The following is a 144,179-nucleotide window of genomic DNA, read 5'->3' as shown; positions in this document are numbered from 1 at the left end:
CGGGAGTTTCTCTTCCCAAGTATAATTGTGTATACTTGTATGAATGTTAATTTCTGCTACATACTGATAAATGAATATGATGAATGTTATTCCGCTGCATGATTGTTAACACTTGAAGAATTGGAAAATTGGCTAAGTGTTGAGAAGTAGGTGTAGTCCATACACTCTAGTATTGGTGAAAAGAAAAAGTGTAGCGGTGCTGCACCTGCCATGTGCGGTTGGAAGACTACCACCAAGATAGGGGCATCACAGATGGTATCAGAGCCCTCTTTCCATAGGGCTTTTATAGATTGAATATTTGAAGTAGAGATACAATGATAGGGTTGCAAGTTGTATTGAAGCTTGAACACTTTGATTTTGGACCAAGTGTGATAGGTTTAGTAGAGGTGAAGCATTGTGCTTGGTCCAAGCTAAACGATAGGACATGGCAAGTTGGGAAGAATGCAAAGGGAGGCTCTTGCTAAACTTATACAGGTTGAGGCATATGAAAGAAGAGAACCCATAGATTCGAGATGAACTTGAGGTCTTGGAAAGGAATGTTAAAGAAGATCTTCTTCGACTTGGTTGGGCAGTGGAGCAGGATGTAGCTGCAGATTGCGATGCAGAAGAAGAAGTCGTGATATATGAAGAAGAGGATGTTGAAGATGTGAAAATGATGGAGGAAGAACTTGAGGCACCTTTGACTTCTCAACTTGGACCTGGATCATACATATTGCAAACATTGATGGATGAAGGAACTCACATGGATGAGCCTCATGATGAAGTAAGTATTGCTATTACTTGTGTTTCATTGGAGCATTTGGAGGATGGCCCATATGCAAGGAAGGGAAAAAATACTTTGCCAATGATGGACAACCTTACCATGGATGTATATGATGAGACCTTGTGTGGAGAAGCAAGGAGCATTGATTGTTGCAGAGCTTGTTGGGCAGTTTGCGACCTCATGGCAGGAGGTGCAAATTCTCGTGACAAGGGAGGAACATGATGATCATTGCAAAGGATGGGTCATGCTTTAGCCATATGGAGAATTGGCTAAGTGCCCGACTGTTACCGGGAAAAGTGTCTATTTAGAACTGCTCTATCCCACTAAGGTGTGACAGCTGCCTTAGAAACAAACAGAGAAAACTACTTTTGTATTTCCTTTATGAACTATAGATAGAGAGGAATAGAAAGAACCAACCTGTGTCTTGTGCTAATCCTTTGATTCAATCCATCTCTTCTTTGACAGCTTCCAGCTACCTGCTCCCTTACTTGCCCAGCTTCACCAAGTACCTGTAAGATCACAGAAGAGGAAAACTATACAAAGACATGGATCTATATTCATAAACAACTTAGGATCAGATTTAAGTTAACCATACAAATGTAACAAGCATCAATGATACAAAAGCATGGAGGAGAAACTCAAATAGTTTTTATTGATAAACAAGAAGATCCAGGAGGAGTTACAACCGATGATTCTTGACCCAGCATCAACCTCCCAGCAAAGAAACCCCTCTTCACCTCCAACAAAGCATAGATCACCCAATTCTCTGATGTTTGTCTCAAAACCAATAGCAAATCCTTACAATGTACAAAATTCCAGCCCCTGGATCTCTGGGATGAGGGATCCATATATAGATGTGTGTAAGGAGGATGAGTCAGCTTGTGATTTGATTAGTGTCTTCTCTCTGTCAGTTCTTTCTTCCACTTGGAGACTGAAGGCCTCTTACTCATCCTTGGTCGAATTCAGTGAGGCAAGTGTCATAGGAGAAGATTCTGGAAGCTTCCATTGTCTCTCCACCTCACGGAATGGCACTGCCATTTGTCATTTCTCGCCCAACGCACCCTCATAGTGCATTTAGGTGCGTTGCAACACACCTAGCCAGTGGATTTAGGTACTATGCAACACACTTACCCAATGGAGAAGCTGAAATAATCCTATTTTGACTTATTCTAAGCAGTTTCTGGTGGATAACTTCTGGGAGAAGCTGTAATTTGTTGACCTTGTTCCTTTAGGGGTTAGAACAACACTTTTAGGGACTTAGGAGCCCTTGGTTTATGGACATTTCATGCTTGGAGTTGTAAGGCACAAAAATGTCTATAACAGTTGCCCCCTAAAGTATGAGGCCGTTAATCGGGTGAAATGCTTTATTATGAGGATCCGAAGTTATTTCAATGCTGGGAGGAGACCTGTAATAAGATACAATACAATACATTATCTTCATACTATTTTCATGATCTAGCTGAGGCGGGCATTCCCATGCTCAACTTTATAAATTCATTTTCATGTACATAGGACAGACAATCGTCTAATTGTAGACTGATGATTCTGATAGAGCCATCATCCTTTTGGTAGGATGATTATCTATGCTGCAATGTTGTACATTTTAATGTCTTTATTTCCCTGAATATATATCGCAGCCCGGATGGATGAAACTAGATCCGGGGTCTTCAATCTCGTCCAATCTTCACTCGAAGTACAAGTCGATCCATGTGAGAAATTTTTTGAAGTCGAACATGGAAAGACATCGCTTGATTACCAGTCAATGATGTAAATTGTTAACAAGCGCGAGAGGAATCACCGATAATGATAATGATCCTCAAGGTACTGCAGTACAATTCACGTGGTGTGAATAAAGGACTTGGCGTCGATGTTTGGTCAATTTAGTGATGTCTAAATTGCAACTTTTAAATGTCAACCTGGGGCTCGTAAGCTGATTAAGTGAGGTGTACTATATGTACTTAGGTAAGTGTTTTCTTAATCTTTTGTCGTTTTTATCTTTTTAGTTTGTTTTTGATTGTATCTTTCCTAACGTGATGTGATGGAGATGAAATAAAGCGAGTGAATGTCTGTGATTGTGATGATTCCTAAGTGATTTCTTGAAACTTAAAGAGTATTCTAAAAGAAAGCTTGAACAATAACTGAAATAAAATTAAAGCTTGAAATCAAATAAAAGACTAATGGCATCGGCCCAGTATCTCTGCTGTTGATGAAAACGAAAATGAAATCTAGATTAACTCAATTAAAAGCAAGAACAACTACTTTACACTACTTTACAAAATCTAATCAATGTGAAATCTAAGTGAGACAAATCACACTATTTAACCTCTTCTTAATGATGTGAGAACAGTTATGAACAGTTCAGTAATGTGAGTCTTAAAGCAAAATAAACCAAGCTGCACTAAATGATATTTTGGCTCCAATAAAGTTAGTTGATTATAGAAAAAGAACCATCAATAGATGAACAACTTGATAACTACTGAGTAGAAAGTAAAGTGCAAGTTGAAGGAATCAAACTAATGAAAATCAAACTGCAGAAAAGTAAAGGTCAGCAGCCTAGACAAGATGATCACACATGCCACTAGTTGTAAAAAGAAAATCAAGAAAACTATCCCGAGCTCGCCTAAGAAACCTGCATAACACACTGATCAGTCATGAACAAAAGTGCAGAAATGTAAATCAGCAGAATTCAAAGTTTATATACAGCTATTATACATGTTGAAAAAGAAATAAAGATGTAGCAAATAAAGAGACATATGTACAGCTATTATACATAAAATCAGAAAACGAAATACAAGAAATTAAACTACTATACAGAGGCTGCAGCAAACAGGGGCCCTCTGCCTACTTCAGCCAATCCAAAGAGCAGTTACACGCTTAGAAACAGAACAGTCTTCTCATGTATTGATAACAAGTTTAAAAGTACAGTGGGGAGCTCAAAACAATTACAAAACACGACTAAAAAATGACTAACTATCCAGCGTTCAAAGACGCTTTATTTATACAGAGGAAAGAAAACTAACTTAACGAAACTTCAGCTATTCAAGCAGCTGTGTAAAAACACGTAATCTGGCTGCGTCCTCGGATTTAGGCAACGGTCGTTGTGGGAATTCAATCCGCTGTTGGATTCTTGTTTCCCACTGTCTTCGTGGCTGAAGAAGGTGCCACCTGTTCTTCACATGCTCCAAAACAGAACACGTAGAGCCGTGCCACCGCCAATGACCTCTGTTGACCGGATTTGCCTCTGCGTTGACTACGGGTTTTTATGACCAGTTTGGGTGAGCTGGAGGGACACACACCATGTCCTTGGTTCCATGAACTTGCCCATGTGGCTCTTCTTCCCGGAGGACACCTGGAACATACCATTTAAGAAAACAGCTGCGGAATCCGGATTTGGCTTCGGAAACTGGGATCAGCTGCGGAAACCCTGTGTGAGCTGCGGAAACGCAGCACTTTGAACCAAAATTCTAAACCAACAACAGTCATTAGCATAATTAGCAAACCATGTAAAAATTCCTAAAATACAATGATTTGAGTAATTTGATGGAGGGAATGAGTGGCAAAAGAAGGAAATGAATAGGAAAAGGAGGCTGAGAGGATGTGTAAAGGAGTGCAGGTTTGAGGCTCAACATACCCCCACTGTGAAGGTGTTTCATGTCCTCATGCAACCAAAACTTTGTCATTATTTTCAATTCATGTGCTCAGATGCTTCTGCCAAAACATCCAACCTTCTTCTCTTTCTCCTTGATGCCAAAATGGTCCTCGGTTTCTTGACTAAACACCTGAATTTCAAATTGATCAGTGCCCTGCTCAGCTTCTTACAATTTTTGTTCAACTTTCTATTCTTCTTCTGCCACATTCCTAAGTGAAGCATGGTATTGTCATGGACAATCTTGTCCACCTTGCTTTGTTCTTTCAATGCTTCGTTTTCTTGTTTAATATGTCGGTTCAGGACTTCTAGCTCAAACACCTCCTGTTTTAAAGATTGGACCTGTTCATCAAGAGGCAATATAGTGCTTGGACCTGCAACTGATTGCTCCAAGGTCTCCAAATAATTGTATGCCTCCTGCTGGTCAGGGTCAGTTTCAGGTGTTCTTCTCGGCCTGAACTCAAATTCTTGAGGACTGTTTTCTCTTTCCTGCTGAAAGGGACTTTCCTCTCGTGGAGGACTTGGCTCAATGATTAGCTGAGTTGGAGTCTTTTCAGGTGTGCCTTCTCCCAAATCAATGAAATGTGATTGTTTTTCTTTAGTCACACTCATTTTTTCTTTAAGTCTACCGCTTCTTCTCACTTGTACACTAGTGCTCTTTTGCTGACTACTCTGTTTTTCTTTCTGTTTCTTCTTTGAGAGGGTAGTAGCTTGGAGTTGTACTAGTCTATCAGCCAAGGTTTGAGAGTCTTCTTCTACTGACGGTTCAGGTGATGGATATGATTCTTGAACAATTGTTTTCCCTTTATCCTTTTTCTGTTTCTTAGTTTTATCTCCCTTTTCTTCTTCTTGAGCAGTTTCCTCAGTTTCTTCTGTAGGAAGATCTTGGGCTGCAGCACCTCTTTCTCTTCTCCTACTTCTTTTTGGGACTCTAGGGGAACTGCTAGAGGCTTCAGTCACCTCTTGGAAATGGTTTCTGATTAGAAACTTTTCCCATGTATCCTTGTTACTTTTCAATTGCTCTTCTATGAGAATTTTAATGAACCCGTGATGATACAAGTGGGATTCAATATGGCCTACATTCTTTTGGACAGTGAAACTCATTTTCTTTAGGCTTGCTAACAGAAAGTAGGGTAAATTGAGGGCATGGCCTTCCATGAAATTCATCATAATTCTTGCATGGTACATATACATAGTGCCAAAGCGGCCCTCACATGTGATAAACTTTTGAACAAGTAACAACAATGCAGTCCATTCTTCCTTAATTACATGCACAGGAATCCCTTTAGTGAATATTGAAGTATCCATACCTGGGTTCTTAAGCATGTCTTTCCATCCTTGGTCTTCCAGCCCTCTGTTCTTAAACCATCTGTCTCCCTTTTGAGGTAGACTGGTTGCTGTTGCTATGGTGTTCTCTGTTATTGTGAATTTCAGGTCCCCTACTTCCACGATATTTCCATTGAAGGATCGAGCAAATGCCTTCGTTACCTCCTTATTATACCCTATGAATTTCTGAATAAACTTCAGCCACTGTGCTTTCTTTAATGCTTCCTTCATCTGTGGATACCCTTCTAAATATTTCGGACCCTCAGGTTCAACTCTAAGAAGCTTCCCCATCTTCGGCTCTCAACTTCGGCTGAAGCTTTGACTGTGTGGATGCTCAAGGAGGATGCTCACGGGAAGAATAGGTGGATTACGACTGTGAGTGGAGTAGCCGTAACGTAATGCAAGGCGTATTGCAGAACAGTAATCGGGGTTTGAACAGAGAACAGAGCTGTGGAGTTTGCAGCGGAAATGGAAGTGGAAATGGTGTGAGTACGGGAGAGTAGAAGACAATACGAGAAATGAGTTCGATGCATGCGGAGATGGAGTGATAAGTGAACGGAATAACGACCGAATCCTTTAGAGTCGGGTGACTTACGCACACGTCTCAACATTGGCTGCAGAAATGACGGTAAGGAGAGCCGTGGTACATTGGGTTACGTCACGGAGGTACGACCAATAAATGAAAGCGCAACCCCATTTCGAGTTTGAATTAAGAGTGATTATGGAACCGTTAGAAAGGTATGAGGTGGATTATTGTGGAGGAGGAGTGGGATGATCTTGCTGAGCATTTAGTGGCTCTGTCCACGATTTAATAACTATGCATAACATGACATTAAATTGTTGTTTGGAAAATATTTTGATCATACCTTCATAAGTTTGCCATTTGTTGATTAAGGTTGCTGATCCATTATTGTTTTTTTATCTTGCAGATGCCTCATATCCTTGCTATTCTTGGTGATGATGATACCTCTGACTGTGAATTTTGAAAATAGAGTGCTGCTGTAGAGACAGAGTGTGCTGGCTGCGGAATCATTTCGAGCTGCGGAAACTGGTGCAAGCTGCGGAAACGGTTCCCAGCTGCGGAAACTAAGACAACTCCCCTTTTTGCTGCACAAATTTAGTTAGAAAAACAACTAACTGAATGAAATAGTCCTGAGAGGGACTTTTATTAATGGAATGGAATGAAATGGAAATGGAATGGAGATGAAGATGAGATGGAGGTGAAGATGGAAATGACAAGTGAGGTGGAGTGAAGATGGAGAGAAAGAGAATTTTTTTTTTGGAAAATATAGATTGTCAGGTGTCCCTGATTTTCACTCCATATTTTCTGTATAAGACCGCCAATCTGAGATTGGTTTTCAGGCTTATACACTTTTTTTTTTTTTTTTTTTTTAGAAAGAAACAAAGACTAGGCTGATGGAGGAGAAGAATTCTTCTCCACCAGTCTCATTGCAGAATTATCTTGAAACATTTTGACAAAGTCCTCTTTTGAGAGTGGCTTATGATAAATTTTCAATCGATGGCCATTCACAATGAGAGGAGTTTGAAACTCATCAATAGTCTTGACTCGAACTGCTCCATTGCTAAAGACTTCATCAATCTCATATGGCCCAAGCCAATGAGTTTGAAATTTTCCTTTGAAGTCTTTAAACTTTGAATCAAACAGTAACGCCCAATATCCCTTTTGAAACTTCTTCTCTTTGATATATCTGTCATGCCACTTAGTTCTTTGGTACTGAACTAGATCGGTCCTTAAAATTGCATCTTGTCTTATTTCATCTAGCTCATTCAGCTGCTCCATTCTGTGCTTTTGGGCTTCTGATAGACACATCCCCAACTGAAATGCCATCTTGAAGGTCTTGACTTGGAACTCAATGGGGAGCAAGACTTCTTTCCCATAAACAATTTCATAGGGAGAATGTCATGTTGTGTTCCTCCATGTAGTTCTATAGGCCCATAAGGCTTCAGGAAGCCTTTCTGCCCAATCTCTTCTGTGGAGATGAACAGTTTTGGTGATGATGCTCTCAAGAACTTTGTTTGTGGATTCCACTTGACCATTTGCTTGCGGATGGTATGGAGTAGATTTTCTATGCTTGATTTTGTATTCTTCCATCAGCTTCTCCATCAAGTTAGAGGTAAATTGACTTCCCTGATCTGTCACAATTTCTCTTGGGACACCAAAACGAGTAAAAATATCCTCAAAAAGAAATTGAACAACTGAATTTTCAGTGGCAGAAGGCAATGCCTTGGCTTCTACCCATTTAGTAACATAATCAGTGCAAACCAATATATACTTCTTTTGTTTAGATGGTGGATTAATAGGTCCAACAAAATCTAAAGCCCATTTCTCAAAGGGTTCGATGAGTACCTATGGCTGTAATGGCATTTCATTTGAAAGAGTTGGTCTCCCAACTCTTTGGCAGCTGTCACACCTTCTAACATATTGTTTTGCATCTTTGAAGAGAGAAGGCCAATAATATCCTAAAGAAAGGATTTTATAGGCCGTCCTCTTGTCAGCAAAGTGTCCACCGCATGGTTCATCATGGCATGCCTTAAGGATGTCAGGCATTTCATCTTCCCAAACACATCTTCTGATCACACAATCTAGCCCTGTTTTGAACAATTCATTAGAAATCCATGAATACTTGGAGCTCTCCTGAATGATTTTCCTTTTCTCATTAGGAAATAAGTGTGGAGGTAGCTTCCCTGTAACCAAATAGTTAGCAATATCTGCATACCAAGGAGTTTTAGTAGTTACTGCAAACAGATATTCATCTGGAAACTTATCCTCTACGGGAGAATCTTCGTTAGTATTTTTTATTCTAGACAAGAAATCATCTACTGTATTTTGTTTTCCTGGTCTATCTAACACAGTAATATTGAATTCTTGTAAAAGTAAAAGCCATCTTGTGACTCTGCCATTAGTAACAGGTTTGTTCATGAGATATCTAATTGTAGAATGATCAGTATGGACAAAAGTTTCATAGCCAGTTATGTAATGTCTAAACTTGTTAATTGCATGAACAACGGCTAAGAACTCTTTTTCAGTCACAGTATAATTTAACTCAGTGGGAGTCAAATTTTTACTGGTGTAATAAATGGCATAAGGAACTAAATCCTTTTGACCCAACACAGCTCCTAGAGCTGTATCTGAAGCATCTGTAGAAATATGGAAAGGAAGTTTCCAATTTGGCCCTCTCAGAATGGGTGCTTCAGATATTCTTGTTTTTAGAGTTTCAAATGCAGATTGACAGTTAGGATCCCACTTGAATTCACAGTGTTTTGTAAGTAATTTGAAGAGCGAAGATGCTATCTTGGTGAAGTTTTCAATAAATCTTCTATAATATCCAGTAAACCCAAGAAAACTTCTAACATCTTTTTGACAATTTGGAATAGGTAACTTGGAGATGACTTCAACTTTTGATCTATCAACTTTAATTCCATCTCCTGAAATATGATGTCCTAAAACAATCCCTTCAGTAAACATCATAAAGCATTTTTCATGACTTAATGAAAGATTTGTTTCCTTACATCTTATAAGGACTTTTTCCAAATTTTCTAATGCCTCTTCAAATGAATTGCCATAAACTGTAAAATCATCCATATAGACCTCTACACAATCATGAATTAGATCAGAAAAGATTCCTAATACTGCCCTTTGAAATGTTGCGGGTGCATTACATAATCCAAAAGGAAGTACTCGGTAAGCAAAAGTTCCCCATGGACAGGTAAATGTGGTCTTGTCCTGATCTTCAGGTGCTACCTGAATTTGATTGTAACCACTAAAACCATCCAAAAATGAGAAGTACTTTTTGCCTGCTAAAGTATCTAGTACTTGATCAATAAAGGGTAAAGGAAAGTGATCCTTCAAAGTTGCTTTGTTTAATTCCTTGTAATCAATGTAAACTCTCCATTTACCATTCTTTTTAGGTACTATAACCAAAGGGGAAACCCATCGGCTATCTGAAATGGGGTAAATGAAGTTTACATTAAGTAACTTTTGGAGCTCTTCTTTCACTATCTCCCTAAGGTTTGGATTCATCCTTCTTTGAGGTTGTCTGATTGGTTTACTGTTTTCCTCAATGTAGATGTGATGAATGCAAGTCTTAGGGTCAATACCTTTCATATCGGTATACTCCCATGCAAATGCAGTAGAATGTTTTTGCAAGATTTTGGTTAGCTCCCCTTGTTGTGATTTTTCCAAGTTTTTGTTAATATTCAATGTTTTTCCTGGAAAAATCTCAATGGCAGAACTACCAAACTCTTCCATAGAGAAAAGAGACATTTGTCTAGATGATAGACACTCAATGTCAGAATCCAACTGAAATTGTGTGGAGTCATCTTTTGAAGATGGTTCAAAATTTTCTAATGTGTTCAGAATTTGACTATCTTCACTAACCTCAGAAATGGTAAAGACAGGTTGTATAGTATCTTCATCATCAATCCACTCATTATCCCCTATTTCTGTAATTGCTTTTGCTGGAGGATACAGATTGAATTTCTTTGTCGAATTACCATCAGAAATATACATATCCCCAGACCTACAACTTATGAAAGCATCAGCTGTGGCTAGCCAAGGTCTTCCTAAAATAAGAGGATGTCCTCCAAGATTACTCTTGGGAGTTAAAATCATGAAATCCACTGGATATTCCCAAGAGTCTAGGGAGACTGGAATGTCTTCTAATACACCATCTGGTTTAATAATTGATCGATCTGCCAATTGCAATAAAGTAGGTGTAAAAAGAAGATTAGGAAGTTTTAGCTGTTCCATAGTCTGTCTACTCATAATGTTAATAGCAGCCCCTAAATCAATCAAAGTATTTGGTATTTCTACCCCATTGATATGTGTTTTGACAATTGGACTACCAGGGTCTACATATTTCTGCATAGAAATTATTCCCATCATGATATCTGCAATTTTTCCTACCAGGTGGATCCTTCTGGTATCTCTTGGTTTCCTTCTTGGTATTTTAAGGCTCAACTCCTTTATTGTTTTTGCTAGAATAGGAATTTCCTTAATGGCTTGTAACAAGGGAATCTTGATACAGACATTCTTCAATTCATCTAGAACATTATAGTCAGGCAACCAAATTTGTTTTTCCACTCCTTTGTCAATTTGTAATCTTTCAGGAAAAGGAGGTGTGGATAAAGATGCAGGTTGCTCAACTATGGGAGTTGTGGGGGTTAATTCTTTTTCTTTTTCTTTTTGAGTGTTTGGGTTTTGAAGAGATGCTTCAGAACCCTTATTGGCTTCAAGAGATTCTTCCTCAAAAATGCTTTGCTTTTGATCATTAATAGAAGGCTTATCTAAGACTCTACCTGATCTGAGTTGTACTTCATTGAGAGGAACAATCATATAGGTAGGAAATGGTTGACCTTCCAACATGTAAGCATTTTGAGGATTTTTATTATTGGGGTTTGGCAATGGCTGAGAAGGAAGTTGATTTGACTTCTGTTGGAATGGAAGCAAGAGTTGAGAATTTGGATTCTGTTGAGAAGGTTGTTGTTGTTGAAATGGCAATGATAGTCGTGGATTTTGATTTGGAAGTTGTGGAGCTTATTGGTTTTGAAAATATGGAGGATATTGGTAAAATTGAGCAAATCTCCCACAAGGATTTTGCATACCTTGTATCCATGATTGAAAAGGATTTTGAGGTTGGGACCAAGGTTGTTGCCAAGGATTCCAATTTGGTGGGGGTTGAAAATTCATAAAGTTGTTAAACCCTTGATTTTGTTGCCCCTGCCAAGGTCTCCTTGCAACAAAACATAGAGATTCGAGTGTATTTGGATCTTCTTGAAAGACAGCTTTGAGCCCAGGGATTGAAGGACAATCCTTGGTCTCATGATTCTCTGAACAAATTACACATGTCTCTACAACTTTTGCATCCAAGGGACATTCCCTTAGAGCATGTTTCTTTCTACACTTTGGGCAAAAGATGGCCAAAGCCTCAACTTCTGCTTTCTGCTTATTGTGAACCTTAAGGGTGTCTAATTGTTCACTAAGACTTCCTAAGATATCAGTTTTAAATTCATCAAGCATATTGCCAATCTCAGCTCCACTTACCGATCCAGTTGCAGATTTGTTTGCTCTGATGAGAGAAGGATCTCTAGGCCCTTTCTGAGTTTTAGACTTCCCCCTTGAGAGATGGACACATAGTTCTGCTATATCATTGAGTGAAAGTTGAGATATATCTCCCTTTCCCATCATGTTCAAAATATCTATCCATTCATCTCTAATGGCTTTCAGTAGAAGGGCTTTTAAGGTCTCCTCATCTAAGTTGTTCATTTTTGCTCTTTTCAAGTTGTATTGAAATCTTTCAAGAAAATCCTCCAAATTTTCATCTTCTTTTTGCATCATTTTAAATACCTCATCCTTTTGATTGGTGGGCATACAACAGTCCAGGTACCTATCCAAAAATGTCTGTTTCATATCATTCCAAGACCTAATGGACTGAGTGAGTAATCCCATGAACCACTTCAAGGTTGCTCCTTTCAATGTTGAAGGAAACAGTTTGAGTTTTTGAGAGTCTTCCAGATAGTCATAAGTTCGACAAACGACTTCAAACTCAAATAGAAATGTTTCAGGGTCTTCATTCCTCATCCCATGGAAGTTTGGGAGGACAGATGGTGAGATGTTTTTCATGGTGGCTCGGGAGTCCTCATCGACTATAGGAAATCCGAATGATTTATCTCCATCCCTATTTCCCCCAATGTTACCTCGACCTCCTCCATTGTTTCCTCCTCCTCCTACTCCTCTACCTCTACCTCTACCAAATCTAGGTGCTCCTTCTTCTGTCATGGTAGTCTCCCCGGAGACTTTAGAGTTTTCCGGTTCCTCTACTAAGGGTGAACGAGAAGGAATTTCTCCCTCTTCTTCAGATGATTCTACTTCTTCAATTACAATTTGTCCTCCTATGGAAGGAAGAGAAGGGTCCCTGTCTGATTCAGATTCGATAGATGGTGTGGGAGAGTCAACTATTGCCTCTTGAATTCCAGGAATCCTAGGGCTAGGAGTGTAAGTTGGAGATGACGGAGGTGTCTCTTGTCTATTCCTTGAAGTAGATGGACTTGTAAAAATCGAACTCTTGGCTCTAGCTAAAAACCTTCCCCTAGAATCTCTTACTCTATGCATGTCATTTTTTTATTTTTCTTCAAGTCGGGGTAATAGTTCTCTTTATGATCTTCCAGGTCACTCTAGGTGCAAGAAGAGAGCACACTCAAGAAACTATTAAACCAATAAATTTCTCTTTTCTAATCCTCCAGGTCACTCTAGGTGCAAGAGGAGAGCATACTTTGAGAGGTTATTAATTTTCCTTCCTCGAAATTTTCTTGTTGTTTTTTTTTTTTTAAGAATTGGCTACCTAATTTCACTTCCCCGGCAACGGCGCCAAAATGTTTGGTCAATTTAGTGATGTCTAAATTGCAACTTTTAAATGTCAACCCGGGGCTCGTAAGCTGATGAAGTGAGGTGTACTATATGTACTTAGGTAACTGTTTTCTTAATCTTTTGTCGTTTTTATCTTTTTAGTTTGTTTTTGATTGTATCTTTCCTAATGTGATGTGATGGAGATGAAATAAAGCGAGTGAATGTGTGTGATTGTGATGATTTCTAAGTGATTTCTTGAAACTTAAAGAGTATTCTAAAAGAAAGCTTGAACAATAACTGAAATAAAATTAAAGCTTGAAATCAAATAAAAGACTAATGGCATCGGCCCAGTATCTCTGCTGTTGATGAAAACGAAAATGAAATCTATATTAACTCAATTAAAAGCAAGAACAACTACTTTACACTACTTTACAAAATCTAATCAATGTGAAATCTAAGTGAGACAAATCACACTATTTAACCTCTTCTTAATGATGTGAGAACAGTTATGAACAGGTCAGTAATGTGAGTCTTAAAGCAAAATAAACCAAGCTGCACTAAATGATATTTTGGCTCCAATAAAGTTAGTTGATTATAGAAAAAGAACCATCAATAGATGAACAACTTGATAACTACTGAGCAGAAAGTAAAGTGCAAGTTGAAGGAATAAAACTAATGAAAATCAAACTGCAGAAAAGTAAAGGTCAGCAGCCTAGACAAGATGATCACACATGCCACTAGTTGTAAAAAGAAAAGCAAGAAAACTATCCCGGGCTCGCCTAAGAAACCTGCATAACACACTGATCAGTCATGAACAAAAGTGCAGAAATGTAAATCAGCAGAATTCAAAGTTTATATAGAGCTATTATACATGTTGAAAAAGAAATAAAAATGCAGCAAATAAAGATACATATGTACAGCTATTATACATAAAATCAGAAAACGAAATACAAGAAATTAAACTACTATACAGAGGCTGCAGCAAACAGGGGCCCTCTGCCTACTTCAGCCAATCCAAAGAGCAGTTACACGCTTAGAAACAGAACAATCTTCTCATGTATTGATAACAAGTTTAAAAGTACAGTGGGGAGCTCAAAACAATTACAAAACACGACTAACTATCCAGCGTTCAAAGACGCTTTATTTATACAGAAGAAAGCAAACTAACTTAACGAAACTTCAGCTATTCAAGCAGCTGTGTAAAAACACGTAATCTGGCTGCGTCCTCGGATTTAGGCAACGGTCGTTGTGGGCATTCAATCCGCTGTTGGATTCTTGTTTCCCACTGTCTTCGTGGCTGAAGAAGGTGCCACCTGTTCTTCACGTGCTCCAAAACAGAACACGCAGAGCCGTGCCACCGCCAATGACCTCTGTTGACCGGATTTGCCTCTGCGTTGACTACGGGTTTTTATGACCAGTTTGGGTGAGCTGGAGGGACACACACCATGTCCTTGGTTCCACGAACTTGCCCATGTGGCTCTTCTTCCCGGAGGACACCTGGAACATACCATTTAAGAAAACAGCTGCGGAATCCGGGGTTGGCTGCGGAAACCGGGATCAGCTGCGGAAACCCTGTGTGAGCTGCGGAAACGCAGCACTTTGAACCAAAATTCTAAACCAACAACAGTGATTAGCATAATTAGCAAACCATGTAAAAAGTCCTAAAATACAATGATTTGAGCAATTTGATGGAGGGAATGAGTGGCAAAAGAAGGAAATGAACAGGAAAAGGAGGCTGAGAGGATGTGTAAAGGAGTGCAGGTTTGAGGCTCAACAGTCGAACACCACGCAAAATCTTTCAGTCGAAGGTCATTGATGTGAACCTGTCGCCGGAAGTGAGAAACTTGCCATTGAGGCATGCAAGCTTCAAAGTACTAAATGGGGTGTTCCTAGACCAACTTCTTGGATAATGAGCTGATGTCGACAAGAAGTGATCCATCATAGGAGGGCTTTAATGAATCCCACATCAATGACACGGAACGGAGCAAATGATTTTGATGGAGGTGAAAACGATCTGATGATATACGGTTCAGGGTGGCGGTCATGAAAGAATGGAGTATAATGTATGGTAATGGGTGGGACACAGGTGGCCTTTCTAGATGACTTCTCTTGAACATGTCGGCGACACTGATGTGATGGATTGGTAGCATTAACCCCAAATGTGGATGGTATGGTGTGACCATGGCGATGTGACCGGTGAATGAAACAACCCAACCCGACTCGGACACGGAGTGGAAGTGTCATGTTTAAGAGCGACTTGCTACCAATAAAGATTCTTTGAGTTTTCTTCCCAATTTTTCCCCAGTCATTTCTGACCAATACCTCTTTATTTTTTTCAATCTTGAGGAGGATAACATATGCTTGTTCTATAATTTTCCCTTCGGGCAAACCCATCGCTATTTTTTAACGAGCCTAGCGATAGTGAAACTCGTTCTCGTCTAAAGACAAGTTTGTCGCTATTAATCTTTTTAACGAGTTTAACGACAAAGATAACTTGTTCCTTTTCATTTTTAGAGAGTCTGAAAAGGTACGTAAAGGTAACTCCAAAATTCCTTTTTCGTCATCTAATCCCTTAAGTCCGAAAAAGTATAAAACAATACAGAAGGGATGAATTTTCGATAGTTTTAACAAGCCAAACAAAACAAGCTCTCGATCTTTTTGTGCAATAATCCCTCAGGTCCGAAAAGATTAAAATCTAGATGAGGGATAGCACTTCTTGTCCCTTTAACGATCTGGAAGGCCAAGAACTCGGCAATCTTTTCATATTTTACGAGTCGGTTGAAAAGAGCTTAAAGAAGACTCGTCTTTTGAGGAACGAGTGATAAAATGGGTAGCGGCTGATTCCAGGTAAGGTTTGGAATTTTCCAATCACGGCAGTGTTACAAGGATGGCTAGTGAAATCACACTTCGCAGCTGTTCCTCAAAATGGGTAAACAATCAAGTAGAGGTGAATGATCGACCAATGAAAAAGTGGAGGTGACGGTGCAAACACGACCAAGGCTTTAATGGCTGAAGTACTACATTCACGGTGGTTATTTACAGGGGAATAGTTCATTTTTTAACGAGCTTAAACGCGGGTGGAAACATTTGCTCGGTGCGGGTTTATTTTTTAACGAGCTTGAACCTTGCGGTAACACTGCTCGATTAATCCAGTCGTATGATAAGAATGTCTCATATAAAAACGAAAACTTTTAGAGTTTTGCCCCACATCCTTTCTTTATGCAAGTTAGGAAACGACTAATCCAAAAAACAGATAAATAATCGCTCTTTTCTTGCACTCCAAAAGGTTTGCATGCCCCCAGGTATAAAACAGAGTTTCAAGGGTACCTCTACTTCTATCCGCCAAAACATTTGTTTTACCGAGAGAGGCCTACCTCTTACAGGTTACCCAAAGATTGTTCTATTCATCGCGCAAACAAAACACTTCTTTGGCAATGTCTATCAAAATAAACAAAGGCGAGTGGCGGCGCTCGCCAACTCACATAACTTTGACAAGAGAATCTTGTTCTAGAATAACCCCCTCTTCCAATCACGGACGGGGGTACAGACTAGTCATATTCTCCCGCGGAAACCTACCCTATACTCGAAGTTGTCCTGCCGAAGCAGACCACGATGCATGCCCCCTGGGTTTCAGTCATATCCCTCCGAATTACTCGCGCTCATCGGGAGGACGGACTGGAGATTAAGACATTTCTTGCGTGAAAATACCATTCAGGGATGGTATATGACTCTTTGCTCTGTATGATCCGGGAAATGAAAGCTGGTCCACGAGCTTGACCACTCTTCCTTCGTGCGGAAAACACATTACTCTAAAGAGTGAGGAGACAATTGCCCCCATGCAATAAATATAGCCTCGTCCAAGGAGTAGATTGTAATCCAGGGGTCCTTGAACTACCATTACGTTCATGCGAACTGTTTTCCTTCTCAATGTTATGGGCACATTGGGAAGGATCCCTAAAGGTCAACTGGTTCCTTTATCAAAGCCCGTCAGATTTCTCATCTCAGGCAAAAGCGATGGCGAACCAAGCGCTTTCCAAGCAGTTGAGGAAAGGATACTCACAGAAGCCCCCTCATCTATGATGGTACCAGCCATAACCATTCTATATATTTGAACGATGATTCAGAATGGTACGCTTGCTGGTAAACGGGGTCTGCCTAGGTGATTCCAATCGAAGGAGACAACTAGGTTGCTTGGAGGTGGGACCGAATAGACGGCCGGGTACAGCTCTGACGAACTTCCTTCTTGCAGTAAAGGAACGGGTAAATTGCCCCCATGTTCGTCGGAGTCTGTGTTTATGAAGAGAATTTGGACGGTGTCATCCTTGTTCTCTTCAGTGACTGTATCATCTGAAGAAAAAACCTCTGAAGGCAAGACCGGGTCAACTGCCATCTCGACCTTTTGACTTTCGTCTGGTATGGATCCGGATGGTTTATCTTCAATGATAGGTGCTTCAGCCGACGACCTGGGCGGGCCAGCCGAATTTTCAACTAATGACAGACTCGGCAAGAGTTTTTTATATCCAGGAGGAAGTTGAACCGGACGATCATCCAAAACTCTTTTAGCTTCGTCTAAGAAGGGACAACGGTGGATGGCATGATCGCCTTCGCACAGTTTACAAGGAAATCTACATTTCCCTTTTTGTCCTGGGGCTTCACTTTCACTAGTTGATGGTGTGCTTTCAACATGATCATCAGAGGTTGACGACACCGGGTTGTGCAAAAGAGGAGACCAGTCCCTTAATATCTGAGGGATGTAAGGACAATCTCTGTGAAAGTGGTCTCCTTTGCAAATGACACATGGCGAATTAGGCCTGGTCGGTGCAGTGTGTGGATTTTCGTTAGACAACACTCGTTTTCCCCCATTCGCCTTTGGCTCTTTCTTCTTCTTCTCTTTCTTCTTCTTTTCCTTCTTCTCCTTAGGAACTTGACCTTTGGCTTTACCAGCCCCATCAAGCGAAGAGGAAGGAGGAGAGGAAGAATTAGAGGAAGTAGAAGGCTGGTGGGCAACTCTGGACTCGTCTAATTGTTGATTCGATTGTTCAGAAATAGTGGTGTTCTGAATGACAGAGGTTGATAAGAGCCATACAGGCAAACCAATCATCAACCCTGGAAGCGACAATGTGGCCATATGGGGCGCACCAACATCTCCCCAAGAGGAGAAGGGACTAGGATTTCCACCAAGGGGAATTCCTTGGTTGGTAGACTCCATTTTCTCAACCCAAGATAAACATAGGAAAGGGTAATGAATATTCCGTTTAAAATAAATTTTTTATACGCTTTGACACAACTTGTTTTTTCAGTTTTTAAGAGTCGAGAAAAAACAAAAGATGGCTCTAGTCTCCTTCGATTTTTAATGAGCCTGAAGTGACAAGTGCTCAGATGGACCTTTTCCGTTAAGGAGTCTGAAAAGGAACAAAAGGGACTGCTCTGGAGGTCTAGGTAGATGGAGTACCAAACCAATCGCAAAACTGTAGAATAATTTTTACGGTATGGCAGTCAATCTTCCCGAATGCTGTGTTTAGTGCATTGCGATCGATAAGACGGCAGACACGGCTTCCTATGGATAAAGGATTTAAGCCTATAGGGGTCTCCCAAAATATACTCGACGGTACTTGGGAGCACAAGTCCGTACTGGCACTTATCATCTCAAAGTGGAGGAAACACCCAACCATCAGTGAGGACAACAATTACCAGGCTTTACGACGCTGGAATACGTCTCTAGCCTAGACCTCTAAATGTTGTGCATTAAGTTGCAAAGAATTGTTAGATTCATTGAATTTATTTTAAGTTGATCTTGCTTATGAAGTTTGCCTTTTGGGTTCACCACGAGATGTAGATGTAATTCCTAAAATGCAATCTAAAGATGATAAACAAACTTTTATCTCTTTTCTGCAATGAAAATCCTAGCTACTAGGGGAAAAGAAAGACACAATCTTTTCACAAAGAGCAAAGAGAACACTGTAAATGCACTTTCCTAAATCAAGCCAAACAGACTGTCTATATGCAAATGCACATGCATGTATTTGTTTTCCACTTTCTTAGTATTGATGCTAAAAAGAAAGTTGATGTACAAATCTGAATTTGCTTTCAAGCGACAAACACAAACAAGCTTCTTTTCGAAATCAAAAGATAGAGATGATTACGACACTTTACGATTTTGAAATGAATACTCATTTTGACACTAGAAAATCAAAAATTCAGACCAAAGGCAATAGTAAAAGTATAATCGACCATCAACATCAATTAAACTTTCTCCTATGATCGAAATCGACACTGGGGACAGATCTAAATCAAAGGATGACAGTACGATTATTCTACTTTTGCAATGGAAAACTGTAAACGACTCAACAAACACACAAAAACATCTACAATTCTTTTGTACAATGGAGGCGGAATAACAGTAAGGAAAAGGGGTTTTAAACAGTCATATACTGATCACAGGCTGCAAATTTCAGAAACAAAACTGGAAAGAATGAAGCACAAGAACCTCAGCTGTACAAGGCTAGTCTGATCAGCACACCTGTAACACAGAGAAACTGCATTGCAGCGCAGGTTGCCCTTTCGGGAAGTGCGTTGAAATGCAGGATCTCTTCACAGTACCTGCGCTGGGCTAGAAACGAGAATCTGTCTGGGTTCTGGGTCACAGTTTGCAGTTTAGTCTTTGGTTTTTGGCCGAGTAAAAGCAATCAGTAATGCATAATCAGGGATAGATCTAAGGAGGGTCTAAGAGCTATCACAAGGGCAATCAGATAGTCTGTGAATCAGCTGTTCAAATCATAAACAGATCCAGTGAATGGATTGAAGCATCAGATGTCTACTTTGCATTTGTTATGGCAAATGCAGTTCGAATGCTACTTATAAGTTTACGAAACAAACAATAAGAGATACACAAACAAACTAATTAGACATTCTCCCCAGCGGAGTCGCCATTCTGTTACCAGGAAAAGTGTCTATTTAGAACTGCTGTATCCCACTAAGGTGTGACAGCTGCCTTAGAAACAAACAGAGAAAACTACTTTTGTATTTCCTTTATGAACTATAGATAGAGAGGAATAGAAAGAACCAACCTGTGTCTTGCGCTAATCCTTTGATTCAATCCCTCTCTTCTTTGACAGCTTCCAGCTACCTGCTCCCTTACTTGCCCAGCTTCACCAAGTACCTGTAAGATCACAGAAGAGGAAAACTATACAAAGACATGGATCTATATTCATAAACAACTTAGGATTAGATTTAAGTTAACCATACAAATGTAACAAGCATCAATGATACAAAAGCATGGAGGAGAAACTCAAATAGTTTTTATTGATAAACAAGAAGATCCAGGAGGAGTTACAATCGATGATTCCTGACCCAGCATCAACCTCCCAGCAAAGAAGCCCCTCTTCACCTCCAACAAAGCATAGATCACCCAATTCTCTGATGTTTGTCTCAAAACCAACAGCAATTCCTTACAATGTGCAAAATTCCAGCCCCTGGATCTCTGGGATGAGGGATCCATATATAGATGTGTGTGAGGATGAGTCAGCTTGTGATTTGATTAGTGTCTTCTCTTTGTTAGTTCTTGCTTCCACTTGGAGACTGAAGGCCTCTTACTCATCCTTGGTCGAATTCAGTGAGGCAAGTGTCATAGGAGAAGATTCTGGAAGCTTCCATTGTCTCTCCACCTCGCGGAATGACACTGCCATTTGTCATTTCTCACCCAACGCACCCTCATAGTGCATTTAGGTGCGTTGCAACGCACCTAGCCAGTGGATTTAGGTGCTATGCAACACACTTACCCAGTGGAGCAGCTGAAATGATCCTGTTTTGACTTATTCTGAGCAGTTTCTGGTGGAGAACTTCTGGGAGAAGCTGTAATTTGTTGACCTTGTTCCTTTAGGGGTTAGAACAACACTTTTAGGGACTTAGGAGCCCTTGGTTTATGGAAATTTCATGCTTGGAGTTGTAAGGCACAAAAATGTCTATAACACCGACATGACTCATGTACAGATTGGAGAGAGGGCACACCAGAGTTATGATGATATGATACTTGGGTGGACTTCTTCATGGCTGAGACCAAGAGGCATTCTTGGTGGACCTTTAGTGGGGGAGGCAACGATGATGGAAGGAACCTGTGATGTGACATATGATATGATGATATATGTGGTTTGAGTGACCAAGGGCACTAAACCTGATTGAGGACTAGGATGAGATGACCGATGTTGTAATGAGTCTACTTAGTTAGACAATGTTTGAAGCTTGAGTCATGGACATCGTGTTGGATAGATGGAGCATGGAAGACACTATGCAGAGACATTATGTAGTAGCACTTATAGAGATGTCGCTTATGGGCATCCAAGGAGGAGTGCCAAGACATGGATGTTGTGCGGATGGACTTGTTGATTCTACATGGAGACATTTTACAGATGAACCGATGGGGATGTTGTGCACTTTTGTACAACAAGACCATGGACTAGTTGGAGTTGTGAGCATACTATGAGAGTATGCATACCACATGGAGTGCAGAGGCATCTTGAAGAGGTATTAGAGACCGAGAAATGTATGCTTGCCAAGATGTTGGATGGATATGATTCATGGGAGATCATGATGACTTAGAGAGTTGCATCCATTGGAGACTTCATGTTATGGTGGTCTTGGAGTATATGATTCATTCAGGAGATGAGGTTAGAGGTGTACCTGAATGTGATGCATACCTTTGGGCACATTTATGGGATGTCTTCATGGGGAGAGACTTGATGGATGCGATCAAGACGAGACACTTTGGAGTTGATGGTGTTACAACAATGAGGATGCCTTGGTGGTAGCACTTGGGCATGGGTTGAGTTGATGAGACTTAACCACTTTGATAGACATGGTGGCTGATTGGTTTATGACCATGGTCAACACATGGATGATGAGGTAGGTGTAGACTTTCCCCCTTGATAGGTTTGATGGTTAACATATTTCACAAGAGATGGGGGTTGCTTCATGGACCTAGATATGGCACATTGAGCCTTGGTTTGATGAGAGGATCTCTTCATTTTGAGGAGATGGACCTCACACACATGGATGATGATGTTTGGATAGATGTGACTGATTAATATGCAACACATTGACACCAACATCATGGAAATCATGTTAGAGATGAGATGGAGACCATTTCATGGACCTAGGCATGACTTACTTACACTTTAATAGAGATGGGATGGATTCTTGATCGAGTTGATGCTTTGACGGATGCTGAGAGAAATGATTAATGATGGCATGAGGAGTTGCATTATCATGGTTTGAGCATGATAGTTGGATTAGCTACCCAACTAGTTCGAGTCATGGGTGCTAGAAGTGTATTGAGATGTGTTTGAGTTGAGTTGGAGGATTATGGCAGCAGTTCACATGATGACGATACATGATGGGGTCGACACGATATATGTTGCAGTGATAACATGTAGCTTGAGTTGGAGGCACTAACCATGCATGGTAGGGAATCATGTGGAGATTATGACAAATGTGGTTGATGATCATGGATTGAGGAGACTTTCCCATTCATGGAGTCATGATCCTTGATGGGTCATGCGACGATTGAGCAGAGGTGGACAACATGGAAATTTTGGAGATGTTGAAGCTAGTGACACTTTGCGGTGATGTATGATGGAGTTGTCGAGGATGACAACATTATTTAGAGTGGGGGAGTATGTCATGCCCACGAGTTGAGTTGGGAGTGCCCACATGTGTGACAAGCACTCGAACTCGTTTATGTGTGATGAGTCATGCAAAGCGGTTATTTTCGATGAGTTGGCGTTTTAGTTTTGAGCAACAATGATTGGTTGGGTGGACGCAACGGACAAGTTGAACGAGTGTCGAAAAACTGAAGAAGAGCAAAAAATGACTAAGTATGGAAGAGTGTGGTGGATAGCTTATATGGGCGGATGAATGAGTGAGTGGACCCTTGGGCTGACATGTGAGGGCGGGCCGACGTGAAGTTTAGGGGTGTGATAGGCAATTTGGGAAGGTCGTCTTGGAGGCAGATCCCCCTCCATCCACACGAGTGCATGCATATATATATATATATATATATATATATATATATATATATTGGAGAGTTGGAAACACTCCAAAGAATTAATCAACGATCAACCAAGCATAAGGAACAAGCATTTGGGAGTTCATATGTTTGGGAGGCATAAGGAGGATGAGCGAAATGGCGGACAAAAGAGTGGATGGGCAAACGAGCCACAAAACCAGCAGCATAGGTGCAAGTCACAGTGGGCGCGGGTATAGAATGGGTAGGCAGGTCTGAACTCGACCCGACGACTCGACCCGGACGACATGACTCGGTGACCTGACCCTACAGTGTCGGACCACCTGAGAGTGTCGCAGGGCGACCTAACCGGGTCTGCTACACGACTCGATGGCACCGCAGGGTGACCTGACCCAGGCTAGTTTGAATGACGGGCAGAGCTATATGAGGATGCGAGTCAGGTTGAATGATGCTGGGCAAGGCTGCACAACACGATGGGTATTGTTGAATGACCAAGGTGACCACGATTTTTCAGAATTTTTCCGAGGTAAGGAAACTTGGGGTTTCCTCATATTTGTGTGGGAAACAAGCAGTTGGAAATTGTGAGGTTGTGACACAACACTTTTGGTGGATTGTGCAGGCCAAGGCAGTTGGCAACACAAGACTATTGTAAAACTTGTAATTGTATATTTTTGTACATTACTATTATATTACTGATACGAGCAGACTTTACGAGAGTTGCCCCTCCCAAGTATTATTGTGTATACTTGTATGAAAGTTGATTTCCACAACATACTTATAAATGAAGACGATGAATGTTATTCCGCTACATGATTGTTAACACTTGAATAATTGGAAAATTGGCAAAGTGTTGATAAGTAGGAGTAATCCATACACTCTAGTATTGGTGAAAAGAAAAAGTGTAGTGGTGCTACACCTACCTATGTGTGGTTGAAAGGCTCTTACCGGGATAGGGGTGTGCCACTTAGTGTCAGGCCCACGAGTTGAAGCGGGCGCACTCACATGTGATGAGCGCCTGTGCAGACTACTCAGGCAAATTGTGCGACGATAGGTGGAAATTTGGTTAACCACGACCGAGTTAAGTCAGGAGTGCCCATGTGTGACCGATGCCTGTACTAAATGACTTGGGTGGATGTGCGATGAGAGCGCGTTGGTTAAAAGAGACGGGTGAGACTGAAGAGCTCCCTGTCAGACATGCAGAGGTCATGTGATGGTGGAGGGAGAGATGGGTGACCTATGCGACCCGCAACCTGAGAGTGCAACGAGTTGGCCGAAGTGTGGCGAAGGCCGAGTTTATAGACAGGTTGGGTGTACAACGATGGGTAAGACGATGTGATAAAGAGTGGAGGCCGACTTGATTATATTGTGTTGGGCCGACCCACACATGGGTGAAGGGTCATTTCCCTTGGTTGAATTATGTGTGATGGCACACTTATAAGTAAGAGGTGCATGTGAGAACTTGAAGGCGAGCAAGCATCAACACATTCAAGAATTGAGTGCAGAACAAGAGGAAGAAAGACGAATGGAAACGGGAGGACGAGAAGAAGCGAGGGTCGAAGTTAGTTGAGTTGGAAGTTCGGGGTTTCTTGGGCGAATCGATGGCCAGGACAAGTTGAAAAACTGGCAGGCGAGCGGATGTTTATAGACTGGTGGGTAGACTGCGACATGCAGACCTGACTTGAGGGCATCGTAGGGCATTTAGACCTAACCCGACGGGCGACCCAACATGGTGAGCGACCCGAATCGAAGGGCGACATGATTGGAAAGATGGCTTGACCCGCGGGCAACCCGAAGTGTTGAACGTGCTTAGACAGGTGTGAACATAGTTGCAGCAGAGTGTGGAGGAGGACCAGAACCGAGATGAGTTGTGAAGTGTTGGGAATAGGCATGTGCCGAAGTGAACCAAGCTAAGTGGTGAAGTTCAGGGTGCGAGTAGACCATTATGACGGGCATGTGCCGAAGTGAACCAAGCTAAGTGGTGAAGTGCAGGGTGCGAGTAGACCATTACGACGGGCATGTGCCGAAGTGAACCAAGCTAAGTGGTGAAGTGCAGGGCGTGGGTAGACCATTACGATGTGCAGAGGCAAGGCAGTGCCGAGTAGGCCGAAGTTGGGTGGACCGTGCATGACACAATTGGTAAAACTACAAACACTTGTAAATTTAAGTGTGCTAGTCATGTTGGCAACATGACTGTTGTAAATTATATTGTAAATTGAACTTGTATATTATTTGGGCAGACTTCAATATTCAGAGTTTTCCCTCCCATTGAGTATTGTATATTTTATCCGTTGTGCATATATATTGATGAAATGATGAAGTATAATTGAATGTTTATTTCCATTGCAATATAATACTTGAAGAAGTGGAAAATTGACTAAGTGTTGAGAGTTAGGTGTAGTCCGTACATTCAAGTATTGGTGAAAAAAAAGGGTGTAACGATGATGCACCTGCTTGTGTGTGGTTGAAAGACTACCATCGGGATAGGGGTGTGACACCTTGGGCCTGTTGGGCCGCAAAGGTGGGCGGGGAGGAGCTCACTCAACTCCCTCCCCACCCACCCTCGCGACTCGACGAGCCCCAGGAGTGGCAGGTTTGATTCTCAGAATCAACCCTGCCACCACCGGTGTTAGGCCCTCGAGTCATCAACGTTTCACTTGGACAAGTCAAGCACCCAACATGAGAGCATTTAACTGATGAACTAGCAGATGAGTCAATCAATGCGCTTAATCGATGAGCTGGGCAGGTGCACACATAACCGATGAGTTATGGTGGGCACGTTTAATTGACGAGCCAGAGTGAATGCACTAAACCAATGAGACAGAGAAGAGGCAACACAAAAATGACTAAGTGTTGGTCACACCCGACGAGTTGGTTTATAGGCAGAGTTATTGGGTGACGGGCCGACATGATGAGTAGACGTGAACAACGGGCCGGTGAGATGGGTGAGGGTCGACGTAAGAGTATGTGGGAAAGGCGTGGGTCATGGGTCAGCTTGAAATAGCCAAGCCTCAAACCACGACTGACTAAAAATATATATGGGTGGAGGCATCACCACAAAACAACAAGGCAAGTGAACAACACAAAATGCAAAAGGGAAGTCAAATGGACAAGCTACAGGAATGAGCCCGCGGGTCAGTCAACTCTGAACGTAGGCCGAGTGGGCATGGGTGACTGCAGAAGGGCGGGTCGACCCGGCGCAACTCCGAGTAAGGGCAGACAGGGGAACAATAATCGCAAGGTGGGTCTGCACGGGCGAGCAGGGCAGATCTACATGATGGGCTACATGGTGGACAAGCCATAGGTAGACAAGTGGGACCACACGATGGGTGGGCCGAGCACCCAGGGTTTGGGATGAGATGAATCAGGCAGTTGCGATCGGGTCATGCAGTAGGCTGCCCGAGGAACTCTCCGAGAATTGTGTGTATTTTATGAAAATAGGTAGAGTTTGTCTCCCTAAGAAAATTGTAAATTATAGATTTTGTATAAACTAAATTATTATATGAAAAATGTGTCTCTTGCATCTATGATGATGCTGTGACTATTTATTTAAGTAATTCCGCACTTAATTGGTTAATAATGGTGAATTATGAAGTAAGTAGGCGTAGTCCAGAAAATGTAAAAGAAACCAATGTGTTGAGTCATTTAGTCATTGTCGCATGTAGCTCAATTCAAGAAAAAAGAATTGGGGCCATGACAGATGGTATCAGAGCTAGTACAACAATAAAATGCAGAGACCAGGTATGTATGCAGTTTGAAGTTTTTGAAAAGAAATCTTCGATACATAGTTTGGGGTTTCTTGACTTGGAATTTCATGGAAAAACTATCTAATATTTGGTGGACACGGGTGCCACACACAACCTTATGATGACAAGGTTGGAAAGAGAATTTGGGCTACAAATTGTTTCAAATAATGTGTAAGTCAAGGCAGTGAACTCGAAGGATAAAGTGTCAAGGTTGGCAGATGAAGTGCCAATTTGAATTGGAGACTAACAGGGTTGATTAGACTTCACGGTGATGGAAATGAATGACTTTGACATGATATTGGATCAAGATTTTTTGAAGCGAAATAATGTGATTATTGTCCCATTTTGTGATGAGGTTATGTTGATTGGAGGCTCACGAACTTGGACGTTTCCAACTCATAAGAAAAGGACAGAAGTGAAGGTGCAACATGTTTCTGCACTAAGCTTGAGGAAGGCATTGCAGGATTCAGATGTTGAGACATATGCGACATTAATCAGGGGAGTTGACAGTGATGATGGAGTGGGGATGCTTGTTCCAGTTAAGATTTCCGATGTATTGGATAAATATGCAGATTTGATGCCTGATGAGCTACCAAAGGCACTTCCACCGAGGCATGAATTGGACCATATAATTGAGCTAGAGCCAGGGAAGGAACCTCCGGCGAAAACTCCTTATCATTTATCAGGGCCAGAATTGGAGGAGTTGAAATGAAAGTTGAAGGATTTGGCTGATGCAGGTTTCATATGAGATTCAAGGTCCCCATATGGTGCTCCAGTATTGTTCCAGCGAAAGAAGGATATGAATGAGCTATGGATGTGCTATGATTATCGCACACTTAACAAGAAAACAATAAAGAACATATATCCTTTTCCACTTACTTCAGATTGCTTCGACAAGCTTGCGAAGGCCCGAGTGTTTTCCAAGCTAGACTTGAGGCATGGATATTATCAGGTGTGGATAGCCGAAGGAGATGAGAAGAAAATTACGATTGTGACAAGGTATGGAATTTTTGAATTCCTTTTTATGCCTTTTGGGTTGTCTAACGATCCTGCTACGTTTTTCACTTTGATGAATGATGTTCTACGTACATATTTGGATATGTTCATAGTAGTATACTTGGATGATATAATGATATACAGTGATAACAAGGAGGATCATAAGAAACACTTGGCTTTGGTGTTTGAGGAACTGAAGAAGAGTCAACTGTACTTGAAGAAGTCAAAGTGTATGTTTTCCCAGACTGAGATTCCATTCCTTGGACACATTGTGGGACAAGGGCACATAAGGATGGATCCAAGCAAAGTGAAAGCGATAGAGTATTGGGCCGAACCAAAGAATTTCCATGATATGAGGATGTTTCTGGGGATGATTAACTACAAACGAAAGTTTGTAGATGGGTGCTCCAAAGTGACATCGCCACTGATAGACCTTTTGAAGAAGGAAAAGTGATGGAATTGGATGGAGTGTCGTACAACATTTGAAGACTTAAAGAAGAGGATGGCTACAAAATCGATACTGAAGTTACCTCAATTCGAGAGACCATTTGAGGTGCACACAGATGCTTCAGATTTTTCAATAGGAGGGGGTCATATATTGGATGGGCATCGATGGCATATGAGAGTCGAAAGTTGCAGGATAGGGAACATCAATATCTAGTTCATGAGAAGGAGATGATTGCAATCATCCACAATTTACAGGTATGGAGGCCTTACTTGATTGGGAATCCTTTTGTTGTCAAGACTAACAACGTTGCAGCGAGATATTGCATCACAACCAAAGCTAGCATCGAAGCAAGATCGTTGGCAAGACTTCTTGGCATAGTTCTACATGACTATTGAGTATAGACTGGGTAGACTCAATGCAATTGCAGATTCCCTTAGCAGGAAGGGACAGTCAGCACACTTGAGGAGGAAGAAGACCAGGCAAAACGAAGTAGGAGTCAAGTACAGATAATCGATGAGATGGAGAATAGAATTTAAGCGAGCATTGAGACAGATACTCAAGCACATAACATCTTGAAGTAGGTGAAGGAAGGAAAGACATAGAGGTTTTTTCTACGAGATGGACTCTTGTTCTTTGGGAACTGAATTTACATTCCCAAGTCATCGAGACTTAGGAGGCACCTCTTGAAGGAGTGCCATGATTCTCCATGGGCTGGCCACTTAGGGTAGTGTCGTTCTTTGGCATTGTTGGAGAGAAGATTCTTTTGGGAGAAGATGTGGGAGGATGTAGAGGAGTATGTGCATATGTGCATCATTTGTCAACAGGACAAATCAGGTAACCATAGGCATGGAGGATTTTTGTAACCTTTACCGATTCCATAGATACCATGGATGAGTGTTTCGATGGACTTCATCACTCAGTTACTGCAGGTACATGGGTATAAATGAGTTATGGTTGTGGTCGATCATTTCTCTAAGTATGTCGTCTTCATTCCGACAAAGATAGCATGTGGAGCTGAGAAGACTACTGAGTTATTCTTAAAACATGTTGTGAAGTATTGGGGAATGTCATTGAGTATTGTATCAAATTGAGATCCGTGCTTTACAGGCAGATTTTGGACCACTTTGTTCAAGTTGGTTAGGACGTATTTACTGTAGATTTCGAGTTACCATCCGTAGAGAGATGGGAAAAATAAATGGATTAATGGACTATTGGAGGACTATTTGAGACATTATGTAAAAACTGATCAAAAGGATTGGCCTAAACTCTTGGATGTGGCTTAGTTTAGCTACAATATGCAGAAGGGTTCCGCAATAGGGTATAGTCCATTTGAGTTGGTGGATGGACAGGTGCTAGTTGCTCCACAGACCATGCTATCGAGGGGATTTATCAGGAGTCCACATACGAAGATATTCTTGACAGCATGGGAGGATACCTTGGAGTGAGCATGGGTGCACTTGCACGAAGCTACAAGGAGGATGAAGAAATGGGCAGATAAGGATAGACGGGACACACACTTCAGTGTTGGGGATATGGTTTTTCTGAGGATCACCAAATATCAGTTTCAACCACCGAAAGAGACTGCAAGATCTTTGACGAGGAAGTATGAAGGGCCATTCTAGGTAAAGAAGCAAGATGGAGAGGTTTCCTATGAGTTGGAGCTTCTGAACCAAATGCGTTCAAAACATCCTGTGTTCCATGAGTCAACTTAAGAGATGTCAACTTGATGCACATCATCCTAAGAGGACAAAACCACCGAGAGGACCAACCATGATTGTGGACAGGTCACACCTTGTTCTAGAGAATATTTTGGATGTTCAAACTATGGGTGTTGGGAACACAACATGACAAGACTTATTTTTTAAATGGAAGAACACATTGGAGAAGAGTAGTTGGGAGACAGAGGATTCACGGTGGAGATGGAGGAAAGAGATTGTTGAGTATGATGTTGAGTTAACGAGAGTAGGCGGATTGGTAGGGATAACAATGAATTCTGGTGGGGGAGGATGTCATGCCCTAGAGTCATCACCGTCGCACTTGGATGAGTTGGGTGCCCAACATGGGCATGTTTAACCAATGAGCTAGCAGACAAGTCGACGAGCGTGTTTAACTGGATGAGTTTGGCACCCAACATGGGCATGTTTAACTGACGAGCTAGTGGACAAGCCGACGAGCACGTTTAACCAACGAGCTGGGCGGGCGCACACATAACCAACGAACAAATGGGTGCACATAACCGACGAGGTGTGGTGGGCACACCAGCGCGAGCACACTCAACCAATGAGACAGAGGAGAACCAACACAAAAATGTCTAAGTATTGGGCGTGTGTGATGAGTTGGTGTAAGGCGGAGTTGTTGGGCGATGGGCCAACACAATGGGCAGCCGTGAACGATGGGTTGACGAGATGGGTGAGGGCCGAAGTAAGAGTATGTGGGAAAGGTGTGGGTCATGGGTCAACTTGACATCGTCGAGCCCCCAACAATGACCGAGTCAACATATATATGGGCAGTGGCATCACCAAAAAACAATAATGAGGAAAGAAAACAACACACAATGCAAAATGGAAGTTGAAGGGATGAGATGAATGGTTGGGCAGTTCTGCATGAGGGTGAACCGACCCATACAACATGACTCGACCCGGAAACGTTGCACGACCTGAGGGTGCTGCAGGGCAACCTGACCCGGGTTTGTTACACCATCCGATGGCGCCATAGGGCGACCCAACCTAGGCCAGTTTGAACGACAAGTAGAGCTGCATGAGGGTGCGAGTCAAGTTGAATGACACAGTGGGTAGGGTTGCACGACACGATGGGTAGGGCTACACGACACAGTCGGTAGGGCTGAACGACCAGGGTGACAATGATTTTCCAGAATTTGTTTGAGGCAAGGTGTTATGAAACCAGCTCAAGAAAAGATAGAAAAGATAGATCAATGCCTTAGAATTCAGCTTCTTCGAGGGGGAAACCTCCTTTACATTACATAAATGAGCAATTCTTGGATGATACAAATGAAAATACCTCCTTTCTATATATAGGAGTCTAAGGGGGCTTAACATAATCAGAGCCGACATAACAATAATAATGTAAGGGCACAATAATAACAATAGTGGGCTTCTATGGGGCACAAGAGTAATTATATGGGCACTACATGGGTACATCAATATAATAAGGGGGTTGTACTAATAACAATAAGGGGTTGCACTAGTAGTATAGGGGCCTAACATGCCCCTCTCCTTCAAAAAGCGTTGTCCTCAATGCTTGAGTAGTTCTTGATGCTTCTGTATAAAATTCTTGTCCTCCCATGTGGAATCTTCAGCAGGTAAGTTCTTCCACTTGATGTGATACTTTGAAATTGATCGATTTCGTAGCTGTCGGGTTCTTGTTTCTGTGACTAATCTAGGTTCCAATATGATTTTTCCTTCCTCTTCAATTTCTAGCAATATTGTTTGCATTGGAATATTTCTCAACTTTTGAATAAGTGGCCATACTTCTTTGTCCTTCTTCCATTCATCCCTTGCTTCGTTTATCCAATCTGGTTGGATAATAGAAATAGCACAAAAAAATGCTTCCACATCCTCATCCTTGAAGAGTCTTCCCATTCGGTAAGGTCGCCATTTGTTAAGTGCATGTAGTATTGCCCACATTTCCTTCTCATAAATAGTTTTATTTATATGTAGCGGCAAAAATACCCAATCACCTACATCAAAACATTTTTCTCTATGATGTTGATCTACCTGTTGTTTCATTTGATTTTGCACCAAAGTGGCGTTATCCTTTAAAAGTTGGAGAACTTGTTGTTGATGCTCAATGTGATCTTTCATTGCTTGAACCTTTTTATTCTTGATATGTCCTTCTATCTTTAGAGTTTGAGGAGTGGTAATTTCTTCCAATCCTTTACAAGATATGGTCGGATTCATTTCTTGATGCTCGATGTGATCTTTCACTTCTTGAACATTTTTCTTCTTGATATGTCCTTCTAGCTTGATAGTTTGAGGAGTAGTAATTTCGACCAATGAATTACAAGATATGGTTGGATTCATTTCTTCTTTCTTGACATGATATTTCACTTCTTTCACCTTTTTCTTCTTTATATGTCCTTCTATCTTGAGAGTCTGAGGAGTGGTCTTTCTTGCTAATAGTTTACAAGATATGGTCTGATTCTTTTCTTCTTTCTCTGGGGTTGAGTCCTGGCATATATCCTCTTCTTTTGATGTTTCTTGATCATTTTCTTCCTCCTCTTCATACTCTATGTAAAATAATTTCTTCCCGGCACACTTATGACCTTTAGTGCATTTGCTATCACAATTGTAACAAAGCCCTTTTTCTCTTTTTTCTTCCAATTGTTGTGGTGTAACCCTTATAGGTTCTGGAAGGCTTGGAGAAACAACACTTCCATCTTTATAGTTGTGAGGGGTAGACTTCCTTGTTGCCATAATTTTACTTTCCAATATGTCACAAAGCTCTTTTACTCTTTCCAATTGTTGTGGGGTTGCTCTAAAGAAGGTGTTGCTCTTTGTATCCTCATAATGTGCTATCATTTCCTCCGTGAGAATTGACCACGTAACAAGTTGTTTACGAGAACAAAGCCCTTTATACCATAAAAGTTGATCCTGTTCTAAATATGAAGATGCAATACATACCTTTTGTAACAGTGGTACACCATGTAGATCAAAATATTGCTCCATCTAAAGTATCCAATTTACCGGATCCTTGCCATCAAACTTCCTCATCTTGCTTTTTCTTGATTTTACGATCTCGATCTTGCAACGACTATAACTCTGTAATTTCAGATATTTAAGTTCTGAAATTACTACTTGTAGTAGCCCTCTGTGTCCTCTTTCCAGTGCCACCAGTCTGATCCAAATTGGATTCTCCAAGAAAGGGTTATGCACAATCTCCCAAGATGACCTGATTATAGACCTTTCCAGAAGAGAAAACTTGTATGAAGTGCCACGTGTCAGTGTTTCAACCTTTGGCTCTGAAAAATATATAAAATAAAACTACAGTCCGTCCTCTTTCTGTACCTTCTTACGAAATTTCAATCCGATGCTCAAAAAGAAAGTTATGACGCTTTTCTCCAGGTCACCTGTTTTGAGTGTAATTCAGGAGTCTGCAAAAAGACCAACTTCCTCAGATCATATCTCCGAAAATATCATGCGAAAAGATCTGGAATTCGGACCCAAGGTTCAGCGCGATTTCTTCTCAAATGGGTTTTTTTTGCGACTTCTGAAACGTCACAGAAAAAAAATTTATAGCGAAAATGCCACGATGACCTGTTTGGAGCAGCAAAACCCTAAAATCCAAAGCTCTGATACCAAATGTTATGAAACCAACTCAAGAAAAGATAGATCAATGCCTTAGAATTCAACCTCTTCGAGGGGGAAACCTCCTTTACATTACATAAATGAACAATTCTTGGATGATACAAATGAAAATACCTCTTTTCTATATATAGGAGTCTAAGGGGGCTTAACATAATCAGAGCCGACATAACAATAATAATGTAAGTGCACAATAATAACAATAGTGGGCTTCTATGGGGCACAAGAGTAACAATATGGGCACTACATGGGTACATCAATATAATAAGGGGGTTGTACTAATAACAATAAGGGGTTGCACTAGTAGTATAGGGGCCTAACACAAGGAAACTTAGGGTTTCTTCATATTTGTGTGGGCAACAAGCAGCTAACAGTTGTGAGGTTGTGACATGGAATATTGGTGGATTGTGTAGGCCAAGGCAGTTTCCAGCACAAGACTGTTGTAAGAACTTGTAATTGTATGTTTTTGTACATTACTGTTATATTACTGATACGGGCATACTTTACAGGAGTCTCCCCTCCCAAGTATAATTGTGTATACTTGTATGAATGTTGATTTCCACTGCATACGGATAAATGAAGATGAAGAATGTAATTGAAGTAAATGTTATTTTGATGCATGATTTTTAACACTTGAAGAATTGGAAAATTGGTAAAGTGTTGGAATTGGGCGTAGTCCATACACTCTAGTATTGGTGAAAAGAAAAAGTGTAGTGGTGCCGCATCTGCCTATGTGTGGTTAAAATACTTCCACCAGGATAGGGGTGTGACATGTGGTATCAGAGCCCTCTTTCCACGGGGCTTTACAGATTGAAGATTTGAAGCAGAGATACAACAACAGGGTTGGAGTTGGTATTGAAGCTTGAATACTTGGGATTGGACCAAGTGTGACAGGTTTAGCAGTGGCGAAGCATTGTGCTTGGGACAAGATGAACGAAAAGACATCCCAAGTTGGGAGGAATGCCAAGGGAGGCTCTTGCTTACCTTATACATGTTGAATCGTATGAAAGAAGAGAACCCACAGATTCAAGATGAACTTGTTGTCTTGGAAAGGAATGTTAAAGAAGAGCTTCTTCGACTTGGTTGGGAAATGGAGCAGGATGTAGCTGTAGTTTGCGATGAAGAAGAAGAAGCCATAATGTATGAGGATGTTGCAGATGTGACAACGATGGAGGAAGAACTTGAGGCACCTTTGATTACTCAGGTTGGACCAGGATCATACATATTGCAGACATTGATGGATGAAGGCACTCACATGGAGAAGCCTGATGATGGAGTAAGTATTTTTTTTACTTATGTTTCATTGGAGCTTTTGGAAGATGGGACATATGTAGGGAAGGGAAAAAACAGTTTTTTGATGCAATGGACAACCTTACCATGGATGTCTATGATGAGAAATTATGCAGAAAATCAAGGAACATTGATTGTTGTAGAGCTTGTTGGAGTAGTTTGCAACCTCATGGCATGGGGTGCAAATGCTCATGATAAGGGAGGAAGATGATGATCATTGCTGAGGATGGGTCATGCTTTAACCATATGGAGAATTGGATAAGATCTTGGCATGACTCATGGAAAATTGGAGAAAGGGCACACTAGAGTTATGATGATATGACACTTGGGTGGATTTCTTCATGGTTGTGACCAAGTGAAAGTCTTGGTGGACCTTTAGTGGGGAGGCAACAATGATGGAAGGGACCGGTGATGTGACATGATGATATATGTGGTTTGAGTGACCAATGGCACTAAACTTGATTGAGAACTAAGATGAGATGACCGATGTTGTGATGAATCTGCTTAGTTAGAAAACATGGGTAGCTTGAGTCATGGACATCAAGTTGGATAGATGAAGCATGACAAACATTATGCAGGATCACTTATATAGATGTCACTTATGGGCATCCAATGAGGAGTGCCAAGGCAGGGGTGTTGTGCGGACAGACTTGCCGATGCGACGTGGAGAGATTTTATAGATGATTCGATGGGGATGTTTTGCACTTTTGTACAACAAGGCCATGGACTAATTAGATTTGTGTGCAGACTATGGGAGTATCCATACTACATGGAGGGCAGAGGCATATTGCAATGAAATTTGAGACCAAGACATGTATGCTTTCCGAGATGTTGTATGGAGATGATTCATAGGAGTTCATGATGACTTGAGATAGTTGCAGCTGGTGGAGGCTTCATATTATGATGGTCTTGGAGTATTTGATTCATTGAGGAGCTGAGGTCAGTGGTGTACCTAACTTTGATGCAATATGGGATGCATACTTTGTGCACATTTATGGGGTGTTTTCAGAGGGAGTGACTTGATGGATGTGATTGAGATGAGACACTTTGGGGTTGATGGAGTTGTAGCGATAAGGATGCCTTGGTGGTAGCACTTGGGCATGGGTTGAGTTGATACTTGACCACTTTTATTACATGGTGGCTAATTGGTTTATGACCAAGGGCTGCACGACATGGTTGGAAGGGCTGAATGACCAGGGTGACAACGATTTTTCAGAATTTGTCTGAGGCAAGGAAACTTGGAGTTTCCTCATATTTGTGTGGGAAACAAGTAGATGGTAGTTGTGAGGTTGTGACACGGCATATTGGGGGATTGTGCAGGCTAAGGAAGTTGGTAGCACAAGGCTATTGTAAAAACTTGTAATTTTATGTTTTTGTACATTATTGTTATATTATTGATACAAGCAGACTTTACGGGAGTTTCCCCTCCCAAGTATAATTGCATATACTTGTATGAATATTTATTTCTGCCACATACTGATAAATGAAGATACTTAATGTTAATTGAAGTAAATGTTATTTCGTTGCATGATTGTTAACACTTGAAGAATTGGAAAATTGGTTAAGTGTTGGAGTTAGGTGTAGTTCATACACTCTAGTATTGGTGAAAAGAAAAAGTGTAGTGATGTCGCACCTGCCTGTGTGCAGTTGAAAGACTACCGCCAGGATAGGGGCGTGACACCTGAGGCTCATATGGCCATGGGGGTTGGCGAGGAGGGAGGGAGTTGCACCCCACCCACTCCCACAACCCAACGGGCCCCGAGGGTGGCAGGGCTAATTCCGAGAATCAACCCTGCCACCAAAGGGGCCCGTTGGGCTTGGTGGGCGATTTATTTTTTTTTAATTAGAAATTTTGGGTTTCTTAAATGTTTATTTTTTAATGTTTTTAATTATTTTTAATTAATTAATTAATTTTTTATTAATCTTTATTTCAATGTTTAATTTTAAGTTTTTTTTTAATGCTTTTATTATATTTTTAATTTTTTTTTGTTAAATTATCATATATATATATATATATTTATTTTTGGTTTTTTTTCCTTAAATTATGCTTTTTTAAATATTTTCTTGTATTTTTATTTATTTATTATTATTTTTTAAATGTGTGTGTGTGTTTCTATTTTTTTTCTTTTGTCAATGTTTTAATGTTTTTATTTTTTTTGTCTGGGAATTAGACAACTTGAAAATTGGTTAAATAATCAACATTTAATAAACAATTGTGCATACTTAGAACATATGAAAATTTAGTGTGTCAAAAATATGCCTTAAAAAATGTTGATGCTTTTCAAAATCCACATGAAAATTACCAAAATTAAAAATAATTTAACCACACCTAATACATTAGAAAATTTAAAATGTCAAAAATAAACCCTCTAAAAAATGAGGTTGATGCTTCATCAACGCTTTTCAAAATTAGCATGAAAATCATTGGCATTTAAAAGAAAATGTTCATACTTGATACATAAGAAAATTTAAAGTGTAAAAAATATGCTAAAAAAAAGGTGTATTTTGAATCAACATTTTTCAAAAGCGATTGATTTTTTTCTACCTCAAAAAAATAGGTACTTGGTATAGTTCTCGTTTGATAGTTGACATTGATTTTCTTGTCTATTGCATGCTTCAACTTGTGCACTCACTTAGATTCAATCACTAACTTCCAATTTGGTCTTGGCACAATTTCTCAATCATTGTTCTACAAAATGGAGTGATATTCCTTCATATGGCACCTCACCACACTTTTTTTGAATTAGCCAGCTCAAAATTAGAATGCTTTCCATCAATATTTAAAGACATTGTCAAGTCACGAAAATTACCATTATCTCACATCATTTTACCAACATTTTCCTTCGCTTTGAATCATTCTGCTTGTCCATAGCCTTGTATTAAGACCAATTTATTGTTTATATGTGAGATTAGGCTCCATATGTTCCAATCAATTTATTTGAGTATTTTAAGTGAATTTATGATTAACTATTAAAAATATATATATGCTTTCCCTTCTCTTTGAGTCTCCAATAATGCAAATTTTTATTACTTAGCTCTATATTCAAATTTTCTTTTCAACCATTACAGATTTAATGAGGGTTTGGGATGATCGTTATATGGAAACAATCTTGGAGCTTTGGATAAGATTTGTTATCAAATATCTTGGATATTTTTGGAGATATTGTTGATTTGCTAATTATTGGCAAGTGATTGTAACCACATGAGAAAGTTGTGGATCTAGGAGAGATTGGATCTGAATATATTATTGGTTATATTAGTTTTTATATAAATAAGAATGCATTATCTATTCTGAAGGGGAGAATTTTCGGAGCATATGTTCAACTTATAATGGACTGAATAAAACTTCTTGATATTTCTTGTTACATAGATTGTTATTTTCTAGTTTTATAAGTAGCATGCTTTAATTTAAGTTTATGATGTTATAATTTAAGTTTTCTACCATAAATTCTTAGAAGGAACTCACTCCATGAGAACATGGTGGACTTTCATTCATGCAAGTTGATTTCATTGATACATGTTGTTGGAAATAATACTGAGAGGGGGGGGGGGGGGGGGGGGGTGAATCAATATTATCAAGTTCTTTTAACAAATCTTCCTTATTTATACTTTGAATTATTTTTGCATATCAGTACCATAAAATAATGAGCATGAACAAGAAAAACAGATAGTCACACCAAAGAACACCAGATATAAGGTGGAAACCCAATGTGGGTGAAAACCACCTGCTGCAATATGTCTCTATCTTCTTTCAAATTAGAAACTCCTTTTACAATGATTTTGTATTGGTGCAATCCTTTACCAGTACACAGGCTGCAACCTGCAGAGAACTACAACTCTCTCTCGTTTTTCAGTCTTTCCTGGAAGGGAGCTACAACCCCCTACTTCTTTTCTTACAAGGACCACTTTTCATAAATTTTCAAACTGGATCCATAAGCATCAAATGATCATCAAGTACATGTAAATTACACAGTCAACTGCAGTAACCAGATCAACAATAACAGAACTAACCCAGAACACCTTATCAACAGAAAAATTTAGTCAACAAAAGATCTTAAGACAGATACGCAGTTTTTCTTTCTTTGGCCTGCGTCGCTACGCACTCCACCTTCTGCTTCCATGCGTATACCCGCAGAGAGCCTTCTGCTGCACCGCGTACCCACGCACTGCTTCTTTAATCGCGTTGCGTACTGTTACTGTAGGTACGCACCCAGAGACACTATCGCGCCGCGTACTGTTATTGAAGCCACGCACTCAAAGATACTATCGCGCCGCGTACTTTTACTGTGCGTACGCACCTGAACCTTTGTCGCGCTGCATACCCACGCAGTTCTCCTTCTTCTGCTCTGCGTACCCACGCAGTGCCCCTTCTTCTACTCTGCGTACCCACGCAACTCTCCTGTTTCTGCGCTCCGTACCCACGCACCTGTACCGTTAATCACCTGCGTACTTCTGATTAGGGCCGAATTGGCAGTCCACCAGTGTGCCACAGTTAGTCAGATGCCCAGATCTGATCATGCGCTCGAGAGATCACCCTTCACAGATTCGCTTTCAACTTTACTTTCATATAGATTAAGCTTTTAAAACAATAACCCAATATTTCAGATCTCAAGATATTCAATTTGCAAAAGATACTTAGCCAACTGATCTCCTTTGCTTTATATAGGCAAGCTCTTCCTAAAATCATGGATCAATACCATAGATAACCAATACAAGGGGCCCAAAAACATGGGGCTCAATAATAATAATAATATAAAACAATACCACGGGCCAAAACCATAGAATCAAGAGTGGCTGGCTAAATACCACGGGCCAAACATAGGAAACCCCACGTGAACGCGCTTCTCTGCCTTGAAGTAAGTGAAACTGGGGTACGCACCTCCTGAACGGGTGTCCTGCGTGTCTGGCCGCGGTCCCTTCACGGTGTACCTGCGTGTATGCATCTTCTGAACTGTTCTCCTGCGTACTTCTTAATTTTCAACATTTTGAGAGCCTGATCAGAGCATTGCCACGGGTGTTGCCATCAAGTACAACATCTGTAACATAGAGCCATACCAGAATCATAATGCCAACACATGTGGGGTGTCTTTTTTTCTGCAATGTTATTCAATTTTTATCCTAACTTACCAACAACGAATTGATGATTTATGGAAAGATGGAAAGTTCTAGATATGCATGACAACAAGGTCCCAATATCATGATTGGAGCTTAAGTACATAATCATCACCAAGAGTGGATTAGTTAGTTTTTGAATTTATTTTAGAGTGTTTCCTTTATGAAAGTATGTTTAATTAAAGTAGATAAATGTTACAAATGATTTAATTTTGCATGTATGTTTTCATTTCACAAGTTTACGAAATCCGAATTGATAATTGATGATAATAAGATTTAGATATATAAATCACTTGACAAACATGAACGCAAAATAGTTGGGAAACTTCTTAGGAGGGTGACTTAGTTGAAAATGATTTTTTTGATATCCAACTTGCTCACTTTCCTCCTTCAATGTTTTCCACTTATGCTCCTTTGCAATCAAAGGTAAAAAGGAATTGATTTGATATTTGGAATATTGTTGATTTGAATTTGAAATGTTTTATTTTTGTGGATCAACATTTGGGACAACAAGCTTATCTTGCTCTACATTTTCTTTCTGCTCCTGAGATGAGGACCAAACATCCTCATCAAAATTTGCATTTCAATGCATTATTGTGTTTTATTGTGATGGAATGTAGACTCTATAAGCCTTGGAAGACTTGTCTTAACCAACAATAATACCCTTCATAATAGAGAGTTTCAATTAGTTATCTTCACATCAAGGATATGGATATACACTTCACAACCAAAAGCATGAAATTATGATATCAATGGTTTCTCACAAATGAAGCTTCCTCTAGGGTTTCATCCTTCAATCCCTATGATGCCACATGTTTAGAATGCAGATAACAATATTACAAGCCTTTGCCCAAAGATAGATGGGTAGATTTACAATATGAAGTAGAGCCTTGGTTGTGTCTATATGATGGCCTTGTTCTTCCACTTTGTAGCCCAACTTTGTTGTAGGTTACCATGTAATCTGGACCACCTCCATCTCTTCTTGACAAAAAGATCCAAAATCATTGAAGGTGTACTCTCCTTCATTGCAAGATATAACAATTTTCATCTTCTTACCCATTTGAGACTTCATCCTTGGTGTTCATTAAAGTAATCTATATTTTTATACAAGAGTCATCAATAAATGAAACATAATAGATGTTTCCTATTAAAAAAATGATGACATAGGTCCTCACACATATGAATAGATTAGATCAAAAACCCTTCTTGATCTATGCCCATTTGTTGAAAATTCGTCATTAGTAGGTGCACAAAGTGTACATTCCTTGCACACCCTTGTCTTCTCAATATTGAAATCGCATGTTCTTCAAGAGTGAAAAATCCATAGTTCAAGTGATCTTTGTGCCATATTTCACTTAGAGTTTCATTGTTATGATCCAAAGCTCCATGTTTGAGTGTAAAGGACACCCCGATGCACTTTTTTGGTCCATACTCAACTAGGATCTGGCTACGTTTTTTGAATGATTAATTGTTAATCATTAAAATCAATGACACACTTGAGATATGTGAAACAAGGATTTGAAAGAAGGTTCTTTGTTAACCTAGGATCAAATAATACATTATGTATCTCAAGAACTTCCCATGGTGGCATGTCAAATAATGAGACAAAACATGTCCTAATCATAAGAAAATTGTTGAGGGTGATTGGAAAGTGGCAACAATTTCTTACAGGTCATATGATCTAGAAGGGAAAAATATTGGTATTATTAGTGTAGGGCATATTGAGAAATAACTACTTAATAATTTGAAGGTATTATTATGACTTACTTCATGTTGTAAACTTTTCAAATATCGGTGATAATCCTTATGCATGTTGTTTGTTTCAAATTTTCAATCTAATAATAAACATTACATGTTGAATTGTGTTCCTTTGTGGTTTCATTATATAACCCTTGAATTGTAAGCTTCTTTACCACAATCGTCTTTTAATTGGACCCGAATCAGAAAAGGAAATTGGGGCAACATTGGAGACATATCTTGAAGAAATGATACCTAAACGTGATGTAGTTGTCATTAATATGCCTCGTTCTGACAAAACTAGGTGCATTATCACAAATTGATAAATAATCTCTCCTATTATTCAGTCAGAGAGAATGCAATGTCAATAAAACCTATATTTTATAGAACTTGTGAACAAAAACCTAATTATTGTTTCTCTTTCCCTTTTGGTTGCAATAGGGGAATGTTTAACAAGGAGAAAATAAATAAGATAAAGAAGGGTGTATTGATTGTGATTAGTGCTCAAGGGGTCCATCATGGATGCTCAAGCAATTATTGATGCTTCTGCAAGTGGACACATTGGAGGCTAGTTACATTTCTTCAACTCTTGTTCATTTTTCCTTCCCAATGTCAATAATGGACATGGAATTCCCATCATCAAACATTTCTCTCATATTCAGAAAGAACATTATACTTTTATAATAAAAGAATGTCACTGTATTTTTGTTCTTTGGTATTTCTTTTGTCATTCTTAGAGGCAATTAAAGGACAATGAATTGATTTTTTGTGTTTTAAATTTCTAAATTATGTCCCTATTTGTTAAATCAAGTTAATTTTCCAATTGCAGTGATGGAAATAGGTAATAAATCACTTGAAAAACATATAAATCACCTGACAAATATCAATGAAAAATAATTGGGAAACTTCTTAGGAGGATGACTTAGTTGAAACGGATTTTTTTGATCTCCAACTTGCTCTCTTGCCTCATTCAATGTTTTCCACTTATGCTCCTTTGCAACGGAAGGTAAAGAGAAATTGATTCAATCTTTGGAATCTTGTTGATTTGAATTTGATTTTTTTTGTTTTTTTGGATCAACATTTGGGAAAACAATCTTATCTTTCTCTACATTTCTTGCGGCTCTTGAGACGAGGACTAAACACCCTCATCAAAATTGGCATTTAATTGAACTATTGTGTTTTATTGTGATGGAAGGCAAACTCTTTAAGCCTTGAAAGACTCATATTAACCGAAAAGAATACCCTTCATAGTAGAGGGTTTCAATTTATTTATCTTCACATCAAGGATATGAATATGCACTTTACAACCAAAACATGAAATTGTGATATCTATTGTTTCTCACAAATGAAAGCTTCCTTTGGGGTTTCATACTTCAAAATTTGTTAGGACACATGTTTAGAATGTAGAAAATAGTATTACATGCCTTTCCCCAAGGATAAAGGGGTAGATTTACAATATGAAGTAGAGCCCTCATTTTGTCTATATGATGGCCTTGTTCTTCCACTTTGTAGCCTAACTTTGTTGTAGGTTACCTTGTAATGTGAACTACCTCTATCCCTTCTTGACAAAAAGAACCAAACTCATTGTAGGTGTACTCTCCTTAATTGCAAGATCTCAACATTTTCATCTTCTTACCCATCTAAAATGTCATCCTTAGTCTTCATGAAATTAATCTAGGTTTTTATAGATGAGTTATCAATAAATGAAACATAATAGATGTTTCCTATTAAAAAATTTGATGGCACAGGCTCTCACACATAAGAATAGATTAGATCAAGAACCTTTCTTGATTTATGCTCATTTCTTGAAAATTCATCATTAGTGGGCGTGTAGAGTGTACATTCCTTGAACATTATTGTCTTCTAAATCTTGAAATCCCATGTTCTTCAAGAGAGAAAACTCCATAAGGAAAGTGATGTTTCTACCATAATTCACTTAGAGTGTCATAGCTATGCACCAAAGCTCCATGTTTGATCATATTTGCAAACAATGTGTAAAAGAAACCTTGGTGCACTTTTTTGGTTGATACTCGACTAGGATCTGGCTACATTTTTTTTATGATTACTTGTTAATCATCAAAATCAATGACACTTGAGATATGTGAAATGATATTTTGAAATAAGGTTATTTATTAACCTAGGATAAAACAATACATATACATTATGTAGTTCAATAACTTCCCATGATGGCATGTCAAAAAATGAGACAAAACCCGTCCTTATCATCAAGTATGTCACATCATCAACAATCTTCACTTGCGTGCCATAATCTTGTTCTTCCATTATGAATAATGTGGATTTATTTGTTTCCATGTGTTTGAAAGCTCTACTTTCCACATATCACTCAATACCAAAAATGGTGTTAGAGGAAAAGCACAAAACCATGGAGAAGATTGTTTTCAATGTAGAAGTAAGATCATCAACTTTGGCCAAAGGTTTTGTGTTCTAAGTGAATTGCTTTTATTGTTTATCCTTTCCCTCCTTATCATTTAGGGCCTCAAAACATCTCCGGAAGTTCAGGACCCGAAAAACTGCTAAAAATAGTAAACTATGCTACAATCTAGGAAACTGAAAAAATGAAAGAGACAATTGCAGGGGTCCAAATGGGATAGACGGTGGCCACCAACATCCACCTGGATCATTCCTCCCCCCTTAGGAAGCAATGGTCCCCATTGTGTTGAGTTCTTCCATCTGTTGAACTTGTCCTGCAGTCTCTGATGTGTCCAGTAATGGTGGGAAGCATGGTCGACGACAATCCACATTGAACACTTGGTGCAGGTGAAGGAATGGAGGAATGATGTGCTCCAAAGCATTGTTCCCCACAGCCTTGGTACTATTGTAAGGACCATGTCAGAGTGGTCTGAGCTTCTGATGGGTTCTAGTAAGGCGTTCTTTCTGTCGATGCAACCAGACTTTGTTGCCCACCTGAAACTTGTGTGGTACCCCTATGGGTGAGGAGAAGTTGTTCCTGTGCTTTGTCATGACCGTGTCCCTTTTCTGTTGCTGCTGCGTGGAGGAACCCTTCGCAGGGGTCATGGATGTAGCAACAATATTCCCCTTACTTTGGGAACGAATTAGACAGAAAATGAATTTCCTAGTCTGGGAGATGAGCTTGTTGCCTTTCTTAGCAATGATCAAAGAGGTGGCGGTAGGTGGGGCTACGTCCGGTATCCTGTATAATGAATTATTCAAAGAAATAATGACAGCACGAGGCCTTGACTCTTACACAGCATGTCGCCTCCACAAGTATGGCTGGCCTAATAGCACATCACAAACATCCAGAGGTGTAACATCACACAATACCTCATCTGTGAAGGGCTTGATGCTGTAGGGAAGGCGACACTGTTGGCGAACTTTTAGATCTCGTCCTTCATGAAGCCACCCAATACTGTACGGCTGTGGGTGTGGTGTAGTCGGTAGGCCTAACCGCTTTACGACCTCTGCTGAAATGAGGTTCTTTTGGCTACCACTGTCGACAATGAATTTCATAATCGAACCCTTCACCCACATCTATGAGTGGAAAAGACGTTCCCCCTCCTCTGGATCTTTGGGTTCATTCTTCTGGATCTTGGCGATGGCAACAGTGGCACTGGGATCCGCATCAATGATCTGCTTCCCTTTGCCATTCCCCTTGTCGGGTTCTGGCTCAGGGTCGGAACATGCATCTGATTCGGAACCCTTCAACTCGGCCACCAACGACTGCTTGGTCCGACACTCACTTGTGTTATGAGTGGGACTCTTTTGGAACTTACACCACTTTCCTGTGTCTTTCTTCGGCTTCGTGGTGTTGTTCTTTTCTTGTAGCTTCGAGGGGTTGTCTTGGGTCACCCCGTCTTGGCTTTGTCCTTTAGGCTTTGGATTTGCAGATCCAAAGTCTCACTTCTTCTATTTGAACTTTTGCTCGATTTTGACAGCATATCGGTATGTTGTGCCGAGTGAGGAGATGTTCAAGAACTCAATCTCTTCCTGGATGTATCTGTGTAGGCAGCCGCGGTATTTGAGTACCAGATGTAGCTCGGAATCTTTGATACCCAACTGTGTGCGAAGGGTATGAAAAATGTTGGTGAACTCAGGCACATCTTGGTCCCGTCCCTGCCGCAGCGTGGTCCATTTGATGTATTTGTCCTCATAGCTTTTGACAGGGTAGTACTACTCCTTGACGGCATCCCGAAATGAATCCCAAGTGGGTGCGGTTGAAAATAGTGAGCCTGTGCTTTCATCCTTCTGCTCGCAGTAGGTTTCCCACCAGTCCTTGACGTGGGGGGTTGCTTTGAGAAGAGCGCAAACAATCTTTTCCCGACTCGAAAATTCATGAACAGAAAAATACCCTTCTAGCAGATTTAACCATTTATCTACGGCATCTGCGTCTATTTGACCCTCGAAGATGGGGATTTCAAAATTAACTTGTACCTTGAAGGGTGTGGCGTTTCCAGAGTAGCTGTTGGAAGCCGATGCGTCGCCTCTGGGTAGCCGCTGAAGAATCTGCGCAAAGCTATCCATAATCGTGTTCCTTTGTTGCTCGAGGGCTTCTTCGAGCAAGATTTTGATAGGATCTCCTGCCCCCTTGTCTTTCTTCTCATCCGCCATGGGAGGTCCTCGAGATTTGCGAGGCTGGTCTTGCAAAGGTTCGACCAGTTCAAGCCCTAACTCCTTATATCCCAACCTCGTTGGGGACATGCAAAGAAAAACATAGAAAAAGCAGACCGCTCTGATACCACTGATCCGGACTTAAACAAGAACGCAACAAATTACAGAGATAACCATAAACACATAGATGCAACGGAAATAATACTTCATTTCATTAATGTAAAATACTGAAATATGCTTACAAATAGTAATGGAAATAAACCAACTAGGGTGATGGTAGCTTATCTCTGAGAAGAGATGTGGTGGCTACATGCCTCTGAACTATGTTACAATGAGGCTCGAAGGCCTATTTATTGTTGAGAAACAATGGAAAACCCTTCACATCCCAAAATCTAACCCTAGAAGATGAAACACCAAATTGTGGTTCTCGTTTGGGTAAATTGGTACATCAATTTCCCGGGGTCGTAACTTTGGCATACGATCTCCGTTTGACACGTACGATAGCTCGTTAGAAAGATCAATCCAAGCACTACCACTTTGGGAAGGGCAACATTGGTTTAGACCATGGACCAATGTTGCCCCCAAATTTCCCAAAAACATCGTTTAGGGCCTCAAAACAGCTCTGGAAGTTCAGGACCTAAAAAACTGCTAAAAATAGTAAACTGTGCTACAATTTAGGAAACTGTAAAAAACTGAAAGAGACAATTGCGGGGGTCCAAATGGGATAGGTGGGTGGCCACCAACATCCACCTGGATCATATTCGTTGTTAAAATTTATGAAAAGTATTTGATACTAGGACATGAGGCATGATTTTTGGTATTTTAAGCCAAAGATTGACATGTTTTGACATTTAAATCCATTACCTATTATATTTTTTTACTATATATGCTTTTCTTTAAATGATCAACATGGGTCCCTATATGGACACAATAAACTTTATTGAAATTTCTTCAAATGGTATTCTAGTGACATTTATATTCAAACAACATGATTCTTCATTAGATTCAACAAATTCTATTACACATTTAATATCAGTTAACAAAAATGTTTCTACTGAGCATTGCAAACTTCCCCTAATACATCTAGAAGACATGTATAGACTAAGATAGTAGAATTAAAATCCAATATGTAGACATTCATTTCTCCCCTTTAGAAGACCCTATAAATACCAATATATTAGATTGAGATATAACAGACTGGGAAAAAAAATAAAAGTACCAATATGCTTGTATAGGAGCTATCAAGTTCAACCTCGACCCACTTGTCAGAAGTGTCCTCCTTATGCTATGTGATCGATCCCTGTCACAATAACTTCACTGATGCCTTGGTTGGAGGATTTTATTCCATGTTCATGATGAACTTGCTTTTGCCACAATATTATTGAAGTGTTCTTCCTCTCTCGATGATCCATACATATATGATTTATTAAAGGCTTATATTCTCCATACTAGCTTTGACATGTCATAAATCCTTTCATTATCTAGTTGAAATCTATGGTGATTGCTCGCTTTGGGAATGATATAATCCCACCTTTAAAAAATTCAATGCAAACCACATCAAGACTACATAGCGTAAAAAAAAAATGATAAGTCTAAGTAAGCCCAACTACTCACCTTTGAATAGACCAAGATTTCATATTTAAATACGTGGGAAGATAAGTATTATAATATCAAACACCAAATGCTCACCCATGTGTCCAAACAAAAACCACCAATCTTGTTATCTGCGATAAATAAATCTCTATCATTAAGTATTCCAAAACTATGTCAATTTTCTCAAGAAATGACCCATACTTGTGACCAATCATCTTCTAGTACAAAACCTGCATTAGACAAACTTATAGTGAAGTACCCAGGGTGTCCAAAATATTGGGAAGGGATCAACAATCTCCAAGGGCATAGATCCATGAAGATTCCTAGTCCCTTGTTTTAGTTATGCACGCTTTCACTTCCAAGAGAAGGGTTAGGAAGCATAAAGAAGTTTCTTAGTGGAGAAGATTCATACCTTATTGGATGAAACTCACTTCTTGTTTCCTTCAAATAGTTTTCAAAAGATTTGAAAACTAACAAAACATACTTACTAGCTAGGTCTTCCGCAATTTTTGATATAGTGTTAAATGAATGCAAGATTTTGAATTTCTCAAATCTAAAAGATATGCTAGCTAATTAAGAAAACAACATAATGTCAGAAAGAAGAAATAAAATATTTGGCGAATAGGCTTGAAATCCCATCACATGTACTGACATAAAATACAACATTAACAAATTCTGTAGATAAAATAAATGCAAGATTGAATCTTCTAGATGTCAAGAGCTCGAGTGGTTTTCCTTTGCCATGTAAGCAGTCAAATGGTCCTTCACTGAATCAATGATGATTCACTTTGCATTGGTTGCCTTCTTGTTACGCTCAACCAGTGATTTAAAGTTAGTGGGGACATTCACCTTTCCTTCTGTTGGCTCACCAAAAGTTCATCTTTTTCACCCTTTTTTCCTTTAGTTTTAAGCATGTTCCATTGCTCTGTAAGCTAGCATTAAGAGCATTTTTATGGTTATATATGGGTTGACTTATTATTTTCCAAAACATTTTTTTTAGTATTTTGAGTGAGTTTATGATTATATATTAGAAAAATAACATGTTTTCACTTATATCTAAAAGTGAGATGAGGTTTATGATGTTTATAGGCATATTTGAAGACTTCAACAAATTCCTATTTGACCACTTAGACTCAAATTTGAATTTCCTCTTCAACTCTTGAAAATTTGAGGAAGATATGAAGATAACTATTCAAGCACATTCAATGGAGAAGAATCATCAAAGTTTTGATAAGATTTCCTATCAAATATATTAGAGATTTGCGAGAGGATTAATATATATAATTATCTCCTAATTATAGAAAATTTGTTGTACCTTCTTGAGAGAAAAGTGGATCTAAATTTATTAGTTTCTTCTCCTCTTCTCAAAGCAACTCATGTATAAATAGGAATAATTTCACCATTTCAAGGGGGAGGAAGGAGGAGGAAATTTAGTATTTGTAATCATAATACTTTAAGAAATTTGTAATCATAATACTTGGGAGGAAGGCACATTATCGATTTTCATGGCTTCATGCCTTTGTGTTGTTGAATTTCCATGATATTGGGTCTAGGTTAGAGTATTAAAAGCACTGACGCTACAAAACCAATAATCTCAACCATAAACTACTTTGCACAGCGGAAATGTAAAGCAATAAATCACACATGCATAGAACATAGATTTTTTTTTTTTTTCAACCCAACTTCGTTATATTAACAACATATAATGCAACAGTCTAGGGCTTCCATACCATAAATAATGGCCCTTAGTAAAAGATACAAACCTGGGGCTTGGTGTTAGTCCATCAACAACCAATCTGCCTGCAACAAGATGATCTGACCATCTAGTTGATGTAGTCGACTTCACAGCTCCCCTAGGTCATACCCTGTATCTGACCGGTCCTTCGGATTTTGATCTGTAGCTCCAACCTCTATCAGTGCTCCAAGTCCATCTAACAACTGAATCTCGGTTATCCAATCTACTCGCTAGTTGTGACTTCGTCCACAAAGGCCACAACTCATCGAGACTCCTGTTGATTTTTTCATAGCTCCACTTGTGAAAAACTCTCAATCTGCCCACTACTGCTCCCCATCTACTTAGGGCCTTCAGCCCAGTATGGTCTTCTTGTGTTGCTCTGATGAAGACCAACATAGAGCATGGAGGGATGCCACCTATCACTGCAAGATGTCAATCTCCCACAATGAACATGGGCTAGGAGGACTTCCCATCATCTGTTGTAGAAGTCCTTCTCGACACACAAGTCTCGGGCTCCACAACTGCTCCTCTGGTTTCTCAACCCTTGAGCTCAACAATTGCCTCTCTCGCAACTACCTTTTTCAATCAAAGTTTTTCTCACCAGGCTCCAAATTGGACACTATCATGTTGTCCTCCGACAAACCATAAGTGCCCAATCTCATCCACACTTGGTCCACCCTCACACTGCCCTCCAATAGTCCACGATTGACCAAGTCTATGCTATAACATCTGAACCTAGTTAGGGCATGTCCACACCTAGGAGACCCTTACACACAACTACCCACAAACTCCACCAATCCATTGTTTTCTTTGCAATAGAGGACCTATTGTTTAAATCTAGCCACCATTAATATGTCCTCGCATAGGACACCATCAATCCATCATACACGGGTCCATCTGCAACAGATGAGATATTGTTTTCTCTGCAATAGAGGAGCTATTGTTTAAATTTAGCCACCATTAATATGTCCTCGCATAGGACACCATCAATCCATCATACACGGGTCCATCTGCAACAGATGAGATATTGTTTTCTCTGCAATAGAGGAGCTATTGTTTAAATCTAGCCACCATTAATATGTCCTCGCATAGGACACCATCAATCCATCATACACAGGTCCATCTGCAACACACCTTGTTGTTGTCCTCTTCCCTTTCGATCTAATGTGCCTGCTTTCACCTTGGCTACTCCGTAAGCCTCCCAACAATCGACGTTGTCTCCTCCAAGCAACTCATAAGGCATCCTCAAGCTACCCATCAATTGATCCACACAAAAGTCACAATTTGACCCAATACACAACAAACTCTCGCTCCAATTTTGCGTCCCAATCACTATGGAAACAATCACTAATCTAGGGCATCTAATCATGAGATCTTTCCTCTCCTCATTAAATTCCACTAGATACCTTAACATGATCCAAATATGATCCTAAACTAGGATCCAACACCTAAAAGAAATGTCATAAATATCATACCGTTGCTCATTCGTTGTGGTCTCCTTGATTGCTACATTCATGAACTAGTTAGGGCATCAATGACAGTCCTACCATCCCTCACACATCATCTACAACAACCCTCCCAAGGTTGTGGTCACCCTTCTCCAGCACTCCTAAACCCCACGTTTTCTTGTCATACCCCAACAATCACAACCAGAGCTTACGCCCTCCTTACTAGCCTTAACATAGACCTATGGGTGTATTAGGGACTGCGGTTTGCTACAACAAGCCTATCCATTGTTGCGGAAGCCCTTTCCAAGGGTCTAACCCCACAAAACAACACCTTATGCCTTCGACCCTTAAGAATAGCTTGCGGCCTCTAAGAAAACCTCTTGGCCTCCACCAAAGTGACCCAAAAACAAACTGCTACTCCAACAACTCACTTGGCCTCCATTAAGGAGCTCAGACCTCCACAATCTCTTAAAGCCTCCCTCTCTTGCTGCAGCTAGGGCAATTTCAGAGTTATCTTTCTTGCCTTGTGTTACACCAACTAGAAGATTAGAATGACTCCTCTCCACCCCTATATATTCACATAAAGAGGGCTACACGAATTCATTTGAAGAGTCGTGTATTTTGGACAAATTCACCAAGCCTACATGACTTTGGTTGTCCATAATTAATTTTTCAACTTCAAAAATTCATAACTTTATTTCTAGAGCTTCGATTTGAGTGATCTTTGGAGCATTGGAATCAGATCGCCAAGCTCTATCACCTCACATTTTCTTAAGATAAAATTCATCATGGTTTTGACCCAAATCCTGATGGGTGAAAACCCCAAGCTTGGGTTCTAAGCCCACAAGCCTACTTGTGGAGCTTTGACCTCCAACCCTTGACCACTAGGGCTTGGAGTACTTCCCAAGCTACAAAAATCAACCCTCCCTCTTGGTGAGCGATGTACTTCCAAGACTAGGAAGTAACCATCATCATCCAATGATGACACTAGCCCATTTGGCATCCATCACTGCAATATACCTTGTATAATGAATCTGACAATCTCGATAGTGCCTCCGCCTCATCACATCTGAACCTGAAGATCACAAACCTCCATAGGGCTTCTCCCTCTGAGGCTAGACTCCCTTTAAGTCTACACGATCTCCACTGACACAGTCCTGCAAACACTCATCCTCCTGGATCAAATGCTACTCGTGCAAATCCCACCAATATTGGATATGCAACATCATGAGCCGATGAAGACGCTAGCTTGCCAATCTATAGTCCATCACATGAAGACATCTCCATCAACTTGATCTCATCCATGCCAAAGAAACCCTCGAACTGTCCCAACCATCCATGAAAATACATAGAAAGTCCACGATCTACAAATTGCCACACAATATACTGAAGTGCACCAGGTTCACCACCAATCTAGCATAACTCCCAGCCCATCTCATCATGTATTCTATCTAGACCACATCTCCATTTATTGGGCTGAACCCTCTACTCCATGATTCAGATACCCACAACTCCCTCTGAGTTGCTTCATTGTGCACACTCTGATTCACTGTCCCTCAAAGTATCTCAGATACACTCTGATACCATGTTGAATTTCCATGATCTTGGGTCTAGGTTAGAGTCTTAAATTCACTGCCACTACCAAACCAAGAATCTCAACCATAAACTACTTTGTAGATCGGAAATGTAAAGCAATAAATCACACATGTGCAGAACATAGAAAACTTTTTAATTTTTCAACCCAACTTCGTTATATTAACAACATATAATACAACAGTCTAGGGCTCCCGTACCAGGGATAATGGCCCTTAGTAAGAGATACAAAACTGGGGCTTGGTGTTAGTCCATCGAGAACCAATCTGCCCTCAACAAGATACTCTGATCATCTGGCTGATGTAGTCGACTTCACAACTCCCCTTGGTCGTACCCTGTACCTTCTCGGTCCTTCGGCTTCCGATCTGCAGCTCCTACCTCTATCAATGCTCCAAGTCCATTTGGCCACTGAATCTAAGCTATCCAATCTGCTCTCTAGTTGTGCCTTCATCCATCAAGGCCACAACACATTGAGACTCATGTCGAGTTGTTCACAGCTCCACTTGTGAACAACTCTCAATCTTCCCACTGCTGCTTCTCAGCTACATAGGGACTTCAACCCACTATGGTCTTCCTGCGCTGCTTCGATGAAGACCAACATAGGGCACGGAGGGATGCCACCTATCACTACAATATGTCCATCTCCCACAATGAACATGGGCTAGGAGGAATTCCCATCATCTGTTGTAAAAGTCCTTCTCCACACACAAGTCTCATGCTCCACAACTGCTCCTCTGGTTCGTCAACCCTTGAGATCAACAACTGCCTCTCTCACAACTACTTGTGTCCATCAAGGTGTTGCTCATCGGGCTCCAACTTGGACACTATCACGTGTCCTCTAGCAAACCATAAGTTCCCAATCTCATCCACACTTGGTCCACTCTCACGCTGCCCTCTAACATTCCATGAGTGACCAAGTCCACACAGTAGCATCTGCACCTAGTTAGGGCATCCCCACACCTAGGAGACCCTTACACACGGCTTCCCACAGACTCCACCAATCCACTGTTTTCTCTGCAATAGAGGAGCTATTGCACAAATATAGGCACCATCAATATGTCCTCGCCTAGGATACCATTAATCCATCATACACGGGTCCATGTACAACACACCTTGCTGCTATCCTCTTGCCTTCCCATCTGATGTGTCTGCCGTCACCTTGGCTACTTGGTAGGCCTCCCAAAAATCCACGTTGGCTCCTCCAAGCAACTCCTAAGGCCTCCTCAAGCTGCCCATCAACTAATCCACACAAAATTAAACACTTTGACCCAATAAACGACAAACTCTAGCTCCAAGTTTGTTGCCCAATCAATGTGGAAACTATCACTAGTCTAGGGAATATAATCATGAGATCCGCCCTCTCCTCATTAACTTCCACAGGTTTCCTTAACACGATCCAAATCTGATCCTAAACTAGGATCCAACACCTACAAGAAATGTCACAAATATCATACCTTTTCTCATTGTTTGTGATCTCCTTGACTGCTGCATTCATGGACTAGTTAGGGCATCAATGACAATCCTACCAGCCCTCACGCATTAGCTACAACAACCCTCCCAAGGTTGTGGTCACCCTTCTCCAACACTCCTAAACCCCACGTTGTCTTGTCACACCCCAACAATCACAACTAGGCCTTACGCCCTCCTTGTTGGCCTTAACACATACCTGTGGGTGTAATGGGCACTACGACTTACTACAACAAGCCTATCCCTTGTTGGGGAAGGCCTATCAAAGGGACTAACCCCACAAAACAACACCTTATGCCTTCGGCTCTCAAGAATAGCTTGTGGCCTCCAAGACAACCTCTCGACCTCCACCAAAGTGACCCAAAAACAAACCACTGCTCGAGCAGCTCACTCAGCCTCCATCAAGGAGCTCAGACCTCCTCCATGCTATCTTAGAGCCTCCCTCTCTTGTTGCGGCTAGGGAAATTTCATAGCTATCTTTCTTGCCTTGTGTTGCACCAAATGGATGATTAGAATGACTCCTCTCCACCTCTATATATAACCATAAATAGAGTTGCACGAATTCATTTGAAGAGACATGTTTCTTGGACAAATTCACCAATCCTATATGACTTTGGTTGTCCATAATTAATTTGTCAACTTCAAATATTCATAACTTCGTTTCTAGAGCTCCGATTTGAGTGATCTTTCAAGCGTTGGAATCGACTTGCCAAGCTCTATCACCTGAAATTTTCTCAAGCTCAAATTCATCATGGTTTTGATCCAAATCTTGATGGGTGCAAAACCCCAAGCTTGGGTTCTAAGCCCACAAGCCTACTTATGGTGCTTTGACCTCCAACCCTCGACCACTAGGGCTTGGAATACCTCCCAAGCTACACAAATCAACATCTGTTCATCTTGTTATTCATGTAGTTCTCTCCAGGTATGCTACATATTTCAATGTTTTAGGTTCCTTTTATTATGGCTTGCCCCCTTATTCTTTGTAACCTCTATAGATTACAACTCACTCTCTACTCACTCTAGGTTGGAATTTTCCTTTAGTTTCCTATAGTTCTCCTAGTTCTATTAGTTTTCTAGAGTTTGAAGAGGGGCACTGGTTTCCTATCTTAGATAATTTCTCTAAGGGAATCCTCCCATATAACATTGTCCTCTATTTTTTATGCTAATGGATGACTCTCTCCTTCGCGTGTCCACCAAAACTAGCCACTTTTGTTTAGCTTTCTCTTAGTAAGGGTTTTCCCTTAGTCTCTGATCTATCCTTTGACTCTCCTATTGACCCAAAGTTTGAACCATTTCAATAAATTGTTCTCCTCAATAGTCCTACTGAAAATTACTCTCACCACTTCATGCCCCCTCTGGTTAGGTTTCCTTGTCTCTACTACTCGATTTTGTCTTGTCCCTCCCTTTCCTTATCTTTGGTTGTTCATGAAGCTCTCACCTGTGCAAGTCCTTCGTCTCTCATTGAATCTTTGGCTGCAAAACCATGCAAATGTGCTCGGAGTAGGCGGGGGGAACATTCTTTTAAGAACATGGTGGATCTCATGGGCAAAGAGCTCAACTCAAAGATATCAAGTTAACAATCCTCAAGAAATATACGAGGAAATTCCCTAGGTTAAATGTGAAATTATTGGGGAGAGAGATTGGTTAACAGAATCATGTGTGCTGATGGAGAATGTTAACTAAGTACTTGATATTGGACACACCAGGGGGTGCTACAGTCAATACATGGAGACGGTTGATATCTACTAGCATCTACAACTCCTCCTTGGTTGAGTCGTGCTTGACTGAAACAAAGTCAAAGAGGATATCCTCTTAATGCTAGATGAGCTACAACATACTATGAAGAATTTGCGCAATAAGCTAGGGTGGGTGGAAGTTCACTTGGGCATTCCCTCAAATCCAAGGTTCTCTTTTGGTAGCGGTAAATAGCCAATTGTTGTAAATGCCTCATACATTTCTCAGTCTAAATGATAGGTTCTTATCAGCCAAGTTGTTTTAGTGTCTTATGTTCTGCTTTGCGTTTTAAGCTAGAGTTTAATTCGAGATATCTAGAGTCACCTCTACTACAATCTTTGATTATTTTGTTCAATCTTAAAACTCTTTATGTTTGGATGTCGCAAAAACTATGGTTCTATCACTAGTATGGTTTCCCTAGTTGCAAACCAAGACAACAACAAAAGATATTATAGTGTTCTTTCTTAAAGTTTGAAATATACATTTTAGCTTACAAAAGAAACAAACTTTCATGGATTAAAAAGTTGAAAAAGTGATATTGTAATAGGTATTTTGAAATTAAGATCTAAGATGTGTATACTAAAATCATACACACTATTTAAATTTTGATATTGTATAGCTTTTAAATTTATATTAAATCGACACACTAATCTACATCAATATGAATTTTACATGATTGAAAAAGTGTACAGTATAATTTTATTTCTCTACTCTATAAATTTTAAGAAAAACATCTCTAAATCATTATAATCTTTATAATGATATTTTGACTTTGAAATTTATGTTAAAAGAGCATATTAATTTATACCAATAAAAAAATAAAGAAAATTAATTTTTATAATGCAAATAAAAATTGAAATTCATTTTAGTTTATTAAATTTTTTAAATAAAATATAATTTTATATTAATTTATTTAATTTTTTAATAATGGAGATAATTTTAAAATATTATTATTTTTAATGAACAATCTAATTGTAATTGTAACTTTCAACCAAAAAAATTATTAAATTTAAAAAGAATTGAATTATCACTATTAATTAACTTATTCCTATAAATTGCATTATATAAATATTAATTGATTTCAACAAAGGTTTTCGGTAGTAATTACATAAGAGAAATTTTTGGCCAACGCTTTTCGAACCAACAAGTGTGGTTCATCGCGAGTGACCAAATAAAAAGGCTTTAAAATAAATAAATAAATAAATAATAGAAATAACTTGGAAACATAAACTATAATAAAAATTAGAAAATAAGATATTATTAAATTAAAAAAATAAAAATAAATTTATGACTCTATTAATTTCATTTAAATATTACTTAGTTATAAAATAGTTATTTTTCAATTTACCAATTCCATAAAAAAATATATATATATATATATATATATATATATATATATATATGTATATATTAAGAAAATCACTAACCTAGCTTATTTTTCTTTCTCCTTTATTTATACCAAAAATAACCTTTGATGAAAATATTGTTTGATTTTAGACTTTTGTAATCCATAATGATTTTGATAAAGTCTTTCGGATTAATCACATTTCAAGTTGTTGGTCGACATTTCGAACCAATTAACGTGGCTCATCCTCATGACAAAGTTGAAAAAATCAATCTATCAACTTGTTTAAATAGTAGAGATATGGTTCATCTTCGTGACAAAGGTTAAAAAATCAATCTATCAACTTGTTTAAATAGCAGAGATGCATCCAGCTATTAGGGGAATAAAATATTTTAATTAAACATCTCTGAACATTTGATAAGAGAATACGTCAATATATTAAAAAATTAACATAAAAATAAATATCTTATTTGAAATGGTCAAATATATTATGTTATAAACATTCAAAAAGTCAAAATTATACTAATAAATATTTAATTAGTTACTTGAATTGATTGATTAATATATTATATTATAGGAAATTAAAAAAATACCTAAAAAAATCTTCCTTAATTAAGGAAGAAATAAAATAAATAATTAATTAATTAAATAATTAATTAATTAAATAATTATAAATAAATAAATGGAAATTAAAATAAATAAATTATATATATATACATAATAAATTAGTTAATTAAGAGAAAAAACAAATTTAATAAAAATAAAAGGGACAAATTTTGTTTGAATTTTCAAACTTGTCATTATCTAAAAGTTTCACTAGAAAGTAAGTGAAGGTGAATGAATCTAACCATTCATATGACAAGAAGCCAATTAACCATTCATATGACAAGAAGCCAATTAACCATTCATATGACAAGGAGCCAATTTAGTTGAACAATTATAAAATTAACCATTCATATGACTAGAAGTCAATTTAGTTAACCAATCATAAAAGTAACCATTCATTGGACAAGAAGCCAATTTAGATATCAAATTTAGTTAACCAATCATAAAAGTAACCCTTCATTGGACAAGAAGCCAATTTAGATATCAAACTTATGATTGGAATAAATTTGACTAGAAAATATATCCAAAAAAAACTTTCAAAATATAGAATAATTAAAAAAAACTTTCAAAATATAAAATAATTAAAATACTAGTTATATAGTGTTTGATTAAAACCAGGACTTTAAAATTAAATGATTAACTATAAAATGACATGTGACCATATTTTAAATGTGGAATGAAAATGCGTGTGTAGTAGGTGGGGGTTATTATGTCCAGCAAAAATGTAAAATAATAATAAAAAATCATGTAAAATAATAATAAAAAATCTGTATTCTTGTAAGATTACAGGATCTGTCGGTAATGCAGAAGAAATCCACAATCTAACTAATGTAAGCTGATGGTGTCCTATACGTCTCATCATCTGGAGACTCACTCGCAAATTGAATTGAAACCAGAAATCACCACATATTTAAGGCAACCAACCCCTGGGGCCAAATTCATCCATTCGCCATTGCTACCATACTGTACTGGCTGACCTGCTAAATTTCTCTTCTTTGTGTTTCTAGTCGTCATGGCGAGCAGGAGATCTGTTATATCTGCATTCCGAGCTGCGAGTAGAAGGCCAATCTGCTCCCCAGTCTCTTCTGTCAGAGAATTGCATGTAAGTGATGATCGATCACCCTCGCTTCTTTTTTTGTCGGGATTGAAGTTGGGTAAGATGATGCTTGCTTGCCACGTAGGAAGGTCTGAGATACTTAGAGATACAAGTATAAGTAGGCTGGTTTACCCGGAGAAGGCAGTGTCAAGTTTCAGTTATTACTCTCATTAACAAAACAAGATTATATATTTTCTTACATTCTCTGTTTCCTATTTTTCTAATTTATATACTCTTATTATGTTTCAGGCACCTGCAGGAAGTAATAAAATTGTTGGAGTCTTTTATAAAGCCAATGAATATGCTTCGCTCAATCCAAACTTTCTCGGGTGTGTCGAGAATGCTTTGGGCATACGAGAATGGTTGGAATCTAATGGTCACCAGTACATTGTGACAGATGACAAGGAAGGTCCTGACTGTGGTAAGTTAGCAGTGATTTCTTTTGTTGTTATGTCTAAATTATCACTTTTGCAAAATAAAATAAAATTAATGCGTTTTTTTGAACTTCTTAATTTAAGATCATCGAACATATGTATAGAAGTTGCGCAGGGGATCTGTAGGTTCAGAACATAGAAAATTAATGTGTCTTTTTGAACTTAATTTAACATCATCGAACATATGCATAGAAGTTGCGCAGGGGATCTGTAGGTTCAGAACATAGAAGGGAAAGTTTGAACCAGTGTTACCAGGATCGTGGCTTGAACCTGCCATTATCCGAGTTTCAGGCAAATGTATTTTTCCAACTTGTCTGAGTCAAACTTGGTTGTTGACACAGAGTTTGATTTTCCAACTTGTAACTTGTTTGTTGACAGAGTTTGACGGTCAACACGAGTTTGACCTCTGAGTATGAGTATGACTTAGTTGACTGAATGAAACTTGTGTAATAAAAACCCTCATCCAGCCCAATTTAGGTTATTTTTACCTCTGCTGGGTTCATTGCTCCTCTACTGGGTGATTAATTTCTGTGAAAGAGACTGAAGGGAGGTCATGTTGTCGCACTCACCATTGCTTATATATTTTCATCAAAATATATACGTGTATATCTTTATATTTTTGTTCTACTCTCCAATTTTGTCCCGAATTTTTTCCTTATCCTTGCCCAAAACTTGGCCTCCCCGAATTTTCCTTGATTATGCATCTGGTAACGCTTGAAGGGAGCTGTGCTAAACGCCATCTCTTTCTTTAAACTGTTAGAAGCCCCCAAATGCCCTGTTTCTTTCTGTATCCATGTATACCGCTAGGCTATATGTGTTCTCTGTGTTGGTGAGGTGATAACATGGAATTTAAATTCCCTACTAGGCTACATGTACTGTGCTGTCGAATTGGCCCCGTGAAACTTTAAATCATGATAACTGATTTGGAATTGCGATTTTTTATCTGCTAACACTAGAGTGCTAGGACACACTCATCATCAAGCTATGTACACCAGACTTCTTAATAAATGAATAAACTGTGGTCTAATTGTTAGCAGGTCTCATCATCAAGCTATGTACACCAGACTTCGTAATAAATGAATAAACTGTGGTCTAATTGTTAGCAGGTCTCATTTGTCTTACTGTAGTTACTAGCCATCAAAAGCACAGAAAAAGATTTAGAGCTAATGCTAAATGTGTATCAGCAGGGTTTTGCTTGGTAGAGTTTCTTTGACTGCTGGACAGGGCACCATCTATGCTGATTCTTGTATTGTAGAATCTTCTTGAAAAACAGTTTCCCTAGAAACCTGAGACGGCCTTCTAACTCAACTCATATGTCTTTGACCTGGGAGGGAGGTATAATTATATGGTACCTAGTAACATCATACTCCAACTCCACATCACCTGGAGTCATCTTTCTTTTTCGGGTCCTGAAAAATATTGTCCCACAGTTTAGGCGTTCCAAGCATCTTGCTAGCCCCCTGCAGATTTCCTCCCTCTTCCCCATTTTTTTCTGGATGGACGACGAGGGTAGTAACCAACTGCTAGCTGAAATACCAGCTGGTAACCCCAAGGTATTCAATGAGATTTGCTCCCGTGAAGAGCCACCCACCCCTTGGGATATAAAATCGTGTTATCTGTTGTTGTTATTGATATGGATGAATAGTTTATGTCCTAGACTTCTTTTTGTTCCTCATATCCTGAATAATAATCAATCTAGATGGTATCGTATGTGCTGCTTCAAAAAGTGAGATTTACAGAATATATATCTTGTCGAACAAGTCATAAATGACTTCTGGTTATTCACAATTGAAGTTGGGTGGTTGTTTAATCCACAATCCAATCTATTAATTTTCTAGGATGCCTTCCCTTTCCTACTTCTTGCTACCATGGATCGTCCAAATCAGTGTATTGCTTGCTTGCTTTTACATTTGAGAATTGTAACCCACTGCGGACTAAACTTACACAATTAATTTCCTTTGCAGAACTTGAAAAGCACATACCTGATGCGCATGTTTTGATTTCTACGCCTTTCCACCCTGCCTATGTGACAGCAGAGAGGATCAAGAAGGCAAAGAACTTAAAGCTTCTTTTGACAGCTGGTATTGGTTCTGATCACATTGATCTAAATGCTGCAGCAGCCGCTGGTGTGACTGTCGCAGAAGTTACAGGTACTATTTCTGAAATTATACCGCTTGTCACTGCCCTGTTCACGCTATGGACATTTTAGTATGAACAAGTTTCTGCAATGATTCTTCATAATTTAACTGACGCCTTCTTCAACAATTTTTACAGCAAGTAATGTGGTGTCCGTGGCAGAAGATGAGCTAATGCGCATTCTCATATTGATGCGAAACTTTGTGCCTGGATATAAGCAAATTGTTGAGGGTGATTGGAAAGTGGCAGCAATTTCTTACAGGTCATATGATCTAGAAGGGAAAACTATTGGTACTATTGGTGCAGGGCGTATTGGCAAAGAACTACTTAAGCGTTTGAAGGTATTCATTCTTAGGATCTAGTACTACTTCATGATGTTGCAAACTTCTTTTCAAAAATCAGTGCTCCATAATTCTTATGCATGCATGCTGTTTGTTTCAAAATTTCAATCTAATAATAATAAACATTACATGATGTTGAATTGAATTGCGTTCCTTTGTACAGCCCTTCAATTGTAAGCTTCTTTACCACGACCGTCTTTCTATTGGACCCGAATTGGAAAAGGAAACTGGAGCAACATTGGAGACAAATCTTGACGAAATGCTACCTAAATGTGATGTACTTGTCATTAATATGCCTCTTTCTGACAAAACTAGGTGCGCCTTATCACAATTTCATAAATAATCTCTCCCATTATTTACTCAGACATCAATAGCACCTATATATTTTATACAACTTGTGAACAGAGACCTAATTATTGTTTCTCTTGCCCTTTCCTTTTGGTTACAATAGGGGAATGTTTAACAAGGAGAAAATCAGCAAGCTGAAGAAGGGTGTATTGATTGTGAATAATGCTCGAGGGGCCATCATGGATGCTCAAGCAGTTGCTGATGCTTCTGCAAGTGGACACATTGGAGGTCAGTTATGTTTATTCAACTCCTCTTCATATTGCCTCCTTCCCAGTGTCAATAATGGACATACAAGTCCCATCATCAAACATTTCTCTCAGATTCAGAAAGAACATGATGATACGTTGCTAATAAAACAATGTAACTGTACTTTTGTGCTTTGGCAGTCCTTTTGTCATTCATTCTCGGAGGCAATTACAAGACTATGAATCGTTTTTCTGTGCTTTAAATTTCTAAACTATCAATGTTCCCGTTTGTTAGAACAAGTTAGTTTGCCAATTGCAGTGATGGAAATAGGCACATTGCTAACTGCCAATTGCAGTGATGGAAACAGGTACATTGCTAACTCTTGGGGCTTTCTGCAATGCAGGTTACAGTGGAGATGTTTGGTCTGCTCAACCTGCTCCAAAAGATCATCCATGGCGCTCCATGCCAAACCATGCTATGACTCCCCATATCTCTGGGACTACAATAGATGGCCAGGTGTCTGATTTCATCCAATTTCACCCCTTTCTTTCTAGCAATTGCTTTGATTGACAAACGTACCTCATAAATAATTCAAAAAGTCAATTATATTGCATCATGCTCCATGTTCCTCATAAATAATTCAGAAAGTCAATTATATTGGACAAAGCTTTAATGCTCTCATTAATTTATCTTTTTTGTCATCTTTGGAAGCAGAAAATAAGAATCATAAAAAATACACAGATATTCTTGAGAGTTTTCTCACTAATTGTTCATAAAATCTCTACTTCAGATAAGGTATGCAGCTGGAACAAAGGATATGCTAGACAGATACTTCAAGGGAGAAGATTTCCCTTCGCAGAATTATATTGTGAAGGAAGGAAAACTGGCCAGTCAATACCTATAAAAAATTCATGTTGGATGCTAAAGCAGATGATTCATCCTGTTGAAGGCTGCTTTATCTGGAATAACAAGCAAGAGCCAGAACAGAGCTCGCTTCCCTCGAATAAAACAGTGCATCAAATATTGAACTGTCAAATACATTCCTGAGACCAATGATGCTTCAAAGCATTATGCAGGAATGAATGATACAAGATTAGCATGAAGCTCATTCCATCTGATTGATTTTATAGGTTAGTAGTTTTGAAATAAACAAAATCTAAAATAGAGTGAAGTCAGCGCTTTGGCCCTTTGTGCCTATTGATGCATGAAGTTGGCTCACAGATTCAGCGAATGCTATGCATCTTTTCTACTAGCAGAGAAATGAACCTTTGTTCGTGTATGGAAGGGCAGGTTTCTGCCTTGTCTTGGTGTGGTTTTCGGACAATTCTATGTTGAAGTTTCTCTTGATTATAGCCATATTCAAGTCGTTGACTTTTCTTGGTATTTAATTTTTAGTGTTTATGTTGCCTGATTTGGTGAATATATAGTATTTGGTTAAATCTCTGGTAAATGGGGTTCCACTTCATTTCTGGACTTCTAGATTCTATATTAGATCATGTGCAAGGAGGTAGAAGACCATGTAATTCTTACAAAAGAAGATAAAAAGTTTAACACTCTCCCTTTGAGAAAAGTATTCTCTACCAAGCCTTGTCTGTCCTTTGCCAAGAGCCTAGTCAAAATTCCTGCCACCTGTGAATTTCAGGGAACCTACTCAAGAACAACTACTCTATTTTGATAAACACTTCTCTATTTTGTCATAACAAAACATCGTCTTTACATTCCTTTGATATAAAGATTCACCGAATACAAGAGACATAATTACCTTTATAGAAATGTATTTTGCAACTGAAGCAAAGGTCTTGCCATGATCAACTCCTCCTCTCAAGATGAACCATTGTGCAATGAATTTGGTCTTCTTCTTCTCTACATTCAACAATGTAAACTATGAAAAGGGAACTGTAAACTCAAAAATAAAACTCTAGCCAAAAAAGCCCAAAAACATGAAAACAACCCGAAAACGAAAAATGTTGATTATGGAATAACATTTTTTTTTTGGGGTAAATATTCAACATTTTTTAAAAATGACAGTAAAAGCCAATAAAAACCAATTTTTTTGTGCAACAAACACCCTGAAAACAAAAAGTGTTGATTTTGCAATAATTTATTTATTTATTTATTTCGCGAGGTGAATTTTCAACATTTTTCAGCAATGTTATTAAGGATAAAATATCATGACTCTGAAAAACATTAAAATTCCAATGGTTTTCAGGCATGACATTAAAGATAAGACATATTTTAGGAGAAAATGTACATGTTCATATGAGGCATTTATGGATGATGTATCTTTGTTATTTATGTTGGTTATATGTTGGTTATGAGCATGTTTTATGACATTGGTGATGTATGGTTCTTATATGACCTCATAGATGATAATGCAGCGAAAGTGATAAGGCATCAATGCTTCTTAGTGATTCTGAGATGCGTATGAGATCCCTATGCTCAAATATTTTGTTATGGCCCGTAGAATGCATATTTGTGACATGTTTGGCGAAATGTCTGTCATGGCTAGTAGGGGTCAAGCTAATTCTTTGTTCAAGTATTTACATTTGTATTATTTTTCGATGTTACTTTTGATCCCTCAAATTTTCATGGAGTTCTGGGCAGTGGCCTGAGTCTTGGCTTTGAAAAAGTGGCACAAAATTCAGGCTCACAAGCTCATAACTAGCTGAAAAAGACCCCAGTCGCTTGCATGCCCATGTCATGGGAGCGACTAAAGCTCTAAGGTAATGAAGTGTCAAGTTGTTGCAAGGGTTGATCACCTGGAAGGGTTGGTTGGCTCCTATAGGTTCTATGGTATTTATAGAAGGTCAGATTGGTTCTATTGTGTCAGTTCCACGTCCTTAACTATACATGGGAAGTTGAATCAGATTGTAGTAGCCTCTCATCACATGTTCACCCCAACGGACCGGTTAACATCGGTAAATGTGGGAGGAGGGTGTTACAGAACTGTTATGTCAGAGATCCCTATTGTCGTCGAAGCTTGCATGTATTCAATGTCCCCTCGTGAGGATTTCATCATTAAAGAATACCACAATGCATAATGGAGGAGGATTTCAATCTATGAGAAGAATCCCAACAAGAAATTGGTTATAGAGTGCACATCAAGACCCAATAGCTTGATATGGGTCCCATCCAGAACAAGAGCCTCCAATCTATTATACAAGTATGCAGAAAACGAGGGATCCCCATTGAAGTTCTCAATTCAGAAAAAGTTTCCGAGAGATTCGAGGTAATCAAGTTGTCCAATGATTGGATTAGATTTGTTACAGACATGGGGGATCATGCGAGCTTCCAAAGCATTTGCAATGTTCTAGTCTTTGGCTCTGAAGCACAAAGCTACACTCAGGGAAAATGCCCAATCACAAAAATCAGTGATGGGTGGAAATTGAGAGATGGGTTAGATGGGGTTCTTGTGTGTACCAGAATGGGTTATTTACTTAGAAGAGAACGTGTGATTGTTGTAGGCGAATGGGCTCAACAAATTTCTAATGAGATCTCAGGGATTGAATTACCCATTCAGCTTCTTCATACCATCATTTCATATTGGAAAATCAAATACAGTTTTCAGAGATTTTTGTCGAAGAATGGATTCCCCACCTTTTCCTATTACAATGATCCTTACCTCTATGGGACACCCTTCTTAGAATACCTTAGATTGCTCAAGGTCTCAGTTCATGAAGGTTACCCATGTGAGCCAGGCAAGAGGGCCTCATTGCCCGATCTTGATGCATTGAGGCAGAAGGTAAGCCCTTGGTTAGATGAAAGTTTCAGAAGAACTATTATGTGAGGGAGCCCTATTGTCACCGAGGCTTTCATGTATTAAATGTCCCCTGATGAGGATTTCATCATTGATTTCTTGCCATTAACAAAGATTGAGATGCCAACAACATCCATGTCCCCTATTTTAATCGCCTCTGGATTCTCTGAACACGAGTTTAATATGGGTTCTTTCATAGGACAAATAATGGTTGATATTTCCCCCACAGGAGAAGCTCATGGTGTTCCCATACAGTATTTTTCAATTGAACGTTTTTTTCAGAATCCCTAAAGTAATCCCAAAGAATATGAGAAACATGTTTCTCCTTATCTATATTCAACATCCTCATAAAGGTACAAATCTACCGAAAATAATTGTAACACTACTTAAATTTGATATTATTCATTTTTGTGAGTTAGATTCAAAATGAATGGAAATATATGAAAATGTTTATAAAAATCACTACTCTTCTTAAGGTCAGAGTCACAGTTGATATGCTAGCTCTCCTTGCTTATGTTGTGCATGGGATCTTGTGTGACTGTCCTTTGGCTCTACGATGTTATACTATTCTTTTTTATTTATGGGTAATGAATTATAAGATATGTTCTTCCAAAAATAAAGATCATTATTGCTTGCCCTCCGTTGAAAATGAAAACAACATCAAATGCTTGTCTATGTAAAAGAAGGAATGGGTTTAGAGTACTTGTCATTTTACTGGAAGAAGCAGTAGAAAAGTATGTCACAGATACATATTTTTATATATGTTTATTATGATACGTGGTTTAAATTCTTGTTTTGTGCCCCTATTTTACAAGAAAAGAATCCTACACCACCAAGATTGAGCCATACCAGAGATTTTGTTTCTCCTGTGCACAATTTGAAAGTCAGATCCTCGACTTCTACCTTCTACCCTAATGAAACCATTTGGTCCATTGCCTGATGTTTCTATCTGCTCCAGTCCTGTTGCGGTTGGAAATGCTCTTTGGAAGTTTCCTCCTGGGAAGCTTGACACCCTCAGAAAGGTGAGACATCCGCTATCCCAAACCCAGTGCCCAAGTAGTTTGGCCAATAGTAGGCCAAGAAATATTGAATGGGGATGTAGGTGGAGGTTTTCGAGGGATACAAATAACCTCTGGGTTTTTCCAGATTTGGTGAGCATCTGGAATAATCAATGAATTAATTTTTCGTCTCAATTTTTCGGGTCAGGAAAAAAATTTAAATCTATTCTTTCATTTTCATGGTTCATATAATAATTCTGATTCGTTCCGACCATTTAAGAAAAATTGGTCGGATTCTTCTTATCTTCAAGTTTCATATGAAAACTCTTTTCTGTAACAGAGTATTTTAGCATACTATATTTACTTTTAGAAATAAGTGGTTTAATATAATTATTATCTGCTTGTGCTTGCGAACATATATCTTCCCCATCAAATGATCATGTCCACACACAATACATAATATGGTATAACTGAATGCCATAAGTGACTCCATACCCCAATGCAAGAGTGAAAAAATTGATTATGGATGTTACCTTTTTCTCAAATAACATTTTCTGTAACAGAGTATTTTAGCACACTATATTTACTTTTAGAAATAAGTGGTTTAATATAATTATTATCTGCTTGTGCTTGCGAACATATATCTTCCCAATCAAATGACCATGTCCACACACAATACATAATATGGTATAACTGAATGCCATAAGTGACTCCATACCCCCAATGCAAGTGTGAAAAATTGATTATGGATGTTACCTTTTTCTCAGATAACATTTCTTTCTTACTACAAATGCAGGGATTTCATGAATAATGGTTTAGGAAGTTCCCTCAAACTGCATCTGATATAAGGAAATAAAACTGTAGGAAGCTTTGCATAGACATGATGTTGCTCGTGTTGCAGCACTGATTGTACTTAAAGAAGCATATGTAAAAATATTTGCACAGACGTGATGTTGCTCGTGTTGCAGCACTTATTGTACTTAAGGAAGCATCTGCAACAGAGACTCTGGTGCAACTTCTAAAGTATACATATAAGATAGTGAGCTTTCTTCCTTTAGAGAGTAGATTATTTTTCACGCAATTTTTTTTTATTTAACCATTGCAGGAAGCTTGTAGAATTTTGTTCTATAGCAGATCTAGAAGTGCCTGGAACTGTTGTAGAACTGTTCCTGAATTTACACCATCAAACCTCGCAGGATTTAACAGCCATGGAAAAACTGATCAGGACTGCACCTTCAGATAAAATCCAAGCTTAAAAAATCTGTTACAATCATCATGAATTATCCATCACACACAGACAGGCCAAACAGAGGGATTACATTAGTGCTAACTCCTAGATTAAGAATGGTAAGGAATTAAAATTCTGGTAATTTGGTGCTGAAAACGAAATTAAATGCGATGCCATTAAGAAGAATTGATTATATCCACTGCGGTGTACTCTGACTGTTGAGGGAATACCCAACAAGGCTCTTTGGATGCTTCAATCTCGGTCTGGTCCGGTCCATTGATTGGTAGCCTGGATGGTTGGAATGGCACCACGTAATGTTGATAGTGGTGTTCTGGAGGAGGGGATGATCCCATATGGCCTTTTGTTGATGACTAAGATGGCGGAAATGTCAGAAAGCTATGGATTTTTAGTATGCAATATGGGGATTTTAACGGTTTTGAACAGTTTGAGGAACTAAGAATGAGGTCAACCTAGTGGGAAGAGTAGGTAATTTGCAATAGATAATGATGATATGATTTTGGGTTGGTGTCATGTGTGTTATTATCATTTGGGTAAGCAGTAGCTGCTAATTTTATTGATTGTGGAATTGGTGGATGTCTATGTAGGGTATGGGAATGGGTTTTTGTGGAGAGTTGGGTTGTTGTAATGCGTGTTAATATCATTTGATTTGGGTATTGAGTAGATGCTAATTTTATTGATATAGGATTTGTGGATGTATTTTAGGGATTGCCAATGAGTTCTCCGAAGAGTTGGGTTGGTGTGAGTTATGTTTTTTCATATGGATATTTGAGTGATGATGATACTTTACTTGACCAGGAAAAGATGAACGAACACTGGATGGATTTAGGATGAAACTTTACTAAGTTACTTTATTAGGAAAAGATGAACTCAGCCAAAAGGTTGAATTTGTTGACTTATTAACTAACTCCATAAATTACTTCAATCATGAGCTTGTTAATGGAATTGGACTAGAGCTTCAATCATAGCATGTGGCCAGAGCATCTCTACACCACACCCAGTTGATCTAGGCAATAATTTGTATGCATCTGCAACATTTGATTTTTCATTAGGAGAAACCCTTTCTGTGTAAGATTGTTGTATCAGTAAAGGGGTATGCCTTCTCTTTCTCCATTTTATTTATTTATTATTCTGTTTGTTGTAAAAGTACAAGGGATTCATCATTAGGAATGCTATACACAAGGGGGCCATGCCATCTCTTCCATAAAATGCGTCGAGGACTTGCACCTAAGCCTAACCTTGACTACTTTTACGTTGAACATGTCCAAACAGGATAGAAACTGGGATGTTTGTGTGGAAATTTCTCCAATTTACAACTACACCATAGCGCTCCAACTCTTGTTGGTCAGAGAATTCCTGGACAAAAAGAGGGACAATGAAGGGGACAAAGGGGGTTAAACATGATAACCATGATATAAATATGCAGAAAAGCACACTATGAAACCCTTTTGTTGCTTTGGCCAATCCCTTCTCAGTTTCCTCGGTCAATAAAATCTATAGCAATATTGTGAACTTTAGCAGGTCGATGTTTTTGATATAGTTATTGGTAGAAAGATGAAGAATCACTTGTGTGAGACTCCTGAATTGTTGTGTTCATGCTATAGTTTATCCAAAACATGTTTACAGATTCGGTGGTGCTTCATTACACAATATAGATCACGTGAAACTGAAATCAGACAGGATACATGGTACATCCTTGAAAGAAGAATTTCAGCATAGGCTCTACACCTACATTTCCAACTTTGTATAGCTCTTCTTCAATTGTTTCCATTGATTACTTCTTATTGTAATCGAGAAAAGAAATTGATTCAGGTATGAAGAATGAAAAACAGTTTAAAGCATTTTACAAAGCATAACTCCACTTTTAAACATGGCTTCATTTTTTCCCTACTGATTTCAACATGGAGAAAAGAGCAAAGAAAATAAAAAGTGTTTGATAGTAAGCTTGGAACTAATCAAGCTTACCTATTTAATAGCTTAAGCTTGAGAATGAGATGCATGCTCTTTCTGTCCCTTTTTGTTCCTCAATAATATTATTGTATCTGTTGTTGTGATGAAGGGTATACAAAATGGCTGACAGAGAAATAAGTTCAGCTTAAAGCACCTTTAAAGTTTAAACTAAATGGAGAGTATTTTGTGTATCGTTCAATGTATTTGAAAGAAATCTAGCATGTTCATTCCCAAAACTTTATGAATGATTTATTACATGAAATATTGTGGTACTATTGAAACATGGCATAACATAATTTTGAGTTAATTGCTTTTTTTGTTTAGACATGTTAGAATTGATTGGACTTTTGACTTGCAACATTACACCTAACTGTCAAGTTGAAAAGAATTGTTGTTGTTTTCATTTTGGCAAGGACAATTTGATACTGTATATGAAGGACGAGTGTTCAAAGTTTGATAGTTATACTGCTAATGAATTTAATTTCATTCTTATAGACTTCTCCCCTTTAATCTGAATAGGAGATCTGATAGATATTTTCTTACTGGTGGAATTTTTTTGGTTTGTAGAAAATGATAATAGATTTGCCATCTTCTCTGGTGCACATCTTGGGTTAAATTTGCGCTGGTGTTTCCTGTATCACAGTACTAAGTTCCCAATTGCTATATTCTAAGTGGAAACTTGTCCTTTTTCTTCTCCTGGCACTTATTTATTTCTAAATATTTACAACCTTGTCTCCTTTTTAAGAGGAGAATTAGAGCATGTACTTTTTTAAGAAGAGACTCAGAGCATGCACTTTTTTAAAAAGAGACTCAGATCATGCATAATTGCCAAACTGGCTTACTACTTTCTTAGTCTACAAGGAATTATGTTGTCATTATTTCCTTACCTAAGTCCCAGGAATCAGGCATGTGGGAAACAAAATATCACTTTCTTTAAAATATATATATATATATATATAGAACAATTTAGAGATGGACAAGAATAAAACATTTGGAAGGAGTAGAAAATGGGCAGATAAACAAAAGAATAATGTAGGATATTCCAAAATGCATGCATGCCCTGACTAGAAAGCACATGCTGATGTTAAGTTATGAAAAGAAATTAGGAAAGGGTAGGAAATAGGAATCAATTTCTTGATCCATTTTGAAAATGATCACCTGACCAGCGAACCGGTTCAAAACAAGCTTTAGTGCAGCGGAATAGAATGCTACACTTCGTGGATTAATTGTCATGGCAGCTGTGTCATGAGAGTATTTAGGGTATCTGCCACTACGAGTATTTAGAATGTCATCCCAGGATATATCGAGAAGTTCAAAAGCAAGCGTTCTGTCAAGTGCAACTTATAGTCTAACGCTTCTACCCTCTAAGAGAGCATTAGGACAATCAATGACAGGCTGACCTCAAAGCAATAACACCGATTTGGAGACGTCTAGCTTCCTTGTTTCTTGTTAATCTATTAGAATTAGAATAGACACAACCTATATTATATTTTACTCCTTCCTCTGTTTTCTTTTCGCTTCAAGTAATTGTTTTCAGTGTGTTATTCAAAGGGGTTTCATCATATTTGCAGTTTTTTCTGTAATAATTTGGGAGTTCCTATATTAAGCTGCTCACTGAGATTCTAGGTTGTTTCTAATTTCTGTGATTCTTTGATTTCACACTGGATTGATATTTTGACACCGAAGGCTAGTTCTTCATATTGGAGGAACCATGGATAGACTTCAAAGCTCTTAATTGACCGAAGCTTCAAATATTTCTGGTCAAATCAAGGGTACAGTTCCTCTCGTCAAAGAACAAGTACCATTGCAAATTTCTGCAAATACTTAAAAGCAAGTAGTTTTTTGTATGGCAAGAACTCAATTGTGGGGAATTATAGTGAAAGAAATGACATGTTGTATTCAAGGAAACTTGTTTAGTTGAAGAGAACACCTTCCTGTCAATTTTGTTCCTTTGATATCATCATCTACACTGACTCTTAGTCACCAGATTCGGCGAATTTCAACCATTAAATTCGAAATTCGGCGAATTTTAATGAGAAACGAATATATTCGTTCGAGTTCGCCGAATTTTATGGCGAACTCGAATTTCAAGCCGAATTCGAATTTTTCTCGAACAAAATCGTTTGACATTCGATTAAATTCGCCTGACGTTCGATTAAATTCGCTTGACGTTCGATTAAATTCGTTTTTTTTCGCGCGTTTTAGGCTTTAGGCTGCGGGTTTTATTGCTCGCCGGTTTCATTGTTGCATTGTTTGGTTGTGCGAAGGGCGAAGGGTTTCATACTCACCAGTCCAGACTCCATACTCACCAGTCACAACAAACGACTCTACACTCTACAACTGCAGCCTGCTCCGGTTTCATAACTTTCATTTCAGTGACCAGTCCACTACCAATCTGCCCGACGCGTCTCGACTCTCAGCTGCAGCCTGCCGACGCGTATCACTGTGAAGTTCACAAGGCCTCAGCGTTCACGGTTCAGGTAGGAGTTCAAACTTTATGGCGAACTGTACACTGAAGTCTGACTGTGTATATATATTAATATAAATAAACCGAGACAGAGTATACTGTTTTCTGGCAGACAATACCCATGATCGATTGGAATAAGTCGGATTGATGATTGATCCTCTCATTTGCAAACTAAGATATTCCCACCATGCCTGTTATGTACCTAGGGGGGTAATATGGGGTACCAAGGGAGGTACCCAAGGTAATAATGTAATAATGGGATGGGCCATAGTAATAAATAAGGTGGTTAACCCATGTCATGTAAGGGACCACAAGTAGTTAATAATAATATAATGGGCTCATGGTATTAGTTGATGGTATGAGGAAACCATGGTAATGATGCATGGTATTGTATGTATGAGGCCTATATAGAGGCTAGAGACTCCACATGGAGAGATATGAAGAGAAGTATTATTGTATGAACAGGGATATGGTTTGTGGAGTGTTCTCCTTCCTTAAGGAGTGAATGTATGGTGTTGCCCTACCATAAGGGTTTCATAATAAAGTATCATTTCATATTATTTCTGGGTTTATTTGCATTATCTTATACTTTTATATCAGATCTATAATTTTCTGGGTTAGATCTACAACAAGTGGTATCAGAGCTACAACAATTGGTATCAGAGCTACAACAAGTGGTATCAGAGCTATTTCATATCAGATCTATAATATTTCTAAGGTAGATCTATAACAAGTGGTATCAGAGCTCTTTCTTGGGCAAACCGTGGAGAATTTTTTTTTCATTTTTGGAGGGATTTTTTTTGGGTGGCGAATTGGCAGACCAGATCTGTACGTTTTGGTGCAAGATTTGCAGAATCTAATTGCAGATCTGTATTCCTTGTGAAAAAATACCCAAATTCAAAAAAAAAATCAGTTGAATCGGAGTCCAGATGAAGGAGATATCGCTGATCTAAAAATCAGTGGGGTTGCAGACAATTTTCAGGGCAGGGTAGATCTATAACAATGCCTATCTGCATTTGCCAAACGCATGTCCAACACAGTAATCCTGTGCACTTCCTCCACAGGAAATGCAGCTGGACGAGGACCCATGTCTTCACAGTTGCTGTAGCTTTCCACAAACTTTTGTAGAGAACCCATCGTTGGCTCTTGACTGAACTTACCAAAACCTGCTGAAACGTGAAATGCACTATGCGAGCACTTAATCATCATTGTAGGAGGAACCCCTGCAAAGCCAACTTCATCACCAACCAATGATCGAGGACCATCAATTGGATGATCTAATATGTAGGCTGCAACCTCCTTGTAAGCACCCTCACTGTATCTCAGCCATTAAGTCTGAAACTTGACCTCTGCTTGGGCAAAACAAACACTGAGGAATAACGAGAATTTGTGGCACCTGGAAGATAATTTCGGATCTGAGATCAATGCTGGGATATCAGTCCTTAAGACAGTGAATTTCGGCCCTCTAAATGTGATGAATTTGACCTCCTTATTTCTTCAGACTGTGGAGAAGCTTTCATTATATTTCTTCAACACCTCCGCATTCTGGCATGTCCCTACTTTACACAGTAAAAGTTTCTTTCTTCCACACCTTAGAGCGAAATTGATTATGGCCCAACCAGTTACTAACTTACTGCATGATGCATCCAAATTCCAATTGCCAGTAAAACTGTAAATTAAAAGAATATTTATGTATAAATGTAATAAAATTATAAAACAACAGTTTGAACCATTATTGCGTTAGTGACATGTTAAAACCAATTGTTAGATCATATAACTTATAAGTTATAATGTGCATGAACTGCACTTCAAAAATCAGCCATATAGTGGGCCGTGGCTTGGTCCAAAAAACCTGTCTGGAAAAAATGACTGTTAAGTCCTGTGAGCAACCAGTTATGTAACTGTTCAAAAAATAAAATACATCCGAATAAAACTGGTATATATAAATAGTATATTAGTATCCATCCATAGTACATGCCAATAAAGAAAAAAGTGCTGATAAGAACATTTAGCAGTATAACTGTGCCATCAAAACAGCAGCCAATATAACACCTGTTCAGGAATCAAGGTTCTGTGTGTACGCCAGCCTGTAACAAATGCTGGACTTGGAATTTGCCCAGAAAACAATTCACTGCATTATATTTACATAGATCTATATATTCGTGTAATAGCTACAGCCTACAGGCCTGTGAGCCTAAATCTTGAAACATACTGATACATATGCATAAATATGTGTGCAAACTGCAAACTGTTTTGAATCACTTTTCCTTTTTCTAAATTCTAACTAACGAAAATGTAATTTCAAAAAAAATTGCAGACATTTCAGACATTGCAGTGCCAGACATTTCAGACTTCTAAATTCCAATGGCACCCCCAAAATCAACTGCTGTAGCTTGGAATTTTGTCCAAAAAGATGGTTTTAATCTTTCATGTCAGCTGTGTGGACATAATTTCACTGGCACTTTGACTAGAGCAGTGGATCACCTTCTCGGTATTAGCAATGGAAGTGGAGGTGGTGTTGAAGCCTGCACTAAGATCACCGATGAACAAAAAGCCACAGTGGAGAAAGACCATTCCAATTCACAGATGCAAAAGCAGAAAAGGGTAAATAAGAGGCAGCGAATTGAGAGGGAGATTGCCATGTCTTCCTCCAACACCATTAATTCAGTTTCAAACATTGGTGGATCAAGTTCTACAGCACCTCAAGCAAAAACAGGTGGACCGAAAACATTAAATCAATTCCGGAAACCTGTTGAGAAACAGGAAGTTGATGATGTTGTTGCTGAGTATTTTTATGCATGTGCAATTCCCTTTAATGTGGCGAGGAGTCCATATTTTAAAAATGTAATTAAAAAGGCCATTGATTTTGGGAAGGACTATGTTCCTCTTGGATCTGAAGCTTTAAGGACAACTTTGCTAAAGAGAGCGAAAGACAGAGTGACAGGAAAGTTGGTTGATATTAAAGAGTCCTGGAAGCTTACAGGATGCACAATTTTGAGTGATGGTTGGTCAGATTTGTGTCATCGCCCATTGATCAATGTGCTTATTTATTGTCCTCAAGGGGTACTTTTCTTGAAGGCAGTAAATGCAATGGATCGAGTGAAGACATCAGGTTCCCTGAAAGGAATTGGAGTTCCTTTGACCACATTCATTCCAAAAAAAGAAATAGATTGTCATCTGGAAGATTAGAAGATCTTGTTTATGTTCGTAGTAACTTGCAGTTGGCATTGAAGAATGTGGCTAAAGAGTCATCCAATTCTTCTACTCCGTGGATCGATCCTGTTCCAAATGCAACAATGGATGATGTTGATTTGTACATTGATAGTGACATAAACACTGACAGGGAATTCACTGATGAATCTGGTGCTGAAGCATCTAGCGGATTCACATCTCATACGGCTCTTGATCACATAGAACTTTTTGATATAACAAGTGGGCAACAGGAACATCAAGAATAAAACTTGTGTTCCTGTTTTAGATTTCTAGTTTAGTTTTTGCATGAACAATTTTCTAAAACTGCCAAGCTACTTTAAAGTTTAAACTTTAAACCGTCTTTTGCATGTGAAATAGAGTTACCTTTATGCAGTTCTGTTTGGTTTTTTCTGCTTCTGATTTTGCTGCTATCAAGCTATTTCACTGCTTTATTTTTCATGTCAGCACAAAAGCTTTTTCTTGGGAAATGCACAGTGAGGAAAGCATACATCTGTCAGACGGTTTTGTATATAAATTATAATGCAGAGTTTTTCATTGAACTACCAAAAGAATATCTATTTGTATGTGTTAGTGGATGTATCATGTGTCATATTTAAACCAATATAAGTGAATTTTTTTGGCCTTTGTTGTCTTGTACTTGTTCCAGCATAAGAACAATAACTCCATCTTTAGTCAACAGGGGTTTGAAAGGACAATGAAAATGCTTTAAAACTGTTTTTGTATTTTTTATGCCAATCTATCTTTAAAAGATTGAAGTATTTAAGATTCAGATGTATTTTATTTTTTGAATAGTTATGAATGGTTGCTCAGAGGACTTGCTGCCATACCATTTCTCATATGCACATCTATCTTTAATATACATTTTTTTTTTCGAATTTCTATATGTCGAATTTTATTGACAAAATTTTAATTGCCAAACTTTATTCGAATTTCATGGTCGCCGAACTCGAACTCGAACTCGAACCTGGTGACTAAGATGTAAACTATGAAACGAGAATTATAAACTCAAAAAGAGAACTCTAGCCAAAAAACCCCCCAAAAATGAAAACAACCTAAAAATGAAAAATGTTGATTATGGAATAATGTTGTTGTTGTTTTTTTTTTTTTTTTTGGTGGTAAATATTTAACATTTTTTTTTAAAATGACAATAAAAGCCAATAAAAACCAGTTTTTTCTGTGCAACAAAAACCCCAAAAACAAAAAGTGTTGATGTTGTAATAATGTTTTTTTTTCAAGGTGAATTTTCAACATTTTCAGCAATGGCGGACAGTAAAAGCCAATAAAAACCAGTTTTTTTTGTGCAACAAAAACCCTGAAAACAAAAAGTGTTGATGTTGTAATAATGTGTTTTTTTTCACGGTGAATTTTCAACATTTTCAGCGATGGCGTTAAGGATAAAATGTCACGACTTCAAAAAAACTTAAAATTGCGATGGTTTTCAGGCACGACATTAAAGATAAAACATCACATCTCTGAAAAGCCTTAAAGTTCAAACAATTTTTAGCCATGGTGTTAAAGATAAAATATCATGGCTTAGGAAACCCTTAAAATTTTGGAAATTTTTCAACCATGGAATTAAAACCAAAGACTATGACTACAAAAACCTTAAGTTTTCAACATATTGCAAACATGACATAATGAAAATTTTCTATTACTATTTTTTTTAAATGAATACGTGAATGAAAGGGTCGTTATACAAAGAGTATTTTTTTTTTCAAATTGTTGGAGTCTTTTATAAAGCCAATGAATATGCTTCGCTCAATCCAAACTTTCTCGGGTGTGTTGAGAATGCTTTGGGCATACGAGAATGGTTGGAATCTAATGGTCACCAGTACATTGTGACAGATGACAAGGAAGGTCCTGACTGTGGTAAGTTAGCAGTGAATTCTTTTGTTGTTATGTCTATGTTAGCACTCCTGCAAAATAAAATAAAATTAATGTGTCTTTTTGAACTTCTTAATTTAACATCATCGATCATATGCATAGAAGTTGCGCAGGGGATCTGTATGTTCAGAACATAGAAGGGAAAGTTTGAACCAGTGTTACCAGGATCGTGGCTTGAACCTGCCATTATCCGAGTTTCAGGAAAATGTAATTTTCCAACTTGTCTGAGTCAAACTTGGTTGTTGACACAGAGTTTTATTTTCCAACTTGTAACTTGTTTGTTGACAGAGTTTGACTGTCAACACGAGTTTGACCTCTGAGTATGAGTATGACTTAGTTGACTGAATGAAACTTGTGTAATAAAAACCCTCATCCAGCCCAATTTAGGTTATTTTTACCTCTGCTGGGTTCATTGCTCCTCTACTGGGTGATTAATTTCTGTGAAACAGAATGAAGGGAGGTCATATTGTCGCACTCACCATTGCTTATATATTTTCATCAAAATATATAGGTGTATATCTTTATATTTTTGTTCTACTCTCCCTTTTTGTCCCGAATTTTTTCCTTATCCTTGCCCAAAACTTGGCCTCCCCGAATTTTCCTTGATTATGGATCTGGTAACGCTTGAAGGGAGCTGTACTAAACGCCATCTCTTTCTTTGAACTGTTAGAAGCCCCCCAAATGCCCTATTTCTTTCTGTATCCATGTATACCACTAGGCTATATGTGTTCTCTGTGTTGGTGAAGTGATAACATGGAATTTAAATTCCCTACTAGGCTATATGTACTGTGCTGTCGAATTGGCCCCGTGAAACTTGAAATCATGATAACTGATTGGAATTGCGATTTTTTATCTGCTAACACTAGAGTGCTAGGACACACTCATCATCAAGCTATGTACACCAGACTTCTTAATAAATGAATAAACTGTGGTCTAATTGTTAGCAGGTCTCATCATCAAGCTATGTACACCAGACTTCTTAATAAATGAATAAACTATGGTCTAATTGTTAGCAGGGCTCATCATCAAGCTATGTACACCAGTCTTCTTAATAAATGAATAAACTGTGTTCTAATTTTTAGCAGGTCTCATCATCAAGCTATGTACACCAGACTTCTTAATAAATGAATAAACTGTGGTCTAATTGTTAGCAGGTCTCATTTGTCTAACTGTAGTTACTAGCCATCAAAATCACAGAAAAAGATTTAGAGCTAATGCTAAATGTGTATCAGCAGGGTTTTGCTTGGTAGAGTTTCTTTGATTGCTGGACAGAGCACCATCTATGCTGATTCTTGTATGGTAGAATCTTCTTGAAAAACAGTTTCCCTAGAAACCTGAGACAACCTTCTAACTCAACTCATGTGTCTTTGACCTAGGAGGGAGGTATAATTATATGGTACCTAGTAACATCATACTCCAACTCAGAATCACCTAGAGTCATCTTTCTTTTTCAGGTCCGGAAAAATATTGTCCCACAGTTTAGGCGTTCCAAGCATCTTGCTAGCCCCCTGCAGATTTCCTCCCTCTTCCCTAGTTTTTCTGGATGGACGACGAGGGTAGTAACCAACTGCTAGCTGAAATACCAGCTGGTAACCCCAAGGTATTTAATGAGATTTGCTCCCGTGAAGAGCCACCCACCCCTTGGGATATAAAATCGTGTTATCTGTTGTTGTTATTGATATGGATGAATAGTTTATGTCCTAGACTTCCTTTTGTTCCTCATATCCTGAATAATAATCAATCTAGATGGTATCATATGTGCTGCTTCAAAAAGTGAGATTTACAGAATATATATCTTGTCGAACAAGTCATAAATGACTTCTGGTTATTCACAATTGAAGTTGGGTGGTTGTTTAATCCACAATCCAATCTATTAATTTTCTAGTATGCCTTCCCTTTCTTACTTCTTGCTACCATGGATCGACGAAATCAGTGTATTGCTTGCTTGCTTTTACATTTGAGAATTGTAACCCACTGCGGACTAAACTTACACAATTAATTTCCTTTACAGAACTTGAAAAGGACATACCTAATACGCATGCTTTGATTTCTACGCCTTTCCACCCGGCCAATGTGATAGCAGAGAGGATCAAAAAGGCAAAGAACTTAAAGCTTCTTTTGACAGCTGGTATTGGTTCTGATCACATTGATCTAAATGCTGCAGCAGCCGCTGGTGTGACTGTCGCAGAAGTTACAGGTACTATTTCTGAAATTATACCGCTTGTCACTACCTTGTTCACGGTATGGACATTTTAGTATGAACAAGATTCTGCAATGATTCTTCATAATTTAATTGACGCCTTCTTCAACAATTTTTATAGCAAGTAATGTGGTGTTCGTGGCAGAAAATGAGCTAATGCGCATTCTCATATTGATGTGAAACTTTGCGCTTGGATATAAGCAAATTGTTGAGGGTGATTGGAAAGTGGCGGCAATTTCTTACAGGTCATATGATCTAGAAGGCAAAACTATTGGTACTATTGGTGCAGGGCGTATTGGCAAAGAACTACTTAAGCGTTTGAAGGTATTCATTCTTAGGATCTAGTACTACTTCATGATGTTGCAAACTTCTTTTCAAAAATCAGTGCTCCATGATTCTTATGCATGCATGCTGTTTGTTTCAAAATTTCAATCTAATAATAATAAACATTACATGATGTTGAATTGAATTGCGTTCCTTTGTACAGCCCTTCAATTGTGAGCTTCTTTACCACGATCGTCTTTCTATTGGACCCGAATTGGAAAGGGAAACTGAAGCAACATTGGAGACAAATCTTGACGAAATGCTACCTAAATGTGATTTACTTGTCATTAATATGTCTCTTTCTGACAAAACTAGGTGCGCCTTATTGATGAGCCCCAATGTTTGGTAACAATTTGGGCTCATTTGGCCTACTTACCTTGCCCAACCCTTCATATTTTATCACTTATGCATCATTTCTTAGTATATTCATGTTATTTGTAGGAAGAAGGGCAGACATTATTCCTATCTGACTAATACATGATGATTTCAGGTTTTTTTGACATTAAATGGAGCAAAGACCACGCAGAAGGAGACAAGGAGACAGCAAAGGTGGCATTGCAGGTTTATAGGGAGGTTGTCCAAGTCTTGAATGACCTCCCTCGTGATCTCCACCCCAACTCCGAGCTCCAACAACTATCCCCACCGAGCTAAAAGGCAACCAACAGATTCTACATGAACAACAATTTACTTTTAGTTGGACAGCCGAGCTCCACTAATTGAGGAAGCCAGCTTGGTCCTAATCATGTATAAATATTGAGGCCGTAACCTTTGATAGAAGTTTTTTTGAACTTTTGAACTACTGTTGCAATTTCTAAGCACGAGCTACAGCTCGGTTTTTGCTTTTTGTAAGCCAGTTTTGGCATGTTGCTAGACTCATGGTTATGATCTTTTAATAAAGGCAGGCAGATTTGGATTCAATCCTGAGTTCTTAAGAGGAGCTATAGCTCTCAGGTTAGGGCCCAACCTGAGAGCAATAGACCTCCTTTTCTTTGTATTGTTACTTGTCTTTCCTTTCAGCACTTTGTTTCTTTGTTTTGACATGCATTTGGAAAACACAGTCTGCTGATTTAATTTCTTTAATGTGATTGAGTAGGATTAGTTTATGGTTAAAGTGTTGTCAGCAGTTTAGATTAGAGTAGGAGGATTAGAATTCATTAGAGCTCCAAGAAAAGGTTGATAGTGCACTCACTGCCATCTCTGTTTAGAGATTGGGGGTGTAGACCGTACCAACCACCAAAAAAACGCAGTCTTATATGTTCATGCAAGCTGCAACACAGTCATTCCCGTCATAGAACCGTCCATGCATTCTGATCTTGAGCAATACTTCTTCGTTCCAACACCATGCACGATTTCTCTCCACAATTTACATCGCTGTTCGTTGGTTAAATAACACAGTTAGAATAGGTTGATGGAATTTTCGGTTTTGTGCAAGACATAGAGGATTTGTTCCATTTACACTGCGCAACATTGTTCTATTATCTTCTTCTTCTTCTCAACCGCGCCTAAAGTCACCTACTCATCCTTTGTTCAGCTCGTTTGCCTTCCAACCCTTCTACTTCTCACATAGCTCCATCTTTTTGACTCTTCATTGCTTCCACCCTTCTATCCACCAACCAACTTTACCCACTCTTTCTCCATCTTATCTCTCTATCTTTGAGCCATCACAAGCTCCCTTTTCATCCTACCTATCCACCCATACAGCTCCTTGACTCCTCCATCACCCAAAACTCCAACTGTAGAACATCCTGTAGAAGTTAGCAGACTTCCTGTAGAAATACCGAGCTTCCTGTAGGATCCCCTGCAGACATCCTGTAGAAGCCTGCAAACTCGGTTGCCAAGCACCTGAACATTGTGGACTTCTGTGGAATGATGTTAGGAATCCCCTGGAACCTCCCCTAGCCCTCCAGACCTTTTCCAAGCCTTCCTTCCATTTGAACTACCTCTGCATAGTCAAAACCCAATAAGAAACAAAATCATAATAACTCCAACCACCTAAGCAAAAACATAAAAACAATGTTCTCTTCAATAGAAGTAGTTTAAATTCATGCATCTCATATCACTAGAAGTAATGGCATCATTTTTAGGAGTTACATTCCCATCGTTGCATTGTAAGGATTAAGCTAGTCAGATTAGGGTTTACTAGGGTTTCCATGTTTGGTTGGCTTTCAGTTCATTCTTGCAAAGTAGGTTAATTTCCTTTAAGATAGCCTTCGTCCATCATTTAGAAAGCTTCTTCTGAGAACATATAGAAGTTGGCTTGAGCCCTAGCGGACTTGTGCCAGTTGACCAAGTGACAGCTGCGACAAGAGCTAGTACTTGTGCATACATCACCGTCGCTTCCAAGTTTGTTACGAACTACCGGGTTGATAAAATTAGAGAAGGAAGCCCCGGAGTTGTAGCATTATTGCTACAATACTGGAGCCCACCATCTTTTTGGCGCCGTCGCCGGGGAAGCGTCAGAGTATTAGTAATTGTTGCTTTTCTTCTATTTTCTTACTCTTGCCTTCTGCTAAGTAGTTTATTTCATTTCCATTATGCAAAAGTAGCATAGACATTTCCTGCTTTCATAGATTAGCATTTCAATTCCGCAATTTCAATTTTGCAAGCGTAGATTAGTATTTCAATTCTGAGAGCGTAGACTAGCATTTCCATTCCTGCAATTTCATTTGAGCAAAGTAGAATAGTTCTTTCCTGCTTTCAATTTAATTCTGCATCTTTATTTCAGTAAGATAGTTAGTTGTAGATCAATCTGTTTCAGTTTTGCAGGTACCAAAGAAAAACAAAAGTAATCAAAAAAGTCTTTCCATTTCATGCCTCGTAGGAATCGAGATAAAACAGGCAAATTCTTACCCAACACCCCCACCACATCACTGAGTCACCCTTCTCTCTTCTTCGGTGACAGTGATCCAGAAGAACCTATAGGTGAACCTCCTGAGATATACGAAGATCCTATAGCAGAAGAAGAATTAGAGACCATCCCATCTGAAGCTATGGCTGACAATAAAGGAGAAGATGAGAGAATAGAAGGTGCCTTCCCCATCCGAGAGACCAATGGAGAGATGAAAATGAAGAACATTAGCCCCTCCGCTTTACCTCACTTCCATGGACTGACTACTGAAGATCCTGATACCTCCCTGTTTGAGTTTGCTGTCCTTTGTAGAACCTATGATTATACTGAAGATGAGCAAAAGCTGAAACTCTTCCCTTCAACTCTTAAGGATGCAGCATTACGCTGGTTCATGGGCTTACCTGGGAATAGTATCACTACTTGGGCTCAGATGCAGCAAGCTTTCGATACCAAGTACCGGGACTACTGTAGGTCCAAGGAAACCAAGGGAGAAATCTTTCGGATGACTATGGGAAATGATGAGTCCTTAGAGGATTATGAGGAGAGGTTCCAACTTAGCTATAAGCGGGCCAGGTGCACACTTGACCCTGAATCCCTCAAGTTGGTTCTGCTCCGAGGAGTCCCTAAAGACCTCTTAGATACCCTTCACATGTTAGCTGGGGGGATATTTACCAACTGCCTTATGAGGACATCAAGACTGTGTTTAGAAACCACTCCAGGACATCTCGGAAATGAGGTAGAGGAAACCTCCTCTCAACTGGTGTCCCTTTCTCCAAACATAAGTTTGCAAATCAATTAGAAGATCTTAAGAGTGAGGTGAGACAGACCATTGCCATGCAACTGGACACATTCAGGATCCAGCAGAAGAAGGAAGAAGCTGAGAGAGCCTTGGCTATCTTTTGCCCTAGATGTACAAGGAGACACCCTAAGAATGAATGCCCATTGCATTCGGTTGAAGTGTGTTTCGTTTGTGAGGAGGACCATCCCATAAACCAATGTCCAACCTTACCTGGACTTAAAGCCATGTACCAAGGGACAAAAGCTCCCACTGAACCTCTCTATTTCCTCAACCAAAGGAGGCCATAAGGACCCAGACCTTACCAGCAGGGGATGCAAGGGGCACCTCAAGCTTATTACAGCCCCAACCAATCGACTCCTATGCCTTCCTGGGGTCCCCCTGCTCATCCTTCTTGGTCTATGCCTCCTCCATGGTCTTACTTTCCTCAGTACCCTACTCAACCCACTACTCATTCCTATCACTCACATGCCCAGCCACAACCTCAGTGGAGTGCATCTTAGTCGGGGTGGAGGCTCCAGTACAACACTCCTCCCGCCATTTTGCCTCCTCCACCAGTTCAACCTCAACCATTACCTCCTGCTCCTCCAAGGCAACCTCAAATACCTGCTCAACCGAACCCGAACCCCAACAATAGACAGGCCCAACAGGTATACACTGGGGAAACATCATGCCCTACTTATGCTGTGGAGATCCAGGAGATCAATCTTCGATCTGGAAAGACTCTTCCGGATCGCCAACCTCCTCCCCCAGAGGATGAGGAAGATAAACAGGAAAGTGAACCAAAGGCTATTCCACCCTTTCCTGAGAGACTAACAGCCACCACACAACCCAACCCAGAGGAGGATGAGCTCCTGGGTGAGCTCAAGCAGTTGTGTGTGAAAATACCACTTCTCCAAGCCATCAAGGATGTGCCAATATACACCAAACTGGTTAAGGAAAAGTGTTTCAAACACCCAGGCAGGCGAAAGAGAGATGATTCAACCATCAATGTCTTAGGACAACTGTCTGACCTTATGTTAGGACAAGTCATCTGCCCAAAGCATCTAGATCCTGGGAGTCCTGTAGTAGATGTCCACATCAATGGCATCATCATACCTCACACCTTGATTGATTTGGGGGCTGCCATTAATGTGATGACCAGGGATACCATGCTCAAACTCAATCTTCAGGGTTCCTTGAGGAAGACCTCGACAATACTGCAACTAGCAGATCGCTCCACTGTGACTCCCGAAGGGATTGTGGAGGATGTCTTGGTCTCTATCGACTCTTGGGAATACCCTGCAGATTTCTTGGTTCTGCAACCCAAGGCAAAGCTTAATGGATATCCTCTTATTTTGGAAAGGCCTTGGTTAGCCACTGCAGATGCTTACATAAGTTGTCATGCAGGAAATATGACCATCAAAAATGGTCCTATGTCCAAGCAGCTAGTCCTATACCCTCCTGCCCAACCTTCCTTAGAGCATGACTTACCACTTTGGTTGGAGGAAGGAGAAGAGGATGAAGTGTACTCAGCACCTTTGTGCACCCTAGATACCACTAGAAGAGACCCCCCAACCGAGGATGACTTGATTGAGACCTTGATCTAGAATCCACCTTCCAGTGCACTATCCTTAGAGAAATTGGTGGAGGATGCCCAAGCCAGCACCTTAGTGGATCTTTGTACAACCAACCATGTCACTCCCAGAGTCAAGAATGTGGAGTTCGGCCCTGAGAGAACGTTAAAGATCAGCTCCTCCCTATCTCCTTCCCAAGAAAAGGAGCTGTGTAGCCTGTTGGCCAGCCATCTAGATGCTTTTGCTTGGAGCTATAAGGAGATGAACGGAGTCCATCCTTCGGTCTGTACCCATCACATATACATCAAAGAGGATTGTAAGCCGGTTATGCAACCTCAGAGGAGAATGAATCCAGCCCTTAAGGACATTGTCAAGGAAGAATTACAAAAACTGCTGGACGCCGGATTCATTTACCCCATCTCAGATAGTGAATGGGTGTCCCCTCTGGTGTTGGTTCCCAAGAAGAATGGGAAGTGGAGAATCTGTGTGGACTACCGAGAACTGAACAAAGCTACCAAGAAAGACCATTTCCCTCTACCTTTCATAGATCAAGTGTTGGATGGACTGGTAGGAAAGAAGTTCTTCTCTTTCCTAGACGAGTTTAGCGGGTACAACCAGATCCAAATCAGCCCAGAAGACCAAGATAAGACCACCTTCACTTGTCCTTGGGGTACCTTTGCCTACCGAGTTCTTCCCTTTGGGCTATGCAATGCTCCTGCTACCTTCCAGAGAGCTGTCTTGAGCATCTTCTCGGAGCTGGTCCATGATGCAGTGGAAATCTATATGGATGACTTCACTCCTTATGGGGCCGACTTCCAGGAAGCATTGTCCAATCTGGGAAAAGTCCTAACCAAATGCATTGAGATGAACCTGTCCCTAAGTCCTGAAAAATGTGAATTCCTGATGACTGAAGGGACCGTGCTAGGCCATACCATTTCTTGCCAAGGGTTACAGGTGGATCCTAACAAAATTGCTCTCATCAAGAAGGTTCCACCTCCTCAAAAGGTAAGGGATGTTCGGAGTTTCTTAGGATTAGCAGGGTATTACAGGAGATTCATTAAAGACTTCAGCAAGCTAGCCTCGCCATTGTTTGGCCTGTTGGCAAAAGATGTGGAGTTTAAATGGACTGACGATTGTCAGAGGGCTTTGAATGAATTGAAGGACAAGTTGGTGTCAGCCCCAATCTTGAGAGGTCCAAACTGGGCCCTACCTTTCCACATCCACACTGATGCCTCAAACAAAGCCATAGGTGCAACTTTAGGACAAGTTGAACAAAAACTTCCATATGCCATTTACTTTGTTAGCAAAAACTCGTCCAAAGCTGAACTGAATTACACTGTAACTGAGAAAGAGTTTTTGGCTGTGGTCCAAGCACTGAACAAGTTCCGACATTATATCACTGGCTACCAAACATTTGTACATACAGACCATGCTGAAATTAGATATTTAATGAATAAAACAGATGTGAATGCTCGGATTATTAGATGGTTACTTTTGTTGCAGCAGTTTGATTTGACTATTGTTGACAAACCAGGTAAAGAAAATGTTGTTGCTGAATTTTTATCTAGATTGGATTTGTCTGCAGATGAGGATGGGACAGTGGATAACTAGATGCCCGATGAACATTTGTTTGCTATCTCAGCACTCTCTCCATGGTTTTCTGATATAACAAACTACCTTGTTTCAGCACAGTTCCCTCCGCACCTATCTTCAAGAGAGAAGAGCAGAATCATCAGAAAAAGTGCCTCATTTACTTGGATCCGGGGCAATCTGTTCAAGCTTGGCCCCGATCAGATCTTAAGGTGTTGTGTAAGGGAGGAGGAAGTCTTTGATATCCTCCTCACCTGTCATGATGGGCCTTGTGGAGGACATTTTGCAGCAAAGAGGACTACCTTCAAAACCCTGCAGGCAGGCTACTATTGGCCCACACTTCATCAAGATGTCAGAAGATATATTAGCCAATGTGACCAATGCCAAAGAATGGGGAAACCGACTCAAAGGGATGAGATGCCTCTCCAACCTCAAGTGACTCTTGAGCCATTTGAGAAGTGGGGTATGGACTTTGTGGGTCCAATCAACCCTCCTTCGAGGCAAAGGTCTTACATCATTGTGTGTACTGACTACCTGACAAAGTGGGCAGAGACTAAAGCAATCAAAGTAGCAACAAAAGAGAAGGTGGCCGAGTTCTTAAGAGAAAACATCTTCTACAAGTTTGGCTACCCAAGAGAGCTAGTCACCGATCAAGGGAGCTAGTTCACATCCAACCTAGTTGAAGACCTACCAGCTCATCACAAGATCAAGCATAAGACTTCCACCCCCTATCACCCTCAAGCAAATGGGCAGGTGGAAGTCACCAATAGAGCATTAGAAGGGATCTTGACTAAGGTGGTGAGCAGCAGAAGAAAGGACTGGGCAGATCGCCTGGTTGAGGCCACATGGGCTTACAACACAACCTGGAAGACCACCACCGGCTTCACACCTTATGAGCTGGTCTATGGGAAGAAAGCTTTGCTGTCCATTGAATTTGAGTACAACACTTTGAGGATGGCAGCTCAGCTGGACCTAGATCTCAGCCATGCACAGCAAGAAAGGTTGTTGCAGCTGAATGGACTGGACGAGCACCGAATGCAGGCCCTCCTTCACTCGGAAGTGGTTCAACTTCAGAGAAAGGTGTGGCATGACCAACACCTCAATGACAAGCAATTCCAGCCAGGAGATTGTGCACTGTTGTATGACTCCAGGTACAAAGACTTCAAGGGAAAGCTGAGAACCAGATGGTTGGGGCTATATGCAGTGGAAAAATGTCATGAAAATGGATCTGTTCTCATTCGGACCATTGATGAGGAAGCCATCCCCATGCTTGTCAATGGGCATCGATTGAAGATCTACAGGAAGCCTCTCTCAAGACAAGAGTTCATCAAAACTATGGAGAAATCAGTGTTGGTCATAGAGAAGGGTTCTGCCTCTGCTTTGGGCATACTCTGAAAGATTTAAAAAAATAAAAAATAAAATAAATAAATAAATAAATAATAAAGATCCTTGGGTGAAAAACTCTCTGAGGCGCCCAAGGCAGGTGGTAGGGGTGAAAACCTCATTGAGGCGCCCCTATTGTCTTTCAAAAAAAGAAGAAGAAGAGATTTGAAAAAGATCCTTGAGTGAAAACCTCTCTGAGGCGCTTAAGGCAGATGGCAAGGGTGAAAACCTCATCGAGGCGCCCCTGTTATCTTTCAAAAAAAAAGAAAAAAGAAAAAAGAAAAAAACAATAAGAAAAAAGACAAGGACAACAAGTTCATAATGTAAAATTGCATGTAGGTTGCAGGTGTTCTATGGAGGAGAGGAAGCCTCTCAACTCAAAGCCAAGGCTCCTTATCATGTTGTTAGGAGACCTCACCAGCACCTCCTCCAAGAATACTCATTTTCTCCAAGGTATGTGCACAATTTCATCACGGCTTGAGTCTTCTACAGGAAGATGCAGATTTTCTACAGGAAGATGCAGACTTTCTACAGGAAACACAAACTTTCTACAGGAAGCTCTGTATTTCTACAGGAAACTTCCTGTAGAAGTTCGGGACGGCCCAGAATTCATTCTATGAGGAGATCTAACGACTAAGGATCGGTTTGGACGCATGCAAGCTACTGTTGTTACCCTTGCACACTGCTGTCACCTCGTTCTACCATCCTTGTCGACATGCAATGAAGTTACCTGCACAAGCAAAGTAGATGGTTGAGTTATCAAAGAGAAAGCAATTTTTAAGATAAAAAAAATGCTGAGATGTCATACCATATCCATCCCAGCCATCCATGAGCTCAGGGAGCGTGATCGTGAGGCCAAATCCTTCGTCGTGCAGCATGCACCCGAGGAGGAAGAACTGTTACAAGACATCCTGCGGGAGTCCTGTAACAGTTAAGCCCGCTAGAGTGTACACCATTCACAGCGCTGGCCATATGCAATGAAAACGCGGGCGCATGCAGCCAAGCATCAAATCCATCGTCGGCAGCCTGTAAACATGAACCTCCGGGCCTGTGCAAATTCATCAGCGGCAAACGAATCCACTCATCATCGTCCGAAAGCCGAAAAATCGTGTTGCAGCCGCACAGGTAAGTGTCTCGACCCTTTCTTCCGTCAGATTGCATGAATTTTACTTTGAAATTGTTTGCAAAGTGTGAGGTGAATGGGTTGAGCGGCTGTATGGCCATTTGACTGGCCACGTCGACCAGTTAATGGTCTAGTCGGATGTTTGGGTGGCGGCCATGACAAAAGGAATGGGCAGCACACACGTGAGAGCAATCCCGTCGGGAAAAACAAGTTTAACAGAAGAGACGACGGCGGATCTGCGGGGGGATGATGCGGCAGTAAGGGAACTCGCAGGAAAATGATGGGATGACGTCGTCCAACGGTCCGGCAGGGACAGCTCACCCCCGCGCCACGGATTCCACCGATTCAAATCTAATCGGCTAGATTGCACCCCATGCATTTATCATTCCCCGTTTAAAACTTGAGTGATCATTCGGATCCCTCTGCAGTTCGATACTCCGAGCCTTTGGCCATCAGAACGCCTGTGAAGCAACACCAAGAGCGCAGACCAACTGCAGCCTTTCCCAGAAATCACGCGCTGCTCCTACAGAAACGCTGTTTCTACATGAAGGCGGGTTCCTCATGTCAAAAGGTGGCGGATTAAAAAGGTAAACCTGAACTCTCCATGCAATTGGATTTTGAAGGTGGCAGAATCGTCGTCTACAGTCTGGTCGTAGAAAATTGTTGCAGTTGTTGTCTGATGTGCATAAACTGTCATTCTACAGGATGTCAGTATAATTAAGCTGTGTTAAGGCCCTCAGAGATAAGCTTCGTGGATTTTGTGCATGACAGAAGCGTAATTCTACGCTCTGTCTCAGTAGACCAAACTTCTTCCGCGTTCGCCACCTCTAGTTAAAGAAACAGTTTTTATCATGCCGAGTGGGTTCATTAGAAGGGAACCCACTGATCCAACAAAGTTAAGGGAAAATCTTGAGGTGGTGGAGCTCTTCACACGAGCACAATGGATATCCTTCTGTGACAAATTGTAGGGTTATGAAGACGAAGTGGCAAAAGAGTTTTTGCAGGCTCTGAGGCCGAAATCCAAAACATTGGCCACCGTGAATTTTAGGGGCCTAAGCCTCAAGCTCACCCCGCAATATATCAGTCGAATTACTGAACTTCCAATGGGTTTTCCATGGGATAAGGAAGAAAGGAAGTTGAACCAACAGGCCAAGAAAGAATTCTTTCCCCCAGAGGAGGAATTCTCGGAAGACAAGAATGGGGTGCGTAGAACCAGTTTACTACCACCATGGAATGAAGTTAGCCTGTAGATCATGAAGTATATAACCTGCGAAGGCCATTTTAGCATTGTGTACGGGTATCACTTTAGGTTGCTCACTGAATTGAGGCACCAAATTGATCTTCCTGTAGAAAATAAACTGAGCATCCCCTATTTCCTGCTACAATATCTAATTGAGTGTGCCACAAAGTTAAAAGAAGGCATACCAGACCAGGTAGCCCACCATGGATTGATCAAACTTCTCGTGGATGATGAGCTTCATTCATACAAGGTTCCCCTCTCATGGGAAGCATTCAAAAATTTGACAAGAGATGGAGACATAAAGATGTTGACCAAAGAAAGTGGTTCCTCCAACAGTGAGGAGAAAGAATCAGTGGCCGTGGGAAAGAAAGAAACAGGCCAAAAGACCCCAACCACAGTGCAGAAGAAAGAGCAAAAGAAGAAGCATGAGAAAAAGGATGACAAAGAAAAAAATGACATACCCATCTTGACAGCAAGAGAGAAAAGGTTGCAAGGCAGAGTGGACAAGGCTGAGAAGGTCCACATCAGCAAGAGTGCCTCGACAACGACCACAACTAAGTCAAAAAGCAAAACCCATGCAGCAAAGCAAACCAAGGCGGCAACACCTATTTCTACAGGAAAGCCGAAATCGGCTTCTACAGGAATCCAAAAATTAACAGAAAAAGGGTCTTCTACAGGAAGCCCGAAATTGACTAAAATAGGGTCTTCTACAGGAAGCCCCGAAAAAGTGAAACCCAAGGAGAAGAAGGCGGACATTCTAGCAAGGGAGGCAGCAGCTGTGTTGGCTGCCCTCAGCACGCCACCTAAGCCAAAGGAGAAGAGAAAGAGGGAGACCCCTCTATACTTTAAAGCTCGAAGAAGTGTCAGAATAAAGACGGGCAAGCCACAACCTCCATCCAGCAGCCAAATCACTACAGGGGATGCCCCTACTTCACCCAGTGAGAGGTCCCCCTCGAAGATATCGGTCACCTACGAGAGGGGGAGCCCAAAAACAACTACTTGGAAAGGAAGGTTAGACCAATCGGCTTCAAAAGCCCGGCTCAAGGTCAAGGAAACAGAGAAGAGGGAAGGAGCGGCACCCTCATCGCCACCAAGGGCAGAACAGGCAGAGCCACCAAGAGTAGGAAAGAAAGAGCGTATTCCGGAGCTTAGTTCTCGGCTGGGGACAAGGATCTGGAGCAAAATTGCTCAAGGATGAGCAAATATTTTAGCTGGGGGGTGATGATGAGCCCCAATTTTTGGTAACAATTTGGGCTCATTTGGCCTACTTACCTTGCTCAACCCTTCATCTTTTATCACTTATGCATCATTTCTTAGTATATTCGTGTTATTTGTAGGAAGAAGGGTAGGCATTATTCCTATGTGACTAATACATGATGATTTCAGGTTTTTTTGACATTAAATGGAGCAAAGACCACGCAGAAGGAGACAAGGAGACAACAAAGGTGGCATTGTAGGTTTATAGGGAGGTTGTCCACAGTCTTGAATGACCTCCCTCGTGATCTCCACCCCAACTCCGAGCTCCAACAGCTATCCCCACCGAGCTAAAAGGCAGCGAATAGATTCTACAGGAACAACAGTTTACTTTTAGTTGGACAGCCGAGCTCCACTAATTGAGGAAGCCAGCTTGGTCCTCATCATGTATAAATATTGAGGCCGTAACCTTTGATAGAAGTTTTTTTGAACTTTTGAACTACTGTTGCAATTTCTAAGCACGAGCTACAGCTCGGTTTTTGCTTTTTGTAAGCCAGTTTTGGCATGTTGCTAGACTCATGGTTATGATCTTTTAATAAAGGCAGGCAGATTTGGATTCAATCCTGAGTTCTTAAGAGGAGCTATAGCTCTCAGGTTAGGGCCCAACCTAAGAGCAATAGACCTCCTTTTCTTTGTATTGTTACTTGTCTTTCCTTTCAGCACTTTGTTTCTTTGTTTTGACATGCATTTGGAAAACACAGTCTGCTGATTTTATTTCTTTAATGTGATTGAGTAGGATTAGTTTATGGTTAAAGTGCTGTCAGCAGTTTAGATTAGAGTAGGAGGATTAGAATTCATTAGAGCTCCAAGAAAAGGTTGATAGTGCACTCACTGCCATCTCTGTTTAGAGATTGGGGGTGTAGACCGTACCAACCACCAAAAAAACGCAGTCTTATATGTTCATGCAAGCTGCAACACAGTCATTCCCGTCATAGAACCTTCCATGCATTCTGATCTTGAGCAATACTTCTTCGTTCCAACACCATGCACGATTTCTCTCCACAATTTACATTGCTGTTCGTTGGTTAAATAACACAGTTAGAATAGGTTGATGGAATTCTCGGTTTTGTGCAAGATATAGAGGATTTGTTCCATTTACACTGCGCAGCATTGTTCTATTATCTTCTTCTTCTTCTCAACCGCGCCTAAAGTCACCTACTCATCCTCTGTTCAGCTCGTTTGCCTTCCAACCCTTCTACTTCTCACGTAGCTCCATCTTTTTGACTTTTCATTGCTTCCACCCTTCTATCCACCAACCAACTTTACCCACTCTTTCTCCATCTTATCTCCCTGTCCCTAAGCCATCACAAGCTCCCTTTTCATCCTACCTATCCACCCATACAGCTCCTCGACTCCTCCATCACCCAAAACTCCAACTGTAGAACATCCTGTAGAAGTTAGTAGACTTCCTGTAGAAATCCCAAGCTTCCTGTAGGATCCCCTGCAGACATCTTGTAGAAGCCTGCAAACTCGGTTGCCAAGCACCTGAACGTTGTGGACTTCTGTGGAATGATGTTAGGAATCCCCTGGAACCTCTCCTAGCCCTCCTGACCTTTTCCAAGCCTTCCTTCCCTTCGAACTACCCCTGCACAGTCAAAACCCAATAAGAAACAAAATCATAATAACTCCAACCACCTAAGCAAAAACATAAAAACAATGTTCTCTTCAATAGAAGTAGTTTAAATTCATGCATCTCATATCACTAGAAGTAATGGCATCATTTTTAGGAGTTACATTCCCATCGTTGCATTGTAAGGATTAAGCTAGTCAGATTAGGGTTTACTAGGGTTTCCATGTTTGGTTGGCTTTCAGTTCATTCTTGCAAAGTAGGTTAATTTCCTTTAAGATAGCCTTCGTCCATCATTTAGAAAGCTTCTTCTGAGAACATACAGAAGTTGGCTTGAGCCCTAGCGGACTTGTGCCAGCTGACCAAGTGACAGCTGCGACAAGAGCTAGTACTTGTGCATACAGCACTGTCGCTTCCAAGTTTGTTACGAACTACCGGGTTGATAAAATTAGAGAAGGAAGCCCCAGGAGTTGTAGCATTATTGCTACAATAATGGAGCCCACCACTTATCTCAATTTCATAAATAATCTTTCCCATTATTCACTCAGACATCAATAGCACCTATATATTTTATACAACTTGTGAACAGAAACCTAATTATTGTTTCTCTTTCCCTTTCCTTTTGGTTACAATAGGGGAATGTTTAACAAGGAGAAAATCAGCAAGCTGAAGAAGGGTGTATTGATTGTGAATAATGCTCGAGGGGCCATCATGGATGCTCAAGCAGTTGCTGATGCTTCTGCAAGTGGACACATTGGAGGTCAGTTATATTTATTCAACTCCTCTTCATATTGCCTCCTTCCCAGTGTCAATAATGGACATACAAGTCCCATCATCAAACATTTCTCTCAGATTGAGAAAGAGCATGATGATACGTTGCTACTAAAACAATGTAACTGTACTTTTGTGCTTTGGCAGTCCTTTTGTCATTCATTCTCGGAGGCAATTAAAAGACAATGAATCGTTTTTCTGTGTTTTAAATTTCTAAACTATCATTGTTCCTGTTTGTTAGAACAAGTTAGTTTGCCAATTGCAGTGATGGAAACAGGCACATTGCTAAATGCCAATTGCAGTGATGGAAACAGGTACATTGCTAACTCTTGGGACTTTCTGCAATGCAGGTTACAGTGGAGATGTTTGGTTTGCTCAACCTGCTGCAAAAAATCATCCATGGCGCTCCATGCCAAACCATGCTATGAATCCCCATATCTCTGGGACTACAATAGATGGCCAGGTGTCTGATTTCATCCAATTTCACCCCTTCCTTTCTAGCAATTGATTTGATTGACAAACGTACCTCATAAGTAATTCAAAAAGCCAATTATATTGCATCATGCTCCATGTTCCTCATAAATAATTCAGAAAGTCAATCATATTGCACAAAGCTTTAATGCTCTCATTAATTTATCTTTTTTGTCATCTTTGGAAGCAGAAAATAAGAATCATAAAAAATACACAGATATTCTTGAGAGTTTTCTCACCGATTGTTCATAAAATCTCTACTTCAGATAAGGTATGCAGCTGGAACAAAGGATATGCTAGACAGATACTTCAAGGGAGAAGATTTCCCTTCGCAGATTTATATTGTGAAGGAAGGAAAGATGGCCAGTCAATACCTATAAAAAATTCATGTTGGATGCTAAAGAAGATGATTCATCGTGTTGAAGGCTGCTTTATCTTGAATAACAAGCAAGAGCCAAAACAGAGCTCACTTCCCTCGAATAAAACAGTGCATCAAATATTGAACTGTCAAATAAATTCTTGAGACCAATGATGCTTCAAAGCATTATGCAGGAATGAATAATACAAGATTAGCATGAAGCTCATTCCATCTGATTGATTTTATAGGTTAGTAGTTTTGAAATAAACGAAATCTAAAATAGAGTGAAGTCAGCGCTTTAGTCCTTTGTGCCTATTGATGCATGAAGTTGGCTCACAGATTCAGCGAATGCTATGCATCTTTTCTACTAGCAGAGAAATGAACCTTTGTTCGTGTATGGAAGGGCAGGTTTCTGCCTTGTCTTGGTGTGGTTTTTGGACAATTCTATGTTGAAGTTTCTCTTGATTATAGCCATATTCAAGTCGTTGACTTTTCTTGGTATTTAATTTTTAGTGTTTATATTGCCTGATTTGGTGAATATATAGTATTTGGGTAAATCTCTGGTAAATGGGGTTCCACTTCATTTCTGGACTTCTAGGTTCTATATTAGATCATGTGCAAGGGGGTAGAAGACCATGTAATTCTTACAAAATAAGATAAAATGTTTAACACTCTCCCTTTGAGAAAAGTATTCTCTACCAAGCCTTGTCTATCCTTTGCCAAGAGCCTAGTCAAAATTCCTGCCACCTGTGAATTTCAGGGAACCTACTCAAGAACAACTACTCTATTTTGATAAACACTTCTCTATTTTGTCATAACAAAACATCGTCTTTACATTCCTTTGATATAAAGATTCATTGAATACAAGAGACATAATTACCCTTATAGAAATGTATTTTGCAACTGAAGCAAAGGTCTTGCCATGATCAACTCCTCCTCTCAAGATGAACCATTGTGCAATGAATTTGGTGTTCTTCTTCTCTACATTCAACAATGTAAACTATGAAAAGGGAACTGTAAACTCAAAAATATAACTCTAGCCAAAAAAGCCCAAAAACATGAAAATAACCCGAAAACGAAAAATGTTGATTATGGAATAACATTTTTTTTTTGGTAAATATTCAACATTTTTTAAAAATGACAGTAAAAGCCAATAAAAACCAGTTTTTTTGTGCAACAAACACCCTGAAAACAAAAAGTGTTGACTCTGAAAAACCTTAAAATTCCAATGGTTTTCAGGCATGACATTAAAGATAAAACATCACGTCTCTGAAAAGCCTTAAAATTCAAACAATTTTCAGCCATGGTGTTAAAGATAAAATATCATGACTCGAAAAACCCTTAAAATTTTGACAATTTTTCAACCATGGAAATAAAACCAAATATCCTGACTACAAAAACCCTAAGTTTTCAACATATTTCAACCATGACATTATGAAAAAATTCTATTACTACTTTTTTAAAATGAATACCTGAATGAAAGGGCCATTATACCAAGAGTATTTTTTTTCAAATGCTAAAAGTGTAACAACTTTAAAATCTTATTCTAAGACAACTTGACACATTGCAACAAAATTTTTAAAAAACAACCATCAAATTGACATGCAGTGTAGGCAAACTAACCCATTGTAATGAAAGCTTGAAGACTAACCATGAAATTGACACATTGTGGGGACAAACTCGATCCATTATAACAAAAACATTAAAATCAACTATCAAATTGACACATAATTGGATCAGGTTGCTAGTCGAGGATCAACACAAACCCTGCAAGAAAAAATAAAATAAAACAAAATAACAAATAAACACATAAATAAATAAAAATGAAAAATACAAAAGAACAAAAAATATTAAAACATTGAAAATAATAAAAACAAAAAATCACAAAAAGATTAAAAAATAATAGCAAGAAAATAAAAATATATATTAATAAATAAATAGATAAAAAAACATGACTAAAAAAAAGAAAACAAAAGTTAAAACATTGAGAAAATATAAATAAAATAAAATAATAACAAGTAAATAAAAATATATATTAAAATAAGAAAAAATTAAAAACATGGGGAAAAAATAAACAAATGTATATTTAAGGACAAAAAAAAAAACAAAAATGTAGAAAAAAACAAAATCAACTTATAAATGATAAAAAATTTAAAAAACATATTAAAATAAATAAATAATAAAAGAAAATGTTCAAAAAAGAAAAACATATCTTGAGAAAGAAAAAAATAACGATATTAGATAATTTAAATATAAAAAAAAATTAAGAAAAAAAATCATAAAAAGTAATAAAAACATTAATTTTTTTTTTAAAAAAGAAGACATTATTAATTTTTTATTAAATAATTAAAAAAAAATTGCCACCCCACTACCCAACGAGCCCTAGGGGTGGTAGGATTGATTCTCGGAATTGACCTTGCCACCCTTAGTGTCAGGTCCACGAGATGACATGGTTATGTGCGACGAGACGAGTCGAAGGCAAACTCGGTTTTATGCGACAAATCGTGCGGTTCGGTTTTATGCGACGAGTCATGCAGTTCAGTTTTATGCGACAAGTCATGTGGTTCGGTTTTATGCGACGAGTTGTGCCAAGGAAGAATTGACATGGTGATGAGTCAACATGAGAGTCGAAAAAGCGAAAGGTAAAATCGGCTAAATTTTAGGCGTCGTGGAGACCTTATACAGTGGGATGACATGTGGTTAGGCCGACATGAGGAGAGACCAACATATGGCTGGGCTGACTTGAACGATGGGTGAGTTAGTGAAAATGGATGGTCGGCTTGGAGGAGGGTTGACCCCCTCAACACTTGGGCGTCATGTATAAATAGAAGGAGGATGACTTGGTAGAAGGCATCAAGCAAGTTCAAGCATCAAACAAAGACCAGAGCGAGCAAAGAGAAAGATAACAAGAAGGGTGAAGGCGCGGGCAGACAAGGGCGGAACCGAGGGTCGATTCAGCCGCAACCAAAGTCTGAATGTAAGTCTAAATAGTCGTGCAAACTTACCCTGGGCGAGCGCACAAGACCTAGCAAGTTGGGAGAAGGTGGGTGCGTCGACCCAAACATACGGGCTGACACGACCTGACCAATGAGTTGGGTGGACGAGCCACATGCAGTGAGCACCTTTGAATGAAAGGCGCAGACGAGCTGCAGACAGCAGGCAAGTTTGAATGGTGGGCAATTTAGAATGGTGGGCACATCTGAACGGATGGGCACGGGCACATGGTGCAAGGTGGGTGCTACTGAACGACGAGTGACCCGACCCAGCGAGTTAGGTGACTCAACCAAAAACGACGACGAGCTGCAAGTGGGCACTGCTGAACGATGAGCGACCCGAATCGACGAATTGGGCAACCCGACCTGAACGATGACGAGCTACAAGTGGGCACTACTGAATGGTGGGTGACCCGACACGATGAAGCATGTGAACTGTGATTTTAAAGCAAGTTGTAGGGTGTAACTTGGAGAGCTTTGCTGAAGGGAAATATGGAGTTTCCAACAAAAGCTAAATTATACATTGTATACTTGTAAGATTATTGAACTATTGTATTACTAAATTGGGCAAACTCTATACTTGGGGAGTTTCCCCTCCCATTAAAGAAAGTGTATTTCCGATGTGCATATGAATGATGTTATGATGATGTGAAGAATGTGAATGTTTATTCACATTGTGTAATAATACTCAGTAGAAGAATTGAAAAAAATAACTAAGTGTTGATGGTTAAGCGTATTCCGTACTCATAAGTATTGGTGAAAAGAATGTGGGTAGCGGTGTCGCACTTGCCTATGTGCGGTTGAAAGACCACCATTAGGATAGGGACATGATTGTTGGTATTAGAGGCCTCTTTTTCTGCGGGGCTTTGACAATTTGAAGATTGAAGTGAAGCATATATCTCTTGGTTGATATTAGACATTCCGCAGGGCTTTGGGAAGTTCGACTGGGGCAAGTAAAGGGTCAAGTTGAGCGACAACAAAGTGTATGGTATCTACTAGAGCACAAGTGAAGTTGATGGTTGATCAAGTGGAAGAACCTCAAGTTATGATTGGGGAATCTAGCAGGGATGCTAAAACAATTTTCATGGACAGGGTATTGGATAAAGTGGAGGAATGTGCTTCAAGAGTGGCTGCATTAGAAGCTGAAAACATTGAAGTTCAAAAGAAGTTCAAGAAGTTCAAGGAAGAGCATGAAGACCTCAAAATCCCATAGGAGTATACAGAATGGATGTATACACAAACAGAGAAAGAAGTCAAGGACATTAGAGCTTCGAGAGATCAGAATTGGTGGAAATCTCGAAGTTGCAAAAAGAACTTGGCGATACTCAAAATGAAGTAGTTGTTTTGAATAAAGCAGTTGGGCAAGGATCTATTGGAGGAGTTGCCCATGTGAAGGTCAAAGAACCTGAATCTTATGATGGGATGAGGAGTGCGAAAGCTCTTGGAAATTTCTTATGGGATATGGAGCAATACTTGGAGCGTTTTGGGTATACCTAATGATGAGGCCAAATTCAATGTAGCTGCTCAATTCTTGATGAAAGATGCTAAGATGTGGTGGCGAAGAAAGATGGATCAGATTGCCAATGGTTATGTTGATGAAATCTCTTCTTGGGATGAACTAAAGAAACATTTACAGACTCATTTTAGCCCACAAGATGAGAATTGGGATGCAAGGACGAAGATTAAGTACATGAAGCAAACAGGGAGTCTAGGGGCATATCAACGGGAGTTCTTGGGCGTGATCTTGGAGTTACCTGATATGGCGGAAAAAGACAAGGTGTTCAATTTCATCATAGGATTGAAACCTTGGGAACACAATGAGGTGAAGAGGAAGAATATCAAGACACTAGAGGAAGCATTTGCAACAATTGATCACTTGGTAGAGCATTACGATGGAGGAACCGAAGAAAAAAGAAGACAAATAAGTTGAAAGAGAAGTTTACGAAAGAAGAGCCTTCGAGATCGAGTGACAAGTCAAAGACGAAGAAACCTTTGACGTGTTGGATTTGTGAAGAACCACACACGGTGAAGAATTTTCCTTCAAGTCTGAAAGTGGAAGTAGTAGCACAAGCTGATGCGAAAAAGAAGAAAGAAGAATCATCTGTTGGAGTGATGCAGATTGTGGGAGTTGCAGTAGCTACGGAAGTAGTCTCAGGACAGGATCCTGAAAGAAACAAGTTGGAGTATGTGGAAATGAAGGTTGGGCAAGGCACTATACTCATGACGGTGGATAGTGGTGCGACTCATAACTTAATAAGAGAAGAAACTGTGAGGAAGATTGGGTCGAGGTTTATACCAGCTCAAGCACAGTTGAAAGCAGTGAATTCTCCACCAGATTCAGTGATCGGTATAGCAGAGAAAGTAGATGTGAGCATAGGTGAATGGACTAGGAAAGTCAATTTCACAATTGTGCAGATAGATGATTATGAAGTTGTATTGGGAATGGAATTTATGAAACAGTTTGAAGCTATGGTGGTGCCACACATGAAGAAGTTGTACATTTACAACGGATGAGATGATGATCCTATAGGGGTATCAACCGCGGGAGCTATGACAACTAAGTGTAAATTGACAACGATGAATATGGAGGAATTCAAGCGAGATGAAGAACTCTATAAGAGGTTGTCTTGCATAGAGGAAAAACTTATGGAGCAGTCACAGGTGATTAGAGCATTGTCTGATAGTATCTTGGACCTATCAAGCAGACTAGAGGCAGTGGAAGGAGATGGAGATGCTAGACTCGAAATTAAGATGGAGAGTCGGGAAGCATACATGCAGAGATTGGAGGAGGAAGATCCAGATAGTTCGATTGAGCTATTAGATGAGGAAGAGGGAGAGCCTTCGGCCTCCACTTCATCCCTCTCTTCTTAGATTGACATGGGTATGAGGTTCATTGTTAGCTGATCATAGCAGTGAGTCTCCTATGTTTTGAGCAGACATCCAGGGGCGAGATGGACACAATTGGCAACAAGATACAAAGATGAATCATGATGATGTAGGGAGCATTCATTCTTGTCTAGGTGATGTACGGTTTTATTAGCTACCCAACTAGTCACCAACACGAGGGGATCCAACACATGATTTTCTTGCAGAGTTTGGCATATTGATGGCATGAGGTGGATACATCTGGGTGCCCATACTTATGGTCTTAGCAATGGTGGTTACTGAGATGGTGTTGTCAAGGATGACAACGTTTTCATAGTGGTGGAGAATGCTAGGTCCACGAGCTAACATGGTTATGTGCGACAAGATGAGTTAGAGGAAAATTCGGTTTTATGCGACGAGTTGTGCGATTCGATTTTATGCGAGAAACCGTGCAATTTGGTTTTATGCGACAAGTTGTGTGGAGGATGAGTTTGGTTTTATGCGACAGTGGGCGATATTGGTTAAAGGTGACGAGTCAACACGAGAGTCAAAAAACTGTAAGGTAAAATCAAATAAGTGTTGGGTGCCATGGAGATATTATATGGTTGGATGACATGTGGTTGGGCCAACGTACAGAGAGACCAACATATGGCTAGGCCGACCTGAACGATGGGTGAATTAGTGAAATGGATGGTCGGCTGGGAGGAGGGTCGACCCCCTCAACACTTGGGTGCCATGTATAAATAGAAGGAGGACGACTTGGTAGAAGGCATCAAGCAAGTTCAAGCATCAAAAAAATACTTGGGCGAGCAAAGAGAAAGATAGAAAGAAGGGCGAAGGCATAGGCTGACAAGGGTGGAACCGAGGGTCGAAGTAGCTGAACTTTGAAAGGAAGTCTGAAAAGTCATGCAGACCTACCCTAGGCGAGCGCACATGAACCAGTGAGTTGGGTGCAGGTGGGCGCGTCAACCCGAATAGGCGGGCAGACATGACCCGACTGACGAGTTGGGAAGATGAGCCGCATGAGGTGGGCACCTCTGAATGAAGGGCGCGGACGAGCTGCAGATGATGGGAAAATCAAAACAGTGAGCACATCTGAATGGGGGGGTGTGGGTGCACGGTGCACGTTGGGAGTTGTTGAACGACGAGTGACTTGACTTGACGAGTTGGGCGACCTGACCTGAACGACAACGAGTTGCAGGTGGGCGCTATTGAATGACGAGTGACCCGACCCAACGATTTGGGTGACCCAACCCGAGGGTGACCTGACCTAAATGACGACGAGCTGCCGGTGGGCACTGCTGAACGGTGGGCGACCCAACACGATGAAGCAGGTGAATTGGGATTTTAAAGCAAGTTGTAGGGTGTAACTTGGAGAGATTTGCTAAAGGGAAATTTGGAGTTTCCAGCAAAAGCTAAGTTGTACATTGTATACTTGTAAGATTATTAAACTGTTGTATTACTGAATTGGGCAGACTCTATACTTGGGGAATTTCCCCTCCCATTAAAGAAAGCGTATTTCCATTGTGCATATGAATGATGTTATGATGATGTGAATGTTTTTTTCATTGCGTAATAATAATTTGCAGAAGAATTGAAGAAAATAACTAAGTGTTGATGGTTAGGCGTATTCCATACTCATAAGTATTGGTGAAAAGAAAGTGGGTAGCAATGCCGCACCTACCTATGTGCATTTGAAAGACCACCACCAGGATAGGGACGTGACACTTAGTGTTAGGTCCACAAGTTGAAGTGGGCACGCTCACATGCGACGGGCACCCGTGCGGACCGACTGGGACACATTGTGCGATGACGGGTGGACATTCGGTTAAACGTGACTGAGTTAAGTTGGGCATGCCCATGTGCGACGAGCGCCCATACTACATGACTTGGGTAGATGTGCAATGAGAGTGCATCGATTAAAAGCAATGGGAAGGTGCGCACCCATAACAGCGGGCAAGACCGACGAGCACCCGGTGAGATGTGCGGAGGTTGTAAGATGGTGGAGGGCGACATGGGCGACCTGTGCGACTCGGATGTACGACGAGTTGGTTGAAGTGTGACGAAGGCTGATTTTATAGACCGGTTGGGCGTGCGATGATGGGTAGGCCGACGTGATAAAGATTGGAGGCTGAATTAATTATATTTTATTGGGCCGATCCATACATGGGTGAAGGGTCGTGTCCCTTGGCCGAATTATGTGTGATGGAAAACATACATTAAGTGGTGTGTGTGAGCACTTGAAGGAAAGTAAGCATCAATGCATTCAAGCATTAAGTGCAAAAAAATAAGAAGAAAGACAGAAGGCAACAGGTGGATGAGCAGAAGTGAGGGTCGAAGTTGGTCAAGTTGGAAGTTTGGGGATTATTGGGGGAACAGGCGAAAAGGGTGAGTTGTAGAACCAGCGGGTGAGTGGAAGTTTGCAGAACGACAGGCAACTTGACCTGAGGGCATCACAGGGCTTGCAGACCCGACTTGGCAGGCGACCTTACTTGGTGAGCGACCCGATCCGGCAAGCGACACGACCAACAAGATGACTCGACCCACGGATGACCTGAATTGTTGAACGAGCATGGGTAGGTGTGACTCGAGTTGCAACAACGTGCAAAGGAGGACCCAAACCGAGCTAAGTTGTGAAGTGTTGGGCACAGGTGTGTACCGAAGTGAACCAAGCTGAGTGGTGAAGTGCAGGGAGAGGGTAGACCATTACGACGGGCAGAGGCACGACAATTTTGTGTAGGCCAGAGTTGGGTGGACCGTGCATGACATGATTGGTAAAATAACAGACACTTGTAAATTTAAGTGTGCTAACTGTGTTGGCAACACGACTGTTATAAATTATATTGTAAATTGAACATGTATATTATTTGGGCAGACTTCAGTATTGGGAGTTTCCCCTCCCATTGAGTATTGTGTATTTTATCCACTGTACATATATATTGATGAAATGATGAAGTATAATTGAATGTTTATTTTCACTATGATATAACACTTGAAGAATTGGAAAATTGACTAAGTGTTGAGAGTTAGGTGTAGTCCGTACATTCAAGTAATGGTGAAAATAAAGAGTGTAGCAATGTCGCACCCGCCTATGTATGGTTGAAAGACTACAATCAGGGTAGGGGCGTGACACCTAGTGCCCATTGGGCCACAGGGGTGGGTGGGGATGAGCTCGCTCAAATCCCTCCCCACCCACCCCCGCGACCCAACGAGCCCTGGGAATGGCAAGGCTGATTCTCCCCGCCCACCCTCGTGACCCAACGAGCCTCGGGGGTGACAGGGATGATTATCAAAATCAACCTTGCTGCCCTAGAGGCCTGTTGGGTCGAGGGGGTGGGCAGGGATGGAGGGCACTGCACGAATCGACCCTACCACCCCACGGGTCTGATTGGGCTGTGAGGGTGGGCGAGGAGGGTGGCAGTTGCAAGAATCAACCATGCCACCCCTGAGGCTCATTGGGCCTTGGGGGTTGGCGAGGAGGGAGGGAGTTGCACCCCGCCCACCCCATGACCCAACGGGCCCCGGTGGTGGCAGGGTTGATTCCGAGAATCGACCTTGCCACCCCTAGGGCCTGTTGGGCTTAGTGGGCAATTTTTTTTTTCAATCAGAAATTTTATGTTAATTAAATGTTTACTTTTTTTAATCTTTTTTTATTGTTTTTTAATTATTTTTAATGTATTTTTTTATTACATTTTTTTAAAGTTAAATTAATTAATTATATATATATATATATATATATATATATATATATATATATATATATATATATATATATATATATATATATATATATTTGTTTTTGGGTTATTATTTTTTTTCCTTAATTTTGGTTTTTTTTTTTACATTTCTATGTTCAATTTTTTTTGTTTTTTGTTTTCATATATATATATATATATATATATATATATATATATATATATTTGTTTTTCTTTGCCATGTTTTTTTAATTTTGTTATGTTTTAATATATATTTTTATTTACTTATTATTATTTTTTTAAATTTCGTGTGTGTGTTTTCTTTTTCTTTTTTTGTTTGTTTTGTTTTGTCTCAATGTTTTAATGTTTTTAATTTTTTTGTTTGGGAATTAGACAACTTGAAAAATGGTTAAATAATCAACATTTAAAAAACAATTGTGCATACTTAGGACATATGAAAATTTAAAGTGTCAAAAATATGCTTTAAAAAAATGTTGATGCTTTTCAAAATCCACATGAAAATTACCAAAATTTAAAAAAAATTATCCACACCTAATACATTAGAAAATTTAAAGTGTAAAAAATAAACACTTTAAAAAAAGAGGTTGATGCCTCATCAACGCTTTTGCAAAAACAACATGAAAATCATTGACATTAAAAAAAAAGTTCATACTTGATACATAAGATAATTAAAAGTGTCAAAAATATGCTAGAAAAAAATGTGTATGTTGAATCAGCATTTTTCAAAATTGGATACCTCAAAAAAATGGGTACTCGGTACAGTTCCCGTTTGATAGCTTACATTGATTTTCTTGTTTATTGCATGCTTCACCTTGTACACTCACTTAGATTCAATCATTAACTTCCAATTTGGTCTTGGCACAATTTCTTAATTATTGTTCTACAAAATGGAGTGACATTCCTTCATATGCACATCACCACACTTTCTTTGAATTAGCCTCCTCAAAATTGGAATGCTTTCCATCAATATTGGAAGACATTGTCAAGTCATGAAAATTACCATTATTTCACATCCTTTTACCAACATTTTCCTTCGCTTTGAATCATTCTGCTTGTCCACAACCTTGCATTAAGACCAATTTATTGTTTATATGTGAGATTAGGCTCCATATGTTCCAATCAATTTATTTTAGTATTTTAAGTGAATTTATGATTAAATATTAAAGAAACATTATGCTTTCTCTTCTCTTTGAGACTTGGGTTAGTTTGGTCATGAGTACAAGTATATTTGGAGTCTCCAATAATGAAAATTTTTATCACTTAGCTCTACATTCAAATTTTATTTTCAACCATTAAAGATTTGATGAGGATTTGGGATGATCGTTGCATGTAATATTGTTTTCTACATTCTAAACTTGTCTCCTCACAAATGTTGAAGGATGAAACCCCAAAGGAAGCTTTCATTTGTGAGAAACAATAGATATCACTAGTTCATGTTTTTGGTTGTAAAGTGAATATTCATATCCTTGATGCGAAGATAACTAAATTTAAACCCTATACAATGAAGGGTATTCTTTTTGGTTACTATGAGTCTTCCAAGGCTTATAGAGTCTGCATTCCATCACAATAAAACACAATAGTGCAATGAAATGCCAATTTTTATGAGGCTGTTTGGTCCTCGTCTCAAGAGCCGCAAGAAAATGTAGAGAAAGATAAGCTTGTTGTCCCAAATGTTGATCCACAAAAATAAAAAAAACAAAAAATTCAAATCAACAAGATTCCAAAGATTGAATCAATTCCTCTTTACCTTCCATTGCAAAGGAGCATAAGTGGAAAACATTGAAGCAGGCAAGTGAGCAAGTTGGAGATGAAAAAAATCCCTTTCAACTAATTCATCCTCCTAAGAAATTTCCTAATTATTTTGCATTGATATTTATCAGGTGATTTATATGTTTGTCAAGTGATTTATTACCTATTTCCATCACTACAATTGGAAAACTAACTTGTTCTAACAAATAGGGACATATTTTAGAATTTAAAACACATAAAATCGATTCATTGTCCTTTAATTGCCTTTAAGAATGACAAAAGGTCTACTAAAGCACAAAAATACAGTTACATTGTTTTATTAGAAAACTATCATGTTCTTTCTAAATATGAGAGAAATATTTTATGATTGGAATTCCGTGTCCATTATTGACACTGGGAAGGAAAAATGAACAGGAGTTGAAGAAATGTAACTGACCTCCAATGTGTCCACTTGCAAAAGCATCAGTAATTTCTTGAGCATCCATGATGGCACCCTCGAGAAGTAATCAAAATCAATACACCCTTCTTCATCTTGTTGATTTTCTACTTGTTAAACATTTCTCTATTGTAACCAAAAGGGCAAGAGAAACAATAATTAGGTTTTTGTTCACAAGTTTTATAAAATATAGGTTTTATTGACATTGCATTCTCTCTGGATGAATAATGGGAGAGATTATTTATGAATTTGTGATAATGCACCAATTTTTGTAAGAAATAGGTATATTAATGACAACTACATCACATTTAGGTAGCATTTCTTCAAGATATGTCTCCAATGTTGCTCCAGTTTCCTTTTCCAATTTGGGTCCAATTGAAAGACGGTTGTGGTAAAGAAGCTTACAATTGAAGGGTTGTTCAAACAAACCACAAAGGAACACAATTCAACATGTAATGTTTATTATTAGATTGAAATTTTGAAACAAACAACATGCATAAGAATTATCACCGATATTTGAATATTTTGCAACATGAAGTACGTCCTAAGAATACCTTCAAATGCTTAAGCAGTTCTTTGTCAATACGCCCTGTACTAATAGTACCAATATTTTTCCCTTCTAATAATGTACCAATAATGTATTATTTGATCATAGGTTAACAAAGAACCTTCTTTCAAGATCTTGTTTCACATATCTCAAGTGTGTCATTGATTTTAATGATTAACAAGTAATCATTCAAAAAACATAGTCAGATCCTAGTCGAGTATGGACCAATAAAGTGCATCAGGGTGTCCTTTACACTCAAACATGGAGCTTTGGATCATAGCAATGACACTCTAAGTGAAATATGGCACAAATATCACTTGCACTATGGATTTTTATTTCTTGAAGAACATGGGAGTTCAAGATTGAGAAGACAAGAGTGTGCAAGGAACGTACACTTTGTGCACCTGCTAATGACGAATTTTCAAGAAATGGGCATAGATAAATAAGGGTTCTTGATCTAATCTATTCATATGTTTGACGACCTATGCCATCAATGTTTTTGATAGGAAACATCTATTATGTTTCATTTATTGATGACCCTTGTATAAAAATCTAGATTTCTTTCTTGAAGAACAAGGATGAAGTCTCAGATGGGTAAGAAGATGAAAATGTTTATATATTGCAATGAAGGAGAGTACACCTAAAATGAGTTTGGTTATTTTTGTCAAGAAGGGATGGAGGTAGTCCAGATTACATGGTAACCTACAACAAAGTTGGGCTACAAAGTGGAAGAACAAGGCCATTATATAGACAAAACTAGGGCTCTACTTCATATTCTAAATCTACCCATCTATATTTTGGCAAAGGCTTGTAATATTTTTGTCTACAATATAAACATGTGTCCTCTTAGGGATTGAAGGATGAAACCCCAAAGGAAGCTTCATTTGTGAGAAACCATAGATATCACAATTTCATTTTTTTGGTTGTAAAGTGTATATCCATATCCTTGATGTGAAGATAACTAAATTGAAACCCTCTACTATGAAGGGTATTATTGTTGGTTAAGATGAGTCTTCCAAGGCTTACAGATTCTGTATTCCATCACAATAAAACACAATAATGCATTGAAATGCCAATTTTGATGAGGATATTTGGTCCTCGTCTTAGGTGCGGCAAGAAAATGTCGAGTAAGATAAGCTTGTTGTCCCAAATCTTGATCCACAAAAATAAAACATTTCAAATTCAAATCAACAAGATTCCAAATATTCAATCAATTCCTTTTTACCTTTCATTGCAAAGGAGCATAAGTGGAAAACATTGAAGGAGGCAAGTGAGCAAGTTGGAGATCAAAAAAATCCTTTTCAACTACGTCACCCTCCTAAGAAGTTTCCCAACTCTTTTGCATTGATGTTTGTCAAGTGATTTATATGTCTAAATCTTATTATCTTCAATTATCAATTCGGAGTTCGTAAACTTGTGAAATGAAAACATACACTTATAATTAAATCATTTGTAATATTTATCTACTTTAATTAAGCATACTTTCATAAAGGAAACACTCTAGAATAAAGTCAAAAACTAACTAATCCATTATTGGTGATGATCATGTACTTAAGCTCCAATCATGCTATTGGGACTCTATTGTCATGCATATCTATAAGTTTCCATCTTTCCATAAATCATCAATTCGTTGTTGGTAAGTAAGGATAAAAGTTGAATACCATTGCAGAAAAATAGACACCCCACATGTATCAATGAAATCAACTTGCATGAATGAAAGACCACCATGTTATCATAGAGTGGGTTCCTTCTAAGAATTTATGGTAGAAAACTTAAATTATAACATCATAAATTTAAATTAAAGCATGCTACTTATAAAGCTAGAAAATAACAATCTATGTAACAAGAAATATCAAGAAGTTTTATTCAGTCCATTCTAAGTTGAACATATGCTCTGAGAATTCTCCCCTTTGGAATAGATAATTCACTCTTATTTATATAAAAAATAAGATAACCAATAATATATTAGATCCAATCTATCCTATATCCACAACTTTCTCATGTGGTTACAATCATTTGCCAATAATTAGAAAATCAACAATATCTCCAAAAATATCCAAGATATTTGATAACAAATCTTATCTAAAGCTTCAAGATTGTTTCCATACACTAGTACAAAATGGCTAGTTAGTTACTAAAAAACGACTAAAGTTACAAATGTTAATTATAATACTAAATAATATCAAGTGCAACTATAAATAATTTCAACCACGAAAATTATGTTATATAAAATGTCAAGTATTACAATATGAGTTTCCAACTTAATGTTGGTTGGAGTAAAATTTACACATGAAATATTGTTTCATCACTTCAAAACAATATCATTGTGTTGTCAAGGCATTGCAGGTAAATTCACCAACTATGAGAACTTGCCTATTAGTCTATGTGTGTGTCGTATGTGGGATATTGGATCTAAAAGTACCACTAGACGAATTATCTTCTCTCTCTCTTTAATTTGCATTTCGTTGCTCCAGTGTTATTATTCTCCTTTTTCTTCAATTCCTGCTTCTTATCGTCCATATTGAGTTCCTTTTATAAAAAATAAAGAAGATACAATGCAAAGTATAAGACATGAAAGACGATGAACACTGGAATATAAAATAAATCATACTATAAAGGATTTATATGATATATACCTTAACATCAACAATATTGTTAATGACTTTTTTCCCCATAAAAGAAAGAAACTCAAACAAGTTTTCTTTAGTTGGGCAATAGTGGCAATTATGTGGCGAGATGACCTATATAAACAAAGAAAATAAAACATCACCATAGAAAATAACACCTTAGTAAAATTATCATTCAACCTTCAAGGAATGTTAGGCACAATCATGCCAAATAAGTTACATGCTAAAAATCTCAAGCTATAGATTACTTATACAATGTGGGAGTGCAAACAAAACTCCTAGAAAAAGCCAAAGCTAAGTCTAGAATAAAATGAAATGAGGTAAAAATGATACAATAATAGGATAGCCTTGTATACATGTATATAACTAGATAATGTAGAAGGCTAAGTGAATAAGTCTAAGGCTGGAGGTCAATGATGTCAATATTGCCCAAGTCTGATGAGCATTTCTTCAGATAAGAGCTACTATTTAGGTCCATTATCACATATGCATAAGCCAACTAGTCTATATCAAATTATTAATGTTTTTCTTATATTGATGGATCACTACAATATAAGTGGATAAATTGCAAAGACAATTCCCTTCCCAATGTGTTCCCGTGGTACAATATATTACCTGTGATTTGGAGCAAATTTCCAACATCGAAAATATGTAGCAATCACAACTAGTAATTCCCCAAATAGGATTATTTTGGAATGTAACTTTCAGATTCCAATTGTTATATGATACTTGAATGGAAATCCACAGTGAATTCCAACACCAAACTTCCAGTTTGAGGGAACACCTGTGGCCATCCTCAATCCCTCAAACTCAAACCATCAGTGATCATTATAATGAAAAGATAAAATAAGAGTAGTATTGATATGTTTTGCAGATTTGCATGCAAAGCAAAAGTAGTTTTCCCATATTTACGATACTTGTAATTTTTAGGATATAACACATTGATTGATCTTTTACAACAAATACTTGATTCAATACAAACAAGAACTTAACATATTACAACAATACCACCAATGTTTCATCCTCAATTAGTTCAAACTAGTTAGCACAAAAACTTCAAGAAAGAGAAACAAGTAGAAATAACAAATCCATTAATTAATAATCAATCAAAAAAGGATAAGATTTTTGTTGAAGCTTGGTAAACAACTATAAATTATATTGACAATCCACTGCAACTAGTGGTCTTATTCAAAGAGAAATACTACCTAGAGAACTCATCTTCCAAATTCTTTGCTCTATCCATGAAGCTTTCTGTAATTCTCAAAACAAAATCCGCATTCAATATTTTAGGTTTCTGAAGCTTCCCAAAGGCCTTGCCAAATGAAGCTGTGAATTTCATTGATTTTCATAAAATGTTTCTTGTACTGAAAAAATATAGTTTGACCATGTGATAGATAATTCAAGCAAGTAAAAAATTGTGTACAATATGTCTTAAAATACTTCATGTTAAAAGGCAAACTTGCATATTTCATATAGAAAGAGAATCTTAATAGAGATGGTCAATATTACAAAACAATAGAGTGGATATAAAACTGCAGGTAGAACTAACAAAATCCTAATTGCAATATAGTTGATTGATTATTCTAAGTGAAGCCAACTAGATACATACAAGTTTTCATTTTCATCTTTCTTTCCCATATTTTTATTGGATGTGGAAGTTAACTTGCATGCATCTCACATGGTTGTTTTAGCAAGATTATATGTTGCATTCTCATATTCCACACTTTCTTTTCCATGAACAATCGTAGAAGGTATTGGAGGAATTCGTTGCTACATCAACTGAGTTGTCAACTTTCATTTTCTCGATTTCTGTTTTCTTGCATATGCATTATTTGAGTTTTCCTTAGTGGAGTTTTAGATAAGAAAATAATAGGTCTAAAAAGAAAACATTCATCATGAAAAACAATGACTAATTATATGATGCCAACCCATATTTCTTTATTGTTGGAATAAAACCAGTCAACTACACTCAACTAACATCATTAAAGTTATCCAAAACCAAAGATAGTCCTATCGGAATCTTGGCTGACCAAAAGCCTTTCCAATGAGTTATGAGGGACGATTTATAGCAAAGGGTGGGGTGACCCTTGACATTCCCCTTTGTGATAGTTCATCTACCCTCATGACTCTTCATCTACTTTATAACTGTTACATCCAACTATCGACTCTTGACTTACACTTGACAAGACATTACATTATAATGCACATGTACCCATGTGAGACAAAGTGGCTTGAGCAAGCCATGTTGGACATCACTATGACTCGAACAATTGTTGGAAGACCAACTCTTCGATATATTCATTGTGGTTGACAGTAGCGAACTCATGCCAAGATCGGTAATCCGCAATGGTGTCTGTGTGCTCCAAGGTAACATCTTTCTGGAACCTGACTCTTGCCTCCATAGCATCTGGGTACACTGTTGGGGCTCCTCAGTCTAATTTTTCTGAAAGCATGCGCATCATTATCTTCAATGCAGCCGTACCAACAACATACTTGTGCATGATGTTTGCACTGATGGGCAAGTTTGGGCTGGTGGTAATGCACATCAACTCGTCAAAGTACGAGTCAAGCTCTAGTCAGCCCTGTGCCTTTGTCTTTGCCTAGGTGAGAGTCCCAATATATGGGATCACATGTGCACACACCACAACATCCATACTCTTGAATACACGTGGATGGGAAGCCTGTAGACTAGTGATGAGCTGTGGGAGCTCTTCATAGTTTTGGATCTAACTCTTATACGTGCCTTTAGCTTGATCGCTCTAGGCTTCACCATCTTAGGCAAGTGAAGTGGGGCTCCCTTGTATCTCATTTTCCATGTTCGCATGTAATCAATAGCAGCATGCACGTTTGACAAGATATGTGCTCTTCTAGCACATCACTGTTGCCATCCGTTGAGATGGACGACCACCTTGTGCATGGTACCAAACTTGGAAAACAGTGCCTGCATAACTGTGTCAAGGGACAATACTTCATCTAGTATTGACTTCTTTAGTTTAGCTCAGGTGGATGCTATCACCAACTCTCCTCCTTTCTTGGTCGTCTATAGCTCCTTATCCATTTTCTCATTCTCAGCTATCAGAAAGTGAACACTTGAGCTCGTGGCTTCAGCATATGCTTTGGTAGCATCAGCCAAGGATGCTATATGTTTGCGCACGTCAGACATGATCACTCATTCCTCAACTTGAGTAGGAGATGAATGATCATCCAGAGTCGACACTCTGTGATACTGCGTAACCCTATGTTGAGATTCGTCGAACGCGATGTTGTGCATCTCTCCTTCCGGTTGATCCCCAATGATCTCAGTGTTGCCTTGGTTGCTTGAGACTTGCTCATCTTTTGGATGCGGTGAAGCTGGGGGGTCGACCTCTTGGTGGTGAGGCATGAAGTCAATTTCCTATTCTAACTCCTGCTACTCCATATCTGTATCCATTTTCTTAAGCGCTTGATCTATCTCTTGAGCGAAGTCCTGCTCCTGCGATGGTTCACCCTGTCTGCCTGATGCCAACTATTCTGATGAGTCCACTACTTGTACGGGAGTTGTTTCATCTATTTGCACATGTTGCGCCCCCTGCTGTACCTGTTGTTGTTGCGCTTCCCTCTCTTGTTTGCGTAGCTCTTGTTCCTTTCGGAGTTGCTCCTTCAACTCATGCAACTCCTTCTCTGTTTCCTCCATTCTTTTTTTCTCCCTCTCCCTTTGAGCGATTCACTTGTTGCGCTGTTGTCTCTTTGCCTCTATAGCCATAGCTACTTTCTCCACAAGTGGATATGCTCAGAAGTTGCAGCTTTTCTCTTCCTCCATGGGATCGACAATCTTCCTCTTTCCCTTGTCGCGCATTGGTATGTCCTCCTTTGTCGCTACTGTTGCTTCTGGTGCTCTCCGAGATGCTGCTTCATGTTGCTTCGCTAACCACTTCACAGTGAAGATGACCTGTTCATTGGGTCTAGAGAAACTGTAGCAATATCTCCATGGGTCCTCCTCTGCCTAATGAAATGCCCCGTGGATCTAGTTGAACTATACTCTCACGCAGTAATCTTTCACAAGACAATGTGGGTCATACAGATTGTGACTTCAGAGGTCGAATGGATACTTCTTCATCTGTTCTGATTTGGCATCCTCTTGCTTGAAACTCTAGATCTTGTATAACCCAATCCGCAATGGAAGAGTGGGCCAAGGTGCCTTCTTCTTCCAGTGCAGTCTAGTTGTCAATCCTACCAAGATGTGATATACTACTTCCTGCATGATGAGTATGTCTAAGGAAAACTTCAGTAGAACATGTAGAGGCTTCTTCGTGTTGTACATCCGTATGAAGGTGCCGAATGGTGAGGCATACCAATAAGCTATGTCTATCAGTGCCTCGATTGTTGCCTTCGACATGTAGGGTGGATCCTGTTGGAATATCATCTTGTAAACTGGGGTGACAAAATGATCGGAAAACTGCGTGATAACTCCTCTGATGTTGCATTCGGATAACAACTTACAATAAGTGTTCACAACAGTCTCCGCCAGTGACCACACCCACTTCAAGCCTCGGAACTCCTGTCGGGCACAGATTGCATCTAAGATGTAGGCATACATGCAGATTTCTGCTTGCATACCTTTGGGTGGTTGTCAAGCCCTTGTTACCTGTTCCTCTAGTTGATGAGCCAACATGCCGGACCAGTTACATGGTTTTCCTTCTCTGGCCAGTTGGTCCAACGCGATCACCCAACTCTGTGGGAAGGTTTCTGTTCTTTCTTAGCCATACAGTCGACATGAAAATATGAAAAAGTATTGATACACCTTCTGTAGTATCTTCATCTTGTAGATCTGGTTGGGTGTCATCCTAAATCTAGCTGGATCCTTCACCCATTTCTTCAAAATGTATCTGGAGTTGGAATTGCTACTAGGTAAGCTAAAGGGAATCTCCATGATAGTCACTTGCTTAGACATCTGATACATCTCATCATAATCATGTGCCCAAAAGGTTGCAATCTTCATCTCGTTGACACTACTCAAAGTCATCATCTCGGGATCAGTGTGCAAGACGATCCTATGTATCATGTCCACACATGGGAATGTGAGGTATCTGCATGCAATCCGGTACAAGTTGGACTTGTGAATGTTCACATATACTTGGTGGTCCTCGAGGTCTTCCCCAAATGTGCTTGCAAATGCATCATTGACCTCTTTCCATTTCAGCTTGATGTCCTTGTCTACAATCAGTTTGGTATCTTCGTAGATCGGTAGACTTGCAGACACTCGCTCAACTACTGCTCTAGTCGCACTTACGTCAGTTTCCTTTGATCCTGCTCTCTTAGAAGCCATTGATCCTGTATTGCTAAGAGGTAGATGAACACCTGAAAGATCTAGAGACAAAGTGACATGCATGGCAAGAAATCTATCAGCGAAAACCAAAGAAAACTTGAGGAATGACATAACACATACCTAGGGATTAACTGACAGGGATTGCACAATTTCTTCGGGGAGGCTGGGAGACTAGCTGCCAAAATTGCGCAAAAAGAAGTCTAGGCTATCTGGGGAGGCTGACTAGCTACTGGATTTGCGCAATGCACAATCTAGGCTGATTGCTGACTGTTGGGATTGCACAATGCGCAATTCCACTTGGCAATGATTGTGGGCTCAGTGACTGCATTGCGCAATTTTCTGAGCCAGCAATCGTTGTCCCTCAAAATTGTGCAAAGCAAGCTTGGAGGATAGTCACTGGGTAGAAATGCGCATTTCCTGAGAGGAAGATAGAGGCTTCCTTCTCTGGATTGTGCAATGCTATCTTCGTGAGGTAGAGTCCGAGCCAAGGCTACCCAGACCCGCCGACGGGCAACTGAAAGAAAATGTGAAAGTGAATGCATGGTGATACTAAGTGTAAGCAGAAGTGATTGAATGTGCATGTAAACATTGAATGGAAGATTCAGAAAACAGAACAACGTGCATGTGGGTGAAGCGAGTCGCCGAATCAGCAATCGTTCATGCAAAATAGTTTCATGCATGCGATAGCAGTGAGATGCTAACGAAAACTGAAACAGTGCTAGTACAAGCTAGTATGCATGTAAATGACAACAAGTGTTCAAATAAATCAAGGAAAAGACACTCACACAAATGAAAACATAAAAATCAACAGAAGTGTTGAAAAAGACAAGTTGAGACCACTTACCCTTGAATAGTTGAGCCAAATGTGTCGAAGAGTCCTGAATGTGTTGTGGGATGTCAGAGCTCCAAGATCGATGTGAAATAATGAGCTCTGATGCGTTGAATAAATAAGTTAGGGCTCATGATGTGCATGCCACAAATCTAGGAAAAAGCGACACTTGGAGGAAAGATTCTAAAACGATATTTGCATGTAACCTCCAACTACTAAAAATAGCTCCCTGAATCAAGGGATTCTTTTTGCATGTTGCATTTTTCTATTCCGAGAAAAATCAAGCCATGCATGCAAGTCAAGTTTCCTTGGTCCCAATTGGAATTGGTCAACCCAACTGCACATGCAAGAGGCTGCTCAAATGCTGGGAGAAAATGCTCATTTTTGGAAGGGAGCTCGGCTGGCTGCCTAGAAGATTTACACAATTTCTGGGTAGAGCATCTGACTACTACCCAGGATTGCACAAATTTTGGGCTGAGCAGCCTTGCTGGGAAGAATTGCACAATTTTCAAGATTAATCCTTACTAGAATATTTGTGCAATTCTAGAGCCCAGCAGGCTGCCAGACAGAATTGTGCAATTTCTGGAGGCAAGACTGGTTGCCCTCTAGAATTGCGAAATTTCTTGAGGGAGCTGCTCAGCCTACAGCTGAACCAAGTCCAGAGGAATAGCTTGTGAGGGGAATGCATCAATATTTGATAGATATGTTATATTTTTGCAAGAAAATCACTAAAGCTTGTGTACTTGATGAAGCAAGACATGCTGCTGTGAAAGGTTGGTAGGAAGGCTCCAAAACGAAGCTAAGGCAAATTTTTGGAGGGTGGTTGTAGACGCTACAACAACTGATTTATATTTTATTGATAATACATCAACTTTATATATTTATGGTTTTTGGCATACTAGAGATGTAGATTATAGAATGCACCTCTCGATGCAATGCCAAATGTCAATATATTTAGTTGAAAAACTAAAAAGAGAGGATATTCTTTAATGGTTTCATTACAAGGCTAATATCATCGAAATTAGAGTAATAAAGAGCATAAAAGAAACTAAAGACATACAAATAAATTAAGAAAGTTTTTAGTAGGAGAATTTGTTGATATCTTAAGCCATGTTCACTCTGGCCTAGCCATATTAAGACAAACAAGTGACTCAAAGGGATTTTAGAGACAATAGTCCTAAAATAGTTTAGGAAAAATTCAATAAAACTAAAGGTGAGCAAGAAAAAGAGTTAAATTTATGTCAAAACACAAAAAAAGAATATGAGGTGGCCTTAATCAGCCAATTGCATGTGCATCCCCTATTCTTCATAGATTATAACCAATGTCAAATCACATCCATGAATTCACATTACCAAAAACAATCATGCATTTGAGTATGCACCTTCACACCTCTGGTCTACAATCTCTTTCCTACCACTACATGCACCAAATTTCTCTGATAGGATCATTCATAAACCCTCTATAATTGGAAACGAAGTATTAGTTCACTGTTAAGGTCAACGAAAAATTAATTTGTCCACTAACATTCCATTTTCAATGTGCTTTGCCCCACCAAAATGGCACAAATTTGAAAGGGATGGAACTAGGTAAAATTCCTAGGTGCAAGCTCTCGGTAGAATCGACCAAAATAGCTTCTCATGGTTCCCCCATCGATCCAGTAAAAGTTAGTTAATTTTTGTAAAATAGTACATCACTGGCAGCAAAATTCAGTCTTAGGGGTATTTTTCCATGTTGATTAGTGGTAGACAATATTGTTTTGTAACCCAGTAGAAAATGCAATAACTAGTTACAACTCATAAACATCATAATTCAAATGTGACATATCTCCTACCATATACAAACGTTTACATGAAATAGGGCACTCACCTATTTGATTGTAGATTATGAATATGCACCTAACACTGTAGAATTTGATGATTGTACATGTAGGGATATACACCATGAGATGTTCAAAAACACCACATCCAATTTTGTTATCCCAATGTATACCCTCTTAAATGATGCAATGTTGTATTTATTAATCACTATTAATTGTATCAACATATCTGTCATGATTGTCCAATGTCAATCACTATTATGTTAAGTTAAATATCATAATGCAACCTTCACTAATATGCACTTCAACAGAGTAGTTTACAATGTGTCATCCGACATACATTACAAGGATATAATGTCATTAATACATATCAAAATCCTCGTGGAAATATATGTCACTTAAATTTTTATTTTAAGTTAGCTGGCAATTTAAATGATATCACAAAGACAATAGGGAAACACAAAACACACAAGTACCTCTAAGCAAAGTTAGTGCCTAAATGAGGGATAATATGTTACAATTATAGAAAAAATTAAAAGCTTTGTCTTAAGCTGATGAGAAGACCAAAGCATATCTCTCATGTAGTTGATTGTAGGGGCATATATGTCATGAAGGTCCTCCTATGTTAAATACTATTGTGCTACACTAAATATCAAAATACCATTTTCACTAATGTGCATTTTTAATAGAGCAATTTGCAATGTATCATTCAATATGCATTAAAAGGAGATAGTGGCATTCATGCTAAACAAAATCCTCAAAAATGGATTTGCCATATTAATTTTAATCTAAAAAACGTGTTGTGAAGAAGACACAAAAAAGTCAACAAAACCCTCAAAACGGAATATGCTACTTTACTTTTAATTAATTTCTTACAGACATCACAAATACAAGAAGGAACCACAAAGTGGACAAGCACCCTTGAGCAATTTTAGTGCCTAAACAAAGAAATACACATTGCAATTTGAGTAGTAAAGATTAAAATACATACCTGATAAACCTAATGTGAAAACAAAGACTACGATGAGATGCAGAACAATACAGACAAATGAAAATCCGACAAGTGACCAATGCCCATGTGGGATTCCTTGTATTACAGTCAAAGCACATCTGCCATGAATAAAATTCACAACAGATCAGATGATATCTATAAACAATCATAAATACCTATACAAATATGGTCTCAAATTACCCAAATCACATTAAATTTTGTTGTTAATGATAAAAAACAATGCACCCACAATGAAACGTTTTTTTCTCTGGTGAAAATATTTTGTTCCCACTAAAGAAATAAATTAGCCATAAATAATTTGAAGAGAAAAAACATAAGGAAATATGAATAGAACCTTGTTTTCAAGTTTGACCCAGAGCTTTCTTAATACAAGAGTCTTGTCCATAAAAACCTTGATAGCCATTGGTGAATGGTGAAGGTAATGATAAAGCAATTCTTGGAGTGCTCAGAGCGCAAAGATTGGAGTACTATGTCTTCAAATAGAGCAATGCCTTCTTCATGCGAGCCCTCCTCAAGTATTGTTCCACTCTCTTGTAATGATTTGTTAATGTAAAGTGGTTTTTCAAATTATTCACATTGTACGTATAACTTATGAATAATATACCCTTCCTATGGTTATTGCAGAACACTTTGTAAAACCAGGTTATAATTATGGATTTTCAAGAATTTAGGTAACATAGGGTTTTAGAATTTCCCCCATAAAAATATAATTCAAACAATTTTACTGGAAATTTTTTTTCAAGGTCCAGGCCAATTTTGGGATTTTGAAGAATTTAGGTAACGTAGGGTTTTAGAATTTCCCTGGTAAAAATATAATTCAAACAATTTTACTGGAAAAAAAAAATTGCAATATCTAGGCCAATTTTTAGGTGTTTCCCTTTGAAGTCATCATTCCAAACCAAAGAGGTTCCATTACATTATTTGGACTTGTCTACGGAGCTCCCATTAGAAATTTGGGACTAATTACTGAAGAAGTTAGAGATTAAATTTGATGGTAATTGTTTAATGTATTATTCTTTTAATAATGGAAATGCCCAGTATAGAGTAGATATGTAGGTGTAATGTAAGTATGTAAACAATTTTAAATATCAACTTAATTAAAAAATAGAAAAGAATTAAAACTGGGGATGATTATAAACATTTAAATGTTGGGTTAATTAATAATAAGAATTTACAATAATAAAAATAATAAAAGTCAATTTGTTATATTTTGATTTTGTTATTAACTTGTGAATAGGATTTGTTGCAATACCATGGGCCAATACCATGGCTTATCAAAACCACATGCCCAAAAACCATAACTTATTTCAAAACCAAAATATTTTATAATAATAGCACAAGATTCTTAACCATGAATTTTCAGCCCCACATTACCATGGATATCATTAACCTGTAAAAAATAGGCTTTGTTTCGGTACCATGGGCCAATACCATGGCTTATCAATACCACACACAAAAAAACATAACTTATTTCACAATCAAAATATTTTAAAAGAATATGAAAATATTATTAACCATGGATATTCACCCCAACTTTACCATTGATATTATTAACTTGTAAATAGACTTTGTTGCAATACTATGGGCCAGTGTCATTGCTTATCAATACCACATGCCCAAAAAACATAATTTATTCCACAATCAAAATATTTTATACCAATATGACAAGATTCTTAATCATGGACATTCATCCTCACTTTTCCATTCATATTATGAACTTGTGGATAGGCTTTGTTATAATAGCATGTGGCTAATACCAAGGCTTATCAATACCACATGCCAAAAAATCATAACTTATTTCACAATCAATATATATTTTACCAATATGACAACATTCTTAACTATGGATATTCACCCCGAGTTTACCATGGATATTATTAACTTGTAAATAGGCTTTGTTATAATATCGTGGGCCAATACCATGGCTCATCAATAACACATGCCCAAAAACCATAACATATTTCACAATAAAAATAATCTAATTTAATTTAATTTTATAACATTTTTTAAATTGAAGCTAAAAGGAAAAATGTTATAATTACTTTTTGAGATATATCTAAACTCTTTATCCTCGCCACTACTAAAAATATTCCCATAGAAATTAAATTACGGTTTTAATAAAATTAAAAATGAGAATACTTTTATGGGGGGGGGGGAAGATAGTGCAAATCTTGGAGAGAGAGAGAGAGAGAGAGAGAGAGCTCGAGGAAGAGAGGATAGGAGGAAAGAGAGAGATGGGTAGAGAAAGGGAAGAGAGAAAGAGTGAGACACATATATGGAGGGGAGAGAGATAAGGGAAGAGAAAGGGAGATAGTGATAGAGTTGGAAAGAGAGAGAGAGGGGGAGAGATGGGGGGAGAGATAGAGGGAGGTGGGAGAGAAATGGGGAGAGAGGAATCAAGAGAGAGAAGGAGAGAGAGAGGGAAGGAATAAGAAATACATAAGGGGAGAGAGGTGGAGAGAGAGAGAGGAGAGTGGGAGGGAAGAGAGAGAGAGAGGCAGAGAGGAAGAGGGAGAGGGGGGAGAGAGATATGGAGAGAGTGTGTGCATGTTTGGGGTGAAATAGAGAGAGCGAGGAAGAAAGAGACACATAAATACAAAAATAGATATTATATAGTATTATATAACCAACCTAGATCCATCTTAACCCCGGATCTATTAAGCACTTAGAGGGATCAAATGTCTTGAGGTGCACACCTTTCCTCAAGTTTTGCACTAAAAAAAAATGTTTTCACCTCGAGAGATTAGATCCCTCTCAGTGCTTGATAAATCTGGGGTTAAGATGGATCTAGGTTAGTTATATGTATTTGAAATTTTTATGAGGAAAATCATACTCAGATACTTTGTATGATTTTAGCATAATTATATGTATTTGTATAAATTATAAGTATATATTTTTCATGAAATTTATTTTTGCACATCAATACCAAAACATGGAGTGTTTAACATAGGGTTTAAGGGGTGGCACAATGTTCTTGTAGGATTCAAGGTAATGTCTTTAAACCTCAACAACCTTTCATACAACACACATAACATTATGCTTACCAAGTTTCAAACCCCATATTCACATTCAACAAGTTGTGTGCACACCTAGGGGTTCACATGCCTATTATGAGGAATTCCAACCATCACAAAGCCACCATGGAAGCCCAACGTTGACATATGGTACCAAGAAGACAAATAATGATCATCATTGTTATGAAATCAAACCATCTTTAGCAACTAAGCATTTAAGATTCTTGTAGCTGCATGTATTCCTACATAAATTATGTCTAATAACTTAGGTGGTGGGAAATGCCATAATTTGTTTTTCCAATAAGAAAAAAACATCATTTTTTGTATTAATATTAATGCAATGATGTAATTTACATCATCTAACATATACTAAATTTGCTTTACCTGAACGACATGATATTGTAATATATTCAACATCTAATGTTTAGGCAATATCAAAATCCCCATAGGATTCAAAATAATTTCATAAGAGTATAGTATTGTTATGTTCATAATGTATGTTCAAACTAGATAAACAACATGGTATCCAAGTTAAAAACTAGTATCCTAAGTTCAATGGATATGACCCTAATAATAAAAAATGTATATATGCATGAAAAGCTAAGTCTTCAACTAAAGGAAATGTGTCATCTACTAATTACTCAACACTTATCCTTGTAGGTATTATTCATAATGTATTTGACCCAACTATAAGCCCACTCCCATTTTTGATAATTTATCAATATTTTAATGTAATTCCCTGTGAATGTAATCAAAGGGTATAACCATGAAGGTTCTAATCAACTCCATAACTCTAATAGTCCATTGATGCAGTAAGGAAGTGTTTAAGGAAGTATAACCTTTCATCCAATGTATAACAACTTTTGAATCCCCTATCGCTTGTAAGTATAGATTGTTGAAGTGACATAATTAAAATGACTAACATAAACAACTAATTTTTGTACTATTGTATTACTTGTTAAGTAGTCATATTTATGTTACTAGACTAAATTAATCATTCACATTAGTAATTTTTAGTTGTATTACTTATTAGCTAGTCGCATATTTTAACCCGAGACTAAATAAGTCATTTATGCTAGTCATTTTTAGTTAATCACTTAATATTTCTCATTTTTGGTAGTATTTCACTTGGAAAAGCTAAGGTGACTAACTTTTTCAGCCACCTAGTCACTAATATCATCATTTTCTACTAGTGATATGATCATCCCAAATCCTCATCGAATTTTTAATGGTTGAAAATAAAATTTGAATATAAAGCTAAGTGATAAAAAATTGCATTAATGGAGACTCCAAATATATTTGTATTCATCACCAAACTAACCCAACTCTCAAAGAGAAGGGAAAGCATAATGTTTTTTCTAATATTTAATCATAAATTCACTTAAAATACTAAAATACTTTGAGTGGATCATATGGAGCCTAATCTCACATATAAACAATAAATTGGTCTTAATACAAGGTTGCGGACAAGTAGAATGATTCAAAGCGAAGGAAAATGTTGGTAAAAGGATGTGAAATAATGGTAGTTTTCGTGACTTGACAATATCTTCCAATATTGATGGAAAGGATTCCAATTTTGAGGAGGCTAATTCAAAGAAAGTGTGGTGAGGTGTATATGAAGGAATGTCACTCCATTTTGTAGAGCAGTGATTGAGAAATTATGCCAAGACCAAATTGAAAGTTAGTGATTGAATCTAAGTGAGTGTACAAGGCGAAGCATGCAATAGACAAGAAAATCAATGTAAACTATCAAACGGGAACTGTACCGAGTACCCATTTTTTTGAGGTAGCAAAGAATCATCCGGTTTTGAAAAATGTTGATTCAAAATACACCTTTTTTAGCATATTTTTTACACTTTAGTTTTTCTTATGTATCAAGTATGAACATTTTTTTTTAATGTCAATGATTTTCATGCTGATTTTGAAAAGCATTGATGAGGCATCAACCTCTTTTTTTAAAGGGTTTATTTTTGACACTTTAAATTTTCTAATGTATTAGGCATGGATATTTTTTTTGATCATTTTCATGTGGATTTTAAAAAGCATCAACAATTTTTTTTAAGCATATTTTTGACACTTTAAATTTTCATGTCCTAAGTATGCACAATTGTTTTTTAAATGTTGATTATTTAAACATTTTTCAAATTGTCTAATTCCCAGACAAAAAAAACAAACAAACTAGAAAAACACACACACACGAAATTTAAAAAAATAATAATAAGTAAATAAAAATTATATTAAAACATGACAAAAAAAAAAACAAAACAAAACAAAAAAACAAAACAAACAAACAAACAAACAAACTAAACATAGAAATGTAAAAAAAATCAAATTTAAGGAAAAAAATCCAAAAACAAAGATATATATATATATATATATATATATATATATATATATATATATATATATAGCAGTTGTCTATAATGCGACTTTTTGGAAGCCTTTCGGTCAAAATCCGGCAGCAATTTATTGGAATCGCAAGTTTGATAGCTAGTTTCTGCACAATCAAAGCATCCCAGGGATTTTCCAGGGTGCTAAATCCAAATATGCCGTTAAAAAACCATTTTAACTGCAACAAATCAAGATTTAACCTCAATTTCTTCCGCCGGATTCCGTCACCGGAATCTCCAAAAAGTCGCATTATAGACAACTCCTATATATATATATAATTTACCTTTAAAAAAAATCATAAAAAATAAAAATAAAATCATTGAAATAAAAATTTAAAAATAAATAAATAAAATGCATTAAAAATAATTTAAAAATATTAAAAAAATAAACATTTAAGAAACATAAAATTTCTAATTAAAACAAAAAATCACCCACCAAGCCCAACAGGCCTCGGGGGTGGTAGGGTCAATTCTCGGAATCAGCACTACCACCCCCGGGGCTCGTTGGGCCGTGGGAGTGGGAAGGGTGCAGCTCTCTCCCTCCTCGCCATCCCCCACGACCCGACGAGCCTCGAGGGTGGCAGGGTCAATTCCTGCAGCGCCCTCCCTCCCCACACACCCTCGTAGCCCAACGAGCCCCGAGGGGTGGTAGAGTTTATTCATGCAACTCCCTCCCTAGCTGCTCACTCCCACGACCCAACGAGGTGGTGGGGATGATTATGAGAATCCTCCCTGCCAGGCTGCCACCGCCGGGGCTCGTTGGGTTGCGAGGGTGGGTAGGGAGAGTCATCCCTGCCACCCCCGAGGCTCGTTGGGTCACGGGATGGGCGAGGAGAATCAACCCTGCCACCCCTAGGGCTCGTTGGATCGTGGGGGTTGGTGGGGAGGGAGTTGAGCGAGCTCCTCCCCACCCACCCCCATGGCTCAATGGGTACTAGGTACCACGCCCCTATTCTGTGGTAGCCTTTCAAGCACACATAGGCAGGTGCGGCACCGCTACACCCTTTCTTTTCACCAATACTTGAATGTACGGACTATGCCTAACTCTCAACACTTAGTCAATTTTCCAATTCTTCAAGTGTTATATCGCAACGGAAATAAAAATTCAATTATACTTCATCATTTCATCAATATATATGCACAATGGATAAAATACACAATAGTCAATGGGAGGGGCAACTCCCAATACTGAAGTCTGCCCAAATAATATAAAAGTTCAATTTACAATATAATTTATAACAGTCATGCTGCCAACACAGCTAGCACACTTAAATTTACAAGTGTCTGCAGTTTTACCAATCGTGACATGCACGGTCCACCCAAATTTGGCCTACCCGGCACTGTCGTGCCTCTGCCCGTCGTAATGGTTTACTCGCGCCCTACACGTCACCAAATAGCTCGCTTCACTTCGGCACATGCATGTGCCCAACACTTCACAACTCAACTCAGTTTGGGTCCTACTCCGCAAGCTGCTACAAATCTGGTCGCTCCTGTCCACGCCCATTCATCACTTCGGGTCATCAGTGGGTCGAGTCATCCTGTTGGTCGTGTCGCCAACCGGATCGGTTCGCTGACCAGGACAGGTCATCAGCCAAGTCGGGTCTGCATGCCCTGTGATTCCCTCAGGTCGAGTTGCCCACCAGGTCAAGTCTACACGTCACAGTTTTCCCGTCATTCTGCAAACTTCTGCTCACCCACTAGTTCTGCAACTCACCCTTTTCGTTGATTCCCCCAAGAAGCCTCGAACTTCCAACTCGGCTAACTTCGACCCTCACTTCTGCTCGTCCACCCGTTTCCTTGTGTCTTTCTTCCTCTTGTTTTAGGCTCAATGCTTAAATGTGTTGATGCTTGCTTTCCTTCAAGTGCTCACACACACCTCTTACTTATACATGTGCAATCACACATAATTCGGCCAAGGGACACGACCCTTCACCCATGTGTGAGTCGGCCCAACATAATATAATCAAGTCTACCTCCATTCTTTATGACGTTGGCCTACCCATCATCACACGCACAGTCAGTCTATAAACTCGGCCTCCGTCACACTTCGGCCAACTCGTCACACGTTCAAGTCGCGGGTCTCACAGGTCTCCTGTGTCGCCCTCCACCATCGCACGACCTTCACACATCTCACCGGGTGCTCGTCGGTCTCGCCCACCGCTATGGGTGCACACCTGCTCATCACTTTTAATTGACGTGCTCTTATCGCACATATGCCCAAATCATGTATTATCGGTGGTCGTCGCACATGGTCACACTTGACTTAACTCGGTCGTGTTTAACCGAGTTTCCACCCATTGTCGCACAATGTGCCCAAGTCAGTCCACACGAACACTCGTCGCACGTGAGCGCGCCCGCTTCAACTTGTGGGTCTCACACTAAGTGTCACACCCCTATCCCACTGGTGGTCTTCCAAACACACATAGGTAGGTGCGACACCACTACCCACTTTCTTTTCACCAATACTTATGAGTACGAAATATGCCTAACCATCAACACTTAGTTATTTTCTTCAATTCTTCTGCTAAGTATTATTACGCAATGTAAATAAACATTCACATTCTTCACATCATCATAACATCATTCATATGCACAGTTGAAATACACTTTTTTTAATGGGAGGGGAAACTCCCCAAGTATAGAGTCTTCCTAATTCAGTAATACAACAATTCAATAATATTACAAGTATACAATTACAATTTAGCTTTTGTTGGAAACTCCAAATTTCCCTTCAACAAATATTTCCAAGTTACACCCTGCAACTTGCTTTAAAATCGCAGTTCACTTGCTTCACCGTGTCGGGTCGCCCACCGTTCAGGAGTGCCCACCTGCAGCTCGTCATTGTTCAAGTAGGGTCACCCAACTCGTCGGGTCGGGTCGCTCGTCATTCAGTAGTGCCCACTTGCATCTCGTCGTCATTTAGGTCAGGTCGCCCAACTCGCCGAGTCGGGTCACTCTTCATTCAGAAACGCCCACCCTAGACCATTCTCCTGTGCCCGCCCATTTAGATGTGACCACCGTTTTGACTTTCCCGTCGTCTGCAGCTCGTCTGCACACTTCGTTCATAGGTGCTCACTGCGTGTGGCTCGTCCGCCCAACTCGTCGTTTGGGTCATGTGTTCCCGCATGTTCGGGTTGACATTCCCACCTGCACCCAAGTCATCGGTTCGTGTGTGCTCACCCAGGGCAGGTTTTCACAATCGTTCAGACTTCAGCTGCGGTTGCTTCGACCCTCGGTTCTTCCCTTGTCCGCGTACACCTTCACCCTTCTTTCTATCTTTCTCTTTGCTCACCCAAGTCTTTGTTTGATGCTTGAAGTTGCTTGATGCCTTCTCCCAAGTCCTCCTCCTTCTATTTATACATGGCACCTAAGTGTTTAGGGGGTCGGCTCTCCTCCAATCCAATCATCCATTTTCACTAACTCACCCATCATTCAGGTCAGCCTAGCCATATGTTGGTCTCTTCGCACATCATCCCAACCACATGTCATCCAACCTTATAAGGTCTCCACAGCACCCAACACTTAGTCGATTTTACCTTTCGGTTTTTCAACTCTCGTGATAACTCGTCGCCTTTAACCAATTTTGCCCACCTTTGCATAAAACCAAACTCTTCCGTCGCACAACTCATCGCATAAAATCGAACCACAAGACTTGTCGCATAAAGCCAAACTACACAACTCGTCGCATAAAACCAAATTTACCTCTGACTCGTCTCGTCGCACATAACCATGTCATCTCATGGACCTGACATTCTCCACCACTCTGAAAACGTTGTCATCATCGACAACACCATCTCAGTAACCACCATCATTAAGACAATAAGTTTGGGCACCCAGATGTATCCACCTCTGACATGCCTCATGCCATTGATATGCCAAACTCTGCGAGGAGATCATGTGTTGGAACCCCCCGTGTTGGTGACTAGTTGGGTAGCTAATCTAACTATACATCACCTCCACAAGAACACATGCTCCCTACATCATCATGACTCATCTCTGTATCCTGCTGCCAATCGTGTCGATCTCGCCCCTAGATGTCTGCTCAAAAAATAGGAGACTCACTTCCATGAGAAGCTAATAATGAGCCTCATCCCCATGTCAGACTAAGAAGAGAGGGAGGAAGTGAAGGTCGAAGGCTCTCCCTCTTCCTCAGCTAATAGATCAATTGACCTGTCTAGATCTTGCTCCTCCAATCTCTTCATGTACGCATCTCCATCTCCTTCCACTGCCTCTAGTATGCTTGATAGGTCCAAGATATTATCAGACAATGCTCTAATCACCTGTGACTACTCCATAAGTTTTTCCTCTGTGCAAGACAACCTCTTATAGAGTTCTTCATCTCACTAGACTTCCTCCATATTCATCGTTGTCAATTTACACTCAGCTATCATAGCTCCCACAGTTGATACCCATATAGGATAATCATCTCGTTCATCGTAAATGTACAATTTCTTCATGTGTGGCACCATCATAGCTTCAAACTATTTCATAAATTCCATTCCTAGTACAGCTTCATAGTCATCTATCCGCACAATCATGAAATCGACTTTCCCAGTCCATTCACCTATGCTCACATCTACTTGCTATACCGATCACTAAATCTAGTGGAGAATTCACTACTTTCAACTGTGCTTGAGCTAGTATAAACCTCAACCCAATCTTCCTCGCAATTTCTTCCCTCATGAAGTTATGACTCACACCACTATCCACCATCGTGAGTATAGTTCCTTGCTCAATCTTCATTTCCACATACTCAAACTTGTTTCCTTCACGTTCTCGTCGTGAGACATCTTCCGTAGCTACTGTAGCTCCCAAAACCTGCATCACTCCAACGGATGAATCTTCTTTCTTCTTCTTCGCATTGGCTTGTGCTACTGCTGCCACTTTTGGTCTTGAAGGACAATTCTTCATCGTGTGTGGTTCTTCACAAATCCAACACTTCATAGGTTTCTTCATCTTCGACTTGTCACTCGATCTCGAAGGCTCTTCTTTTGTAGACTTCTCTTTCGGCTTATCTGTCTTCTTTTTTCGTTCTTTGGTTCCTTCATCGTAATGCTCTACCAAGTGATAAACTGTTGAAAATTCTTCCTATAGTGCCTTGATATTCTGCCTCTTCACCTCATTGTGCACCCAAGGTTTCAATCATATGATGAAATTGAACACCTTGTCTTTTCCCACCATATCAGGTAACTCCAAGATCGCACTCGAGAACTCCCGTTGATATGCCTGTAGACTCCATGTTTGCTTCATGTACTTAATATTCGTCCTTGCATCCCAAGTCTCATCTTGTGGGCTAAAATGAGTCTACAAAGATTTCTTCATGTCATCCCAAGAAGAGATTTCCTTAGCATCACCATTGGGAATCTGATCCATCTTTCTTTGCCACCACATCTTAGCCTCTTTCATGAAGAATTGAACAACTAACTTAACTTTGGCCTCATCATCAGGTATACCCAAACACTTCAAGTATTTCTCCATATCCCATAAGAAATTTCCAAGAAATTTCGCACTCCTCATCCCATCATAAGATTCAGGTTCTTTGACCTTCACATGGGAAACTCCTCTAATAGATCCTTGCCCAACTGCTTTCCTCAAAATAACTACCTCATTTTGAGTATCACCAAGTTCTTTTTGCAACTTTGATATTTTCACCAATCCTTGATCTCTCACAACTGTAGTGTCCTTGAATTCTTTCTCTGTTGGTGTATACATCCATTCTATATACTCTTATCGAATTTTGAGGTCTTCATGCTCTCCCTTCAACTTCTTGAACTTCTCTTGAACTTCAATGTTTTCGGCTTGTAATGCATCCACTCTCGAAGCACATTCCTCCACTTTATCCAATACCCTTTCCATGAAAACTGCTTCAGCATCCCTGCTGTATTCCCCCATCATAACTTGAGGTTCTTCCGCTTGATCATCCATCATCTTAATTTGTGCTCTAGTAGAGACCATACACTTTGTTGTCGCTCAACTTGACACTTTACTTGCCCCTGTCAAACTTCCCAAAGCCCTGCGGAAAAGTCCAATATCAACCAAGAGATATATACTTCACTTCACTCTTCAAATCGTCAAAGCCCCATGGAGAAAGAGACCGTTGATGCCAATTGTTACACCCCTATCCTGGTGGTGGTATTTCAACTGCACATAAGCAGCTGCGGCACCACTACCCACTTTCTTTTCACCAATACTTATGAGTACAGAATATGCCTAACCATCAACACTTAGTTATTTCTTCAATTCTTCTACTAAGTAATATTATGCAATGTGAATAAACATTCACATTCTTCACATCATCATAACATCATTCATATGCAAATTGAAAATACACTTTCTTTAATGGGAGGGGCAACACCCCAAGTATAGATTCTACCCAATTCAATAATACAACAGTTCAATAATCTTACAAGTATACAATGTACAATTTAGATTTTGCTGGAAACTCCAAATTTCCCTTCAACAAAGCTATCCAAGTTACACCTTACAACTTGCTTTAAAATCATAGTTCACTTGCTTCACCGGGTCAGGTCACCCACCTCTCCGGGTCAAGTCGCTCACCATTCAATAGTGCCCACCTACAACTCATCGCCATTCAGGTCGAGTCGCCCACCTTACCAGGTCGGATCGCCCACCGTTCAACAGTGCCCACCTGCAACTCATCATCTTTCAGGTCGGGTCACCCTTGGGTTTGGTCACCCAACTCATTGTGTCGGGTTGCTTTTCGTTTAGCAGTGCCCACCTTCAGCTCGTCGTCATTCAGGTCGAGTCGCCCAACTTGCCGGGTCGGGTCGCTCGTCGTTCAGTAGCGCTTACCGTGCACCATGCACTCACTCCCACCTGTTCAGATGTGCCCACCATTTTGAATTACCTGCCATTTAGACTTGCCCGCCATCTATAGCTCATTTGCGCCCTTTGTTCAGAGGTGCTCGCCGCCTGTGGCTCGTCTACCCAACTCGTCGATCGGGTCGTGTCTACTCATCTGTCTGGGTCGACGCGCTCACCTGTGCCCAACTCGTTGGGTCTTTTGTGCTCGCCTAGTGCAGGTCTATACGACCATTTAGACTTCCATTCAAACTTCGGTTACAGTTGCTTCGGCCCCTGGTTCTGGTCTCTCCGCACGTCAGCCCAACCACATGTCGTTCAATCGTATAAGGTCTCCACGACACCCAATACTTAGCGGATTTTACCTTTCGTTTTTCTGACTCTCGTGTTGACTCGTCGCCATGTCAACTCGTCCTCTGCACAAATCGTCGCATAAAAACGAACCGCGTGACTCATTGCATAAAACTGAACTGCACGACTCGTCACATAAAACCGAACCACACGTCTCGTCACATAAAATCGAGTTTGCATCTGACTCATCTCATCGCGCATAACCATGTCAGCTTGTGGACTTGACACTAAGGGTGATAGGGTCGATTCTGAGAATCGGTCCCACCACCCCTAGGGCTCGTTGGGCAGTCGGGTGGCAATATTTATTTTATTTTTTTTATTCGTGTCAAAAAAAAATTAATGTCTCCTCTTTTTAAGTTTTTTTTAACGTTTTTGTTAAGTTTTATGATTTTTTTTTTAATGTTTTTTTTTTTTGGTATTTCGCCTTTTTTTGATATATTTAAATTATCTAATATCATTATTTTTTTCTTTCTTAAATTAGGTTTTTTGGGGAAATATTTTCTCTTTTATTTATTTATTTATTTTAATATATTTTTAATTTTTTTTATCATTTATAAGTTAATTTTGTTTTTTTTCTACATTTTTGTTTTATTTTTTTTGTCCTTAAATATATGTTTGTTTATTTTTTTGCCATGTTTTTAATTTTTTCATATTCTAATACATATTTTTACTTACATGTTATTTTTTTTTAATTTTTTGTGCTTTTTTGTTTTAGTTTCTTTTCTTAATGTTTTAATTTTTGTTTTCTTTTTTTAAGTCATGTTTTTTATTTCTTTATTTATTAATATATATTTTTATTTTCTTGCTATTATTTTTTAATCTTTTTGTGATTTTTTGTTTTTATTATTTTCAATTTTTTAAGTTTATGTTTTTATTTTTTATTTATTTATTTATTTATTTGCTATTTTGTTTTATTTTTTTTTTGCCTACAAGGTCCGTGTTGATCCTCGACTAGCAACTTGATTCCATTATGTGTCAATTTGATAGTTGATTTTAAAGTTTTTGTTATAATGGATCAAGTCTGACCCCACAATGTGTCAATTTCATGGTTAGTCTTTAAGCTTTCATTACAATGGGTTAGTTCGCCTACACTACATGTCAATTTGATGGTTGATTTTTAATTTTTTGTTGCAATGTGTCAAGTTGTCTTAGACTAAGATTTTAAAGTTGTTATACTTTTAGCATTTGATAAACAAATTACTCTTGGTATAATGGCCCTTTCATTCAGGTATTCATTTAAAAAAAAATAGTAATAGAAAATTTTCATAATGTCATGGTTAAAATATGTTGAAAACTTAAGGTTTTTGTAGTCATGATATTAGGTTTTAATTCCATGGTTGAAAAATTGTCAAAATTTTAAGGGTTTTCTGAGTCATGATATTTTATCTTTAACACCATGGCTGAAAATTGTTTGAATTTTAAGGCTTTTCAGAGACGTGATGTTTTATCTTTATGTCATGCCTGAAAACCATTGGAATTTTAGGGTTTTTTGTAGTCGTGATATTTTATCCTTAACGCCATTGCTGAAAAATGTTGAAAATTCACCTCAAAAAAACAAAAACATTATTGCAACATCAACACTTAAAACAAAAAACATTATTGCAACATCATTGTTGCCCCCACTAAAGGTCAACCAAGACTACCTCTTGGTCTCAGCCATGAAGAAGTCCACCCAAGTATCATATCATCATAACTTTGGTGTGCCCTATCTCCAATCTGTCCATGAGACATGTCGGGCACTTAGCCAATTCTCCATATGGCTAAAGCATGAACCATCCTCCGCAATGATCATAATGTTCCTCCCTTGTCACGAGCATTTGCACATCGTGCCATGAGGTCGCAAACTGCCCCAACAAGCTCCGCAACAATCAATGCTCCTTGCTTCTCCGCACAAGGTCTCATCATAGACATCCATGGTAAGGTTTTCCATCACATCAACAAACTATTTTTTCCCTTCCCTGCATATGACCCATCCTCCAAATGCTCCAATGAAACACAAGTAATAGAAATACTTACTTCATCATGAGGATCATCCATGTGAGTGCCTTCATTTATCAATGTCTGCAATATGTATGATCCTGGTCCAACTTGAGAAATCAAAGGTGCCTCAAGTTCTTCCTTCATCATTTTCACATCTGCAACATCCTCTTCTTCATATATCACAACTTCTTCTTATTCATCACAATATGCAGCTACATCCTGCTCCACTTCCCAGCCAAGTCGAAGAAGATCTTCTTCAACATTCCTTTCCAAGACCTCAAGTTCATCTCGAATCCATGGGTTCTCTTCTTTCATACGCCTCAACCAGTATAAGTTCAGCAAGAGCCTCCCTTGGAATTCTTCTGAAATTTCCATGTCTTATCGTTCAACTTGGCCTAAGCACAATGCTTCACCTCTGCTAAACCTATCACACTTGGTCCAAAATCCAAGTGTTCAAGCTTCAATACCAACTGCAACCCTGTCATCATATCTCTGCTTCAAATATTCAATCTACAAAGCCCTGCGGAAAGAGGGCTCTGATACCATCTGTCATGCCCCTATCCTGGCGGTAGTCTTTCAACCACACATAGGCAGGTGCGACACCGCTACACTTTTTCTTTTCACCAATACTAGAGTGTATGGACTATGCCTACTTCTCAACACATAGCCAATTTTCCAATTCTTCAAGTGTTAACAATCATGTAGCGGAATAACATTCATCTTCAATTAACATTCATCATCTTCATTTATCAATATGTAGAAAATTAACATTCATACAAGTATACACAATTATACTTGGGAGGGGAAACTCCCGTAAAGTCTACTTGTATCAGTAATATAACAATAATATACAAAAATATACAATTACAAGTTTTACAATAGTCTTGTGCTGCCAACTGCCTTGGCTTGCACAATCCACCAAAAGTGTCGTGTCACAACCTCACAACTGTGAGCTTCTTGTTGCCCACACAAATATGAGGAAACCCCAAGTTTCCTTGCCTCATACAAATTCTAAAAAATTGGTATAACCTTGGTCATTCAGCCCTACCAACCGTGTCGTGCAGCACTGCCCACCATCATTTAGCCTGGCTCGCACCCTCGTGCAGCTCTTCCCATCGTTCAGACTGGCCCGTGTCGGGTCGCCCTGCGGCGCCCTCAATTCGTGCAAAGCTGTTGGGTCGGGTCATCAGGTCGTGTCGTCCGGGTCGGTTTGCCTGCCTCATGCAGACCTGCCCGCCCATTCCACACCCATGCCTGTCATGACTTGCACCTCTGCCCGTCGGTTCTACGGCTCGTCCACCCATCCACTCTTCTATCCTACAGTTCACTCGTCCTCCTTATGCCTCCCAAACATATGAACTCACAAATGCTTGTTCCTTATGCCTGGTTGATCATTTATTGATTCGTTGGAGTGTTTCCAACTCTCCAATATATATATGCATGCATTCGTGCGGATGGAAGGGCGTCGGCCTCCAAGCCGACCTGCCCAACTCGCCCATCACACCCGTAAACTTCACGTAGGCTTGCCCTCACACGTCGTCCCTCCACGTCCACTCACTCGTTTGCCCACCCATATAAGCTCTCGACCACACTCTTCCATACTTAGTCATTTTTCACTCTTCTTTGGTTTTTTGACACACGTTCAGCTCGTCCGTTGCTTCTGCCCAATCGGTCATCGTCGCACAAAACCGAAATGCCAACTCGTCACACATAACTACTCTACACGACTCATCACACATAACTGAAATGTGTTGTACATAACCGCTCCTCACGACTCGTCGCATAACACCGAGAATGCCCATCGTCACACATAACCGAGTTCAAGCGCCCGACTCGACTCATCAGCGTGACACTAAGTGTCACGCCCCTATCCTGGCAGTGGTCTTTCAATCACACATAGGCAGGTGTGGCACCGCTGCCCAGTTTCTTTTCACCAATACTTATGAGTACAAAATATGCCTAACCATTCAACACTTAGTTATTTTCTTCAATTATTCTAAGCATTATCATTACACAGTGGAAATAAACATTCACATCATCATTATATCATTCATATGTATGCACAACGGAAATACTTTCTTTTATTGGGAGGGGCAACTCCCAAGTATAGAACCTGCCCAATAATATAACAGTTCAATAATATTAAAAGTACAAGTACAATTCAGCCTTTGCTGGAAACTCCAAATTTCCCTTCAGCAAAGCTTCCCAAGTCACAACCTGCAACTTGCTAAAATTGCAGTTCACCTGTTTCCCGTGTCAGGTCAACCACCTTACTAGGTCGGGTAGCCTTTCGTTCAGTAGTGCCCACCAGATCTCATCGTCGTGTAGGTCAGGTCGCTCATTCAACAACACCCACCCACAGCTCGTCGTCGTGCAGGGTCACCTAGCTCATCGTGCAGAACCACCCAACTGACCTTGTTGTTCAGCAACGCCTAGCACTTCATGCAAAACTTCCCAACTAGTTGTGTCATTCAGCAACACCAAACCCATTGTGCAAAACCGCCCAGCCTGATCGTGTCGTTCAGCAGTGCCCATGGGTCAGGTCACCCAACTCGGTCGAGTTTCACTTTTAGCAGTGCCCACCGCAGCTCGTGTGCCTATTTCCTCCTAACCACGCCCTTCACAAACTGAACGCTCGTTCGTCTGTCGGTTCCACTGCCTACACTCATTCATAGCTCGTCCTTTCACTTCAGAAATCTCGGCTCGAACGCTTTGGCCCTTTGTTCGCCTGCAGCTTCACCTAGACTTATCACCCTTCTCTTTGCTCGTACAAGTGCCTTGTATTGCTCGAACTTGCTTGAGATGACTTCTTTCTTTTCACCAAGTCATTCACCCCTTCTTATACATGTGGCCCAAGTGATGAGTGGGTTGACCTACCTCCAAGTTTACCACTCGTTCCACCCAAGTCGCCCATCAACACGTCGGCCCAACCGGGTTCGGGTCCACCTCCACACGTCGATTCAGCCAAGTGTTCTCCTCCGCAACTTGGCTCAACTTCTGGTCCCCTCATCATATAAACTCACCACGGTGCCTCCATACTTAGCCGAATTTATTTTTGGTTTTTCGACTCTCATGTGGCTTGTCCATGTGCACTCACCTAGGCGCCCGACACATGGGTCACCCCAACGCGCTCATCCAACTTTTCTGCATCATCGCACAACCACTGATGCATATTTAATCGAACTCTCCCACTCGTCGCATCTCGACGGGCATGCTTGTCCGTCGCCTTTAACCGAACCGTGCGACCATCCCATAAAATCGACTCATCGCACATAACGAAGATGGCTTTTCCCCATCACATAAAACCGACTCGAGCACCCGTTGCACTCATGGCACGCCCAACTTGTCTTAGGGGAATCACATCCTCCACCACTCTAAAATTTTTGTCGCCCTCGACAACACCATCTCAGCAACCACCACAGCTAAGACTGTAAGTACGGGTACCCAGATGTATCAACCTATGACCTGCCTCATGCCATCGATATGCCAAACTTTGTAAGAAAATCATGTGTTGGATCCCCTTGTGTTGGTGACTATTTGGGTAGCTAATCCAACCGTACATCACCTCCATAACAATGCATGCTCCCTATATCATCATGCTCATATTTCCATCCTTCTTCCAGTTATGTTCATCTCACCCCTTCTAAAAACATATGAGACTCACTACCATGAGATTTTAACAATGAGCCTCATCCCCATGTCAGTCTAAGAAGAGAGGGATGAAGTGGAGGCCAAAGGATCTCCCTCTTCCTCAGCTAATAGCTCAATCCATCTGTGTGGATCTTCCTCCTCCAACATCTGCATGTATGCTTCTCGACTCTCCATCTGAACATCAGGTCTAGCATCTCCATCTCTTTCCACTGCCTCTAGTCTGCTTGATTGATCCAAGATACTATCAGCCAATGCTCTAATCACCTGTGACTACTCCATAAGTTTTTCCTCTATACAAGAAAACCTCTTATATAGTTCTTCATCTCACTTGACTTCCTCCACATTAATCAATGTCAATTTACATTCAGTTGTCGTAGCCCCTATGGTTGGTACACTAATAGAATCATTATCTCGCCCGTCGTAAATGCAAAACTTCGTCAAGTGTGGTACCATCATAGCTTCAAATTGTTTCATAAATTCCATACCTAGTACATATTCATATTCATCTATCCAAACAATCATGAAGTCGACTTTCCCAGTCCATTCACCTATGCTCACATCCAGTTTTTCTGCTATACCAATCACTAAATCTAGGTGAGAATTCACTATTTTCAACTATGCTTGAGCTGGTATAAACCTCAACCCAATCTTCCTCGCAGTTTCTTCTCTCATGAAGTTATGAGTCGCACCACTATCCAACATAGTCAGTACAGTGCCTTGCCCAATCTTCATCTCTACATATTCCAACTTGTTCCTTTCAGGATCCTGTCGTGAGACTGCTTCTGGAGCTATTGCAGCTCCCAGAATTTGCATCACTCCAACGGATGGTTCTTCTTTCTTCTTCTTCGCATCGGCTTGTGCTACTACTGCCACTTTCAGTCTTGAAGGACAATTCTTCACCATGTGTGGTTCTTCACAAATCCAACACTTCAGAGGCTCCTTCATCTTCGACTTGTCATTCTATCTCAAAGGCTCTTCTTTCGTAGTCTTCTCTTCCAACTTAATTGTCTTCTTCTCTCCTTCTTCGGTTCCTTCATCGTAACATTCTACCAAGTGATAAACTACTGCAAATTCTTCCTCTAGTGTCTTGATCTTCTACCTCTTCACCTCATTGTGTGCCCAAGGTTTCAATCGTATGATGAAATTGAACACCTTGTCCTTTTCTGCCACATCAGGTAACTCCAAGATCGCACTCGAGAAATCCCATTGATATGCTTGTAGACTTCTTGTTTTCTTCATGTACTTAATCTTCATCCTTACATCCCAAGTCTCATATTGCGGGATAAAATGAGTCTGCAAATCTTTCCTCATGAGTTCCAAGAAGAGATTTCCTCAGCATCACCATTGGAAATCTGGTCCATCTTTCTTCGCCACCAGATCTTAGCATCTTTCGTCAAGAATCGAGCAGCGACCTTGAATTTGACCTCATCATTAGGTATACCAAAATTCTCCAAGTATTGCTCCATATCCCAAAAGAAATTTCCAAGAGCTTTCGCACTCCTCATCCCATCATAAGCTTTGGGTTCCTTTACCTTCACATGGGCAACTCCTCCAATATATCCTTGCCTAACTGCTTTCTTCAAAACAACTATCTCATTTCGAGCATCGTCAAGTTTCTTTTGAAACTTCAATATTTTGGCCAAACCTTGATCTCCCGTAGTTCCAATGTCCTTGACTTCTCTCTCTATTTGTGTATACAACCATTCTGTATACTCGTATCAGATTCTGAGGTCTTCAAACTCTTCCTTCAACTTCGTGTACCCATCCCGAAATTCAATATTTTTGGCCTTCATCGAAGCCACTTCAGAAGCTAATTCCTCCATATTTTCCAATACTCTATCCATGAAAGTTGTCTTAGGATCCCCGTTAGGTTCCCCTGTCATAACTTGAGGTTCTTCCACTTGATCATCCATCAGCTTCACTTGTGATCTAGTAAAGACCATACATTTCTTTATCGTTCAACTTGGCCCTTCACTTACCCCTGTCGAACTTTCCAAAGCCCTGTGGAAATTCTGATATCAATTATTGTCAAGAGATATCAACTGTCACAAAGTATCTGTCTTACTTCATTTTCCAAATCCAACTCTAATACCAACTGTCACGCCCTTATCTTGGCGGTGGTCTTTCAGCCGCACATAGGCAGGTGCGGCACCACTACCGAATTTCTTTTCACCAATACTTAGTTGATCATTTAAAGAAAAGAATATATAGTAACAAAATAGAATAGGGAATGGATTTAAATGTCACAACATGCCAATATTTGTCTTAAAATACAAAAAATCATGCCTCACGTCCTAGTATCAAATACTTTTCATAACTTTTAACAACGAATAAAAATTCATGTATGGATAGCCAGCGTGACAAGAAATTGTAGAGAACAATTCATAAATCAACATATATGAGTTCTTACATATTTTGAGACTTCATAATTAGCTTATGAAGATCATTCAGTTGAGATATTGACTTTTTTTTTATTAGGGATTAAGGTGGAAGATGATGATTTGGTACCCATAACCATGAATAGGTTCTTTTTATCTTGGGACATGTTTATTTAGAGTTTTATGGTCAAGAAAATTCACCCATCGTTGAAAATATTTGGAATGATTTCATCTAGGGGGAGCCCAATTGGAGCCTATAGTGAGGTGAAAAGGGCCAAATTGTTGCCCTAATGAAGAAGGTTACAAAAGAAAACAAAAAAGGACTTGGAAAGAAAATAGGAAGGAAGACTCAAGGTCTTCAAACTAGGGGAAGAAAGCATTGAGTTATGTGAAATGTTTCAAGTGCCACAAGAATGGAAACTATATTTCTTAGTGCCTTGATAAAAATGGAAAGGATAAACAATAAAAGCAATTCACTTAGAACACAAAACCTTTGACCAAAGTTGATGAGCTTGTTTCTACACTGAAAACAATCTTCTCCATGGTTTTGTGCTTTTCCACTAACATCATTTTCAGTATTGAGTGATATGTGGAGAGTAGATATTTCAAACACATGGCAAAAAATAAATCCACATTCTTCATAATGGAAGAACAAGATTATGGCATGCAAGTGAAGCTTGGTGATGATGTGGCATACTTGATGATTAGGACATGTTTTGTCTCATTATTTGACATGCCATCATGGGAAGTTCTTGAGCTACATAATGTATATATATTATTTGATCCTAGGTCAACAAAGAACCTTATTTCAAAATCTCGTTTCACATATCTCAAGTGTCATTTATTTTGATGATTAACAAGTAATAATAAAAAAACATAACCAAATCCTAGTCGAGTATGGACCAAAAAAGTGCACAGGGTGTCGTTTACACATTGTTTGCAAATCTGATCAAACATGGAGCTTTGGTGCATACCTATGATACTCTAAGTGAATTATGGTAGAAATATCACTTTCCTTATGGAGTTTTCTCTCTTGAATAACATGGGAGTTCAATCAATGATCACATCGACTTTTTCTGCTATACCAATCACTGAATCTGGTGGAGAATTCATTGATTTCAACTATGCTTGAGCTGGTATAAACCTCAACTCAATATTCCTCACAGTTTCTTCTCTCATGAAGTTATGAGTCGCACCACTATCCACCATAGCCAGTACAGTGCCTTGCCCAATTTTCATCTCTACATATTCCAACTTGTTCCTTTCAGGATCCCGTCATGAGACTACTTCGTTAGCTACTGCAGCTCCCAGAATTTGCATCACTCCAACGGATGGTTCTTCTTTATTCTTCTTCACATTGGCATATGCTACTACTGCCACTTTCGATCTTGAAGGAAAATTCTTCACTATGTGTGGTTCTTCACAAATCCAACACTTCAGAGGCTTCTTTGTCTTCGACTTGTCATTCAATCTCGAAGGCTCTTCTTTTGTAGTCTTCTCTTTTAGCTTATCTATCTTCTTCTTTCCTTCTTTGGTTCCTTCATCGTAATGTTCTACCAAGCAATCAATTGCTGCAAATTCTTCCTCTAGTGTCTTCATCTTCTGCCTCTTCACCTCATTGTGTGCCCAAGGTTTCAACCCTATGATGAAATTTAACACCTTGTCCTTTTCCGCCATATCAGGTAACTCCAAGATCGCACTCAAGAACTCTTGTTGATATGCTTGTAGACTTCTTGTTTGCTTCATGTACTTAATCTTTGTCCTTGCATCCCAAGTCTCATATTGTGGGATAAAATGAGTTTGCAAATCTTTCTTCATGAGTCCCAAGAAGAGATTTCCTCAGCATCACCATTGGCAATCTGGTCCATCTTTCTTCGCCACCACATCTTAGCATCTTTCGTCAAGAATTGAGCAGCTACCTTGACTTTGTCCTCATCATTAGGTATACCCAAATCCTCTAAGTATTACTCCATATCCCAAAAAAGATTGCCAAGAGCTTTTGTACTCCTCACCCCATCATAAGCTTTCAGTTCCTTGACCTTCACATGGGAAAATCCTCCAATAGATCCTTGCCCAACTGTTTTCTTCAAAAAACCTATCTTATTTCGAGCATCGCCAAGTTCCTTCTGCAAATTTGAGATTTCAGCCAAACCTTGATCTCCCGTAGTCCTAATGTCCTTGAATTCTCTCTCTATTTGTGTATACAACCATTTTGTATACGCGTATCAGATTTTGAGGTCTTCAAATTCTTCATTCAACTTTGTGTACCCATCCCGAAATTCAATATTTTTGGCCTTCGTTGAAGCCACTTCGAAAGCTAATTCCTCAATCTTGTCCAATATTCTATCCATGAAATCTGTCGCGACATGCTAGTTAGGTTCCCCCATCATAACTTGAGGTTCCTCCACTTGATCAGCCATCAGCTTCGCTTGTGTTCTAGTAAAGACCATACACTTCTTTATCGTTCAACTTGGCCCTTCACTTGCCCCTATCAAACTTTCCAAAGCCCTACAAAAATTCTAATATCAACTATTGTCAAGAAATATCAATTGTCACGAAGTGTTACTTCGTTTTCCAAATACGGCTCCAATACCAACTGTCATGCCCCTATCTTGGCGGTGGTCTTTCAACTGCACATAGGCAGGTGCGACACTGGTACCCAATTTATTTTCACCAATACTTATGAGTATAGAATACGCCTAACCATTCAACACTTAGTTATTTTCTTCAATTATTCTAAGCATTATAATTACAAAATGGAAATAAACATTCACATCATCATCATATCATTCATATGTATGCACAACGAAAATACTTTCTTTTAATGGGAGGGGAAACTCCCAAGTATAGAGTCTGCCCCATAATATAACAATTCAATAATCTTACAAGTACAAGTACAATTCAACCTTTACTAAAAACTCCAAATTTCCCTTCAGCAAAGCTTCCCAAGTCACAACCTGCAACTTGCCAAAATCGTAGTTCACCTGCTTCCTGTGTAGGGTCCCCCACCTCACTGGGTCGAGTTGCGCTTTGTTCAACAGTGCCCATCGCAGCTCATCGTCATGTAGGTCGGGTCACTCATTTAGCAGTAGCCACCCACAGCTCGTTGTCATGTAGGGTCACCCAGCTCGTCGCGCAAAACCACCCAGCCAGTCGTGTCATTCAACAACGCCTAGCCCATTGTGCAGAACCTCCTAGCTAGTCGTGTCGTTCAGCAGTGCCCTGCCCATCGTGCAGAACCGCCCAGCCTGGTCGTGTCGTTCAGCAGCACTCGCAGGTCGGTTCACCCAACAGGGTTAGTTCAATCGTTCAGCAGGACCCACCGCAAATCGTGCACCCATTTCCTCCTAACGCCCTTCACAAACTGTCTGCCCGTTCACCTGCTGATTCGGCTCACCCAAGTGTTCTCGTCTGCACATTAGCCCAACTTCTAGTCGCCTCATCATATAAACTTACCATGGTCTCTCCATACTTAGCCGAATTACTTTTCGGTTTTTCGACTCTCATGTGGCTCGTCCATGTGTGCTCACTCAGGTGCTTGACACATGGGTTGCCTCATTGTGCTCGTCCAACTCTTTCGCATCATTTCACATCCAGTGAGGTGTGTTTAACCGAACGCTCCCACCCATCGCATCTCATCAGGTGCGCTCACCCGTCGCCTTTAACTGAACCGTGTGATCGTCGCATAAAACTGACTCGTCGAACATAACCAAAGATGGCTTCTCCCCATCACATAAAACCGACTTGGGTGCTTGTCGCACTCATTGTGCGCCCAACTCATCTTGGGGGCTTGACACTAAGGGTGGCATGGTTGATTTCGAGAATCGGTCCTACCACCCTTAGTGTAATTCATGAGTTGCGGTTCGTTTGGCAATGGGCGCACGATGAACGGGCAAGCGACAAGGTTGTTTCTATGAACGACGTTTGGAAGAGGTCGTTCGAAGGCATTTAGGCGAGGGCGTGCAAGGGCGTTGGCCTGAACGACTGAATAGGTGAGGTTGTTCAAAGGCATTCGAAGTTGTGCGAAGGCGTTTAGGAGAAATCGTGCGAAGGTGTTCGGGCGAGGGCACCAGGCCGAACGACTAAACGGGCGAGGTCGGTTTGAATGACTGAACGGGAGAGGGCATCTGCCCAAATGACTAAACGGGCGAGGACGTCCACCCGAAAGACTGAACAGGTGAGGGCATGCGAGGGCATCCGCCCAAATGACTAAACAGGTGAGATTGGTCTGAATGACGAAATGTGCGAGGGCGCCGACCTGAATTATTGAACGGGTGAGGGCATGC

General features: G+C 39.5%; 1 protein-coding gene and 2 pseudogenes across 1 annotated transcript; all 3 read left to right on the top strand.

The window, feature by feature from the left end:
- The first annotated feature begins 58,690 nt into the window (after positions 1–58,690).
- Positions 58,691–63,518, top strand: LOC149182596 (formate dehydrogenase, chloroplastic/mitochondrial-like). Its single transcript, XM_089416894.1, has 8 exons — positions 58,691–58,976; positions 59,220–59,391; positions 61,369–61,554; positions 61,679–61,881; positions 62,045–62,196; positions 62,333–62,457; positions 62,819–62,931; positions 63,206–63,518. The coding sequence occupies exons 1-8, from the start codon at positions 58,887–58,889 to the stop codon at positions 63,317–63,319; spliced, it is 1,155 nt and encodes a 384-aa protein (XP_089273020.1). The 5' UTR covers positions 58,691–58,886; the 3' UTR covers positions 63,320–63,518.
- A 1,937-nt stretch (positions 63,519–65,455) lies between these two features.
- Positions 65,456–66,523, top strand: LOC149182595 (putative sarcosine oxidase pseudogene; annotated as a pseudogene).
- An 11,202-nt stretch (positions 66,524–77,725) lies between these two features.
- LOC149182594 (formate dehydrogenase, chloroplastic/mitochondrial-like) lies at positions 77,726–95,576 on the top strand (annotated as a pseudogene).
- The last annotated feature ends 48,603 nt before the right edge of the window (positions 95,577–144,179 follow it).

The sequence above is a fragment of the Pinus tabuliformis genome, chromosome 3_2, assembly GCF_031772625.1.
Source record: "Pinus tabuliformis cultivar Carrire ecotype Pingquan chromosome 3_2, CPIR1, whole genome shotgun sequence".
NCBI lineage: Eukaryota > Viridiplantae > Streptophyta > Pinopsida > Pinales > Pinaceae > Pinus > Pinus tabuliformis.
This window is presented reverse-complemented; position numbering and strand designations above follow the sequence as displayed.

Excerpts from the sequence above, each read along its gene's own strand:
- LOC149182596 (XM_089416894.1), top strand. The coding sequence starts at position 58,887 with ATGGCGAGCAGGAGATCTGTTATATCTGCATTCCGAGCTGCGAGTAGA. Across the intron at positions 58,977-59,219 it reads CTTCTGTCAGAGAATTGCAT|GCACCTGCAGGAAGTAATAA; the intron begins GTAAGTGATGAT and ends ATTATGTTTCAG. Across the intron at positions 62,197-62,332 it reads CCTCTTTCTGACAAAACTAG|GGGAATGTTTAACAAGGAGA; the intron begins GTGCGCCTTATC and ends TGGTTACAATAG.